At 44.0% G+C, this 131,429-nt stretch overlaps 8 protein-coding genes and 1 pseudogene across 16 annotated transcripts in view; 3 read left to right on the top strand and 6 right to left on the bottom strand.

The window, feature by feature from the left end:
- The first annotated feature begins 20,441 nt into the window (after nucleotides 1-20,441).
- On the top strand, nucleotides 20,442-25,095 carry LOC311105314 (butyrophilin subfamily 1 member A1-like). Of its 2 annotated transcripts, none has more exons than XM_084147424.1 (7): nucleotides 20,442-20,560; nucleotides 22,250-22,330; nucleotides 23,185-23,283; nucleotides 23,411-23,512; nucleotides 23,622-23,894; nucleotides 24,013-24,091; nucleotides 24,198-25,095. In XM_084147424.1, the coding sequence occupies exons 2-7, from the start codon at nucleotides 22,271-22,273 to the stop codon at nucleotides 24,782-24,784; spliced, it is 1,200 nt and encodes a 399-aa protein (XP_084003550.1). In that variant the 5' UTR covers nucleotides 20,442-20,560; nucleotides 22,250-22,270; the 3' UTR covers nucleotides 24,785-25,095. The 2 variants fall into 2 exon arrangements, with proteins under 2 accessions (XP_084003550.1, XP_084003549.1); XM_084147423.1 differs by having other exon boundaries at nucleotides 20,486-20,560; nucleotides 23,619-23,894.
- Nucleotides 25,094-26,387, bottom strand: LOC311105368 (nucleoplasmin-like). The gene is made up of 6 exons (XM_084147506.1): nucleotides 26,268-26,387; nucleotides 26,029-26,142; nucleotides 25,841-25,926; nucleotides 25,486-25,696; nucleotides 25,272-25,325; nucleotides 25,094-25,162 (listed from the first exon to the last, which is right to left on the bottom strand). The coding sequence occupies exons 2-6, from the start codon at nucleotides 26,078-26,080 to the stop codon at nucleotides 25,143-25,145; spliced, it is 423 nt and encodes a 140-aa protein (XP_084003632.1). The 5' UTR covers nucleotides 26,081-26,142; nucleotides 26,268-26,387; the 3' UTR covers nucleotides 25,094-25,142.
- Nucleotides 26,388-26,599: 212 nt separating this feature from the next.
- On the top strand, nucleotides 26,600-41,265 carry recql5 (RecQ helicase-like 5). Its single transcript, XM_084147386.1, has 18 exons — nucleotides 26,600-26,792; nucleotides 27,017-27,138; nucleotides 27,294-27,815; nucleotides 28,284-28,380; nucleotides 28,546-28,820; nucleotides 28,987-29,069; nucleotides 35,565-35,786; nucleotides 36,032-36,137; nucleotides 36,724-36,760; nucleotides 36,869-36,927; nucleotides 38,149-38,222; nucleotides 38,336-38,429; nucleotides 38,558-38,737; nucleotides 38,987-39,654; nucleotides 39,755-39,800; nucleotides 39,920-40,135; nucleotides 40,241-40,313; nucleotides 40,392-41,265. Exons 1-18 carry the CDS (start codon nucleotides 26,699-26,701, stop codon nucleotides 40,574-40,576), a joined length of 3,153 nt encoding a protein of 1,050 aa, XP_084003512.1. The 5' UTR covers nucleotides 26,600-26,698; the 3' UTR covers nucleotides 40,577-41,265.
- A 268-nt stretch (nucleotides 41,266-41,533) lies between these two features.
- On the top strand, nucleotides 41,534-53,727 carry LOC311105306 (cerebellar degeneration-related protein 2-like). The gene is made up of 5 exons (XM_084147411.1): nucleotides 41,534-41,979; nucleotides 47,423-47,535; nucleotides 50,069-50,217; nucleotides 50,578-50,742; nucleotides 50,918-53,727. The coding sequence occupies exons 1-5, from the start codon at nucleotides 41,901-41,903 to the stop codon at nucleotides 51,912-51,914; spliced, it is 1,503 nt and encodes a 500-aa protein (XP_084003537.1). The 5' UTR covers nucleotides 41,534-41,900; the 3' UTR covers nucleotides 51,915-53,727.
- A 1-nt stretch (nucleotide 53,728) lies between these two features.
- On the bottom strand, nucleotides 53,729-67,674 carry LOC311105341 (rho GDP-dissociation inhibitor 1-like). Of its 5 annotated transcripts, none has more exons than XM_084147461.1 (6): nucleotides 67,601-67,674; nucleotides 58,538-58,733; nucleotides 57,150-57,236; nucleotides 56,360-56,436; nucleotides 56,066-56,129; nucleotides 53,729-55,606 (listed from the first exon to the last, which is right to left on the bottom strand). In XM_084147461.1, exons 2-6 carry the CDS (start codon nucleotides 58,725-58,727, stop codon nucleotides 55,407-55,409), a joined length of 618 nt encoding a protein of 205 aa, XP_084003587.1. In that variant the 5' UTR covers nucleotides 58,728-58,733; nucleotides 67,601-67,674; the 3' UTR covers nucleotides 53,729-55,406. The 5 variants fall into 5 exon arrangements, with proteins under 5 accessions (XP_084003587.1, XP_084003591.1, XP_084003588.1 ...); XM_084147465.1 differs by having other exon boundaries at nucleotides 57,150-57,233; nucleotides 67,601-67,667; XM_084147462.1 differs by having other exon boundaries at nucleotides 58,538-58,730; nucleotides 67,601-67,667.
- Nucleotides 67,675-72,371: 4,697 nt separating this feature from the next.
- LOC311105326 (THO complex subunit 4-like) lies at nucleotides 72,372-75,649 on the bottom strand. Of its 2 annotated transcripts, none has more exons than XM_084147442.1 (6): nucleotides 75,231-75,649; nucleotides 73,603-73,749; nucleotides 73,350-73,497; nucleotides 73,084-73,150; nucleotides 72,822-72,993; nucleotides 72,372-72,680 (listed from the first exon to the last, which is right to left on the bottom strand). In XM_084147442.1, exons 1-6 carry the CDS (start codon nucleotides 75,474-75,476, stop codon nucleotides 72,666-72,668), a joined length of 795 nt encoding a protein of 264 aa, XP_084003568.1. In that variant the 5' UTR covers nucleotides 75,477-75,649; the 3' UTR covers nucleotides 72,372-72,665. The 2 variants fall into 2 exon arrangements, with proteins under 2 accessions (XP_084003568.1, XP_084003569.1); XM_084147443.1 differs by having other exon boundaries at nucleotides 74,208-75,592.
- A 3,479-nt stretch (nucleotides 75,650-79,128) lies between these two features.
- LOC311146464 (mapk-regulated corepressor-interacting protein 1) lies at nucleotides 79,129-82,095 on the bottom strand. 2 transcript variants are annotated; one of them, XM_084182970.1, is made up of 5 exons: nucleotides 81,713-82,095; nucleotides 80,934-81,033; nucleotides 80,609-80,727; nucleotides 80,303-80,407; nucleotides 79,129-80,196 (listed from the first exon to the last, which is right to left on the bottom strand). In XM_084182970.1, the coding sequence occupies exons 2-5, from the start codon at nucleotides 80,936-80,938 to the stop codon at nucleotides 80,132-80,134; spliced, it is 294 nt and encodes a 97-aa protein (XP_084039096.1). In that variant the 5' UTR covers nucleotides 80,939-81,033; nucleotides 81,713-82,095; the 3' UTR covers nucleotides 79,129-80,131. The 2 variants fall into 2 exon arrangements, with proteins under 2 accessions (XP_084039096.1, XP_084039097.1); XM_084182971.1 differs by lacking the exon at nucleotides 80,934-81,033 and having other exon boundaries at nucleotides 81,713-81,777.
- Nucleotides 82,096-92,318: 10,223 nt separating this feature from the next.
- LOC311139343 (protein phosphatase 1 regulatory subunit 27-like) lies at nucleotides 92,319-121,736 on the bottom strand (the record flags this gene model as incomplete). Its single annotated transcript, XM_084174216.1, has 5 exons — nucleotides 92,319-92,439; nucleotides 92,720-92,870; nucleotides 93,263-93,433; nucleotides 121,384-121,459; nucleotides 121,605-121,736. 5 exons carry the CDS (start codon nucleotides 121,734-121,736, stop codon nucleotides 92,319-92,321), a joined length of 651 nt encoding a protein of 216 aa, XP_084030342.1.
- Nucleotides 121,737-124,629: 2,893 nt separating this feature from the next.
- LOC311142920 (platelet endothelial cell adhesion molecule-like) overlaps nucleotides 124,630-131,429 on the bottom strand; it is a 7,923-nt pseudogene continuing 1,123 nt past the window's right edge. The window contains exons 3-12 of the transcript XR_014615225.1: nucleotides 131,031-131,324; nucleotides 130,585-130,866; nucleotides 129,476-130,369; nucleotides 127,045-127,326; nucleotides 126,772-126,910; nucleotides 126,526-126,596; nucleotides 126,151-126,204; nucleotides 125,961-126,050; nucleotides 125,748-125,804; nucleotides 124,630-124,855 (exon numbers count right to left, since the gene is read on the bottom strand). The product of XR_014615225.1 is annotated as a platelet endothelial cell adhesion molecule-like (transcript). The remainder of the gene's footprint in view (nucleotides 124,856-125,747; nucleotides 125,805-125,960; nucleotides 126,051-126,150; nucleotides 126,205-126,525; nucleotides 126,597-126,771; nucleotides 126,911-127,044; nucleotides 127,327-129,475; nucleotides 130,370-130,584; nucleotides 130,867-131,030; nucleotides 131,325-131,429) is intronic.

The raw sequence follows: 131,429 nt of genomic DNA, 5'->3' as shown, positions 1-131,429 counted from the left end.
AGTTTTATAGAAAATTTGACATTTACATGATGAACAGAACAAATACAATTAAAGCATATCATCATTAGTAATAACATTGTATTGAATGTATTTAGATTTTAATACAAAATACTATTTACGTGTTCCTAATTACATATAAGGATGAAAAGTGCCGCCCTTTCTATAGCCTACAACGTTTTGTCAATCCTCTTTATATGGTTTATTATATTATGAACCATCATGATCATTATGGATCCTTTTTATCATGATAATCAGATTCTATAATTTTGTTATAGCTTGTAGCAGCTCAGTGTCATATATTTAGCTACAGTGCGTTCAGAAAGTATTCAGACCCCTTGACTTTTTCCACATTTTGTTACAGCCTTGTTCTAAAATTGATTAAATAAAACATTTTCCTCAGCAAACTACACACAACACCCCATAATGACAAAGCGAAAACAGGTTTTTAGACATTTTTGGAAATGTATAAAAAAAAAAAAAAAAATACCCTATTTACATAAGTATTCAGACCCTTTGCTATGAGACTCGAAATTGAGCTCAGGTGCATTCTGTTTCCATTGATCATCCTTGAGATGTTTCTACACCTTGATTGGAGTCCACTTGTGGTAAATTCAATTGATTAGACATGATTTGGAAAGGCACACACCTGTCTATATACAGTGAGGGAAAAAAGTATTTGATCCCCTGCTGATTTTGTACGTTTGCCCACTGACAAAGACATGATCAGTCTATAATTTTAATGGTAGGTTTATTTGAACAGTGAGAGACAGAATAACAACAACAAAAATCCTGAAAAACGCATGTCAAAAATGTTATAAATTGATTTGCATTTTAATGAGGGAAATAAGTATTTGACACCTCTGCAAAACATTACTTAGTACTTGGTGGCAAAACCCTTGTTGGCAATCACAGAGGTCAGACGTTTCTTGTAGTTGGCCACCAGGTTTGCACACATCTCAGGAGGGATTTTGTTCCACTCCTCTTTGCAGATCTTCTCCAAGTCATTAAGGTTTCGAGGCTGACGTTTGGCAACTCGAACCTTCAGCTCCCTCCACAGATTTTCTATGGGATTAAGGTCTGGAGACTGGCTAGGCCACTCCAGGACCTTAATGTGCTTCTTCTTGAGCCACTCCTTTGTTGCCTTGGCCGTGTGTTTTGGGTCATTGTCATGCTGGAATACCCATCCACGACCCATTTTCAATGACCTGGCTGAGGGAAGGAGGTTCTCACCCAAGATTTGACGGTACATGGCCCCGTCCATCGTCCCTTTGATGCGGTGAAGTTGTCCTGTCCCCTTAGCAGAAAAACACCCCCAAAGCATAATGTTTCCACCTCCATGTTTGACGGTGGGGATGGTGTTCTTGGGGTCATAGGCAGCATTCCTCCTCCTCCAAACACGGGAGTTGAGTTGATGCCAAAGAGCTCGATTTTGGTCTCATCTGACCACAACACTTTCACCCAGTTCTCCTCTGAATCATTCAGATGTTCATTGGCAAACTTCAGACGGCCCTGTATATGTGCTTTCTTGAGCAGGAGGACCTTGCGGGCGCTGCAGGATTTCAGTCCTTCACAGCGTAGTGTGTTACCAATTGTTTTCTTGGTGACTATGGTCCCAGCTGCCTTGAGATCATTGACAAGATCCTCCTGTGTAGTTATGTGCTGATTCCTCACCGTTCTCATGATCATTGCAACTCCACAAGGTGAGATCTTGCATGGAGCCCCAGGCCGAGGGAGAGTGACAGTTATTTTGTGTTTCTTCCATTTGCGAATAATCGCACCAACTGTTGTCACCTTCTCACCAAGTTGCTTGGCGATGGTCTTGTAGCCTATTCCAGCCTTGTGTAGGTCTACAATCTTGTCCCTGACATCCTTGGAGAGCTCTTTGGTCTTGGCCATGGTGGAGAGTTTGGAGTCTGATTGATTGATTGCTTCTGTGGACAGTGTCTTTTATACAGGTAACAAGCTGAGATTAGGAGCACTCCCTTTAAGAGTGTGCTCCTAATCTCAGCTCGTTACCTGTGTAAAAGACACCTGGGAGCCAGAAATCTTTCTGAATGAGAGGGGGTCAAATACTTATTTCCCTCATTAAAATGCAAATCAATTTATAACAATTTAGAAATGCGTTTTTCTGGATTATTTTGTTGTTATTCTGTCTCTCACTGTTCAAATAAACCTACCATTCAAATTATAGACTGATCATTTCTTTGTCAGTGGGCAAACGTACAAAATCAGCAGGAGATCAAATACTTTTTTCCCTCACTGTAAGGTCCCACAGTTGACAGGGCATGTCAGAGCAAAAACCAAGCCATGAGCTCCAAGGAATTGTCCATAGAGCTCTGAGACAGGATTGTGTCGAGGCACAGATCTGGGGAAGGGTACCAAAAAAATTCTGCAGCATTGAAGGTCCCCAAGAACACAGTGGCCTCCATCATTCTTAAATGGAAGAAGTTTGGAACCACAAAGACTCTTCCTAGAGCTGGCCGCCCGGCCAAACGGAGCAATCGGGGGAGAAGGTTCTTGGTCAGGGAGGAGACTAAGAACCCGATGGTCACTCTGACAGAGCTCTAGAGTTCCTTTGTGGAGATGGGAGAACCTTCCAGAAGGACAACCATCTCTGCAGCACTCCACCAATCAGGCCTTTATGGTAGAGTGGCCAGACAGAAGCCACTCCTCAGTAAAAGGCACATGACAGCCCGCTTGGAGTTTGACAAAAGGCACCTAAAGACTCTCAGACCATGAGAAACAAGATTATTTGGTCTGATGAAACCAAGATTGAACTCTTTGGCCTGAATGCCAAGCGTCACGTCTGGAGGAAACCTTGCACCATCCCTACGGTGAAGCATGGTGGTGGCATCATTATGCTGTGGGGATGTTTTTCATCGGCAGGGACTCAGAGACTAGTCAGGATCGAGGCAAAGATGAACAGAGCAAAGTACAGAGAGATCCTTGATGAAAACCTGCTCCAGAGTGCTCAGGACCTCAGACTGTGGGCAAAGGTTAACCTTCCAACAGGACAACGACCCTAAGCACACAGCCAAGACAACACAGGAGTGGCTTCGGGACAAGTCTCTGAATGTCTTTGAGTGGCCTAGCCAGAGCCCGGACTTGAACCCGATTGAACATCTCTGGAAAGACCTGAAAATAGCTGTGCAGCAACGCTCCCCATCCAACCTGAGAAAGCTTGAGAGGATCTGCAGAGAAGAATGGGAGAAACTCCCCAAATACAGGTGTGCCAAGCTTGTAGCGTCATACCCAAGAAGAATCGATGCTATAATCGTTGCCAAAGGTGCTTCAACAAAGTACTGAGTAAAGGGTCTGAATACTTATGTAAATGTGATATTTCTGGGGGGGTTTTATTATAAATTTGCAAACATTTCTAAAAACCTGTTTTTGCTTTGTCATTATGGGGTATTGTGTGTAGATTGATTAGGGAAAAAAACAATTTAAATCAATTTTATAATAAGGCTGTAACGTAACAAAATGTGGAAAAAGTCAAGGGGTCTGAATACTTTCCGAAGGCACTGTATACATAGCAGAGATGCAGTTTTGGACTCTACCAACAGGCTGTCCTCTCTCATTGCACACTATCCAATCACAGACATCTCCAAGGTAACCAGTGACTCCAACGCTGGAATGTGATGTCCTCCTGGCTGATTTGGACCCTAATATTGGGATTCCCAACCAAGAGAAAACAATTAGGCTTCTTACTTTTCAAACACGCTGTATTGGCCGGCTTTAAGATATTGTAAAGCGTGGTGTTGTGTGAATGTAGTCAATAAGTTACATTTAATCAAAGAAATAAACTATTTGAATTAGCCTGTGATACAGTCTGGTTGATGGTGGTGATTAAGCCTATCTAGTCTGTCATGAAGAATACAGACTAGTGCATTTCTGAATGATTGATTGAGTAAAGTTGTATTTAGTCTATGATCTGTAAAGAAAATGCAGCAGAAAAACCTTTATTACATTGTCTCAACAGTATAAAAACAAAGCCTTCGGTGTGCTGCTATGAGTTCAGTGTCTACTTAACAACCAGTGTCAGCCAAATTGCCTCCTTGGCGACTGCGCGCGCGTGTCTATCAACATCGTCCAAGGACTGTTTGTTGTCAGGTGCCGGGCGACGTCACGGAATTTGAGAGAGCGACAGCGCGCCCTAGGACTCAAATACTGTGGCATGTTTACCAGCTTGAGTTTCCCTGATCCGACTCTTGTTTGGAGCTCGTCTCTCTTGCATTGGAATAGGACAGGGGATGAGGAAAAGAAGCAGAATCTCTGATCTCGGTCCCTTTTATGAAAACAGTCCCCTTTTAGCCTCTGATTCATGATCCAATTGGGCATAGATAGTCTATTCGCCAGAGATGTCCACCACTGCAACTCCAACCATCCCCTCTCAGTTAACATCGGATCAACTCACGGTCATTGTGGCAGCATGTAAGTAAGCTTTTAATCTCTCAAAATGTCAAATGTTCCATGAAACTGATGGTGGCATTTGAGCATAGATCAAAATCAGATGTACTTTTAGGCATATTTTTGTAAATAACCCATCTGTTATGATAAATATCCGTATTGGCATGTCACTTTTGCCTGTTACAATAATAGCAGTTGTATGTGTTCATTCATTTTTTTTGGACAAAACACAACTATTGTAAAGTTGTAGAAAACTGCCACAGTCTAGCCTATGTGGACCACTGACCTATGCTATAGATCTGGATGGGGAGTCTGTTGCCTTAGCAGGTTGTTGACACCAATGATGGATAATTTTACTTTATCAAATCACTGCTGTGGTGGTGTGATAAGGAATATGTTGAATATACTGTTCGCCAGCTGCTGTCACTGTAGATAGCAGCCTATTTGCCTACCATGTTAGATATGAAGCTTTCTATTTTTAGAACCTATCTGTATTATCTTGAAGCTGCCAGTGTTCCTCTTGGACTTGTTTTGTATCAGAAGATGAATTACATGGTTGACTTCACATTTAGATTTGATAGTAAATTAATTTGAAGTGTGGAAAATCGACTGCGACTAACATTACGATAGCCAATTATCCCTGTCCACAGATTGAAAAACATATTGTGAACAGCGTTCCATTAAATAGTCTACACAGTATGTCCACACAGCTTTTCAACTTAATTACCTGTGACCTGAGCAGGAAAAGCTCTGTCCCCTAGCAACAGCATATTACAGTGTCCTGAACACTATAATAAACTATTAAATTTTTACATTACATTTTAGTCATTTAGCAGACGCTCTTATCCAGAGCGACTTACAGTTAGTGAGTGCATAAATTTTTTTTCATACTGGCCCCCCGCGGGAATCGAAACCACAACCCTGGCGTTGCAAGCGCCATGCTCTACCAACTGAGCTACACGGGACCATTACTTTACATTAATTAGACTGGGTCATTACATAATGTGCCTTTTGTACAAGGGCATGTCCTTTGTCATTGTGATGCATTGTTAACAGCAGGTGATGAGTTTTCCTCTTCTTCTTCTCCTCTCCTTTACTAGTTTCTTGTCTGGTGTTCTTTGTGGTGATCGTGGTGCTGCTGTCCATATACCGGAAAGAACCTCACTGCTGCAAGGATGCCCATGGAGACATGGTAAGGACCTTGAGCTCATTCACTATATTTTGTTGAAATTAATGAGAAAGTGTCACTTGTGAACAAACCATACATTCAAATTCGGCACAATACAGATTAGATGAGGTGATTTAGGCCAAAAGTACCATGCAATTTCAATGTAGCGCCATTAAGAGGTGTCATGTAAAATTTGCATGACTATGGGAACAGGCCCAGAATAAACTTGATATGATCACTGTAAAACCATGGATTTGTATTGATGGAATTAACACTGCTTTGGCTATGAACTCCAGCATCCATAACTATCTCTGAGTGCCAAAGCAACCATGAGGCATAGTGTGTGGTGAGGCAGCATTGATAAATGCTATTGATACCTGCGTCAATCTTGTGATGTGTCAACACCACTACAATGAGAATATTACAAACAGATTGTTTAGCAAAAAGTCTTCTGTATCACTGTTGACCTCCTTTCCTCTCCCTCCCTGAGAATAGAACTTATCAGACAAGAGTAACTTATATGAATGGTACCATGATGGATGTCCAAAGTATGGAGGTTCATACATATCAAAACTATTTAACAACTTCAAACTATAACCAATATTAAAGTCCCTAACTTGGTACAGGAAATAGGGAACAGGAAGTATAAACTCTCCATGGAGGTCAGTTTTCAGTTTCTGCCCATCCTCCATGTTTCCTCTTCCTGCCCTGCGTCCCGCTCTTGCCCCCCCTCGGTCCCTGGGGTAGGGTTAGTGTGTTATCTCTGGAGCACAGGGACACTACTCATACTTTCTCAGACAGACAGGAAACACCAACATCTCCTTTGGTTCTGCTATGTTTGGCTCTGGCCTGAACAGACAGAGAAAAGTTATGCTGTCTCTTGTCAGGAATAGACAGGCTTGTCCTCTTGTACATGTCTGCCATTTTGACCTGCTGTCAGCTAGAGTAACCCACACATGACAGATCAGACAACATTGCTCATCCCTGTCAGTGTGGGGAGTGGAGTCTAGTCTATACAGTAAACAGTGGGTGACAGGGTGTAAATATGGAAAGATCTTGGTGGGTATGGAGATGACCTCTGGGAACTGTGCAGGTGACAAAGTGCTACTGGGTGAAAGAATACACAGATAGCTGGCAGTGGTGTGAGAAAAGTCAACAAGAAGTTTCCTGACAATGAAGTTATTTTAAATAGAAACAGATTTGTTGAAATCAATTTGTTGTTTTTGGTGTCCCTGTTATGTCTCTTACACAAATCCTATCCAGTCACCCATATAGTCATAGTGACTGGTTAACTGAGGCATGTTGCGGAAGAGGGTGGTTTTGTTACAAGATCATTACAAGGACACCAACTTGAAGGCAAGCCAGATTGCGAGGGAGGCTCACATGGAAAAAAGCCTCTATTATTTTTTTCGATGGAACGTTTACTTTCCTCTATCTGTGTTGTAGCCACATACCTTTCCCTGCTTCAGTTTGCACCATGAATAGTGGCCAGACCCTCCTGTGGGTGTTGGGGACAATGGCTCTCCTTCAGGTCGCGGCACTGAAAAAGGCACACTGCCGATGGGATCCTCCCCCCACTTCAGCTCTGATTTTACACGGTTGTGCTTTTTCACGCTGGGTGAATCAGAGGCAGAAACAAAAGGACATCTCCCCTTTTTATCCTGAGGACTTTTTTCACCCCTTGAAAGTGCAAACTAGCGAGGGAAGGTGACCTTTGACATCAATGTTTCTGTGGCGTCTCTCTGTCACATACTGGAGGGGTGGTGGCAAAGGTCAAACTGCATCACTGGGAACGTGAGTGATGTCACCGTTCAGGCGGGCATCAAAAACTGGCCCTGATGTTTTGAAGGTGACCATTTTGTTGATATGAACAAGCCTACTTCCCTATGCGTGATTCGCAGTGGGGCAACTTTCCCATGTAAATTGCTACAACCGTTCTCCTCCTACTCATCACGCATGCTGGATTCAACTCTCAGTCAGGCAAAAAATTACTTTGTTGTAATGCTGTGTAATGCCGCCCAAATTAAGTATGGGGGTCATAATGTGTATTTGAGCACGCTTGTTAAGAGGTACTTGCTGCAGTTACAAGGGAAGAGAGAGATGCTGAAAAGGTCACACTGTGTGGTTTCTTGCCAGGGACCCTGATGACACAGTAGGACACTGCATTGTCCCCAACACAAAGAGACTCATTTAGGCCCAGGGTAATCACCTAGTTTTCCAGCAGGGCTTTTGAAGAATTCCAGCACCTCATACAGTGTGAGCCTGCCTAATCTTGTTTGAAAGGGGTGGGACTGGGAGGAGGCACGGAAATCGGAGGGTGGTCGTCTTATAGGCTAGATCATTTATGGTATTGCTAAAAGTCAGGACCCACAAGAATGAAACAAGGCATGACAATTTGTCAATAAGGCTGAAATTAGTGAAAGCCTTCCTAATTGGGACGTTGGGCTAGCCTCGTAATTACCAGACTGATTACCACTACGCTATCAAAACAGAAAGTAAGCTTTCAAGACTTCCAGATGGTTGTACGAGGCTAACATTGGGCAGATCGTCAACGACATTTAATCTCTATTTGAATTAGATTCTCGTTGAATCTCAAATTTAAATTGAGGGTTGATAGAAGTTGTTCACTCATCTCTGTAGTTAATGTGCTAGTGGGTGGTTCACCATACTATACGCTGACTCACATTGATCACTGTTCCCTCTGTCCTCCTGCAGGACGCCCCTCCTCAGTACTACAGCAGCAGACAGACACTGGTGGGAAACCCCTGTCTGGAACAGACTCAGGAAGTCATGCACGACAACACACAGACACAGGTAAGCAGGCCCAGCACTGGGTGGGTCAATACGTTTTCAGTCGATATGTTGTCAGTCCCAGTGATAGGGTTTCACAACATGGGAGGGGTGGGGGGCATATTATTTACAGTTTTACAATTATGGCTTATAACTTCCAAAGTAGCTGGTATCATAAATGCATTAATGTTTGAATGGTTGTCAATCATCATTAAGTAGCTTATACCTGCACCGGGATTATTAAGTGCACAGATTGATACAAGGCAATGTGCAACGAGCAGACAAGTCAGAACCATGGAGAAAGAATTAGGCATAGGCTACACCTGGTTCTTTAGATAAGTAGACAGCAGTCTTCAACATAAGCAGCAAACACATCCACATCAATTCGATAGGCTATTGCTTTCTGTAGTCTAGCACAAGGAACTGAATCCCATGTGTATACTATGCTATAGTTCAACCTAATAATGTAATATAGAATAGACTACTTTTGCTTTCAGATGCCATTCAAAAACAAGTTACAGGGAAGAACATTATAGTAAACCTACTCACCAAACAGATGTGTAATGTCATGGGGTAAAAGGTCATTCATGCGCAATCATGCAATGGGCAATATAAAATTGTAAATCAATTTTGAAATGTCCAAAGAACAGGCAGAACCTAATCCGAACTAACATCTATATATATTATCGAAAATAAGAAATGATATGGTTTATATCCCTGAATAAATTGAGCGTATGAGACCCTTCTCAAATTGTCACTCTTTTTAAAAAGTAACCATTCCAGTCACAAGATGTGCATCTCACTTCGCACTGGCAACTTTTTGCTTTTCAAAAATATTATTTTCTATTTTATTTTGTTATATATTCCATAATATTCTACCTATAAAATAGGGGTGTCTTGACTGTGATAAGGGCAGGGGAATATAGAAGTGTATTTTCTGTTAAATTAACAAACAAGGGGGTATAGGGACAGACACAGATGTACTTTGCTTTATAAAATAATCAATACCAGCTCAGACCAATTTCAAGATTTAATTAAATCATGTTATATATACATTTGTCATGTTTTATAGTGTTAAATAATATTTTATTTATAAATTTTTTGGTACCATGTTTGTCTTGTAAAACATCTCCAGGAACAGGGGGCCCTGCTTCCGCTGTGTGTGGGTAGGTTTATCGCTCTGACGAGTATAGTCAGAAGTGATGCACTGACAAGGATTCTCCATGACCAAACAGACACCAGCAGTACCTTCCATCAAAGTGTTTGTCACATCTCTCTAACTGTCCCGTTGTGTTCCCCTGTCTGTCTCTGTCTTCTCTCCATCAGTCAGGGCAGCTGTTCCTCATCGGCCTGCCCTCCAGCTACCGCCTGCCCTCCCTGGAGGCGCCCCTCCCCAGGCTGCCCTCCTACGAGAGTGTCAGGAAGAAGGACCGCCAGAGACAGATACACATGATGATCGCTGACCGTTTCGGCCTCAACGGCCCCATGCTGACTGAGGTACGATACCGGGAGGTGGATGGGTAACAGTGAGATAAGTGGCATGTGGCCTCATAAGTATTGACACACTGCCTCAGCTGCCTGGAAAGTGTAGATCATTGAATGTTACCAAAGTTCATCTTTAGTCCATTATTAAAGAGCCTTACATAAATAATCTGCTGTTTACTGCAGAGGCCTCTAAAAGAAGATAATAAATGAGAGGGTTTGTTCATTATGAATGTGCTGTCACAGGGTAACTGGAGCTTGTTCTAAGATTAAACACTATTCAGAGTGCCACAAATAGGAGCCCTATCATCTCATCTTCTGCTGTAGTGATGCACAGACTGCGCATTACCAGGTTTTACCGTGTTGATCTTTCGCCAGGGTTTTGACTTGCGTAACGCTCGAGCAGACAAGGTAATGAGAAAAAGGCACATAAAACATCAATAAAGCTTGTGTCCTCAGTGTAAACAGTGGCAGAGCTTTGTGCTTTTCTCCTTTTCTCCTCTTTTTCTTTAATAAACGTCCCAGTGAATAAGTGACCTCCCACCAGTCCTCCATCCTGTCACCGGTAGCTCAAAGTGGCCCCGTCAAACATTACATTTTTACATTTTACATTTTAGTCATTTAGCAGACGCTCTTATCCAGAGCGACTTACATGAGCAATTAGGGTTAAGTGCCTTGCTTAAGGGCACATCGACAGATTTTTCACCTAGTCGGCTTGGGGATTAGAACCAGCGACCTTTCGGTTACTGGCACAACGCTCTTACCCACTAAGCTACCTGGGGGGTCTGATGGCCTATAATTGCCCTGTATGTGTGGTGGCCAGAGGGGCTGGAGTGAAACTGTGTTGCCCGGTACGTGTGTGGTGTTTTTATAGGGTTGGGAGAGGAGTGCAGGGCTGTCCCTGCCGCCCGCGGGGCCCCCAAGCAATTAAAAGATAAGAGGAGTCAGTCAGGGAGTGAGGAGCTGGCTGATGACGGAGATAGGCTCTGTACTGGAGGAGTGATGCTAAAGGCAGCCCGGGTGCTGCCAACCTAATCTGTCATGTAAATGCTAACATGATGCCATTAGGTTTTGTGTTAGATATCATGTATCAGCCAATACACGCTAGGAAACACCTGCACCTGGGAAATGGAGTCTCTAATCTTAGATGGGATGTCATTTTAGAAGGTCATGGGTTATTTAGTTATATGTGTGGAATATTTAGAGTTTAACATTTTCAGGACAGTTTATAGCCTCTCACTTGTGAGTGTTCACATAAGAGGGTGACTCACTAAGTGTCTCACTTTGTCACAAAGTATAGCTTGATATGATGAGCCGCAACACACTCAAATCAAGCCATCCATTCACCCATCTGACACGTACCCACTTACCCTAGGTTCTAAAGCAGTGTTAACCAGAGCTTTCTCTCTTCTCTTTCTCTCCTACAGCCCCCTCCAACGTATGAGGAGAGCATCCGCCACTCCATTGAAGTGCCCTTGGACATTCTGGGGTCTGGAATAGATACCCCTCACCCCCAAAACATTTACCCTCCACACCGTGGCACAGACCTCACCACTCAGTCAGAGGTAACCACTCAGTGCCCATCCACTCAGGATGCCAACAGTGCCACCCAACCAGTCTGAATCCTCAGACTCGCTACTGACCCCTGCTGGCACACGATAACAAGGACAACTGGAGTATTGACACTTTTTATCCACCTTGATGTGCCAAACTGGTCAGAGGATAACAGGCAGTGGAAATGCACACATTCTCAATAGGTTGAATCAGATCCAGCAGCCAATGGGTTGACTGTACTGTAGGAACATCCTGCAGTGACAGTATGCTGGAAGATAGTGACCAAAGATAGTGAAATTCTCCATTGCGAGTTACTCCATACTGACAAACTTGAATGTCTAAACACCTCTTGTCAGTTGTGATTTTAAACTGGAGCCTAAATAAGATTGGTGAACTGGGAAGACCTGGATTGCCATTCTTCAGTGAAAAGGGAAACAGTCCTGGAGATGACCAATGCCATGACTATGTGTCTGAGGTGGAAGGTTCTAATGCCAAAGGTAACTGTAAGAGGAGACAGGCCAGACGGAAAGACAGTCCATGGCAAATGTGCTGCTGAAAAACAAAGACCATTTTGCTGTGAACAGAAAAAGCACCAAAAAGGGAAGAACAATCTTTAGACTTAAAAAAAATGTTTCTCATATTGTCTACATTTTATCATGGTACCCTCTTTAGATCATTTTATGGATTAAAGTGTTCTGGATTATTTGGTCTTTGGGAACTGTGTTGTAGCAAGTCCTATTCTGAGTAAAACCACTCTCCTCTTTTAGTGCAATGTCTGAGCCAAAAACGTATAAGGGTGAGTTGTAATATGCTCCTGTGTCCTACCCTGCTGAGCTTGGGTTGTACAGCTGAGCCAGGTACAACTTGTGTGTTAGTCTTGGAACCTGTGAAGAGAGTGAGTCAACAACACCAAACCTGTGTTGGCTCTGGTAACAGGTCTTAAATGCAGCCGTTTTTATATCAATATCAAATCATTTATGGGTATCTATGATGTACCTTACTGTAATAGTTTTACTGTAATAGTTTTCCATTAAAATGGTCAAAAAGAAACAAAAATAGCTTTTAAGCAAAACAAATATTTCACAAGCAAGAATTGTGGTCTGAGTGGGGAGGGAAAAGGGAAAACAAGTTGTTATTGTTAGAGGTTTGGAACCTTATTAGTCTATTAACTCATTTACCACCTGGTGATGTCACCAGGCAAGCCAAAACTCCACCCATGCAAAACCTGCTGTTTAGAAGGTCCTATGTAGAATGTATTTTCAACCAGCAACTATCAGGAAATAACACTGATCAAATCTTGTTAGTTTCATCAGCTGAATTTTGACTGCACTGGGCCTTTAAGATACAATTCAGCACTGGGATTCTGGGAATCCTTAACTAAGTAGCTAGCTTTGTTTATTCAAGAGCTCTGTGAACAGTGAATGAGAGTAGTTGTGTTAAAAGCTTTTTTGTTCATGAACTGGTTTTATAAGATGAACTGTGCTGCCTGTTTTTTAACAGTCCCTGCACAAGCTTGAGAAGAAACCAGTATGAATGACAAGAAAAAGTATGTAATATTTCCCTCACATCATGTCTATAACAAAAGTATGAGGATTAAGCAGCCGTTAACAAGTAGAGACAAGTCTATTCAAAAGACAGGGATTGTGAAATACTTGTATGTTTATACAAGTGTAAGAGTAAGAATTGGAGTTGATGATCATTTATAGACCTGTGTCTATAAATTCCTGTCTGTCATGTGAACTAATTGAGATGGTGGTGGCTTCTAGAAAATAAAGACACGTTTTACATAGCTCCTGTGTGCTGCCTCTGTCTGGTCTTAATGTCCACCAGTCTCCTTTTCACCTCATTTAACACCTGATTTACTTAACAAAAGGCACATCTCAATAGGTGGTCCAGGTATGACATGACATTGCACAAGCGTGGGGAGGGGCGGGGGGTGCTTTCCTCTTTTGTTCTCTATTGCTCCTCAATTGTTCCTCAAGCAAGGGTGAGGCTGATGACATCACATCTGACCATCAGACCAAATCCTTGAATGCCCTACTCATTGAAGTTTCGGTTGTGTCTAAAAAACACTATTTTGCTCAAAACGTATTTTTTTAACCCTTTAGTGTGTGTACTTTAGTGTATTTATACTTGGGATATTTGAACAGGAAAAGTTCTAAAATCACTGGAGGACGTCTAACTTTCCCTTTCCGAACCCTCTAACGGCACTTTACATTGGTGGGAGCGGCGTTTTTGTGCATTTTTAATGACTCTGGAACCTAAGTATTATACAGGTGAATTAATTACCTGTTAATTACATTTTACATTTACATTTTAGTCATTTAGCAGACGCTCTTATCCAGAGCGACTTACAGTTTTAGTGAGTGCATACATTTTCATACTGGCAATTACATTTCTATTTTATAATTTCTTAATCATGTAAATTGTTACTTGCAATGAGTTAATTGTTTTTAAAAGTCACAATGACAGTATAAGGAGGACAATGGATGCATTTGTCTCTATATTAATTAACATATTTGTTACCTCTGTGCCTTGTCAAATTCCTTCTCCAGCCATTGTCACTCATAAAAAGGTTGACCTCTGACATCTGGTGGCCAGCTATAGAATTGCAGAGTCTTGAAGATTACAACATTTTCACTGAAAACTGAACCAACCCACCCCATACTTTTGAGACAATACTCTCACAGAAATACATTACTGACCATGACATCATTATGTTTAACTCATTAGATGAAGTGTCCACAAGGGTTCCATTGTCCTGCTGCTGTTGGGTGTCTAATGAGAGAGAGAGAACAAAAGGGGACACTCAGAGGTCATTAAGCTCCTCACAGTTGGGCAGAACATCTGGAAACAGCCTAGGGGCAGAATGAGAAGACACTACAGGATGAACAACTTCCATCACAGTCTTCTGACTGACAGACACAAAGTGCAACTGTTTGGTAATCCCCTTGAGCTCTTGTCGTAAAAGATGAGCCCCATATAGTTAATTAGGTTTTATGGTCGTTTGATGCCTTAAAATACAGACCACAAAAAGAGGTGACATGAGGTGCTCTCTTTATCATTGACATCTCAACAGCTAATTAAGCATTAAGATTTGGTATTTAGGGGATTAGCACAGGCTATACTGAAAGACAGGCTTTGTTAGATTTACAATGACTTTCTGATAACCCTTCAGATTTCAACGAAGGTAAGGAAATAGCAGTGTTTTTTCTTCAATAAACATCCTAAACTTACATTTTAGTAATTTAGCAGATGCTCTTATCCAGAGCGACTTACAGTTAGTGAGTGCATACATTTTCATACTGGCCCCCCGTGTGAAACGAACCCACAACCCTGGCGTTGCAAGCGCCATGCTCTACCAACTGAGCTACAGGGATCTTCATAGCCCTTTACACTCGTACCCGTATATGGGTTGAAAATGACAGGTTTGGGCACTAATAAACGGCTAAATTGGAACGTAGTGGCTGTACAGTAACATGCTATACATGTCTTCAGAGCTCTGGCTCTGCGCTTCACAGTGCTGTATGGGTTTTGACTGACAGCCGTTCTGAACATGAGCACCACGCGTGACAGAAATGGCAACTTTTGCAAATGTTTTGTTGTCTGAGTGAGGGAAATGCTGTAACTTAATATAAATCAATGTATTTTGAAAGGTGAGACTTTGAGGATTATAATAAATACCGCTTTGATGTCATACAAGCAAGCCAAACATCCATGAGTCCAAATGTGCACTTCACATTTCCAAATCATAAAACTCATGTCATATACAGTGTCAACGTTTAGGATCACTATGTTTGATGTACTGTTACAAGATGACATGGCATCATACCCTGGGTTTTCCTGAACAGAATGAGATGATGTGTTTATTGGGAAGAATATTCGCCGCAGCACACACACCTGAATGCACTCATGACTCCTTTCTGTGCGGACCAAAATTATGATCAGTTTCTCTGAATTGCCTTGTGAAAGTCTAACACTGTAAGATTGTATTTTATAACTTAGCTAGTCATGTTGGCAATAGAACAAGCTTTCAAATCATGCCCAACTGACCCAGATTGCGATTTATAATGGACCGTTTTTCGATTGTGTAAACAACAACAGTAATTGTGTGATGGCAGGAATGCAGGGTTGTTTTCCAAACGAAACAACTACAAGTGTGCTTGCTCTAGTTCCTCAACGGCACAGCTAGGAGAGCTAAAAAAAGTATTTTTAGTTGAAGACTGTTCTTTGAGTCATATAAGTGCATTGAAAATGCTTAGGAACATCACACTTTGGAAAGGTGTGTGGCCGCTTGTAGACAACAGTTAGTCCTCTCCTCTCGAACTTACTCACTCAAACCCTTGTAAAATTTTTTGTCTTATGTTGCACCTACCCCATATTCTCCAGGAATAGTCTTATCAAGTCACAGAATGTATCCAGAGTATTTTCAGATTTCGTTATCAACAAATGCTTCGAAAAGTACAGTAAATGTAAAATACACATAAAATCAACAGTGTAATGTTTGGATTCAGTCTTGTGTCAGGTGAACTGTTGTGTCCTCACCTTTCATCTAATAATTTTCCTATAATCTCCAAACGGTTCTCTTTCAATTGCTACCATGGTTATGGATATGTTTTTCATATCGTTTCATATATCATATATACACACACACACACACACACATATACACTATCAGTCAAATGTTTGGACACACCTACTCATTCAAGTGTTTTCTTTATTTTTACTATTTTTTACATTGTAGAATAAAAGACAAAACTATGAAATAACACATATGGAATCATGTAGTAACCAAAAAAGTGTTAAACAAATCAAAATATATTTTATATTTTATATTCTTCAAATAGCCACCCTTTGCCTTGATGACAGCTTTGCACACTCTTGGCATTCTCTCAACCAGCTTCACCTGGAATGCTTTTCCAACAGTCTTGAAGGAGTTCCCACATATGCTGAGCACTTGTTGGCTGCTTTTCCTTCACTCAAATATTTTTTAACACTTTTTTTGGTTACTACATGATTCCATATGTGCTATTTCATAGTTTTGATGTCTTCACTATTATTCTACAATGTAGAAAATAGTAAAAATAAAGAAAAACCCTTGAATGAGTAGGCGTGTCCAAACTTTTGACTGGTACTGTACATATACAGTGCATTCGGAAAGTATTCGGACCGCTTCCCTTTTTCCACATTTTGTTACGTTACAGCCTTATTCTAAAATTGATTAAATTGTTTTTCCCCCCTCATCAATCTACACACAATACCCCATAATGACTAAGCGAAAACAGGTTTTTAGAAAACCCCCAGAAATACCTTATTTACATAAGTATTCAGACCCTTCGCTATGAGACTCGAAATTGAGCTCAGGTGCATCCTGTTTCCATTGATCATCCTTGAGATGTTTCTACAACTTGATTGGAGTCCACCTGTGGTAAAGTCAATTGATTGGACATGATTTGGAAAGGAAAACACCTGTCTACAGAGCCTTCGGAAAGTATTCAGATCCCTTTACTTTTTTGACATTTTGTTACGTTAGAACCTTATTCTAAAATTGATTCAATTGTTTGTTTTTTACACACAATACCTCATAATGACAAAGCAAAAACAGGTTTTCAGACATTTTTGATAATTTATTAAAAATAAAAACTGAAATAAGACATTTACATAAGTATTCAGACTCTTTGCTCAGTACTTTGTTGAAGCACCTTTGGCAACGATTACAGCATCGAGTCTTCTTGGGTATAACGCTACAAGCTTGGCACACCTGTATTTGGGGAGTTTCTCCCATTTTTCTCTGCTGATCCTCTCAAGCTCTGTCAGGTTGGATGGGGAGCGTTGCTGCACAGCTATTTTCAGGTCTCTCCATCTCCAGAGATGTTCGATCAGGTTCATGTCCGGGCTCTGGCTGGGCCACTCAAGGACATTCAGAGACTTGTCCCGAAGCCACTACTGCATTGTCTTGGCTGTGTGCTTAGGGTCGTTGTCCTGTTGGAAGGTGAACCTTCGCCCCAGTCTGAGGTCTGGAGCTCTCTGGAGCAGGTTTTCATCAAGGATCTCTCTGTACTTTTCTCAGTTTATCTTTGCCTCAATCCTGACTAGTCTCCCAGTCACTGCCGCTGGAAAACATCCCCACAGCATGATGATGCCACCACCATGCTTCACCGTAGGGATGGTGCCTGGTTTCCTCCAGACGTGACACTTGGCCTTCAGGCCAAATAGTTCAATCTTGGTTTCATCAGACCAGAGAATCTTGTTTCTCATGGTCTGAGGTCTTTAGGTGCCTTTTGGCCATCTCCAAGCGGGCTGTCATGTTCCTTTACCGAGGAGTGGCTTCTGTCTGGCCACTCTACCATAAAGGCCTGATTGGTGGAGTGCTGCAGAGATGGTTGTCCTTCTGGCAGGTTCTCCCATCTCTGCAGAGGAACTCTAGAGCTCTGTCAGAGTGACCATCGGGTTCTTGGTCACCTCCCTGAACAAGGCCCTTCTCCTCCGATTGCTCAGTTTGGCCGGGCAGCCAGCTCTAGGAAGAGTCTTGGTGTTTCCAAACATCTTCCATTTAAGAATGATGGAGGCCACTGTGTTCTTGGGGACCTTCAATGCTGCAGACATTTTTTGGTACCCTTCCCCAGATCTGTGCCTCGACACAATCCTGTCTCGGAGCTCTACGGACAATTCCTTCGACCTCATGGCTTGGTTTTTGCTCTGACAGGCACTGTCAACTGGTCCACTTACACCTGCACAATCGTGAAGAAGGAGCGACAGCGCCTCTTCCCCCTCAGGAAGTTGAAAAGGTTTGGCATGGGCCCTCAAATCCTCAAAAAGTTATACAGCTGCACCATTGAGAGCATCTTGACTGGCTGCATCACTGCTTGGTATGGCAACATTACCCCCTTGATCGCATGGCGCTACAGAGGGTGTTGCGGACGGCCCAGTACATCACTGGGGCTGAGCTCCCTGTCATGCAGGACCTCTATGTCAGGTGGTGTGATAGGAAGGCCCGGAAAATCGTTAAAGACTCCAGCCACCCAAGCCACGGACTGTTCTCTCTGCTTCCGCACGGCAAGCGATACTGGTGCATCAAGACAACAACAGACTCCTGAACAGCTTCTATCGCCAAGCCATAAGACTGCTAAATAGCTAACAGAATGGCTACACAGACTATCTGAATTTACCCTTGTATTTTTAATATTGCTCTGTCTCTATGCACACTCACAGGACTCTACACACTCACACACACTCCAACACAGACACAACATGCACACACATTTATACTGACTCTACATACACGCACACACACTCACACAGTACAATCATAATTTACGCTGCTACTACTCTCTTTATCAAATATCCTGATGCCTAGTCACCTACCCTATACATATACTGAACAAAAATATAAACGCAACATGAAAAGTGTTGGTCCCATGTTTCATGAGCTTTAATAAAAGTTTATATGCACAAAAAGCTTATTTCTCTCAAATGTTGTGCACAAATTAGTTTACAACCCCGTCAGTGGCACTTCTCCTTCGCCAAGATAATCCATCCACCTGAAAGGTGTGGCATATCAAGAAGCTGATTAAACAGCATGATCATTACACAGGTGCACCTTGTGCTGGGGACAATAAAAGGCCACTCTAAAATGTAAAGTTTTGTCACACAACACAATGCCACAAATCTCTCAAGTTTTGAGGGAGCGGCCAGCCACCCGGACAGCTGATGAAACTGAGGAGTATTTCTGTCTGTAATAAAGCCCTTTTGTTTGGGAAAAACTCATTCTGATTGGCTGGGCCAGTGGGTGGGCCTATGCCCAGTCATGTGAAATCCATAGATTAGGGCCTCAGGTATTTATTTCAATTGACTGATTTCCTTATGTGAACTGTAACTCAGTAAAATAGGCCTCCTGTAGCTCAGTTGGTAGAGCATGGCGCTTGCAACGCCAGGGTTGTGGGTTCGTTTCCCACGGGGGGCCAGTATGAAAAATGTATGCACTCACTAACTGTAAGTCGCTCTGGATAAGAGCGTCTGCTAAATGACTAAAATGTAAAATCACTGAAATTGTTGCATGTTGTGTTTATATTTTTGTTCAGTATATATACACACACACACCTCTATCACTCCAGTATCCCTGCACATTGTAAATATGATATTGGAACTGACCATGTACATAGCTTCTTACTTTCTCATGTTCTTCTTATTTCTATTTATTGTGTGTTTTTGTTCTACCTTATGTTATTTTTAGTGCTACATTGATATTAATTACTGCATTTGGGTTTGGCGCTTGCAAGAAAGGCATTTCACTGTACTTGTGCACGTGACATTAAAACTTGAAACTAATGGATTTGCTCTTTAGCGATGTTGTAATGGAACTTGCTTTTGAAGTAATCTGGAATATACCACAGTTAACTACTCAGCTTCTCATGTCAAGTAGTGAACACTGGATCATACTACAGAGAGGATGCCTTTACAATGTACTGAACAGGGCTTGTTTTCCAAAAAGCATCTTAAGGCTAAATTCATATTTAAAATGTTTCTCAGTCAATACCTTATATATACACACTAGATGACTACCAGGGCTGTTTTGAAGCCTCCGTGCCTCCATCTTGGCACTCCCCCGTGTAAAAACATTTTGGATGGCATATAAATGCACTTATTAACGTCTACATTTGTTTTTGCCACGTTTATTCTATTACAGACACCTTAAATCTATTGGACACCTTAATTCTTCTCTACTAATATAAGTAGGACACGTGATATCACGACAACTTTGAGAAAAAACACTTTATGTCGGAGTTGTCTTATGGCTATGCATATTCATGAAATGAGGCTAGTAGCATAGCATCGGTTGACGTCAACAAACCTCATCGAACATTCAAAAAGAGATTGCAATAAGGATTTTTATCCACCAATCCAAAGAAAGGATAGGCGGGAGCTAGACAGCCCGCTGTTCCGCTTCGTGGACGACTGAGATACCACAACAATCATGGCGGCGCTGTTTGTCTGCCTTCGGATTCAGAAACGGAGAAAGCCGAACCATCTTCGTTCCTACGAAAATCTTGTATGTAAACAAGGTCAGTCATACTGCAGCATACAGTCAACTTGTTCTCCAGTAGCATTACTCCTGTGCATAGAAGACACCAATCGGCTTACATTACAACATTGTGACAGGTATGTCTTACAAGTTTGTACGATTCAACTGCATGATTGTGTCAAATTTTCTATAAAATATAATACAGAATTTCGATTGCATGAAAGTCCACAGACGTCACATAACAGCATGGCATTGTTTAGTGTCGCAAAATAACTTAATAACTATCATGCATAGTGAAACATTTGACATGTTGCAATGTCAACCAAGGATTTATAGGATAGGATCAAGCTCGCTGGGAGTGCCGCAAAGTCACACGACCCTGCTCATTACTTTGTGCGCAGACTGCGTCTAGACTGGTCTGTAACTGGGTCACTGTCACTCAAACAAAAGATGCAATACACATAGGCCTACCCTGAATACCTGAAAAATGTTTCCTGTTTTTGTTTTCATTATTTCATATGCCTACTCAAAGTTTTTTTTGCATTCTATTCCATTTCCTTCCATTGTATTTATTTGTATTCTATTACGAAAGGTTGACATGAGTTTACCATGCATTTGATAACAAATGCCACCTGGTTTTGCTCTCCTCAATGTGTGCTGATGAATATGCATTTCATTTAGCAATATTATTATTTCGCGCCAGTCATTATTATTTGGTCTCTGTTGTGCTTGCCATCCTCTATCTGGTTGTGCTTGGCTGTATCAGGACCTAAAACCCTGTTTGGAAGTCCTCCTGGGTAATCTGCTAACGGCTTCAGTGGCACACTGACTAAGCTCACGTGCCACATTTACCCTGCTGCTGACAGCAGAGTTACTGGCTTAGCCCGCAAGGAGTGTGTGTTATGGAAAAACCCAGGCCAAACACATTACTGCTGGCATATGAGACAGCAGCAGAGAGCATGCAGGGCCAGTCACATTACAGAGGGCCAGGTAACCTCTGCTCTGACTGTTATCACTCATCCTAACCCAGTTAATGATCAGTTGATGCCCCAGGCTCTAGAAGTAGGTAGGACCCCTGCTTCTCTCACAATGATAATATGACTTGAATAACATCCACACAATAACTAGGTCAGCGTATCATTAAAGATTCCAAAGGGGAGGTATCCTTCATGTTATGATGACCACAGAGGTGTTGCTGTTATGATTTGGTCCAGTACGATTAGCCATGTGTTGCCTGTCCTCCGCCCTATGATAAACGATTTAAATAAATCTTCTTAACAGTGGAGCTGCATTATTCCTTTTCCCATAATGCCAGCATCTTTTAACTTGACTGGGGACAGAATATAGGGCAGTGGGGTGGAACGGCTGACATATTTCTAATGAAAGTAGGGCAGGGGTAGTTTTAGATTTCAAACCATTTGAGTGCCCTTAGAGAATTTAGGTGGTCCTGCTACCACGGACTCAGATCAGTGGTGTGGTTTTAGTTCATCAGCACCTGTCAATCTGAAATCCTTACACAGCACAGGAGGCTGCCGAGGGGAGGACGGCTCATAATAATGACTGGAATGGAGTGTATGGAATGGTATCAAACTCCTGGAAAGCATGTGTTTGTTGTGTTCGATACCATTCCATTAATTCCGTTCAAGTGATTACTATGAGCCTGTCCTCCCCAATTAAGGTGCCACCAGCCGCCTGTGTTACACAGGTAGTTTGATGGATGGATCGGCCCACTTGAACATTCTGTCAAGTAGAGGTGACCTGCGATCAGGTGCCCTGTCTGTCAAGGTACATCTCTAATGCTGCTTTATCTGTCTTTTTCTTTGTAGAATCTTAGCACAGTTGTCAAGATGATGCAGTGTTTCCACTTTATTGTCGAGCCGGTCAAGAACATCACAGCCAAGCTTAAGGTAGGTCAAACTCCTGCCATGCATCACAAATACTCCAAACAACAAAAACACAATGTTTTTGTCCAAACTTGTTTTGCTACTGTCAGAGATTTTATCATTTTTTATTTTTTTTATTTAACCTTTATTTAACTAGGCAAGTCAGTTAAGAACACATTTTTATTTACAATGATGGCCTACCCTGGCCAAACCAGGACAAGGCTGGGCCAATTGTGCGCCGCCCAATGGGACTCCCAATCACGGCCAGATTGTGATACAGCCTGGAATCTAACCAGGGTCTGTAGTGAGGCTGTGTTGTGGAGGGGTTGTCATGGTAGCGCCACCAGTTACATGCTTACTCAAGTTATTGTTTCCTTAGTTTAATTTAATGCCCTAATGATTTATATTTAAACCAAATCAAATCAAAGTTTACTTGTGTGTGTGTGTTATGGAAAAACCCAGGGCAAACAGATTACTGCTGGCAGATGAGAAAGCAGCAGACAGCTTGCAGGGCCAGTCTTGCTACAGAGGGCCAAGTAACATGCACAGACTGTTGATTTGATTTAGTTTAATTTGATTGTGTACACAAGTAAATGAGGGTGTTGTTGGGTAGATAATAGATGTAGTCAGGGGGGTTATGGGAGAGAGGAGATCTCTTTCTTTCCTGCTTACAGGAGAAGAGCATGGTGTGCATTTTGATAAGACCAAGTGGCTCCTTCTTTTCTGGGTTGACCTTATTACTTTCTAAAGCACTAGTAAAACCCCCATTTCAGTCCTCTAAATCTGTTTAATTTCCTCTTTTCCTACTATTTCTATTTCATTGAAACTTTCTATGTGTTCTATAGCTAACTCTTTTCACTATTTTTTTCCTCCGTCAGGAATCTCGCAAGAGGGCGAAGAATGAGAAGAGAGAGCCACTGGAAGCGAATCAGCTGTTTATTGTGGAGCTGGCTAGAGATCTCAATCGAGTGTGTCAGGTACACTGAAATATATACACACCTTTTGTAACATCCATTATACAGGGTACAAGTATCCATTGTCAGGTCTAGTTTGGAGGATAAACAAGTCTACTAAACCCCCCACTTGTCTATACCCTCTCTGCAGAGGTCTGAGGTGCTGGAGAACATCTGGAAACTAGAGGAGATCTGGCCCACTCCTCTTTGCAGGGCCTTCATCCTGGAGTGGGCGTCTCTGCTGGAGAGCAAGGTATGGAGGGCAGGAACCAATATAGTGTAACAGCTATTAATATATACTGTATAGCTTGCAGGTGACTTTCTCCAAACGTGCTGAATGAGTCTCCACCTGTTGTCAGCAGAAGAGGCCCATGCAGTCGGATGGCTGGCCAGAGAAGAGAGAGTGGAGGGAGCAGGACCTGTTCAGTGAGCAGGACATGGAGAACGCTAAGAGGACCATCATCAACTGGACCAATGACCTGAGAGCCCAACCTGAGCAAAGTGTGTGGCCTGGGGAGGCTGTGGCTCAGGTTCTGGAGGACCTCCAGGCCGCATGGAGGAGTCGCCACATGCCCAACCTCCTGACAGCCATGGAACTGATCATGTGGGTCTTACTGACACAGGGGCTGGACAAGGTGGGGGCCTCCTTCAATATCAATTGTCCCCCTTTAAAATACATGAATGTATATTCATGTTAACAGCTCTGATATTTACCAATGACGCTTTTCTCCCTCTCCGTCTTTGTGCTTGCAGGAAGCCATCCCCCAACAGTGGCTCATATGGAAGCAGAGGACTCAGAAGATAGGTGCTGCCCGCTACATTCCTCACTCAGGTATGTGATGCCTTGGACAGGTATTGACAGAGCCAGATGTGATGTTCACAGAACGTATCTTTATTTCCCTAATATTTGTAACTAATCTGTTTTATCTATATTCCAGTATGGGACTGGATCTCTAATGCAGCAGTGGAGATTTCCCTTGACCTGGACACGGCCAACCCTGACCTGCTGATCTCCAACGACGAGAAGAAGATGCGCTGTGGCTTCGAGAGGAAGGACGTGCCAAACTATCACCAGCGCTTCGATGGCTGGTGGTGTGCCACAGGGGTGGAGGGCTTCAACTCTGGCCGCCACTACTGGGAGGTGGAGGTGGGGGAGCGGGACTTTCGGCTGGGCGTGGCCAAGGAGTCAGCCCTGAGGAAGGGCTTCAAGTCCCTGAACACAGACACGGGCTACCTGACCCTGCGCCTGGAGAGGGGCACGGAACTCAAGGCCCTGACTGTGCCCTTCACTGCCCTGCCGCCGGGCCTCATCCCCCGCAAGGTGGCCGTCTACCTGGACTATGACCAGGGCCAGCTGTCCTTCTATGACGTAGACAGCCGCTCCCACATCTACACCTACAACGAGAGCTTCAACGAGAAGCTGTTCCCTCTGTTCGGCACTACAGAGATCATTAAGGACCTGGTGATCAAGTCCCCTGGGAGCAAGGCCTACTGCCTATGTCCCTCCCTGTGCCTGTGGGGCTGAACACTCCCTCTTAACACCATCCCTCCACCCTATGGTTACCCTCTCACCACTCCTGTAGAGTAATCAGAACCTTCATTACTGTAAAGAATAAGACCATCATGCTATTGAATAGCTATGTGACCACTGATGCTGCTGCTTCTATGTGATTCTTTCTGCCTCTTCCTTACTCGAGTTATGCTGTGCACTCACATGCTCTGTATTTTCGCACATTTGAAAGAATACTGTAGTATTATTGTCATCTATTGTGAAATATTAATCCTGCAATAACAATGCACTTTCTGTGATGAATAAATATATGAAACTCAAAAGTCTTACTTTTTGTGCTGTGTTTTATTGAAGTCCTTCAACTTTTATCATGTTACTGAAGCCCAACGTGATCTGAAATAAAAACACAATAACTATTTCATACTGAACTGTACAATGTCATAAGGGATCAAAATAGGTAATCCTTTTATGAAGCTTAGAAGTTCTAGATTTGTTTACTTACCAAGTGGGTGTGTTGATGAGAAGACCTCTTCCTCCTCCTCCTCCTCAAAGACCACTATGACAGCACACAAATACCAGGTATCATTTGAATTGAACTTAAAGCCAAATAAAATAACAGAGTCCCAGAATTGACATACAAATAGTTTCTACTGAATGTTTGTTTTCATGACATTCTCTCAACAATAACATAATTTTCTCATATCTCAGTTTCTTACATGTCACATGCTGTCCAGAAATGAAGAGGGGGCCCTGCCCAGAGCGAAGGTTGAAGGTGACAGGTGGCATGAGCTCAAACCCACTGAAACTGACCATAGGTTGGCACATAGGGTGAAGAGAGGCAATGGGCACTGGCTTGGAGTATTCCCCAACTCTGTCCTGTACCTCCACTACATGCATCTCCTTGCTGGCCTCTGCACTCAGACACATCTATACACAAGGGGAGCAGAGATTATGGGTTGGGCTGTCATTGGACTATGTTTATTTTTGTTTCACAGACTAAATCAAAGTGATCTCTGCTAATGGGGTGTGTGGAGAGGGCTGGAGACGGACTAAAGACTTGAACAGACTGACCGTTCGGATAAAGAACTGATGCTCCAACAAATCCTCCTCCTCTATTTCAAACACTGCCTTTCTCTGGGTGTCACTCAGCTCACAGCCTAGTCAGAGGAGAGATGAAACCCTGGGTTTATTATACATTGCCATGCATCTAGGTCACCAATATCAAACCATCTCAAAGTGGCATTAACCTCAGTACATACCCCAGAGCACACAGACAGTGTCAGAAACAGAGGATGAAGTGGAGAGATCCATGGAGATGAAGTGGATTTATCCTCCTTTTAATATTCTGCAATCCTGTGCCTCTTCTCTTCCTGCTTTATTGATAAATAATTCAAGGTTTTTGATTGTGTCAGTGTTTTTGGTTTTGGTGTTGATAAAGTGATCGTTGGAGGCCACCAAAGTCAACCAGAACTCAAATGTAAACGGAGACTCAACTCACCTGTCGAGACAAAAAAATTAAAATCCTTGCATGAAAATCTGTCCTGGCCTGGGTCGTGGCAAGCAAGGTGTTAATCACAGCGTATTCGATTCTCATTGGCCAGGAAAACAAAGGCGTGTACCCATGGACGATGGATCCAGTCAGAGTTGTGTGTGTTAATGTTTTTTGCACAAAACATGAACACATCTGTTTCGGTCATTTGACATTTAATAAAAATTTAAATGTAAAAGAGAACCGTAGATAAAATGTGTTTAAAAGGATTCACTGGTGAAAATATGGCTTCCTTTATGTGCCGAATGGCGTGATGTCATCGATACGCGACGACTAGAGAATGAAGTTTGTTGTCAAGTTGGAAGTCTTTCTGGGGCAACATTTGTTGGATGCCAACCGCTGTTAAACCTCATCGAAGAAGAAGTCTTTCGGGATAAGATATGACTTCCATTAAAAAGGCGTTAAAAACCCATTTTGGGTTCGATAAGTTCCGATCCCAGAAGCAGGAGGACGTTGTTAAAGCAGTTGTTAAAGGTGAGGACCATAATAAAAATGTTGGACTAACAATAACTTACGCAACCTAAGAACGGCTCTATTAATTCTAGCTAGCTAACTAGCTAATTAGCCAATTCTTCAACCAGTTCATTGACTACTAGCTAGCATGATCAGTTATTGTCATTAAAAATATCTGAGTAATGTAGTTGCCCTAATTGGACTGTCGATGGAATGGTGTAAATTACTGCCCCTGTTGTGTGCAGGTGACAGGGATGTTTTTGTGTGCATGCCAACTGGGGCAGGGAAGTCCCTCTGCTACCAGCTTCCTGCAGTGTTGGCGAAGGGCATTACCTTGGTTATATCCCCTCTAATCGCTCTTATCCAGGTCAGTCTCTCTTCTTTAGTATTTTCTTCTGTTGTATAATTTGTCCTGATTACATGATTGATTCTGATATAGGTTGAATTATCCTTAACTTAATAGCTAGCTGTGTATTTAGGTTTCTTCAATGATGATCCCTTTCTCTGTATCCTCCATCACAGGACCAAGTGGAACACCTAAGAGACCTGAACATTCCTGCATGCTCCATCAACTCCAAGCTCCCTGCGGGGGAGCGCCGTCTGATCCTGGCCGATCTGGAGAGTGAGAGCCCCAGGCTGAAGCTGCTTTACATCACCCCAGAGATGGTGGCCTCCCCTGCCTTCCAGCCCTGCCTGACAGGCCTGCTTTCCCGGAGCCTCCTCTCCTACCTGGCTGTGGACGAGGCTCACTGTGTCTCCCAGTGGGGGCATGACTTCAGACCAGACTACCTCAAACTGGGCAATCTGCGTGCCCGTCTTCCTGGGGTACCCTGCGTGGCGCTGACAGCCACGGCACCCCAGAAGGTGCAGGAGGACATAGCAAAGTCCCTGAGGCTGCGATCACCGCTGTCCTTTGCCACGCCCGTGTTTCGCAGTAACCTGCATTATGAGGTGGTGTACAGGGAGCTACTGGAGGACCCCTACAAGCACCTGCATGCCTTCATCAGGGAGGCCCTGACCCTGGGGGAAGGCCCCAAAGGACAGGTTGGTGGACTAGATTCCCCTCTGACTCTCTCTTACATGAAATATCTCTTCCTACTGTACCCTGTATCTAATGGATGGTGTAATCAGTTAGGGCTGGGCGATATGGCCAAAAAATTCTAAGTCTATTTTTATTTATTTTTTAAACTTATGGACAATTCACGACATACAGTACCAGTCAAAAGTTTGGACACCTACTCATTCCAGGATTTTTCTTAATTTTTACTATTTTCTATATTGTAGAATAATAGTGAAGACATCAAAACTATTTTAATAACAAATATGGAATCATCTAGTAACCAAAAAAGTGTTAAACAAATCAAAATATATTTTATATTTGAGATTCTTCAAATAGCCACCCTTTGCCTTGATGACAGCTTTGCACACTCTTGGCAATTAAATATATCACCCAGCCTTATAATCAGTGCATGGTACTTAGCTTGGGATAGTTATCTGTATGTCTTTTTTCAGGGTTGTGGAATCGTGTACTGTCGGACCAGAGAAAGCTGTGAGACGGTGGCTCACCAACTGACTAAGCTGGGAGTCCTGGCCAAGCCTTACCATGCAGGTGAGACATTCCTCAAGGGCTTACAAACATTGTGGGCTAGGATAGTAAATGGCAATGCAAAAGTTTGATAAAGACGAGAATCAAGCAGATTGTTTAATTGGTGGTGAGACGAGACATAACAAAGTGGGCGGCATGACTCTTGACCTTTATCTCCTGCTTGTGTAGGGTTGAAGGCAGGAGATCGCACAGAGGCTCAGACTGATTGGATGCAGGGTAAGGTGCTTGTCATTGTGGCCACCATCAGCTTCGGCATGGGGGTGGACAAAGCTAATGTCAGGTTTGTAGCCCATTGGAACCTGGCCAAGTCACTGGCCAGTTACTACCAGGAATCTGGGCGTGCGGGGCGAGACGGGCTGCCCTCTTCCTGCAGGACATACTACTCCCCCAAGGACAGGGAGCAGTTGAACTTCCTCATCCGCAAGGAGGTGGCGCGCAAACAGGTGACGTCTGGACCACACTGTCAACCTGCCTCACAGGCTGGTTATTAGTATAGCAACATGATAGTGCTGTAAATGCATAGGGATTGCAATTGGTGTGTACAGTGTTCAAATATTTTTATGTTTGTTTATTTAACGTTGAGTGAATGATTGTGTGACTTCTCTGCAGGCAAAGCGTGGTTCCGAGAAAGATCAGGACAAGGCTTCCATCACAGACTTCGAGGCCATGGTGTCATTCTGTGAGCAAGAGGGGTGAGTGTTATATAACACAGGGGTTTCCGAACTTTTTCACTCAGGCCCCCCTTCCAGCATTGGGGAACATCTCGCGCCCCCCCTGCGCTCGCGCGCCATGTCTATTTCTGTGGGCACAAGCACTGTTCATAACACAAACTGTCACACCCCTCTTGTTGGCGGAGAGAAGATTATGCAGGTTTAAACGCTTACAGTATTTCCTGCAAATCTACACATTTTGTCATGGTGTGCGGAGAAACTTTTGCAGTTTTAAAGCAAAATGTCTTGCAATTCTATACGTTTTGCCATGTCTAATGTGTGTTTATGTGATATTTGAGCGACTCAAACATTATAACAAAATCAACAGGCTAAAAAACATTAGCTGACATGGGCTAGTTGATCTGGACATTTCTTACAAGTTATAAATAGCTCTCTAAGGTATGCAATGATTGACATGACAAGAGGAAAACAATTTAGAAGTTGCACCTTGTGCCCCGCGCCTCCCGTGCCAACCACTCGGGGCGCGCCCCACAGTTTGGGAACCACTGATATAACACACCCACAATCATCTGCATTTTTGTTTTATTTCATGCAAGAGAGATACAAAAGCGTATGGCACTATTTTAGGCAGGCTAAGAAAATGCTTTTTTAAGAAGGAAGAGATACCCTTTTTAACCTATGCAACAACTATACGTAAAAGACAACATTACTCTTTTTCTGTTGTGTATAACTGTGAAGCATATTACAAGGCTTCCTCACTGCCTCAGTTCCATGTTTGTACAGCAGAGGGCAGGCATGGTCCTCTGAATCCCCTGAGAAGGAGATGATGGCTTGTTCACGTGCCGCGTTCAACCAGTTAGCAAGTCGGACATTTCTGAGTTTCCTAGTTCCGTCTAGCACATGAACACAGCAATAAAGCAAAGGAAGTCCTTTAGATAAAATACATATGGCAACACTCTCACAAGGGGTTTGGCAAGATGTCTCCATTGTTGTTGATGAAAACTGCAGAGGGCTCTTTCTTATAATCTCTGAGCCAGTGGCAGAAGTTGAGTTGACACCCATACATCCTAGAAGCTGGGCTCCTTTATAAACGGGCTCCACACCCTCCCCACGGGTCCTCCTCATTCCTCCGGGGTTAAGAGGCCCATAGAGTGCCTTTCCAGAATGTCTTTCCTGGTGATACAGTGGTGACAGAGGGTTTTCAGTTCACACCAGTCTGTATGGGTCCTCATTCTTCTGTGGTTTAGAGGGCCGTAGAGTGCCTGTTTTATAATGTCTCTCCTCATTATTGGGGGAAGTGGGGATTGTCTCAGGTCAGCTGACTATGTGGCCCCTTGGTTCTGGTCCTGCGACAGCAGCAGCACGTCAAACAGGTCATCAGCAGCAGGAGCAGGAAGACCACTAGGAAATAACACAGTTATAGTAGCTAGTCTACACATTTTAATTATGTCTAGGCTATGTCCAGACAGGATGATTGATTTCACACTATCTAAAGTCATATTAAAGATGTTGGAGTTTCATCCCTTGCTAGACATGTTCTAACATGTTCATCCTTTGCAAGACATGTTCTGACATGTTCTGAAGCACATGGTTAAGTGTATGGAGTATATCTCCACTGAGAGGTGTAGCTTACCGATAAAGAGGATGAGGACAGCGAAGGCCCCTATCTCCAGAGGGCTGGCGGTGGGGAGACCCTGCAGTTTGGTCCAGAGCTTCTGTAGCAGGGTCAGCATCTCCTCCCTGGCATCCATAATGTCACTCACACTGAGGGTGGGTACAACTCTGTAGTATCTGGGTGCAGGTTGTGTGATGTGACCACTTCGATGAAGGCACAAATAAAGGGATAAAAGTGGATGAAATATGGATTATTGATTATTAATAATGGATTATTATTACAGTATATTGTAATTATTAGAATCTAGGTATTTTTAAAAATGCCTTATTCTTCACCCATAATGGACTGTCAGAGATACTGGATGTCACTGTCTAACTATGTAGATGACCTGACACCAATGGAATGTTGACAAACCATTGTGTGTTCATCCTTGAATGTAAAGGCTAGCTGCTAGTGCATGCATTTCTGATGATTAGGTAGGAAAGAGTGAAATCAACTGATTCCATCTGGAAAGAGTGTTATAATCTGGTAATATGTTGGTGTGTAAAGGATTTGGTTTTTCTGGTCCAGTGGGATTGTGTCTGTTCCAGACTTACTAGAGTAATTATAGCGCTCTCCCAGCAGCATAGCTGTGGACTGACACACAACCGTTATCACAACAGTCCTGAGACCGAGAGGAGGGACCCACTGGCTGACTGTATAAAGGGAGGACTTTTTTCTATGTTATTTCAAGGGCAGACACCGATGTTTGCCTTGTGTGTTAAAACGTTTCTGTCTATTCTTTATGCACATATGAGTAGACCATATGTTGCTATTGCTGTGGGAAAGTATGTTCCCTATAAACTGTAAATAGCAGTTGGGTGTGACAATTGATGCCAAGACAGGATACTGCTCATATTAATTATCTCCTGATCATCATTCCACAGTTCTCCTCTTCACACTCTCTCCATCTCCTTCTCTCTAGCTATGCAGTTACACCACAGTGTTACCTCTCCTCTCCCAACCCAGATCACACTGTAGGCTACTTGATTTACATTACATATCTGTTCTCTTCATCACAACACTAGATTGACTTGGATTAGGATATAATTGAATGTATTGATTCTATTAAAGGGGAAGTCTTTAGAAAAATAGAATAGTGCTTCAATTCATTTGACAGTAAAATGCTTTATTGACTAAAGGTGTGGCATGTAAAACAGATACCAGACTATTGGCTCAGTCTCTTTGTCCTACTGTCTGTGTCCCTTTAAAGAGTTTCTATTCCTGTTGTGTTGCAGGACCTGACTGAGTTGTGGTGGAATGTGTTCTGTCCAATGTATTTTGTATGCATTTCGCTGACAATGGTTTTTAGTTCTGTTTCCCACAGCCACTCTCTGTCTCTCTCTCCCAGGTAGACTCCACCAGCTGTAGTGTTAGATCCCAGTCAGACTGGGCTTTAACCAGTCTCAGGTTTCATGGCTAGGCCGGGTGGTATGGGAGCAGGTCTTCCCACGGTATTAAAGTCTAGCTAAATATTCAGCTGTTAGAAATGTCATTATGATAATGACATACAGGAAGGGAGCTCTTCTTCTAGAGCTGTTCCAACTCTGGTCCCACACTGTGCTCTCATGTAAATAGCCTCCCTATTAATACACAGCTGGAATACACTGATGACAGCTAAATTACACTCTTCACATTCTTTTCGTTAGGCTATAAAGTATGCTAACACACTGTTATTCTGGCCCGTATTTGCATGCATATAAGCTACATGTACACCCTCACAACCAGCATACACTCACCTGAACTGTATGGGTCGTTTTTATATATATGCAACAGAGCGTAAATAAAGGTGCAAAACTGTCCTTTCACTCAATAGAGCATGGCACCTACCTGAGTGAGTGTGGAGAGTGAGTTCCCTGTGTGTGTGTTGCTGGAAGAGTTGGAGCCTGCAGTGAGACAGAGGTGGTGTCCTCGCAGATCAGTTAGTGATGTAACACAAGAACCAACACCTACCTGAGTGAGTGTGGAGAGCGAGTTCCCTGTGTGTGTGTTGCTGGAAGAGTTGGAGCCTGCAGTGAGACAGAGGTGGTGTCCTCGCAGATCAGTTAGTGATGTAACACAAGAACCAACACCTACCTGAGTGAGTGTGGAGAGCGAGTTCCCTGTGTGTGTGTTGCTGGAAGAGTTGGAGCCTGCAGTGAGACAGAGGTGGTGTCCTCGCCTCCTCAACCCAGTGGTCTTTTCAGGATTAGGGTTAGCAGAGATAAGTCCTCAAGTAGCGATTAGCATCGAGGCCAAGAGATGACCAAAACCCCATCAACTGCACTGCTGTCCTCTGTACAGTCTGTTCTGGGTTTCACAAAGGAAACAAATCAGGCTCAAAGTGAGCTTCTCCAGCTGTCATTGGTTTGCTTTCCACTGTCTCTCGCTCCACTCTTACTCTCTTCTTTTCCCCCAGTTAGTAGTAGCTGTTGTCGTCTCTTGGTGCCAGTGGAAAGGGCAGCGGTTGTGCAAGAGCAACACTGTTGATATCTCCACTCACAAAGGACTCCTGCTGTGTTTTAGTGCTGTCTGCCTGTTGTATTAATATAGGCTGGTTCATCATCTCCTCCTCCTGCTGTGGGTCGTTATCTTCTTCCTGCACTCCTCCTCTGGAAAGACTGTCGCTTCATGATCTCTGTCTCTGTCTCGCTCTCTCTGTCTCTCTCTCGCTCTCGCTATCTCTCGCTCTCTCACTGTCTCTCGCTCTCTGTCTCTCGTTGTCTGTCTCTCTCTCTCTTTCTCTCTGTCTCTCTCTCTCTCTCTCTCTCCCCTCCTCCCTTGGTGAGACTGCCTCTTTCCCCCCTATTTGAAAACTGTTGAGACTGGGTTTCCATCCGAGGTAGTCTGGCTTGGTGTGTTATGGAGGTGGCTTGTCTAGTATTCCCCCAAGAGACACTAGCCTGCATGAATGTGTGTATGACTGAGTGTATCACTGTGTGTTTATACATGACATAATATTGTGTATTTACATTTTAGTCATTTAGCAGAAGCTCTTATCCAGAGCGACTTACAGTTAGTGAGTGCATACATTTTCATACTGGCCCCCCGTGGGAATCAAACCCACAACCCTGGCGTTGCAAGCGCCATGCTCTATTGAGTGAAAAGAGCAAGCTGTTATACAAAGAAGCGGAACACCTATACTCTAAAGAGTGAATAGGTATTTTCAGATGTTGAAATCTATTTAAAAGTCCTTTAGAACAGTAACATCCTCACCAACCACCACCCATGGCCAATCTCACTCACTTACAAGTCTCCTAAAAAGTAGATCTTTTTTGTTTGCTAGTCAGACTAGACTCTAGAGAAGCAGTTATTTTATAGAACCTCATCTCTGTTTCACATTATTCACTCAGGAGTCATTCCACACCCACAACCCCTTTTTCTCCTCAGAATAGAAGGGAGTGGTGTATCTGTGTATTCTGGTCAGAAAGTGTCTTTTTTGGACCTGAATGCCAAAACATTCTTGCTCAAAGTTGACCCATTGCTCAAAGTGGACCCATTTTGCATACTCCACCATACCATGAGACATCCATGTCTTCATCACTGGAAAATATAAACAGTTGAGTTCAATATCATTTAAAAGCTTACAAAAAGGGTTGTCAAAATATTTGATAATTTCTTCGGTTGCGACACAGCAAGCTCTTGAATACAGGGTGGGTGTCATTTCAATCATAGAAATAGAATGGACCTATCCCTTGAGACCACTGCAATTTAGCTGGTACACCATTGACATTTACATTTAATTAAACATTTTACTTCCAATTACTACCATAAAGATGGCTGCTGGTCCACCCACCATTGAATGTCAACTTAAATGGCAATGTCTATTCTATTATCTATATTTCTATGATTTCAATAGTTCCTATGGAGGATTGACAGTGTTATTTAAACCAACTGATATTCCTATTCAAGTCAACATTCCCGGATGTGTGGACCTCCAACCATCTCTGTGGTACCATTTGAAAGTTGACATTTTTATTATAGTCACATTTTAGTACATTTATCAACCAAAACATGACACCCACCCTGTATTCAAGAGTATGCTGCGTCTCAACCGATGGCAGGCACAACACAAACGCCTCAGATGATGTAAAATAGGGTCGATGCTACAACATACAGGAAAATGATTTTTTTTTAGTTGACGTGTTTTTAAATAATTTACATTAAAGGTTAAAAAATGACAATTGTCATAAAAAAATGTTTTGGGAAGAAATTATCAAATAGTTTGACAACCCTTTTTTTGTATGTTTTTAAATGATATCAAACTCAACCGTTTATCTTCTCCAATGATTTAAGACATTGATGTCTCATGTTATGGTGGGGTATGCAAAATAGGTCAACTTGAGCACCTCTAGCTCCTACATGTTTTGGCATTCAGGTCCAAAAAGTAACTTTCTGACCACTTTGATCATGGGCAAATATGTATGGAAAGTTTTGTTCAAATCAAAAGGGGTGCGGTCAAAAAGTGAATGAAATCAAATGGAACGACCCCTCTCTGCTCAAGTGTGATTAACATCTAGTGATAGCGAGTTGTGTCAAAGCCTTATTTGGCCACTTGATGGCTAGTTGAGCGTGACCTTGTTTGATCACACATCATGCACACACACACACACACACATTGATCATGGACAGTAATGGGTGATCTGTTACACAATGGTAGCTATTGATCAATGACGATCCTCTTCGTCATTTCCCCATGACACAATCATTATATAATTCCTCATATCAGCAGTATTAACCTTTCTGATATCATACTGTGTCATGTGCACTTTTCTGTATTGTGAGTCTTAATGAGGCATGCACAATATGCAAGGCCTCCTAGTGGTTTGACCTTTAGCATGTCTGTGTTTGTCTCTCTAACCTGTGTCTCTGGGCTCTCTCAGCTGCCGCCATGCCACCATCTCCAAGTTCTTTGGGGACCAGAAGCCAGACTGTGCTGGAGCCTGTGACTACTGTCGTGACCCCAAGGCTGTGCGGGCCCAGCTGGAGAAGGGGGCCACTTTGTGCACCAAGACCGGGGCGGCTCAGAGCAAACAGCCCAGGGGCCCGTTTGGGTTTGACCGCGACCTCTACGCTGGGGGGAGGAAGGGCTACGGCTTTGAGAGGTCAGCAATGCAACGGTCTAGTAGCCTGGAGGCCAGTCTAACTCTGTTGGTTAAAGCAGAAACAGACTGGCATCCAGGCTAACATTTGTTGTAGTTTTTAGTTGCTAACAGGGCAAGATAGGGGTCTTTCCTTCTGATTGGAATTATTTTCACATGTATTGTTGATTTTAAAATGTGTTTTCTAGCTGTCACTCATAGACAGTACAGTAGGAATGCTGAGGTCTGTGGTGATATAATCTCCTCAGGCATGATGAGGAGGGCTGGGAGAGCGGTGGTGATGATGATGATGGCTCCGAGCATAGGAGGAAGGAGTTTGGAAATCTCTTCAAGAAACAAATGAACCTGCGCAAGGTGAAACCTCACATTCATGTACTGTATACGAACCTGTGCAAGGTGAAACCTCACATTCATGTACTGTATACATGCTGTACATGGACAGCCCTGCTGTCATACTGTGATACACAACTACTGACTCCATAAGCTTAGTCTTTCCATTGCTTCAGTAAACAAACCTTCATACACTGTAGCAGCTCCCTCTCTCTCCACATCTGTTTTCCAGCTGTGGCCTGCCAGGCAAGGAGGCTGGGTCTAGGGGCCCCTGTAAGGCACCATGTGGTAAATCTCTCCCATATGTGGAGTCAAATCAGCACGACAGGGCTATTCAAATCTATGCTATTAATCCTGGCAAACAAAAGACGTGTTGAGTTGAGCCATGATTTTGAGACTGTTGGTTTGAGATGCTGCCAGCAACAGCAGGGGCTTGGAACACTGAAACACTGGAACACTGGAACACTAGCAACTAGGTGAGAGAGGCAGAGCTCTAAGGTGGAGTGAGGAATTTGAGGGGCCCTCTGTAGGTTCTCTGCACTAACTGACAATATAAGTGTGAGGGGGTGTCTTATTTCCCTCTGTTCTCTTCTCCCTCTTTCCTCTGTAGGTGTCTGAGGGACACAAAGATTCATTTATCCCCCCAGGTGGGTTCTCTATTGTTGTAATATCAGTGTAGACAAGCAAAGTGACTGACTAATAATACCGTTATGTGACTGAATGGGTTTCGATATTGTGTTCAACTGTATCTACAGATGATGACTGCCCACTCAGAGAGGCCAGCAGCCAGAAGATCCCCAGGCTCACCGTCAAGGTACAGCTCTGCTATGGAAACGTCTCACACACAAACACATTCACGTGCATGCTCATGTACGTGCAAAGCAATATGCACATTCACATGCTTTTGATGATTAATGCACACGTCCTTGTGTATTCAGCGTCTCCACCATCATGAGCTAGTTAGAAACTATTTATTGATCCATAATTAAATTCTGCTTTAAGGCCTTTACCCAACACCTCTTTCATGAACTAGATGCTGGTTTATCCAGGGTCAGACTCTGAATATTTGGTCAAATGCACAGAACACTGAATATCTGGGTTTGCAGATTTGAGGGAACAGAGAGGGGATTGTACTGCCACTGTGTGGTTCATACATTTATTACAAGAATACCCATTTTCAAGGAAAATATTTAGGCCTATTTGTATTTTGTGGTGTATGACTGATTGATTGTATGTCATGATTTTAATTTTTTATTATGTATAGTTGTAGCTCTCTTCACGACAACAGACACAGGTTGGTTCCTTGAAACGGGCGTTTATTGCCTTGCACGTCTTTTTATCCGATGCATCCACGTCACGCCGTGAGAACTATATATTTGAATGAACACAGTAACGTTGATAAATTATACAGTACTGAAACAAAATAATACAAATGGCGCTCGTCGCGACTACAAATGGCACTTGGCGCGAAAATAAACAAAGTTCTACAGGTTGAACAAAATACCTCGTTGGCTGCTTGTCCTGAAAATAGGTTATTGAATCCTTAAAGTCCCTTGAAAGTCCCTTTACTGTCTTTCTTGGCCTCTGCCATCAACAATTATAACTCAGACTAAGATCTGCTCAAGTTAGATTGCACACAGTCAATTAACAAATTCCGTAGCAGGAACACAACAGAGAACGGTAGTTCCGGGATGGAACATAAAAACACAAACAATGCCTAACGTTAATTTGACCTGTTACATCACATTTAAATTCTTACCTATACATCAATAAATCATTTATTTATTTACTACATCAAATAAACCATGAATTATGTATTAATCATGCATCGTGAACACAGCATCTATGTAACACCACTTACGATAGTGTTGATTTTATTTATTTACCAGTTCTCCCTTGTATAGACATGTTTTAAAACTCAGTGGCACATTCCCTTTGAATAGAGGTTCAAATCAAATTAATACATTTTCACTTGCCTTTTAACAATATTTTTGACAAGAGTGTGTGCCAAATGTGTGCATCAATTGTATTCCAGGCCCGGGAGCACTGTGTGGCCCTGCTACAGGAGGCTCTGAACAACCACCAGGTGGCAGCAGCAGACACACACAGGTACCAGTCACTACTAATGCACATGCACCTAAAATGCCAAGTCACTGATGCCACTGGGATAACTGATACTTGGATTTTTATTTATTTCTTTCCCTTTTTCCTCCCTCACCCAGCTCTGACACACTCTCCTTGGCGGTGGATATTGAACATGAGGTCTTCAAGATCACCAAGTCTTCTAACCTGTACAAAGCAGCTGTCCTGAAGAGGGTGAGTAGCTCCTGACTACTGTCTGGTTTATTGTACAACTCTAAAGTCAGTTTAGGTATTGAGCCCTATGGAAGCTATTCTTTTTAAGCTATTCTTTCACTCATCTAACTCATCACCCGTTCCTAAAGGTATCAGAGATGAAGAAGGGAGTGGCTGCCTCTGCAGGAAGAGGAGGAGGAGAAGGGACCAGCTGCTCTGGGGAATCCACAGAGATAAAGACTGAATCCAAAGACGAAGCAGCCTCCTCCTCTTCCTCCTCCTTGACTGAGGAGCAGCAGGGCTTCACGCCCGCCTCACAGATCTACTCAGTAAGGCCCAACACCACAGCACACAGAGGACTCTGCCTTTACTTTGCTTTAGAAAATACTGTAGCACTCCTTTATAAGCAGCAGTAATGACTACATATTTATCTACTTGCTAATGCATTGAGACTGTCTCAGAATCATATCTCAGCCCATTAGTAACAGGATGCAGTCAGTGTTATTGTGAGTCAGCCTCATACTAGGTTCTATTAGTAACTAAGCATCCTTCCTTCGGTGTCTCCTTCTCTCCACCAGCTAAAGCGGAAGAGAATAGGAGCAGGTCTGAGGGGCTCCTCCAACCCCTTCCAAACTGCCAGTGAGCTGCTGAGGGCTTCTAACTGTGAGGGCTCCACTACAGGGCCAGGTCCAGCGGCCAACAGGGGGACAGGGAGCGGGGGTCCTGAGAGCCTGGCTGGGTCTGGAGAGTCAGCCAGTGAGGAGGAGAGGGGGAAGAGGAAGGAGACAAAGACTGGAGATACAGCACCAACCATCAGCTCCTCCATCAGAGCTAAAGCCAGTGCAGTCTCTGTCTCCCTGAACAGTCCCACCAAGACAGGAGGCAAGGCCCTGAGCAAGAAGCAGCAGAAGCTAGTGGAGGCTGCTAAGAACTCCTGCAACATTACCCAGTACTTTGGGAAGAAACAGATTGAAAAGAGTCAAGAGGTGGAGATAGGAACAAATGATGTGTCATCACAGGCCTTTTCAATACCACTCCCCACTAAGGAAATCACACCTGCTACTGTCTCCATGGACACCATCCCTATGGACATTAGTCCCATAGAAGTCATCCCCACGGAAACCATCCCTATGGACACCATCCCCATGGAAACTATCCCTATGGATACCATCCCCACAGAAATCAACAGCTTGGATAATACTGAGGTTAAAGAGGGAGCGAAACTGGACTTGGACTCTATCACAGTGTAAGATGTCCCTCAGAAGTTGTAGATAAAGTCTAGATAGTCTGGGACTGGATTATTCCGTTTTGCCTCTCTCTCTAAACTCCTTCTGTCTTCTTCACAGGCAAAACGCACATGAAAACAAGACTAAATCGTTGCTAAAACAAAGGGTATGGAGACCAATATTATATTGCCACAACAGTATTATTGTGTCAAGTTTTTTAACTGTAATGTAATGATGACATTGTTGTTAACATCTACTACCACATGTTCTCTATGTGTGTGTTAGCTATGTGAAGAGAGGGAGGCCCTCCCCTCAGCCAAGCGCAGCGGCCCCCTACAGGACAGCAGGAAAAAGGTGACCTTTAACCCCAACATCCAGGAGACTGTACTGGAGCCAGGGAGCCCCAGCAAAGCCCCCAAGCCTGTGTCTCTGAAGGAGGTGGCTGACATCGTGGTGCGCTGTCTAGACCCCTTCTATACGCAGGGCAAGTTTACCACCAAGGTGAGGGAGAGAGGGAAGGGACAAGCTGTGATGTAGATATTTGGTTCTTCATTTGTCACTTTTTCAAATCACAGTATTCCAAATGTGAAATCTTCCTTCTTGTAGGAGCTGTTCAAGTCATTTGCCCGCTACTTGTCTCATCTACTAGCAGAGGGGAGGAGTAGGGGAAGAGGTCAAGGTGAGGAAGACCAACATTTTGTGTGTGCTCTCTGGCACAAGCTGCCTTTTCTAATAATGAACTATTTTGTGTCCACAGTGAAAATGCAGGCCAAGACTCTGATAAAGAAGTTCTTCAGCGGTGTGAAGCGCTGTGAGAGTGAAGCAGACTGGAAGCACCTGAAGGGACCACACAGCACTGAGACCTCTGAACACAGATGGATGGGAGGAGGAGGAGGGACTACGAACGGAAAGGTGGAGGAGGATAACAACCTGGGGGTCTGACCCCTTCATCCACTCTCTCTCTCTCCAACTGATTCCCTCCTCCCTCACATCTCTCCCAGGCCAAGACACTCAGTTGTTACAGGGATGAAATGCTGCTATGCTGTGTCAACTCCAGGCTCATGCTGCCTTGGCGTGGAGAGCCACTGTAATGGCGCTATTAAACATGTACTGTATACAGCATGTCTGCTGGTGCTGCTGGGGAACAATTAGTCATCCCTGCTCAAAGCTGATACCAGGCCAAACCCTGCTGCTACCTGGTCTGTCATTCTGCCTGACTGTAGAGGACAGCCAACTGGATGTGTAACAACCACAGACTCTATCTTTGATTGATTTTAGAGCTGTAATTGAACGTATTCTTGGTTGTTAGTTATTAGTTGTTTTCATGAGATTCTCAATGAGAGCTTTTATTTAAGCTGAGGAATACAAAAAAATATTCTTTATTTTTTCTCGTCCTTATGGTTATCTTGTCTAAAAGAGCAGAGCTGGCCATGTCTTCCTGTTCTGGTTGGTGACTGGGTGGGTGCCTTTTCAAACAGTCAGCCATTTCAAACATGATGGAATCCAAAGAGCACTTGATGCACCAATGGGAAAAACACTCAGCCATCACTCAAATATATCCAAAAGCACCCTGCCATCACACACTGTTGCTCGTTGTGAGACCTGTTTACAATAAAATCTATAATACTGAATGTCTAGTGGCTGGTACTAAATGGCTCATGGGCTCTATACAATTAGATTAAGTGGAAGGACTGTTTTATGGAGCAGAATCTTCCCCTGTATAGGGAAGGGGGTTGGGGATCGTTGCAGAATGGATCAGGAGAGATATGGGTGCGAAGCACGAGTGAGTGGGGGCGTGTAACAACAGCTGGAGGCCTACGTAAATCACAACAGGGGGGAAATTATGCGTGGCATTTGCCAGTGTCACACATTTGTTCAGTGAACGTACACGTCTCAATATTGTACAATTATTGGGTACCTCATTCTCAATTTTTATTGTAGGCCGACAGTGCTGTCGTTGCATATAAGGACTTGCTTGCAGTGTCCAGTTTGTGCGTGTATTTGTCGGGCTTGAGATATGAATTTAGTGTCAGGTGCGGTAAAAGAACGCATCTGTCTCATTCGAATGGTTCATTACAGAATGTTGGGGGCAGGTGCGCCCGCGGTTTTCCTCGTGAATGTTAAAGGTTGCTGAAAGGGTTACGGTTTGGGAGGCTGCGCTGTTCGAGATTTGTTGATCATACGACGCATGCTTTCGCTTCCGGGCGAGCAGTCAGAGATTTTACAGAGCGCCGGGTGAACATCCACAACGATAGACCGAGCATCGATGCTTCGTGCAGGCAGGATGGAGGAGTTTGTTACGGAGGAAGATGAGCCATGGTACGACCAACGGGATTTGGAGCAGGGTGAGTAGACTGACACACCATTGTTGTTACATTGTGGCCGTTGTGGTTATATTTGTTGCAGGTTTTGTTTAGCGTATGTATGCGAATCGTTCCGTTACAATGTTACAGTAAAAACAGTCACAGCAAAAAGCAGCTGATGCTGACTACAGACCTCATCACTGTCATTTAATGCAACGACCTGAAGATGTATCAAATTATGCTAATTGCACTTCAAGAAAATAAGACAATATTATTGACATTGTTCATTTGAAGAATTCATGACATGTTCTGTCATTTTGGCTCTATATACAAGCGTGCTTATCTGGAATGGACTACTGTCTTAATTGTAAGTATTATCCTTGATATGATCAAACTGACATTTTGTGATGGAGCTCATGCACTTTCTAAGACAGACCCCAACACCCCAAGTCCCATACATTTGAGTAGAAGGCGTGGGAACTATCGAAATGCTGCTCCATGTTACACACACATTCTCTCTCTCTCTCTCTCTCTCTCTCTCTCTCTCTCTCTCTATCTCTCTCTCTCTCTCTCTCTCTCTCTGACACACACAGGCCTACTTCCATCTCTCTCATTTCTACCTCTCTGTGTATAGGCACTGCTCTAGACGTCCCCTTAATAAATTATGGAGCTTCCTGCCTTTGCCAATTATTCTGATCTTGTCAGTAAAGTGCGTGTTCTCAGAATAACCCTACTGTCCGTCTGATTTCACCATCCATCTCTCTCCTCATATATGATGGATGGTCACGTGCCAACCCTTGGCTCTCAGGGTTCTTTTCCTCAAGTCACCAAAATGCTGAGTCGTGGTTCTGCCTGGCACAGGGATGTGCTGGTGAGGTATTAGGTGATAGCCTGACATCAGGCTGCCGGAGAGTTGGCAGACAAACAGAGAGATGGTAGGATATTCAGGGAGAGAAATGGTTGACATTCTCAGGATTCTGTGGAATTGTGAACAAAGATTATATAGAGTTGCAATCTCAGAGTGAGGAAAATGTCAGTTCTCTTTAAATATATTACTGGCTAGACTGGAGACACAGGACATTTACTAACCACTCATATCTGTACTCTGATGAATCATAGGGATCAACAATGGAGACTCTCCCAATGAAGCTATGTTTCGAGATGCTTGTTGAAAAGGCACATAATACACATTTTTATTTTACATTTTAGTCATTTAGCAGATGCTCTTATCCAGAGCGACTTACAGTTAGTGAGTTCATACATTTTGTTTTTTGTCATACTTTTTTTTTCATGCACACAACCTTTTCTATTCATCCAGGGCTTAGTCTGATAATACATCCCTCCTATAGAGTGACACACCCCTTTTGTATCTGTTCTGCAATTATTTGATTTAGTTAACTCGATTGAACCCCATCGTCTGTCGCTTCCTCCACTAATGGCTAGATAGACATAGATGAGGGCATGTGTAGTCTCTGCGCTCACTCCCTGTGTATTGAACTGGCTGAGCAGAGTCACCCACCTCTGATCTTATCCCCATATTTCTAAACATAGAACGGGAAAGAAGCTATCGTTTTAGCATTTTAAATGTCCCCACAAATTACGATATAGATCAAAGCTGTATTTTCCTAGCAATCATTCATTCTAAAGGGTAAGGTTGGTATATTAGGATAGTAGGTGGTGTGAGTTCCAGATGGTGTGAAGAGGTATGTACAGTGAGGGGAAAAAGTATTTGATCCCCTGCTGATTTTGTACGTTTGCCCACTGACAAAGACATGATCAGTCTATAATTTTAATGGTAGGTTTATTTCAACAGTGAGAGACAGAATAACAACAACAAAATCCAGAAAAACGAATGTCAAAAAATTTATAAATTGATTTGCATTTTAATGAGGGAAATAAGTATTTGACCCCTCTGCAAAACATTACTTAGTACTTGGTGGCAAAACCCTTGTTGGCAATCAGAGGTCAGACGTTTCTTGTAGTTGGCCACCAGGTTTGCACACATCTCAGGAGGGATTTTGTCCCACTCCTCTTTACAGATCTTCTCCCAGTCATTAAGGTTTCGAGGCTGACGTTTGGCACCTCAAACCTTCAGCTCCCTCCACAGATTTTCTATGGGATTAAGGTCTGGAGACTAGCTAGGCCACTCCAGGACCTTAATGTGCTTCTTCTTGAGCCACTCCTTTGTTGCCTTGGCTGTGTGTTTTGGGTCATTGTCATGCTGGAATACCCATCCACGACCCATTTTCAATGCCCTGGCTGAGGGAAGGAGGTTCTCACCCAAGATTTGACGGTACATGGCCCCGTCCATCGTCCCTTTGATGCGGTGAAGTTGTCCTGTCCCCATAGCAGAAAAACACCCCCAAAGCATAATGTTTCCACCTTCATGTTTGATGGTGGGAATGGTGTTCTTGGGGTCATAGGCAGCATTCCTCCTCCTCCAAACACGGCGAGTTGAGTTGATGCCAAAGAGCTCGATTTTGGTCTCATCTGACCACAACACTTTCACCCAGTTCTCCTCTGAATCATTCAGATGTTCATTGGCAAACTTCAGACAGGCATGTATATGTGCTTTCTTGAGCAGGGGGACCTTGTGGGTGCTGCAGGATTTCAGTCCTTCACGGCGTAGTGTGTTACCAATTGTTTTCTTGGTGACTATGGTCCCAGCTGCCTTGAGATCATTGACAAGATCCTCCCGTGTAGTTCTGGGCTGATTCCTCACCGTTCTCATGATCATTGCAACTCCACGAGGTGAGATCTTGCATGGAGCCCCAGGCCGAGGGAGATTGACAGTTCTTTTGTGTTTCTTCCATTTGCGAATAATCGCACCAACTGTTGTCACCTTCTCACCAAGCTGCTTGGCGATGGTCTTGTAGCCCATTCCAGCCTTGTGTAGGTCTACAATCTTGTCCCTGACATCCTTGGAGAGCTCTTTGGTCTTGGCCATGGTGGAGAGTTTGGAATTTGATTGATTGATTGCTTCTGTGGACAGGTGTCTTTTATACAGGTAACAAGCTGAGATTAGGAGCACTCCCTTTTAAGAGTGTGCTCCTAATCTCAGCTCGTTACCTGTATAAAAGACACCTGGGAGCCAGAAATCTTTCTGATTGAGAGGGGGTCTAATACTTATTTCCCTCATTCAAATGCAAATCAATTTAACATTTTTGACATGCGTTTTTCTGGATTTTGTTGTTGTTATTTTGTCTCTCACTGTTCAAATAAACCTACCATTAAAATTATAGACTGATAATTTCTTTGTCTGTGGGCAAACGTACAAAATCAGCTACTTTCAAATACTTTTTTCCCTCACTGTATATGTCCTTCCCTAGCCCAGGCCTTGCCTCGTCCTCCACATCACCTCATTGACCGATGACCCCAGAGAATGAAAGCAGCTTTGCGTCTCATCAGTGTTTCGCTGGTCTGGTCAGGGTTTGGCAACCTGGTGGATTCTGCTGTTCTGCAGCCAGCAGCAGGCTCTATCTCATCTCACAGTGTTATTCAATATGGAGAGTCAGAGCATTAAGCCCAGCTGGATGATCTGATTAGGGGGCCCCAGACACGGTCTCTAAGACTGGGATCAGAGATTTCAGCCTGGGGGTTAGAAAGATTTTGGAGGTGACCCTGCATGTAAAATTGTATTAGTACAGTTTTAGCATGCTGTTCCAACCAAGGGGTCATATTGTATTTGCTATGGTCTACTTCCACTCACTTTCACACACGGAGTGAATATGTGATCATTATGTAAGTGATCTGTATTCAGGGCTGCTCACCTATTGCCCTCAGTGGTCATTATCATCAGCTCAACATGTATAGCCTGTCTGTCCAGATGGTAGGGTATGATGTCATAGTTGTAGCAGCTGGTGCAGTGTGGTTGTGATGTGCTTCACTAGATGCTATATGAGTTATACACATCTGAGGGCATAAGGATGATGCAGAGCCACACGTGCAGAAGGCTGCAGTGCACATGAGCTGTGTGTGTGCCAAGGTTGCCATGGGGAGATGATGTCAGTTTGACAGTGATTCTTATATGATATTCACTTGTACTTAATGAAGTGGGTACATGATTTCTCCTATTTACTGGGATATCTTTTGCCCTCTCTCAGCAAGCTTCTTATTCCTCTTATCCGTTTGCCAGCACTAACAACCGTTGTGCGGCAGCCTTTGATAAAGGCACAACCCTAAGATTACATCATTTTTAGGCCTTAGACAATGTGTACCAGGCACCTGTGTGTTGGTCACGTAGCGTTTGTGTTGTAGATGGTAGGACCCCCCTGTTATCTTCTGTCCATTGTGTTAAAACAGCAAATTACAGCCTGACCTTGGGCTGTAGTGGAGATATGGTAGCCTACAGATGAGCTAATTACATTTTTAGCTATGTGTTGAAGACGGGCCTCTTGTCCTTTGCCCCTCTGTCCTTTTTTATTTGTTAGCTCCTGTTGCCTTACTTGTGTTATCTCTCTGATACCAAACCATGCATTGTGCTGATAAAATGCTGCATTCATGTTCCCTAATGGATGTCAGTTGTTCTGTTTCACACCCCTCTCCTCCTCCCAATATACTGTCATGGACTCTGAGTAGTGGGGCAGGCATGTTGGAGCCAGGAGTCAACAATGCTCCCCTCCTCATCCCTACTCTCAGTCCATGTAGGCCTCGTCACTGCAGCAGCCGATGAATAATGGATCCATCAAGCTGCTCGTGGAAACCAAGTGGCTCGCTGCCCTTAGCCCTCCCAGTGCTTTGTTGTTCAGATGGGATCATGTTTGTTACCTTGTTTGTATGTGTGTTTATTTGTGGAGATGTTTGTCAAAGCAGATTGAGAGCAGAGATGTGCTGGGGTTTATTGTTTAACCTTTTCCCCAGAAACCAATCTTGTTGTGACAATAAAGGATATTTGTGTAGTAACCAATGCAGAGAGACTATTGATTTAGCTAAAACCTTTATGCTTGTATGTACAGACTGTACAGCCGCTCTTCTTTTGGAGTGGGGTAATAAGAACTAACAGGGATATTTCTGTCATTCTGACCATGAGTAATGGTCAATGAGCTCTGAGATTACCTGTATTGGTGTGTTCTGCCCAGAGTAATCCAGACAGAGCCTGTGCTAACTAGGTTTTCTCCCTTAGTCTCCTCCTTTCTCCTGCAGTCAGACTCCATTTTCTTGAGCTCATCTTGGCAGAGGTCACGAAAGCTGGTCTTATTCAGAAAAGATAGAGGATTAAAAAAAAATAAACTCCAGCAGGGGGAATTGAATGAGGGGATTTTCTCTCTACTGCTCGCTCTTATTGATTTTGAAATGAGGAGGCGAAGTCTTAAATTCATCACTTTAAGGAAAGCCAGAAAGCATTGCATGAATGGAGTTAAAACAGTCTATAATGATCCAATGCAATACTTGAACTGAGCTGGGCTAACGCAGCAACAACCAATATTACTGTCTCTCTCCATTCTCCTCTGTCTCTCTCCATTCTCCTCTCTGTCCCCTCTCACAGATCTGCACCTGGCAGCCGAGCTGGGGAAGACCCTTCTGGAGCGCAACAAGGAGCTGGAGGACTCCCTACAACAGATGTACATCAACAATGAGGAACAGGTGCAGGAGATCGAGGTACAGCATGACACCACTTTGGCACCACTTTCACGAACTATGTGTGAGCGTGTGTACATGTCATGATTGATGTTGATGTCATGATTGATCCTGCAAAGTGCCCTGCCGCTGGTTCGAATCCCAGAGCCGACTAGGTGAAAAATCTGTAAGTCGCTCTGGATAAAAGCGCCTGGTAAATTACTAAAATGTAAAAAATATTTAATGTTGAATTGTTGAGAGGCCATATTGGCAAGCATGGCTCCAGACTGGTGTGTTAGCTGGAATGTGTGGGTTTTAAACTGCTGACGATGCACTTGATGATCCTGAAAAGTACCTCTTCTCTCTAGGCTAGCACAATTACATTCTCCTTGATGCGCCATCAAGCCATTTAAACCCTGCAGAGCTCTGATAGGAGAGGAGCAGAGTGCAGCTGCCTGAGAGAGCGCGAGAGGAAGAGAGAGTGTGTGTTTACATAGAGTGTGCGGCTGTGTGGGAGAGGGGAACCCACTGACTCCTCTGAGTGAAATCTGCCACCTCATTAGACAACAAAGACTGCCTTATTAGGCAACAACAAAGCTGCCTGCTGACGGCCACATCAACCAATCACACACTTTAATCTGCTGGAGAAGAAAAATAGTTGATCCACACTTGTTTGTGTAGACAGGAATTAGGAAACTGTGACACTATGATCTTGCTTAACCTTAATGGAATCCTGTCAAATCTATGTGACTGATTTTTTTTTTACAGCAAATCCTGAGTGTGTCTGGCATTGGGTGTCATTGGATGTATCTCAATAGTCTAAAACGGCTTCCTCTCCTCCTCTTGTCTCCTTCATCTGCACTGATGGAACATATACAGTGGGGAGAACAAGTATTTGATACACTGCCGATTTTGCAGGTTTTCCTACTTACAAAGCATGTAGAGGTCTGTAATTTTTATCATAGGTACACTTCAACTGTGAGAGAAAAATCCAGAAAATCACATTGTATGATTTTTAAGTAATTAATTTGCATTTTATTGCATGACATAAGTATTTGATCACCTACCAACCAGTAAGAATTCCGGCTCTCACTGACCTGTTAGTTTTTCTTTAAGAAGCCCTCCTGTTCTCCACTCATTACCTGTATTAACTGCACCTGTTTGAACTCGTTACCTGTATAAAAGACACCTGTCCACACACTCAATCAAACAGACTCCAACCTCTCCACAATGGCCAAGACCAGAGAGCTGTGTAAGGACATCAGGGATAAAATTGTAGACCTGCACAAGGCTGGGATGGGCTACAGGACAATAGGCAAGCAGTTTGGTGAGAAGGCAACAACTGTTGGCGCAATTATTAGAAAATGGAAGAAGTTCAAGATGACGGTCAGTCACCCTCGGTCTGGGGCGCCATGTAAGATCTCACCTCGTGGGGCATCAATGATCATGAGGAAGGTGAGGGATCAGCCCAGAACTACACGGCAGGACCTGGTCAATGACCTGAAGAGAGCTGGGACTACAGTCTCAAAGAAAACCATTAGTAACACACTACGCCGTCATGGATTAAAATCCTGCAGCGCATGCAAGGTCCCCTGCTCAAGCCAGTGCATGTCCAGGCCCGTCTGAAGTTTGCCAATGACCATCTGGATGATCCAGAGGAGGAATGGGAGAAGGTCATGTGGTCTGATGAGACAAAAATAGAGCTTTTTGGTCTAAACTCCACTCGCTGTGTTTGGAGGAAGAAGAAGGATGAGTACAACCCCAAGAACACCATCCCAACCATGAAGCATGGAGGTGGAAACATCATTCTTTGGGGATGCTTTTCTGCAAAGGGGACAGGACGACTGCACCGTATTGAGGGGAGGATGGATGGGGCCATGTATTGCGAGATCTTGGCCAACAACCTCCTTCCCTCAGTAAGAGCATTGAAGATGGGTCGTGGCTGGGTCTTCCAGCATGACAACGACCCAAATCACACAGCCAGGGCAACTAAGGAGTGGCTCCGTAAGAAGCATCTCAAGGTCCTGGAGTGGCCTAGCCAGTCTCCAGACCTGAACCCAATAGAAAATCTTTGGAGGGAGCTGAAAGTCCGTATTGCCCAGCGACAGCCCCGAAACCTGAAGGATCTGGAGAAGGTCTGTATGGAGGAGTGGGCCAAAATCCCTGCTGCAGTGTGTGCAAACCTGGTCAAGACCTACAGGGAACGTATGATCTCTGTAATTGCAAACAGGTTTCTGTACCAAATATTAAGTTCTGCTTTTTTGATGTATCAAATACTTATGTCATGCAATAAAATGCAAATTCATAACTTAAAAATCATACAATGTGATTTTCTGGATTTTTGTTTTAGATTCCGTCTCTCACAGTTGAAGTGTACCTATGATAAAAATTACAGACCTCTACATGCTTTGTAAGTAGGAAAACCTGCAAAATCGGCAGTGTATCAAATACTTGTTCTCCCCACTGTAGATGTCCAGTTATTTTACATCCGTTTTAGACTATTTCAATAAAGTCTCGGTATATGTGTCTCCCTGTAAGGTCCATGTCTTCATTCACATGTATATTCCCCCTGCAGTACCTGTCCAAGCAGCTGGAGATGCTGAGGGAGATGAACGAGCAGCATGCAAAGGTCTACGAGCAGCTAGACGTGACAGCCAGAGAGCTGGAGATCACCAATGAGAAACTGGTTATAGAGAGCAAGGCCTCGCAGCAGAAGATAGACAGGTGAGGGGGAATACTCTCCTGAGTTGTCCTAGCTGCTATGATCCACAATATGAGCATTCACTCTATGTAAGACTGTGTACCATGACCCGTTTCTTCATGGTGTTTATACCAAGGATTTCTAAGAAATGCTAAGAAATATTTGGGTTAAGAGTTAACAAGCTTAGTTCTTGAATGGTTCTTACTGTTCATAGTAAATAAATGCCTCACCGTTGTTTTCGTAACACAGGCTCAGTATAGTCACAGTACAGTATTGTACATTATGTCGTGATGTAAATAAGATTTAGTCCACTTTTTTATTTTATTTTTTACATTTTTGTTATGTGAAGGTTTCATTTTATATGTGTGTGTGTGTGCTTACAGGTTGACGGGTACCATGGAGACACTGCAGGCTCAGGTGGATACCATGACAGCTCGTGTGGAGGAGTTACGTACGCTAGAGGAGCTGAAGGTTCACAGAGAGAAGAGGGAGCGACGCAAGACTGTCCACTCCTTCCCCTGCCTCAAAGAACTCTGCACTGCACCAAGGTACAGTAAGGAGCAATGCTCTATGAAGTTTCTATCAAAAGTCCAAAGTACTGTATGGGGAAAATATGCTTAGTACATTTGTCAAATGACCTGAATGTATGGTGTTCAGATTACATAAGACTACAATCCCCCTGCTGTAACCTCGCGCTCCTCTGTGTGATGTAACGCTCTACAGGTATGAGGATGGCTTCCTGGTGGCCAACCCCGGCAGTGTGGACCTGGTGTCTGAGCGTGAGCGCCGGCCCCTGGACGAGGAAAACGAGCGTCTAAAGGGCGTGATCTCCTCCCTGAGGTCCGCCATGGTGGCAGAGCGTGGCCGGAGGGAGGGGGCAGAGAGGGAGTGCACAGCCGTGCTGCAGGAGTTTGAGCTCCTGGAACAGCGCCTCCTGGGGGCTGAGGGCTGCCAGCTGCGGGTGCAGGAGCTGGAGGCGGAGCTACAGGAGATGCAGCAGCTGAGGAGGTCCCGGGTGTGTCTGTTGGATGAGGGTCTGGAGCAGACCCTGCTCAACAACGCCCCCGAGACCGACACACCTGAGGAGGGACCGGGGCAAGCGGAGGGAGGTGAGGGGACTGGGGAGTCTGGGGGGACAGGAGGAGGGGGGCAGCAGGGAGGCCCTGTGAGGAAGAGCTGCAGTGACACGGCGCTCAACACCATCTCGGCCGACGATGCCTCGGGCAGGCGACAGGGCAGCTACGCGATCCAAGCCAACGGCGCGCGCAAGCGGGGCATGTCCATCCTGAGGGAGGTGGACGAGCAGTACCACGCCCTGCTGGAGAAATACGAGGAGCTGCTGGGGAAGTGCCGGCGCCACGAGGAGAGCATGTGCCACACGGGGGTGCAGACGTCACGCCCAGTCTCCAGAGACCCCTCCATGAAGGACTACAGCATGGCCACCCCCGGCCCCTCCTCAGCCATGGCGGCTGCTGCTGCACCCCCCACCCCGCCCCAGACCCCCTCCACCCCAGAGGCCCTGGAGGGCATCAGCCGGCAGGTAGACCAGGTGGACAAGCGGCTGGGCCAGAACACCCCAGAGTACAAGGCCCTGTTCAAAGAGATCTTCTCCCGCCTGCAGAAGACCAAGAGTGAAGTGAACTCCACCAAGGGAGTCCCCAAGGGTAGAAAGTCCCCAAGGGTAGGAAGTCCTAAGGGAAGAAAGTCCAAAGACAAATGAGCTGCTTTCGTGATACTACTGAACATGACCTCTCCTGATACTACTGAACATGACCTCTCCTGGTACTACTGAACATGACCTCTCCTGGTACTACTGAACATGACCTCTCCTGATACTACTGAACTTGACCTCTCCTGGTACTACTGAACGGGACCTCTCCTGGTACTACTGAACGTGACCTCTCCTGGTACTACTGAACGTGACCTCTCCTGGTACTACTGAACGTGACCTCTCCTGATACTACTGAACGTGACCTCTCCTGGTAATACTGAACATGACCTCTGCTGGTAATACTGAACATGACTTCTCCTGGTACTACTGAACATGCAACAATGGGTACAAAAGCCACAGATTTGTTTCTCTTTGTTTGACCATGTTGCTTGTTCAAAGTGGTCACTTGATGTCTTAATGACAGGTTACCTGTACTGCACAGGGGAAATTATACAATTTACTGTAGATGCTCTGTGATCCCCTCTGCTGTTTTCTTCATCTTTCTGGATACTGCCACATTTCACCCATCCCAATGTGAATGAATGAATTGTAAATCTCTGACAACATTCATCATCTGGGTAGATGAAATGCCTTGTTTCTTGATCTAACTTCACGTCATTTATGACAACCTAGTCGTGCACTAAAATCTGTTTGACCCGTCTTTGGTCAAGACAATCCAGTACAATGTTTAAATGACTGACCGTGTATACTGAGACTGCACTAATTATACTTAAAATTTATAAATAACTGCTATTTTAATGGTTTTGCCAATGATGACTGACGAATAACGTGCAGAGCTATTCATAAAATGTGTTTTCAAAAACAATGTATAGTTAAATATTCCTGATATTCACAATGAATAACACTTTTGCCTTAACATCTTAGGCTTGATGCATTTACATTTTAGTCATTTAGCAGACGCTCTTATCCAGAGCGACTTACAGTTAGTGAGTGCATACATTATTTTTTGTATTTTTCAAACCCACAACCCTGGCGTTGCAAACACCATGCTCTACCAACTGAGCTACATCCCTGCCGGCCATTCCCTCCCCTACCCTGGACGACGCTAGGCCAATTGTGCGCCGCCCCATGGGTCTCCCGGTCGCGGCCGGCTACGACAGAGCCTGGATTCGAACCATGCATGCATCAATCCAACATAAATTGGCTTTGAAATCAGGTGAAACTAGTAGACTTTAATTGAGAGAGCCTATGGTACTCAAGGAAGTAGTAACTTGTTCTAAAATAAATACTGTATGTTAACTGTAAAACTATATCAGTGTATTGGTGAATTTACCTCTGTAAAAGGATTCTCAAGATGGCTATGAAAATGTTGCCAAAATGGAGTTAGTTCTCTAGCTGGGACAACCTGAGGACCTCCTGATGATGCACTGCATAGGAATTGAACTCTCAACCACACATGACTAAGCTACTGTAACTATGTATTTATTTTCTCTGGAAGCACTGACTCAGACAATGGGTACATCTCCATGGCTCCTTGTTTTCTGGACTGCTTATTTCAAGTACACATCTTACATAAGGGGCTCTAGCTGCCATGTCTTATCAGTGCTTTGGTTTTTCATTTTAATATTTTCCTCATTCTCTTGTGTACAAACTTCATGTGATATGGTCTTCTATGCATTGGTAGACGACCATCAATGTTCTCAACATTGTTCTGTTCAATGAGAAAGCTTGCGTGTGTGTGTGTGTGTGTTAGATGGAGCATGTATGATAGATGGGTAAAGATGGTTTACAGAATGTTGTACTTCACAGAAGAACAGTGTAAAAAGTAACATGTCTTCATTGATTAAAAAAGACACCATGACTTCCAGTCTGAAGACTTTAATGTGACACAGGTGAACAGTAATCTCCAGGTGGCATAGGAGTAGTTACAAAGAATCAAAACCATACTGAAAATGATCCAATGAAGCATACTGAACCAGTGAAACCAAACAAAGCCCGAGCCCTACATCACAGGTTATGACGTTGAAAAATGGAGTGTACAAAAATAACAAGGTTATGTAGTAGTAAGAGGTCTTGGCCGTTCTCGTTCTACTTGAAACTCTGGGTCTGTGTACAAGTTAGACCTGACCTAAAACATCAGGTCCAGGAGTCTATACACAGGGTCAAAGTTCAACTATTTGATGTTGAGCACCCATTCTGAATGTCTGAAAGTCAACAGACCTTAGCAGAGAGCAGCTTGTGGTTGTAAAGGCTAGAGGCACAGCCAGTTTTGGTAATCCTGGAGTCGATTCATACTCGAGGTGAGCGGATTAACAACCCTTGTGTGACATTCCCCTCTGCCCACAAGGCCCCATATCTGAGACGCTACAGTAATGGAGTTAGTGACTGAAATAAGGCCTCGAGATCTGCTTAGAGGGCATTTGACGACAACTAAGAAAAAATGTGCTCCTTAACAAAACCAGGTTCTTTATATTAAACACATTCATGTCAGCAAACGGCACTGAAGGTGGTCCACATTGAGACCACCTGACATGGTGAGGCGGGAAGGGAGCAGAGATGGCCGCTGTTCACTTTCATGGTCTACTTCTACTGGCTAATCTAGAAAGAAGGTACAAGCATCTCAATGGTCTGTCTGATCATCTGTTAGCACCTGCACATTTAGCCTAATACTCTTTTACTCAAACCCTGTTGGAGGTTCTCGTAAGAATCTGACAGTTCTTGTTCTAAAGGCAAATGGCTCTTAGTGATCATTTCCTTCATCGTTAGTTCTACAGGAATCCTCTTTAAGGCCACATGGCTGCTGAATGAACTAGGTAGGGAGGTCAAAACCCTGATCAGGGAGAGGCACACTTGCACCTTCAGCAGGGGGTCACAGTGCCTCTGGCAGACTGGCGGTAAGTGCTGTTGATGCCGCCTCTTAACCATTAGGCATTCACACCAGTTCCAGAATAAACAAAATTGTGTGGACTCTGGTACATATAATCTGCTCAAAGGCTTTCCACTGACAGAGGGCAACGTCAACAAAGAGTACAGTATGGGCCTACAACAGCCTTTAACACACAGCAACACCCCCTTTAAAATGCATTACAAGGCAGATCATGGTCGTATAAAACAAGCGGAAGGAAGGGGGGGGGGGTAAAAAGGAATGTAAGACAGAAGACGGGATGAAGGGGGAAGGATTGAGGAATTCACACAGCTGATTACCAATGACATCCATATCAAGAGCATTAACAGATCAATCTATCGGTTTTTTCATTATTTTTTAAAATATTTATATACAAACTAACAAACACAAATTCATGATTGTGCACATGGTTTGCTTTCTCTACATATTCAATACTCAGCTTCACAAGGAGTGCATGTGGGGGGGAATGGCATGACAAAGTGATTGGAATGAAACTACAGCAGGGATTGGGGTGGACGAGAGAGCAATTTGCCTTAATTACTTATCACATAATTATAAATTCAAAATAATGATGGGGGAATAAGACTGAGGGATGAACAGAAGAGGGGATGGGGAAGAATTCAGTTGACGGGGACTCAGTCTTTCCACTCTTTCTTGATGTTGAGGTTCCACTCCCAGGAGAGGTGGTCGTGCTTATCGTCATCAGTGAACTTGGACTTGATGTTGTAGGTGCCGCGGGCCAGCATGCCTTTAGGGGCCTCCTCCAGAGGGGTCAGGAACTCATACTCTGCCGGCCGCGGCCCGTAGCTCCCTACCATGTAGTCTGACTTGTCAACTACACAGAGAGATGAATGAGGGAGAAGATAAATGAGGGAGAAAGGAACGAGAGGGGCTTATATTTATTTTTCAAAGTTGCCTCTGTTGATAAAAACAGGCCACCTTTCTGCATCATCAAATACAAATATTTAGGCCACTCCGGAAATCATTTAATGACCGCGTAGGAATGCCAATGTAAATACCTCATCTACCAACTTCACCTAATTACTGTGTGCACAGGTGAATACAGTCACCTGAGTTGACCAGGCCACTCTAACATCCAATCCCAGATACACCCCTAACCCCTGTCTCCAATGCACTTGTTGTGGATAACTGAGATAATTGGATAAGTATAAGCAACATGGTCATATACCCACATTGTCCTCTAGATGGAAGGTACACTATATTGCTTGACCTTATCCGGGCTTCTCAAATCCTCACAGTAGACAGAGCAAGACAATGAAATGGCAGAACTTACCCTTGACTCCTTTCCTGTAGGTCTGCTGGGCATACTTCAGTCCCGACACAATCTCCTTGTTGACCTGCAGACAGAGACAACAGTCAGTGATGAGGTCACATCCTCTTTCCACATCCACCCCTCGGATAAGACAGCAGCCCTTTCATGATAGGACATGGTGTGTATTCTGCTTACAATTGAATTTCAATGACCAAAATAGCTTGAGAGTGGCCAGGCTGACACTGGTCATGTTAGTTCGATTGGATTAACAGACAGACAACACGTTGGTGAAAAAGGCCAGGCTCATTCATTTACCTTGAAGCTGATCTTTATCCTGTACTCCACGCCTTCCTTCAGGACAAAGGACTGTTTCTTAAAGGATTCCAGGTCTCCTGAGGGGGTTGAGCAGAGGGAAAGAGGCAGCCAGACCACAGAAAGAGAACATCAGAGACCCTCAGGCAGAGTGAATGCAGGAGAGGAGTATATAACCCTGTTCCAATACGTGCAATGTGCAAAGTTCTTCCCTGGAAGTAATCGTGTTAGACTGGATAGGTGAAAGGCGTCAGATCAGTGATTCAGCGTCTTTAAAAATGCAAGGCAAGTATTCCAACAGGGCTGTAGCCTGCTATTAGTGTCCACTAGATGGTGCTTCCCTGTATGTGAGTTCAGCTCTATGGCCTTGGTTTCTTCCCTGTAGTTGGCTCTACAGGCCATATGAGGACAGAAGTGTCTCAAACCAGCAGAAGAAATGCCTCATTAACTCAAATAATGAACCAATCCATTACGAATGGCACATGGAATTTGCCTAATATGTTGACTGGAAAACGTATGTTTGTAAACCATAGCTGGCCAGGTGTTGCGGCTGCTATGCACAATTGCGGCTGCTATGAGGCAATGTCTCTTGTCTCCAATGGTAAGCTTTAGTTCCACCCTCACACATTCATGTGGAAAATATTACATGTGCTCACTACAAAGGCTTCTTTTCACACTAAAACAGAAGTCTTTCAATATGGCCAGCCTTTCCTCAAAAGGTGCACCTCAGTGTATTCAGAAACACACCCTCTAAATACCACTCATACTACAGCCACTCTGCTGCTCTACTCACCCTGTAGGTCAAGGGTCAGGGGCAGTGGCGCCGTCTCACACATCAGGGTCAAGCGTGTCACCTGGACATTGGGAGCGTTGGGGTCTACTGGGACAATGGGAAAAAACAAAGCAAAGTATAAAATAGTTAAATGGTCTACACAAACAAAATGGACTATTATAAGCAGTGCACATTTAATTATTTAGAGTCTAAGATGTTGGGGGAGGGGCTTAAGATCATTTCGTTTTTTGACTTTGAAGTTTAGGACCAAATATGAACAAATGTTGATAAAATAGAAACGCATTGAATAACACATTCATAAATGGCAAAAAGTACAGTCAAAAACGAAATCATAAGAAACAAGGTTTTAAAAGTGTATGTCCTAAGTCTAGGTGATATATATTTTTTAACTACTCTGGAAATATTTTTTTTTTTGGGTAGACACAAAACTACCTTCATACTTCCATTCGTTTATTTTCACCGGTACCGGTTACATTCAGATGAGTCGCGTGACACAAAATGGAGACCGTGTTCGTGAGAAGCTCCCCTTTCCATAGGTTGGTCATAATAGTTTGCAGGTCAAACTGTTCCGACGCTACGGACTTTTACGCGAGAAACCGATTTTCGGGATGTCTCATGGTCTGACAAACACTGCTTTAGCTCTGCCACCTTTCAGATGCAGAAGTGCGACACTGCCGGATGCGGTGGATTGATACGCATCCAAATGCAAAAAAAAAAAAAAAGCTTAAATTGATTTTGATGGGGATTTTTTTGTTATGTAACTTCGATTGATGAACCGGTGCGTCAATCAACTCTAGGGAGTTAAGTCAATAGACTGAAGCAGAGAGCTACAGCAGTTCATGAAGAACAGTTCAACTGTGGATAATGACATTTGCAACGGATGGAAGTAAGTATCAGACATAAACAATGTGAAGATATTTCCACCAGCGATCATCTCAGTCTATGATACTGAAGCTCTAACTAAAGCCCAGGCAGCGTGGCCTCCTTTCCAGTCAGTAGCCTGTATCTACCAGCCTGTATCTAGCTCACAGACTGTTGCAGGTGTCAGCTCCTGACCAGTCTGAGGAGGGCTAACTGTCACTGCTGTACCCACTGAGCACCAAGACTGCCAGCCTATTGCCCTCTTCTTCCCTCTCTTATGGGATTTGCAAACTCATTCAATTAAATCCCTGAAAAGAAAGCCTGCTGAAAGACTTGAAAAGTAGGTAGGAGGGAATTATAAGAAAATAAACAAAGATGGTTGCACTAGATGTGGATCTGTTTGTTTATCAGGTCGAGAGAGAGAGAGAAACAGTCTGCAGGGCTGTTGTGTCCAAATTGCATGAGTATGTCTGCAGCGTGTGTCCGTATGTCTCTACAACGTGTGTAGTTGGAGCAGCAACACCAACCTGCAGCCGCGGCGGCGTTCCCTAGCAGGGCCTCTTTGTACTTGCGCAGACTCTCGTCGTCCTTGTCCAGCTCCTGGATCTCCTGCAGACTCTTCTGGGCGGGGGGCTTGTAGTTAACCCCGCCCTCCGCCTCCTCGTTGGCCGCTGCGATGGCCGCCAGCTGTTCCGGGGTGGGATCCTGCTCTGCCATAGTCTACTGAGAGAGAGAGAGGGAGACACACACAGGTCAGGAGGCCTGGTCCAATACGTTGAAAATACATCAACTAACTGCAAGGCAAAACAATGTAAAAACACTGTTGTTGCGTAGTGAGCACAAAACACTTGAAAAAGCCCTCCAAGGCACTGTCTTACCGAAAAACATAAAAGTATTTATTAAGTTACATCGCAGGAGGACAAGATTAAAAACAGCACACTTGAGCGTACTCTCTGAATACTTTGTCAGGGTGAAATATTGGTCCTCCCTACAGTACCTGGACTTATGGTAAATCACTGGTCTGAAATGACAGAATTGGTAAAAGATGTTTAGTAGAGACCTCACATGCTACTATCCAATGAATCATGTGAGATTGGTTATTATTACAAGGGAGGGAGGTAAGGATGTTTTATTTTCAAACTATTCAAGCAGGGCCAGAGTTTGAAAGATGGTAGCAGCAAAGACGGTTTAGTATGAACCAATAAAAATCCCCGATCACGTAGGCGATGTCATGGCGATGTTGGCTAGCTAAGCTCATGCGCAGAAACACGTCATCAGGTCTAGCGATCGTCTCGCGCCGAACTGCGCATGTGCAGGCCGTCAAATCAAAGTTGTTTTTGGCAAAAATTCAAACGAGTCAGTTTGTCACTTTCACAAGTAATAACATGTTTCTAGGAAATTTTTCATTTCTCTCATTGACTTCTCAAACCCCGGTCTGGTCTGAAGTCTGCTTCGCAGAACATCAGAAGTCTCACGATGTTGGGCCTCTGGGTTTAGAAACTCTGTGGTAACAGTCAACACACCACTTCCCAGATGCTCATTAAGTTCCTTTAATTAAATCTTATTTGCATGCAGTGTGGGGCAGGCACCAAGTTAATAGGGTTTCCTGGTAGATAATGGATTTACATCCTTCTCTCATTGCACATTGATCTCAGCAGCCTTATTGCTGCTGTGAAGCAATACCCAATCACACACACAGAGCCAGGGCATGTGACTGAGCCTGACCAGAGCTTTCTATTGAGATAAAGGTTTCTGGGCCTGACTCACACGTCCTGGCTTGGACTACATTGGACCACGGAGGGCTGGGTGGTCGAAATGCAGATCTTTATCTCAACTCAAACCCTCTCCCTCCTTCCTCTACCACACTGTAGTGAGCTACAGTCAGGCTTCTGTGGATCAAGCAGATAACATGCTAATGTGGGGAGCAGCACTGCATTACCAGTCAACATCAATTAGGGTCTGGGGAGAGTGATGCTACGCAGGAATCAGGACAATGATATTAGGGGATATGTAGATATTCCATAAAAAATCTGCCGTTTCCAGCTACAATAGCCATTTACAACATTAACAATGTCTACACTGTATTTCTGATCAATTTGATGTTATTTTAAATGGACAAAAAAATTGCTTTTCTTTCGAAAACAAGGACTATACTAAGTGACCCCAAACTTTTGAACGGTAGTGTATATGTCTAGCTGGTGTAATACCTCTTCTATACCGAGGTGATTTCATAACACTGCAGCTCTGTGGTTTCTGTCTTCCTTCCTGCAGACTGGCCTCCTTGTTCCTCTTGTGGTATTTTGAGTGATTGGCACAGAGCGCCTCTCTGTATCCCTGTACACACCACAGACAGTCAGCAGTGTAGAGTCCTTAGTGGTAGCAGTTCAGCTTGATGGAGCCAATGCCGTGCTGCATTTTCCACTGATACATTAGTGATTTACTGCAGTACTGTATCTCTAATACTTTAAGGCATACTTTACCACAGACCAATAGTTTTTTCCCCACAGCAATAAATGATAGGCCTATTCCTTCTCTGGGTAAAAATCTTAAACTCTGCACCGACAGGACAGGTCAAGGCTACTTCTAGTGCTTTTATCAGCTTACTGTACTTTGTTAAGTGGAATTTCAACTGAGAGACTGTAAATCCATTGACTCAATGTGTTACTGGGGAACAGACACCAGCTGGCCCAAATTACATGACAACAAAGCAAATCAACTTGGAAAAAGCTAATCAACTTGGCCTGTGCTGTAGCACTGTGTAATTACGCCGTAATACACAAGTGTATTACAATCAATTAACTGAGCAACATTGAGTATCTCTGACGAATTGTAAAACAGAAAATGGCAAGGGTAAGATTACTACTTTGACAAAAGGCGCAGGTAGACCTCCACTGACACAATACAGAACAATGCCAGTATGTTTGTGGATGTCAGTCAGTTCACAGGAAACCACCTAACCAACAATGAGACAGGAAGCCTAGGCTATGCTATATATCACACACTGTCATGCTCATGCAGTAGTAGAGTTTGAAACATACTTGTTCTAGGACCACATGCCAATATATTGAGAGAAACCTTAGGCCCATAACAATAGTAGACAAACATTCCATAACAAAACAGGCCTGTGCTCTAAAAAGCCACGTAGAACACCTCGGGGGAAGAGCAATGTGTGAAAGATGCTGATAAAACGACTTTCCATCACACCAATGTTATTATTGGGCTACACACAAACACACACTGCAAAGAGAAGTTCAACATTGATGTTGCGCCATGAGAAAGGCTCCAGATGTTGAACACAGATGCCGATATTATCTCGGTGACATAACACAACATAAAATCCCAGCTCAACACGCAATCCCAGCAACAGTACATTTTTTTTAAAATCACACCACTGCAAACAAGGCTCCTGCCAGGCTCTCAAACCTCTCACCACACTAACCAGAGTTCCACCCCCTCCTCGCTCTGTAATCCTCTCCCTCCCTCGGTCCCTCTCTGTTTTGCATAGCGCCTGGCATACACAGATGGACCTGCGCCAAGCAGGAACAGGGAGCACATTGCAAAACCTTTCCCAAACAGGGCCTCTCCACATTCCCATTAAAGCAGAAATTCCTGTTCTGTTAGCAGTAGTGTGTTTTGGCAGCTCAGCTTTGCAAATGTGTGTGAAGTTGGAGAAATAGTGAGAGGGACTTGTTGTTAGGAGTGGGAGGATGGGACCAGATTCAGGGATAATGTGCCATCTTTCTCACATCATCTCTATTAATTTGGCAGTCTCTCCTTCTCATGTGCTAGCCTAGATCCAGTCCTGAGCATTGGTGGACTGCCGCTGCATACCGAGCTGTCCCCCAAGGGGAAGGTGTGGAGGAGTGGTGTCGTGATAAATGAGAGGGACATACTTTAGGAGTGCCATATTTCTCTGCTGCTTACGCACACCACAGCACAGTCCCTCATGACTGACCTGGTGCGGGGTCAAGCAGCTACAGCTGGAGGGGATGTGTGCTTCAGAATTAGTGGATCAATAAAGAGAGGGGGTGAGATCAGGAAAGAGTGACAAACAAGAGTGTGAAAAACAACAAGCATACTGTTGGGAGTACTAGGATGGGAGACGGGGGCTAGAGTTAAAAATAGTACAATGCAACAATTATGACAATACACATTTTAGTAGAAACGGATATGAAGCACCACCCGAGCAGTGACCCCACTTCAGTCGCACACGTTTATCATTTTGGCCATTGCTTGGCATGACTGCCTAATGCCCAGAGGCAAACAAGTAGACTATAAACACTGTTCAATAGTTGGCAGCCATCTCATTCTCAACACAGTTTGGCTTGCATAGAGAAAGTGAATGGAGCACATTCAGTTTCTGGCTTGACCTACCACGTCAAGATAATGATTCATATGCAATCTTCACTAAGCACGAAATTGAGGTCCATTGAGCTCAATGAAATAGATTAGGCCTAGTTTCAACAATAACATGAGTCCCAATAAAAAAAATTCCACCAGCTGACACGGCACCAATACTGACTGACTACAGAAATAAATAGGCCTTGTTTTGCTCATCGCTGCTAGTGATGTGTTTTGGTATAACTGAGGTATAAATACGGGTACTGATCGGCTCATGTGTCAACATTGAACCCCTCTCACTGGTTCTTACCATTGGCAGCTGAATACCACTAGCTTTAATTGGAGGATTATCCCCATTTGATCAGGCTCAGGAACACAGTCATCCAAACACTCTGGTTTCTAGAGTAGCTGACACCCAGATTAGGGCTGTTCCTTAGCAACAATTAGAGCAGTAAGATTATTGGGATAGAGATGACTGCTAATAAGGCATTGGGGGATAGTGAAGGGGAAGTGTTTGGGGGTGTCAGTTGTGACGCATCAAGAGGATTCCACTGACAAACCTCATTGGTGTCCTCTAGAGATTCAAGGGTCTTCATTACCAAATTCAACAAGGGCGAGATACGCCTCCTGAGGTGATGAAAATGGCTAAGGACATTGTGGTTGGTGGAGGAGGCTTTCTGTAAGCAGGACACAAACATAAAGCAGTTCAGCACAGGTCAGAGTTAGAGGGGAAACTGACAGGAACTCAAAGACAAAACGTTAAGTTCCTCTTTTCCTTCAAAAGTTATTTTATAGTTTTAACTCTGAAAATGTCTTTGTCAGAAACCTGATCTTAAGCCAAGAAAAAAGGTTAACAAGAAAGGGTTCCTCCATGAAATTGCCAGCTCATAAATCATTCCTCTGTAGTAAAGGTCACATAGCTTTCCACTTTTTCTATTCGTCTAACTAACCCATTCACTGTGTACTCTCATAGGACTTCACCTTTGACATTTCACAGGGAAGAGTACAGGAAAAGGACAGCACAAGACTGACAGCAATTCAAATTGAATTTTAATAGATGACACGATACATTACAAATGCTAAAATAAAATAAATAAACATAGCATTTACTGCAATCTAGTGTCTCAGCCATGTCCCAGTTCTCAGGCGGGGTAAAAAAAGTGACCGCCCAAGTGTGTTCTGCAATAGAGTACAGCTGGCATTGTCCAAAAGCTACAGTTAGCTTTAAAACACAGAGGGGAAGGAGACATGTCAGTCAGGACTAGAGAGGAAGGGATTGAGAAATCACAGATTACGTCATCATTAATTGGGCCTAACACCAACGCCAGGCCTCTGATAAACCTACCTAATCACTGACACAACCACCTCCAGGAACATTGTGCTGTACCAACCTTAGATTTGGCAAGCAGCCTGGATACTCTTTTTATCCTGACTGCTGATATCACACACAGAACATCTATGGCTAGTTTGATCCTCTCTGTTCTGTCTCGCTCTCTCCCATAGGCCTAGCTCTGAGTGTGAACTTTTGCATTTCTCTCTTTCCTCCCCACAGGACGCCCTGTTTCATGTGTCCTTGTGTGTAGCTTTGTGACGCCCTTCTAGACTTCTGTGGCATTTACCAGTGCTTGACTTCCTTGTGCTCTGCAGCACTTTTGTCTGCTATGATTGTATGTTTCCTTCTTGTTCTGCCGAAAACATGACTCACATCCGCTAGTTAGAGAAGAGAGCGGTGTTTAACCACACCGTGTTGGACTGTACTTAAACACACATCGTAATGCAAAATACTTCTAAATGATCCCCTTGACTTCACCTGTAAGCCTTTCTCCACCTGACGATATCCCCATTGCAGTCTTGATTTGTTAGCAGGTATTCAGGTAAGCAACGCTGGCTTGATGTAATGTCAACAGACACACGCTGGGCTGCTGCACAAAGCAGAGGATGAAGCACTAAATACAGAACAGTGCCTTCAGGAAGGAGGATTGCAGCCAGGAACTCCTGGCAGAGCTGATGCAATGCAGTAGGCACTCATTTCCACAGAGTGAGACATTAATAAACAGAGCAGAGAGGAGCCAAAATTGAGGAAGCATCTGATGAAAGAAAAATATATTCTACCTCAAGGGGGAAAACTAGAACATATACGGTCTGAGCATTAAAAATAGCCGGTCTGAGAAATCACTCTGTATAGACGCAGCAGGAAGCCAAGAGTGAGTGGGAGTGCCAAGGTGCCAGCTGAAAGGTCAGGGCTCTCTCCCTGCACGGTGGGGGGGCCTAGCGAGTAGCGACACATGCCCGGATTATGTCTGCCTCCCTTGGCAACAGCAAGGCATCAGCAGCCACTATGGACAGTAATAAGCCTACTGTTGTATGGTGGCTCCATTCAGTTGGGCTTTTTAGTGTGGTGTCATTGACAGAGCAAGGACCTGATGATGGGTGGTAAACTTGATGGTACTAGTCATGTGGTCAGAGGAACATCTCAACAAAAAACAAAAAAGTATGCACGGTGTAACATTTCCCCTCTGGTGGATGACAACAATGACTAAATAAGGACATATCCAGCATGAAGGGAAGCCATTTCCTTTTGAATCAGGTGTATGTGAAGGCTGATATCCCCTGGGGGGCTTCTGGTCTGTTGTTCAGGCTAAGCTACAGTACAATGAGGAGGAACAGCAGAAGAGAAGAGCTAATCTTTAACACTGCTGTATGTGTGGAGATGCTGGCCAGTGTCCTCGTTTCTAGTCCCTTGCGAGTTAGAGCAAAAACAGACGGGACTGACGTGCCACTTAAAGGCAGAAAGAGGACAGATAGCCAACTGGCTCTGAGAGAAAAGGAGTCGCCATCAGGCCTGGTTCTTGTCAGGACAGGCCATAGGAGTGGGAGGAATGTGTGGGAGGCGTCATTAAATGCCTCCATACATCAATTGTGGAGAGTTGTCTTTATGTCCACTGTGTGCTAAATATTGTAGGCCATCAGATGGTGCTGTGCTCAACCCTGAATTTAATCTCCTTTGGTTTACTACAATTTCCCCAGCCAGATCCCCTCTCTTAATGCAGAGTGACAGGGAAGTAGAGGCAAGGAAAGAGAAGCGTAGCGATTAGCCACAGCAATGTAGCCTACCCTTTAATGGTGGTTAGAAATCAGCTGGGAGAGAGATGGAAGCTTGCTCACTTTTAAGATGAAAAATAGCTGTGCATCTTGATCAAAAACCAGGTTAAGATTGGTTCCTGGAATCATGTGGAGTAATGTCCAAGGCATGTGGTTGTCGAATGAGAAGTTAACACTTACATGTCAATCCAAAGGCTGGAATATTCTCTAAAAAGTCCTATTAAATAACATAGCATAGAAAACATGAAACCAATTATTGTTGATTAGGTGTACTGAAAAACATCACATCAGGGATTTCAAATCTCTAGTCCTATTCACAACAACAAAAAAGCCAGTAGAAAAACAGCATTCCCAGATGAGAAAGCAATGGTAGTGGTGAGCTACCATTGATTGGATAGTGGTAAAGGGGACATAGATGCCCACAGTATCCCTATGGATCAATACATCGCCTCTCTCCATTGCCACAAACTGACAGGGCAATACAAAACGCCACATGAACTGAATAACACAGCCTAGTGACGCCCTACGGCTGAAAATAATCCTTCTACCCCCCCACCCCACCCCAAAAAAACCAAATATATATATATATATATAAAACAAATGAAAATTAAAAATATACTCTAAAAATTAAAAAATATAATAAATCATAAGTTATTTTTTATTAGAAAAACAAACAAAAAATGGTAAAGTGGTTGTCCCACTAGCTATCATAAAGTGAATGCACCGATTTGTAAATCGCTCTGGATAAGAGCGTCTGCTAAATGACGTAAATGTAAAATATGAAGACGCAATTTGGCTCCGAGTGTATATCAATTAAGTCAACAGTACTTGCCCCTGGACCTCTGGAAATATTACATATTAATATGTAGAGTTATTGTTTTTATTCCTGTAGCATTGAACATTGTAAGCTTGTTGAGTTAACAATAACAAGGCTAGGGGACCTTTGAGCTGCTTAAACATCCAGCAGATGCTGTAGTGTTCTGATGTAGGTCGATAAGCGCAACAATTGGAGCAGTTTGAGTATGTCGAAATGTGAGTATGTTTGCTTTACCTTACAGATATTGTAAATTATTTTACTTACAGTGAGTCAACTACCTGTAAATAAATAATACTAGGAGGAAAAGGTTACGTTTGGTGAAGACCTAAGACTCGCCCTGGCCTGGGCCTACTCTCAAACAGAAGGAACAAGAAATCTACCGCGCCATTCGTCAGAAACAGGAAGGAAAGGAGGCATCATGTTCGGAAAAAGCCAGCCCTCGCAGTTTTGCAAGCATGTCACCGCCAGTCTATCGGGTTACTGGGCCTAATGATTTTCAGAAAATATGCACACGTTTGTATGCCATATATACACACACACACACACACACACACACACGTCCTAACAGATAGGCTGACTGGGTTTAAAAGTTGAATTATGTCAAGTGTGCCAGTCAGTTGGTGAGTCATCCTGGGTCTGTCAGTCAAATCCGAATTTAGGCCTATTTTAAATACAGATCTGTATCATCACACTCACTTTCAGAGAGGGGTTATAAATAATATTTGTACCAATTTACAGGATTTTCTCATTTCCTTTAGTAAAGTTGAAGAAAAACATGTTTAATTAATGAATAATCGCGGACAATGAACTTGCATTCCAGGAAGTGGCAACTGCTGACAAAATGTGAGCAACTTTCATGACATCAAAAATGTGCCTATGTATACCCATTCATTGGGTCTGATAAAAAAAAGTTACTTGTTTGTTCTTGAATAGGGTTGTTTTACAATTCATTTAATTACTTGCTTAGTCAACAGGATCAATTCACAGATCAACTTAGTGGGTACTCACAAGAATAGCCTAACTCCATGGACAGAGATGACTTATCACTGTATAATTAAATTAATGGAACTGCCAACAACCACAGAGCAAACAAAGTGACAACAGTTCCTGATCTGCGTCACAATTAAGATGAGTGGTCTACCGTAGTCGATTGAAGCTAGCCATCATGTTGCAAGTTGCTAGTTAGTTTGTAACAAATTGCAAAAGTAACCAGAGCTCGCGAATTTGAACTACCACAAATTGACGTACAAAAGAGCTATCAACGTTGAAGCTTAAATTCAATACAGACAAAATGTTTGAAAAGTTGATAAAACATTTGCTCGGACCTTACCGTTATGCTGCTGCTACGCTGGAGTACGCGCCACTAAATGGCGAGGAGGGAGCAGCTCAAGTCCAACGCACAGCACGCTTCCGGGAATATTGACGCACACTACAAAGGTAGTCCGAATGTAGGCTGGCGCTCAGTGACAGAAGCCTGGTGTCATGTGCACTAGGTAGGTAACTGCTCGCTACTATAAACTCGCAAATGTATTTGTAGAATAGAATACACGTATAGTAAGTTAGCGCAATTACCTTAATACATAAAATAATTTGCGCAGCCAATCACGCCCAGACAGGGATGACCTTGCTTAGCTAATCAAGTACACGAAGTAACAGACCAACATGTATTTTAAACACATCAGTTAATTTTTTTATTTATTTTTGTCATTTAGCAGACGCTCTTATCCAGAGCGATTTACAGGAGCAATTAGGGCGAAGTGCCTTGCTCAAGGGCCTAGTCGGCTCAGGGATTAGAACCAGCGACCTTTCGGTTACTGGCACAACGCTCTTAACCACTAAGCTACCTGCCGCCCGTAATGGACAGACTGCAAAATTGACAAAGTAGCTTGAGCAAAGCAATGTTTACACTCAATGGACTATGCGGACATCTAGTGGTTTAGCCTAGGTAATGCGGTCATTCATTTTCATACATCCTTTGGATCTGGGAGACATGCAGCAGCTTGCAAATCAAACAGGACACAGTTGCGACAAAGTTGGTCGAATTCTAGTAAGTTGACAGGTACTTTTACGTCGCCAAATATGGCAAGAAATATTTTGTCCTAGTGCACCGTTGGGTGCTGTGTTCAGTGTACTTCAGCTAAAAAGTGCATGCCAACCTCAGACGTTCAAGTAGTCGCCCTCGTTTATTTGATCAGTGTCTGGCTGTGTTAGACACCAATGTTTGGAACCAGGAAGACATTTGGCACTGCAAAACTCAAGATTTGGCATGGGCCCCCAAAGCCATAAGAATGCTAAATCGCTAACAAGATGGCTACACTGGCTCTTTATTTTTTTGTCTATGCACATTACTTGCTCACACACTCATACCGACCCTACAGCATGATAAGGCTGCGTTGAGACAATTATTTAGCAATGACCCAAGCCCAGCTCAGCTAATCCCTACCATTGTAACGCAAGTTGTCAAAATGCTTCAGAAAATGTACATTACAACAGGGGCGTCGGCAGACACAATATAAGTAACCTAATGTATGTCCCTCTAACTGTCCCGAATGCCTCTGCTGATCCTACAGCTATTGTATGATGTAATCATGTGCCTAAGAACCAGATTTATACTGTTAGCACTGAACCGGTGTGCCCGAGGAGGAAGGCCACTGTGTGCAGCTCAACCTGCACTAACATAAAGAACATGACCACATCTACTGCTGCTAAGCTTCCCAGTAAAGCAATAAAAACAAGTAAGCATCCCAGAAGAAAAGTGCTTGCTCAAAATAGCCCACGTTAATGTTTAATGCATAAGAAACAAGGTTCATGAAATCAATAATTTGCTAGTAACAGATGACATTCATATTCTGACTATCTCTATTCTGAAACTCACTTACATAATACCTTTGATGATAGAGTGGTAGCAATACAAGGTTGTAACATTTACAGAAAATATGGAAATGCCAATGGTGGAGGTGTTGCTGTTTATATTCAGAACCACATTCCTGTGAAGATTAGAGAGAATCTCATGTTAAATACTGTTGAAGTAATATGGCTACAGGTTCATCTGCCTCACCTAAAGCCCATTCTGGTGGGAAGCTGCTATAGACCACCAAGTGATAAGTCAGTATCTGGATAACATGTGTGAAATGCTTGATAATGTATGTGATATCAAAAGAGAGGTATACTTTCTGGGTCATTTAAATATTGACTGGCTTTCATCAGGCTGCCCACTCAAGAGAAAACTTCAAACTGTAACCAGTGCCTGCAACCTGGTTCAGGTTATCAGTCAACCTACCAGGGTAGTTACAAACAGTACAGGAATTTAATCAACAACATGTATTGATCATATAATAATAAATAATAATCATATCTTTCTTTACTAATGCTGCAGAGATTTGTTTGAAAGCAATATCCAAATCCATTGGATGTAGTGATCACAATATAGTAACCATATCTAGGAAAACCAAAGTTCCAAAGGCTGGGCCTAATATTGTGTATAAGAGGTCATACAATAAGTTTTGTAGTGATTCCTATGTTGTTGATGTAAAGAATACATGTTGGTCCGTGGTGTGTAATGAGCAGCAAACAGACACTGCACTTGACACATTTATGAAATTGCTTATTCCAGTTACTAATAAGCATGCACCCATTAAGAGCATTACTGTAAAAACAGTTAAATCCCCTTGGATTGATGAGGAATTGAAAAATGGTATGGTTGGTAGGGATGAGGCAAAAGGAATGGCAAATAATTCTGGCTGTACAACCAATTGGCAAACGTATTGCAAATAGAGAAATCATGTGACTAAACTGAATAAAAAGAAGAAACAACACTATGAAACAAGGATAAATGACAAATGATTATCGTAAAAAGCTTTGGAGCACCTTAAATTACATTTAGGGAAAAAGGCAAACTCAGCTCCATCATTCATTGAATCAGATGGCTCATTCATCACAAAACCAACTGATATTGCCAACTACTTTAATTATTTTTTCATTGGCAAGATTAGCAAATTTAGGCATGACGTGCCATCAACAATTGCTGACACTACACATCCAAGTATATCTGACCAAATTATGAAAGACAAGCATTGTAATTTGGAAGAGGTGAAAAAATGGTCTATAAACTCTGACAAGCCACTGGGGTCTGACAACTTGGATGGAGAATTACTGAGGATAATAGCGGACGATATTGCCACTCCTATTTGCCATATTTTCAATTTAAGCCTACTAAAATGTGTGTGCCCCCAGGCTTGGAGGGAAGCAAAAGTCATTCCGCTACCTAAAAATAGTAAAGCCCCCTTTACTGGCCCAAATAGCTGACCAATTAGCATGTTACCAACCCTTAATAAACTATTGGAAAAAATGGTGTTTGACCAGATACAATGCTATTTTACAGTAAACAAATTGACAAACTTTCAGCATGCTTATAGAGAAGCACATTCAACAAGCACAGCACTTACACAAATGACAGAGATATTTATGATAAAAATATTGTGGGGGCTGTTTTGTTAGACTTCAGTGTGGCTTTTGACATTATCGATCATAGTCTGCTGCTGGAAAAACGTGTGTTATGGCTTTACTCCACCTGCTATATTGTGGATACAGAGTTCCCTGTCTAACAGAACACAGAGGGTGTTCTTTAATGGAAGCCTCTCCAACATAATCCAGGTAGAATCAGGAATTCCCCAGGGCAGCTGTCTAGGCCCATTACTTTTTTCAATCTTTACTAATGACATGCCACTGGCTTTGAGTAAAGCCAGAGTGTATGCATGTGGATGACTCAACACTATACATGTCAGCAAATGAAATGACTGCAACACTTAACAAAGAGTTGCAGTTAGTTTCAGAGTGGGTGGCAAGGAATAAGTTAGTCCTAAATATTTTTAAAACTAAAAGCATTATTTGGGACAAATCATTCACTAAACCTCAACTAAATCTTGTAATAAATAATGTGGAAATTGAGCAAATTGAGGTGACTAAACTGCTTGGAGTAACCCTGGATTGTAAACTGTCATGGTCAAAACATATTGGTACAACAGTAGCTAAGATGGGGAAAAGTATGTCCATAATTAAGCGCTGCTCTACCTTCACAGCACTATCAACAAGGCAGGCCCTAGTTGTCACACCTGGACTACTGTTCAGTCTTGTGGTCAGGCGCCACAAAAAAGGACTCAGGAAAATTGCAATTGGCTCAGAACAGGGCAACACGGCTGGCCCTTGGCTGTACACAGAGAGCTAATATTAATAATATGCATGTTGATCTCTCCTGGCTCAAAGTAGAGGAGAGATGACTTCATCACTACTTGTTTATATGTTGGGTGCACCGAGCGGTCTGTTTGAGCTACTGGCGCACAGCTTGGTCACCCATGCATACCCTCACAAGACATGCCACCAGAGGTCTCTTCACAGTCCCCAAGTCCAGAACAGACTATGGGAGGCGCACAGTACTACATAGAGCCATGACTACATGGAACTCTATTCCACATCAAGTAACTGATGCAAGTAGTAAAATTAGATAACACCTTATGGAACAGCAGGGACTGTGAAGCAACACATACATAGGAGCAGACGCATGCATACATGATAACATACGCACTATACACAGATTTTTGTACTGTAGATGTGGTGGAGTAGGGGCATGAGGGCAGTGTGTTGTGAAATCTGTGAATGTATTGTAATGTTTTAAAAATTGTATGAACCGCCTTAATTTTGCTGGACAAGAGGAAGAGTAGCTGCTGCTTTGGCAGCAGCTTATGGGGATCCATAATAAAGACAAACTTATACGCTGCTGCTACTGTTTATCATATATCCTGATGCCTAATCGCCTTACCCCTATACACATCTACCCCTAGTATCCCATTTCTTGCATATTGTAAATGGTATTGGGACTAACCCTGTAGAAAGCTTACCTTGGTGTTCTTATTTCTATTTCTCATGCCTTTGTTGTACTTTAGTACTACCGACATTGATTAATCTTTCCCAACAATGCAGTAATCAAACATTTTAATTTGTAAACAGGTGTACACTAACAGTGAAACGCTTACTTGCAGGCCCTTCCCAACAAAGTAAGGCATTTCTCTGTACTTGTGCACGTGACAAAAACAAAGCAGGCAGAGTATGGTTAATATGTACTGCAGGGTTTATTACAATGATCTACAGGGAAAGGAATCAGAGCAACAGGGAAAGCCCCACCCACCCCCTTAAACCTACAGTCAAAACCATTTTTCTTCCAAAAAACAAAAACGGGTAAAAAACACATCGCAGCATTTAAAAGGATTGATACACAAATGTAAATCACATCAGAAGACGTCCAAGTGTAAAATGCCCTGCATCTTCAACGCTGTAACAACTGCGACTGTCCTCGTGTTCAGCCTGGAGAGTAATGCAGCCTGGAGGATTCACCTAGGCTCTTAGCTGGTTTCCATCTGGGGTGGGTGGAGGAAACGCATCAGATAAGACGCAGTACCACTCCCGTCATTAATTTCCAACACTATACACATGTTGGCAGACAAAAAAAATGTAAACCCCCCACGACACTTCATAACCCTTTTGAAACTGCGACTCACCCTGGCATTGTAGGCATCTAGCTGGGCATCCAGCTCTTCAGCGGAAAGTGGCTTGGTGCTTCCCCCGCGGCCACCTCGGCCCCTGCCTCCTCCACGACCTGCTCCACGTCCTCTCTGCATCCCTCTGAACACACCACCACGACCCCTGTTCATGCCACCACCTCGGTTCATACTGTTGAACATCTGAACATTAGCGCTTCCCATTCATGATACTTATCATTTGGCTCAAGTTGTTTAGGAACAGTTAAATCTTAACACTTACCCCTGCATGGGTGGTCGTCTTTGTGTGTCGATCTGTGATGTGACAAGTTGAATGTTCATGGGACGCCCTGCAAGAGAAAAAGTATTCAGGTTAGTATCAGCCTTCAGCAACTTGAAGGTTAGATTAATATACAGTGTCAGCATGGTGAAAGAACTCAGCAGCACAAAACAGTTGACGGTTTCAACAAGGTACAAATTACATTCTAATTTACTTTCAGTCTGTGGCTGGTATTTGTGGCAACTGTCAAAGCCACTTGAGAAACCTACCATCAAGTGGTACACCGTTGTACTGTTTCATAGCTTTCAGAGCATCGGCCTTCCTCTCAAAGTGGACGTCTGCCGTGCCTAAGCTCCTGCCCGACCGGTCGTAGTGAACAGCTGCCTTCTTCAGTGTACCAAACTCCGCAAAGAGCTCCTGCAATGAGAGAACATAAACCATGTATTGTGATTGTAATTGATTTCTAAGGCAAATGAGCAATTTCTAAAGAGTCAACCAAGTCAAAAGGAAAATAAGACGTACCTGAATATCTGCGTCTGAAACGCCAAAGTCGAGATTGGAGACAAGAAGCTTCCCTCCGGTTTCCACACCAGCGCCACCCCCAGCACTGGCATTGAAGCCATGATTGCCGTACATGTCGTGTTGCCATTTATCAGGAAGCTGCTTAGGCTGCAACAGATGAAAGAGAATGCACCTGCTGACTTCAGGCTCCCCTGTCTCTGCCAATCACAGAGACTGGTCCACACAGCTGGGTGGGTGCTGGGGAGACCAGGGACTACACAGCCAACAGGGCCTGGTGGTTGGCACACAGCTACCCACCATGGAGATTCCCAGCATTCCCTGCCGTGCCCACCCCATTACTACAAACAAGTAAACCACTGCAGAAACAGGACACATGGCAACATATCAATTCTAGCCACTAGACCAAGCTATCAGGTCATAAAGCATTGCTCAAACTAAAATTGGCCCCATTTGTAACAAATGAAACATTCCCAATAAGAGAATAATGTGAAGAAATGTATGCATTGACTTCTGTTGAGGCTATTTTGTTTAACATTTAACTGCAAACAATTAACAGTACACAACATTTAATCGCTACCATCTGCACTCTGCTCCCACCCCCTTACTGGATAACTAGGCTGACAATGTTGCCCACTGTTCTCTTGCCATCTGCGCCTCCACCAAAGGCTCTCCAGGCAGCCATCCCCAGCGAGAGTAGTATGCTGAAGAAAGTCATCCATCCGTATGGCGCTGTAGTTCTTTGCATCAGTGTCGACTCCAGCAGTGTGGTTATTTGCTTAAATTGTTCTTTAAAAGCCAGGAGTTGGCTTTGATGGGTTAAGTGTCCATTTTCTGAAAGAGACAACTAGCAAAATAGGCCAACTACCTGGCCTGAACATGGATGGCAACCATCTGAGCGTCCATTTTGAAACCACGCCATTTTGATTGGGTTGTTGTGACTAGTAACACATTACTAGAAATGTGAAGATAAAACTATGTAATAAGAGGGCAAAAGTCAACTGCTCCATCCATAAAAGCACACCATTCTTTGTTGATATGGTGCCGCCCAAAGGGGATTGTTTTAACCCGTTAGCCACTCCCAAACAAAGGATTCCACCAGATAAGAGCGCAGGATGAAACTCCCAAAAAGTTGCCTCTGCTACAAAAACCATCCAAATGCAACGATATTCTTCGATGCAGTGCCGTTCGGTGATCCAACAAGGGACTTTCTTGGATGAAAGATAGTGACCAACCATGAAATAAATATTTAATTGATTGAAGACGCTGAATTCAAAATGGCGCCGTCTGGGCCTTGTAGGTTAGCAGCTAATCCAAAGTTAGCAATATAGCTAGTTAGTAACTAGCTAACCTGCTCCAAAAGCTTCTTCTCAAAAAGTGGTGACATACATGGGTTGGGGGTGGAGAAGGACACGTTATGCATTATATTTCCATATCAACCGCAATTTAAAGGGTTTCCCTTCGTTAATTCGAGAGAAACTCGATTAGCTAGCTAAGTGCCTCTCGACTAGCAAGCTAGCCATTGCATTGGGGCAGCTAGCAAGCCTGAAGATTAGAAGACGTCACCCAGGCTTTTTCAGGTTACCAGGCGTTTTCCTTTTTCTCAGCCCATTCCTCTAACTTTCTCATACCCTGCTGTATGGCGTAGGTCTTGCTCTGCCACGGCTCAGGTTCGGTCGGTTCCTCATGGGGCCCGATCCTCCACCTCGGCCTCCAAAGCCTCCACCGGCGGCTCCACGGCCAACACCACCACCTCGGCCCCCGCCAGAGCCTCCCCGGCCACGGCCTCTTCCACCACCACGGCCTCCTGCGCCCCCTCTCTGCTGCCTGTTCTGCTTGATGATGTCGTCTAGAGACATATCCATCTTATCGGCCATTATGAAGTTTCAATTACGCTAAACAGAATTGTTAGCGAACTAAAAGTACACACTAGCCTGACTGAAAAAAAGAAACTTGATTACAACCCAGCGGTACGACTCAACTGCGGGAAAAAATAAACGCTGAAAATGAAGCGCAGGCTGTCTTTATAGCCACGAGCCCCTCATTACGTGAGGACAGATGACGTTGTCAGTTTCGGTTTGTTGTGCGCCGCCCCTTCCACAGTTTTGCTCAGGCTTTCAAATCAAGAAGGGCCAATTTGAAATTGAACCCTTGAGTCATATCACTACAAGTACCTGTGCTGCTATTATCAGTGCAGCAGCGCAGGCAGTCTCGATGGTCTCGAATTTACTGTACTGCTAGTTATACAAAAGTACATAGATCTGACATATTCCCCTAAGACCCTCACGAACTTCTAACAGATGCACAATTGACAGCATCCAATCTGATTGCAGCGCTCTCCAGAGGGTGGTGCGTGAGCCAAACACATCAGGCTGCCCTCCAGGACATCTACAGCACCCAGTGTCATAGAAAGGCCAAGAAAATCATCAAGGACCTCAGCCATCCGAGCCACGGCCTGTTCACCACGCTACAAGAAGGCGGAGACAGTACAGGTGCATCAAAGCTGGGACGAGGAGACTTTAAAACAGCTTCTATCTCCAGGCCATCACTGTTAAATAGTCACCACTACCCGGCCTTCGCCCAGGACCCTGCCCTGAACTTAGTCACTTTTACTAGCCAGCTACCTTAGAGACTACTGCCCTATGTACATAGTCATTGAACACTGGTCACTTTAATAATGTTTACATACTGTTTTACCCACTTCAAATGTATATAATAATAATATAATGCCATTTAGCAGATGCTTTTATCCAAAGCGACTTACAGTCTTGTGTATATACATTTTTATGTATGGGTGGTCCCGGGGATCGAACCCACTACCCTGGCGTTACAAGCGCCATGCTCTACCAATTGAGCTACAGAGGACCACGTATATACTGTATTCTAGTCAAGGCTCATCCTATAACTACTGCTGTACACACCGTTCCTCTTCATATACTGGCCGTACTGTCTATACACACACCATTATATATAAACACACACACACTACCGTTCAAAAGTTTGGGGTCACTTAGAAATGTCCTTGTTTTCCATGAAAACATGCATGAAATGAGTTTGAATAGGAAATATAGCAAAATGAATAGGACATGTAGTCATTGACAAGGTCAGAAATAATGATTTTTAATTGAAATAATAATTGTGTCCTTCAAACTTTGCTTTCGTCAAAGAATCCTCAATTTGCAGCAATAACAGCCTTGCAGATCTTTGGCATTCTAGTTGTCAATTTGTTGAGGTAACCTGAAGAGATTTCACCCCATGCTTCCTGAAGCACCTCCCACAAGTTGGATTGGCTTGATGGGTACTTTTTACGTACCATACGGTCAAGCTGCTCCCACAACAAATCAATAGGGTTGAGATCCGGTGACTGTGCTGGCCACTCCATTATAGACAGAATACCAGCTGACTGCTTTTTCCCAAAATAGTTATTGCATAGTTTGGAGCTGTGCTTTGGGTCATTGTCCTGTTGTAGGAGGAAATTGGCTCCAATCAAGCGCCGTCCACAGGGTATGGCATGGCGTTGCAAAATGGAGTGATAGCCTTCCTTCTTCAAGATCCCTTTTACCCTGTACAAATCTCCCACTTTACCACCACCAAAGCACTCCCAGACCATCACATTGCCTCCACCATATGGCATCAAACACTCCTCCAGCATCTTTTCATTTGGTCTGCTTCTCTCAAACTTTGATTCGTCTGTCCATAACTTTTTTCCAATCTTCCCCTGTCCAGTGTCTGTGTTATTTTGCCCATCTTAATCTTTTATTTTTATTGTCCAGTCTGAGATATGGCTTTTTCTTTGCAACTCTGCCTATGTCAGCATCCCGGAGTCGCCTCTTCACTGATGACGTTGAGACTGGTGTTTTACGGGTACTATTTAATGAAGCTGCCAGTTGAGGACCTGTGAGGTGTCTGTTTCTCAAACTAGACACTCTAATGTATTTGTCCTCTTGCTCAGTTGTGCACCGGGGCCTCCCACTCTTTCTATTCTGGTTAGAGCCAGTTTGCACTGTTCTGTGAAGGGAGGAGTACACAGCGTTGTATGAGATTTTCAGTTTCTTGGCAATTTCTCGCATGGAATAGCCTTCATTTCTCAGAACAATAATAATAATAATATAATAATAATATGCCATTTAGCAGACGCTTTTATCCAAAGCGACTTACAGTCATGTGTGCATACATTTTTACGTATGAATAGACTGACGAGTTTCAGAATAAAGTTATTTGTTTCTGGCCATTTTGAGCCTGTAATCGAACCCACAATTGCTGATACTCAACTAGTCTCAAGTAGGCCAGTTTTATTGCTTCTTTAATCAGCACAACAGTTTTCAGCTGTGCTTTTCAGCTGTGCTAACATATAATTGCAAAAGGGTTTTCTAATGATCAATTAGCCTTTTAAAATGATAAACTTGGATTAGCAAACACAACGTGCCATTGGAACACAGGACTGATGGTTGCTAATAATGGGCCTCTGTACGCCAATGTAGATATTCCATAAAAAAATCAGCCGTTTCCATCTACAATAGCCATTTACAACATTAACAATGTCTACACTGTATTTCTGATCAATTTCATGTTATTTTAATGGACCAAAAAATTGCTTTTCTTTCGAAAACAAGGACATTTCTAAGTGACCCCAAACTTTTAAACGGTAGTGTATATATATATATATATATATTACAGACTCTGACATTACTCGTTCTGATATTTCTTAATTTTTTTGGATTCGTGTGTATTTTTAGGTATACCGCACTGTTGAAACTAGAAATATAAGCATTTAGCTGCCCCTGCGATAACATCTGCAAAATGTGTACGCGCCCAATCAAATTCAATATGATTCCTGAAACAAACATGTAAGTAAATGTGGTGTTAATACCATGGCCTACACCAACTGTATCCACATATATATTTGAGTGCAGATTCACATAGCCCACAATTTCTGTAAAATGTATCATGCCAAGATAATCCATCCACCTGAAAGGTGTGGCATATCAAGAAGCTGATTAAACAGCATGATCATTACACAGGTGCACCTTGTACAAGGGACAATAAAAGGCCACTTTAAAATGTGCAGTTTTGTCAACAAACACCTCATGTTTTGAGGGAGCGTACAATTGGCATGCTGACTGCAGGAATGTCCACCAGAGCTGTTGCCAGATAATGTAATGTTTATTTCTCTACCATAAGCTGCCTCCAACATCGTTTTTGAGAATTTGGCAGTACGTCCAACCGGTCTCACAATCACAGACCACGTGTAACCATGCCAGCCCAGAACCTCAACATCCGGCTTCTTCACCTGCGGGATCGTCTGAGGGGGGGCGTGGGGAGGTTGCTGAGGAGTATTTCTGTCTGTAATAAAGGCCTTTTGTGGGGGAAAAACTCATTCTGATTGGCTGGGCCTGGCTGCCAAGTGGGTGGGCCTACCCATGGCTGCACTCCTGCCCAGTTATGTGAAATCCATAGATTAGGGCCTAATGAATTTATTTAAATTGACTGATTTCCTTATATGAACTGTAACTCAGTAAAATCTTTGAAATTGTTGCATGTTGCGTTTATATTTTTGTTCAGTATACATAGCCTATTACACTGTTTTCAGTAATAATGCACAAACAAAACAACGAGCATGAGACAACGATAACTGACCATCCTACTGTAGGTACTGTGTTTGTACATACATCATTGGGGAGTATTGGGGACACATCCAAAAAGTACATTTAGGTCAGAACATCTATGACCAATGCATTGAGTGACATATTGGAAAAGTATTTTATTCAATATTTTGTTTCAAGGCTGGGAAGTCAATGTGGAGATGTCTACTTGAAGTCCATTTTAGGGGCATGAGTCTATATTTAAAATGTTGGCATTTATACTAAACCATTTTTGGCTTCCAAAACTCGCCCGTACAATCGGATTCCATTCCAATACATCTACAATTCAACTATCTTCCAAAAAAAGAATGTCAGCCCTTCAGCATTATCCTTTGTAGATTGAAAAGAAAACTGAGTTTCTATTTAAGACTGCAGTCCTTTAAAGTGTCCTGTGAAGAATTTGTACACAGTCTGTACTTCGGCATCAGGATGTCAGCATATTTCATTGAAACTCTGCATCAGTCCCATTCACATAAAAAAAGAGGGAAAAATAAAAATTAATGACTGTAAAACCAAGAACCGGAAGAGAGAATCCCTGGAAATCAAATCCCAGCTTTCTTGCATTCCACGTCAACCAGATGAGAGGTAGGGTGAGAAAATATTGAGCCTGGACAGAGAGAGGGACAGAGAGAGAGAGACAGAGGGGGAGGGGGTGGACAGAGAGACCGGGGTGGATAAGGAACTCCAAAAATGTTGTGGTTGTTAGGACATCAGCCCACTGCTGTTGAATGGGCAGGCTGTTGTTAGTCCAGGAGAGCAGAGAGGGGACCGGCATTGTGGGCAGGACTGGCCAAAAGGTTGACTTGCTGGCTGACAGAGGACTGGAGGAGGAGAAAGTTCCCAAGGATAATGGGTGGAGAAAAAAAGCTGTTGGACTGTAAAGAGAAAGACTAGGACTTCTTGGAGTCCTGTGTGTTGCGTTTCTTGAGGTCACTCAGGTCAACTGGTGTGAAAGCTGCAAGAAAGGATACAAATTACATTACTACTCTGTCTTTTTGACAAATCTAGTAAATAGCCTCTGTTTAAATGACAAACATACTCAGATCCATCAAGGCACTTACAATTTAAGTTGGGATTGGGGTTCTTTTCCACATACTCCTGTGGTCCACGGTCTTTGCGTTCACTGCTCTGTGGTGACCGGATGTCTCTGAGCACACACTGCCAGGCTGTAAAGAAGCATACACATGCCAGCTTTCAACCATCTCCTTACATACCACATTCCATTCAAATGGCTCAGTGGTACAGAAGCTCTGTAAGGAGCTTCTTACAGTGGATCATGTTGATGACTAACAGATAAGCCTACTGAAGGGGTGAGAGACGTTAAGGGCTAGTCTTAGCAAGATATCGGCCTTCTGAGGCAGACTCACTGTCGTGGATGAAGCGCACATTCTCCTCATGTGCTGGAGTGAAGAGCTCCCCACTGTTCGTAGGGGACCGAGGGCTGGAAGTCCGCTTGTAGCTGTTCACCATCCTGGGAGCAGATGAGCTATAAAGCAGCAAAGATAAAACAAAATATATATTTTTTTAAACATCAAAACAGCAGGGAATAATGAAAACACAGAATAACAGACAGGCTGGAAAACAGAACATACGTTTTTCTGGCATGCATGCAGTATACCTGGTTCTACAAGATACAGCTTGATATACAGTTAGCACAACACAACCATAGAAGGTAAACAACCCTCTTCCAACCTCATTCTGTGTGCAGTGCGTCTCTTGCTCCTCACTCCTTTCTAATGAATAGTTGGGGGGGTTGAGAGAATATGAACCTTCTTTATCCTATGTTGGATATCTAGTGGTGAAAACAAGGCATGACTCATGATGAATTCTAAATAAAGACACCAATCAAACAATAGAGGAATGTTGACATTTGGGAGCTAGCTAGCTAATACAGACTGCAAAATAGTTACTTAACTAACTATACAGCCAGAAAGCTACATTTGATGCCACATGATTGGCATTAGCTTGCTTATTGATGCTAGTTATGCTTCAATGTTTACATGTTTGTATCTGGCACTTACACAAGCGAGCTAGCTAACGTTAGCTAAGAGAGCTAACAATAGCTAGCAAGCAATTATACTAGCCAACTTATATTGACCAGCGACTCGTAAAATATAAAGCACCTAGCTAGCTAGCTTGCTATTTAACGTTACCCAATATCCTATATTTTAATTTATTGCAATTTTTGTTGGTTAGAAATTAGCTTGCTGTTGAAGTAGTGGCTGACAGATAAAGGATATCTAACTAGCAAGCTAACGTTAGCTTATTAGATACCATAACGTTAGCTATCTAGCGAATGTTAGCTACACGTTATCATCTAATATTATTAGCTAAGCCATCTAGCTATCTGAATATATCCAGACAATAGTACAACTTAAATGTTTCCAACAGCAGTGGCATATGAATTCATAACGCTATAGTTAGTTTACTATAATCCGAAAATTACCCAGATGTAAACTATGTTTACAAACCTGTCTTTAGATCCGGCTTCCTTTCGCTTTCTTTATTCAGCCAACAAGATGTAACTAGCTAGTTAGGCCCCCCGTCGGCTAAAACGGTTGCCAATGCCAACCAATCATTTCTGGGCAAGTAATTTAAAACGGAAGTCAACAAAACTTAATTGGTTTGTTGGTTCAAAATAATGTTGAAATGCCAAAGGAATGCTTCTATGAATGGAATGCCTTCACCTCAACATTTATCCTCTCTGCTCGGGGCTTTTTGGTACTTTAATAAAACAGACCATGGACCTGCTTACGAAGGTAGCAGAAAAAGCATGGCTAAAAATACCCTTACCCGAGTTCATAGGCCCGGAAAAAAAACGCACCCTAGTTATAAAAAAATATTGCCTAGCCCTAGTCAGACCACTACTGTTCCAGCTGGCTTATAGGCGTTATTAAGTAGGTCATGTTAAGTGTAGCACAGTTCATTTTCGATCAATTTTGCGATGCTTCCTCAATTCCCGACTTGGAAGACAACGCATGTCTAATCAATGTCCATGTCTAATTGCAGGGGGTTCGTTTGAATTGAGAAAATGCTCCATTATTACATTAAATACAAAAATATGCTCCATGAAGTAATCCAACAATGTGTGCAACACCATCTTGTCTGTTTAAAATCTTCTCTCATTGATTGAGGAAGTGTGTTGCTTTCTTCATCTTCGTATGGTTTTCCGGCAGACTATACACTTTGTTTCGTATTGCTGCCTTTCACAGTTTGGAAAGTGCATTGCACATTTGTTCAAAATAAAATAAATTGCACCGCCATGTAACCCTATGGGTGTGTTCGTAAATTCAATCTGGAGTGCCAGAGTGCGCTCTGGGCGTTCATAAATTCAGAGAGTTGTCAGATTGTCCGCTCGTAAATTCAGAGCGTTGCGCTCTCGGAGCGTTCAGGCGAGCGCACACTGGACGCTCTGGCGGAGGAGTAGGGTTGATCCGAGCGTTCTGACCTCACAACGGCAGTCAAGCACCCAAGCTAACTGGCTAATTTGCTAGCTACTTCCATCACAAATGAGAGAACACCTCACTCTGACCATTTTACTCGCCCTAGCAGAGCTGGTTAGGCTGTTTTCATGTTATCCAGAGCGTTGGTGACTGTAACTGTGCTACTGGCAACAATTTAATTAGCTTTTTTTGCTGACGTTGACTGACACGGGCCATACTCAATGAGTGTTGAGAATTTGTAAATTCAGCAGTTATTCTGCGCTCTGGCACACTCAGACGAGAGTGCTCTGAAATCGGCACGCTCAGACGAGAGTATTCTGATATCGGAGTAGATAGCCAGAGCGAATTTACGAACGCACTCTATATTACCCCTGTACTGGCATACTACTCAAATCAAATTTTATTTGACACATGCTTCGTAGACTAACAGTGAAATGCTTACTTATGGGTCCTTTTCCAACAATGCAGAGTTAAAGAAAACATGGCTATATAAAGGGAGTAGAAAATAATATGGCTTAATAGAGCCCCACACCATTTCCCTGTTTCACCGCTAGGTTTTATGGGTATTATGACACCTCCACTGTGGGGCTCTATACAGGGAGTTCCAGTACCTAGTAGATGTGTACTGTACATATAGGTAGGGGTAAAGTGACTAGGCAACAGGATAGCTAATAGACAGTAGTAGCAGCGTATGTGGCACAGGAGGCTACTGAGGGGAGGATGGCTCATAATAATGTCAGAAACGGAGTAAATGGAATGGCATCAAACACATGGAAACTATGTGTTTGATGTATTTAATACTATTCCACTAATTCCGCTCCAGCCATTACCACAAGTCCGTCCTCCCCAATTAAGGTGCCACCAACCTCCTGTGGTTTGTGGTAAGTGTGAAAGTGTGTGTGTGGTGTCAGTATCCATGTGTGTGCATGTTGTGTGTGTGTGTGCGTATGTAGTGTCTGTGTGTTGGGGTGTCAGTGTAAGTATGTGTGAGTGTGTGTGTAGAGTCCGGTGTGTGTGCATAGAGTCAGTGCAAGAGAGTTAGTGCAAAAAAGGATCAATGCAGGTAGTCCGGGTAGCCATTTGATTAGCTATTTAGCAGTCGTTTAGAAGTCTTATGGCTTGGGGGTAGAAGCTGTTCATGGTCCTGTTGGTTCCAGACTTGGTGCATTAGTACCGCTTGTCGTGCGATAGCAGAGAGAGCAGTCTGTGGCTTGGGTAGCTGGAGAGTTGGACAATGTTTTACACCGCCTGGTATAGAGGTCCTGGATGACAGGAAGCTCAGCCCCAGTGATGTACTGGGCTGTACACAGTACCCCCTGTAACGCCTTGTGTTCGGATGCCAAGCAGTTGCCATACCAAGCGGTGATGCAGCCAGTCAAGATGATCTCGATGGTGCAGCTGTATAACTTTTTGAGGATCTGAGGGCCCATGCCAAATATTTTCTGCCTCCTGAGGGGGAAGAGGTGTTGTTCTGCCCTCTTCACGACTGTGTTGGTGTATTTGGACCATGATAGATCCTTAGTGTTGTGGACACTGAGAAACTTGAAGCTCGCCCCCCCCCCCCCCTTTCCTGTAGTCCACGATCAGCTCCTTTTTCTTACTGACGTTGAGGGAGAGATTGTTGTCCTGACACTGCCAGGTCTCTGACCTCCTCCCTATAGGCTCCCTATCATCGTCGTCGGTGATCAGGCCTACCACCGTTGTGTCATCTGCAAACTTAATGATGGTGTTGGAGTCATTTCATAATCTGTGGATCTGTTGGGGCAGTATGCGAAATGCAGTGGGTCCAGGGTGTCTGGGATAATGGTGTTGATGTGAGCCATGACCAGCCTTTCAAAGCATTTCATGGCTACAGATGTGAGTGCTACGGGGCGATAGTCATTTAGACAGGTTAGCTTGGCGTTCTTGGACACAGGGACTATGGTGGTCTGCTTGAAACATGTAGGTATTACAGACTGGGTTAGGGAGAGGTTGGAAATGTCAGTGAAGACACTTGCCATCTGGTCAGTGCATGCTCTGAGTACGCATCCTGGTAATCCGTCTGGCCCTGCGGCCTTGTGAATTTTAACCTGTTTAAAGGTCTTACTCACATCGGCTACGGTGAGCGTGATCACACAGTCATCCGGAACTGCTGGTGGTCTCACGCATGGTTCAGTGTTGCTTGCCTCAAAGCGAGCATAGAAGGCATTTAGCTTGTCGGGTAGGCTTGTGTCAATTGGCAGCTCGCAGCTGGGTTTCCCTTTGTAATCTGTGATAGTTTGCTAGCCCTGCCACATCTGCCGAGCGTCAGAGCCGCTGTTGTAGGATTCGATCTTAGTCCTTTATTGACGCTTTGCCTGTTTGATGGTTCATTGGAGGGCGTCCGGGTTAGTGTGCCATTCCTTGAAAGCGGCAGCTCTGGCCTTTAGCTCAGTGCGGATGTTGTCTGTAATCCATGGCTTCTGGTTGGGATATGTACGTACGCAAGCCCTGCCACATCCGACTAGCGTCAGAGCCGGTGTAGTAGGATTCGATCTTAGTCTTTTATTGATGCTTTGCCTGTTTGATGGTTCGTCGGAGGGCATCCGGGTTATGGTCCCACTCCTTGGAAGCGGAAGCTCTAGCCTTTAGCTCAGTTCGATGTTGCCTGTAATCCATGGCCTCTGGTTGGGATATGTACGTACGGTCACTGTGGGGACGACGTCGTCAATGCATTTATTAATGAAGCCAGTGACTGATGTGGTAAACTCCTCAATGCCATGAATCCCGGAACGTATTCCAGTCTGTGCTAGCAAAACAGTCCTGTAGATTAGCATCCACTTCATCGGACCACTTCCGAATTGAGCGTGTCACTGGTAAATCCTGTTTGAGTTTTTGAACAGGTGACGTGCTGGTAGAAATGAGGTAAAACGGATTTCAGTTTTCCTGCATTAAAATCACGGCCAGTAGGAGCGTTGCCTCTGGATGAGCAATTTCTTGTTGGCTTATGGTCCTATATAGCTCATTGAGTGCGGTCTTAGTGCCAGGATCGGTTTGTGGTAGTAAATAGAAATACTCACAGGGATCCTCTCAGGCTCCCTCACCCTTTGCCCACCAACCTCTACTTTCCTCACTGTCTCATATGAAACTTTCTGCTCTGCTCTCACCCTGGAAACTTCAATCGGTCTCCCTCACACAGGACATTTCTGATCCCCAGCAAAATGCCTCCCCCTCCCCCATGCACATTTCTCACATCTCGGAATCTCCCTCCTACATACTGCTCTGCTGCAACATGACCATAAACTTGGCACCTGAAACACTGTAGTGGGTTCCAGTGGCGGCTCCTGAAAAAATTCTCAGGGGGGGCAATTTTTCTGATGATTTAGGTGACCTACACACATTTTAAAAAAGATATGTCCAGCAACAACATGAAGACAGGGGCAGCATATAAGTCAATACCAGAAGCATTTATTGACTGATCTCAAAAGTGTTGGCTTACCAGGGTTGGTGGAGCCCTCAGTTTCATCTTTGCCTCGCAAAGCTAACTCAAACACTCCGCAAAACTTCACACACTGGATTAGCCGGCTGAGGATGTGGCGGTTCTTGCTAATGTCGTAGTAAATATATTTGTTATAGTGAATATGGAATATGATATGTTGAGTAAAATGTTGTGCTAAGATCTATTTAGGTCAGGAGCTGGTTATAAGTTCTGTTCCTATCCAATAACAATGGACAAAAGGGTCCTATCTTGTCAGCCTTGTCAGTTTCAGTTCTCCAGTAAACTTGTGATTATCAACACTAACCTCATCGTTGTGGCGGCGCACAGCTAGCCTGTATCCCTCATCCAGTTGAGTGGGAATGTTCACTCTCCCCAAAGCAGACAATCTCAAACATCTATCCATGTGGGTCTTTGACAGCTCATGTTTCTTAATCTTTCCTGAAAGATGGTGCATGTCCGTTACACACCAGTCGCTGTCCAAGCGGTGCTGTCTGCCGTGCCGCCTTCAGGGTGAAAGAGTAAGCAGGGGGTAGCAGAAGACTGCATTAGCTACATCGCAGCCTGCTAGCCAGGTTTTTCGTTCGTACCAATTTTTGGAAAATCCTCGGGTGTAGGACTTCCCCCCTTTAGTAGAAACCTGTTGAATTATTAAATTTGGTCTGGGAGGTCCTAATTGTTTCGTTGCCAATTTATCTTCATTTGTTCGCCGACAAAAAGGAACTTCTTTCAAAGACACAATCGAGTTGCACTGAAGCCTAGCCATTTTGATAGTAGTAGTGAATTGATTGACGAGGCTACCCGCTCTTTTCTTAGTTACGTTCATGGTTATGTTACGTATGACGAAAGCGCGTAAGTGCAAGCCCTCAGAAACCCATAGAGATTGTATTGAAAGCTCTGATATTTGAAAAAAATAGATTTTACATGGGAGTCTATGACAGACTTCTGGGCGATTTTCAACCTGACTGAAATCGCCCCAAAAGGGGGGGGGGCCATTTGAAGCACGACTTTAGCCTGATTGGACATTTAGTGGCACTGTGGCAGATCAGACGTCTAGATTACAACACTGATAACTACTGTTGCCGTGATATAATTGATTAGAAAAAAAATCCCTTCCTTTTCCCGTTTGGCAGTGCGTCGCCCATATCGCCCTATTGAACACACCGCCCCTGGTGGGTTCAGAACAAAAGCTCTCAACCGGAAAACGTATATACCCTAGCATGACTTTATCCGGCAAACACTCTGGTCTGCGTCACACCAAACGACATGCATCACAGACACCGGGGACCCCCAACTTCAGTTGATCCACCTTAACACTCAACCCCACCCCAGTTATCACTCCTTTCAGTGGCGCTCTTCTCCGGAGAACAAAGCAGGACAACGCTTTCGTCCCGAGACTAGAAATGCGCAACATCCTCTCCCTCTGAGCAGCAGACACACACAAAATCAACACAAGTCCACCTCTGGATACTTTGACCAAACTTCTTCACTCAGCCTGATACCACAAACTGATCGGCCAAAAGGCATGGATCCACTTTCTCCACAAATCGTACTCCCACTAGGCCAGAGTCATCTCAGGCATTTTCCTGATCATTGGGGTGAGGCTTGGAAGCCTTCACCTCACCTGACGACGAAGGTTCTGTCTCCTCACTTTTGTCAGGATCAATTTTTAAGTTCATTATCCGTAACATGCATTTCTCTCCTATACTTGACCCAAAGGAGAAAGTACTCGGCTTGTATTTCACCGTCAGTTCAGGTTTGCACCTCGCGCCCTTCTTTCTGCCTCGCTTCTTCTCGCCACCCGTCCTCTTGCTCACCCGGTCATCTGACATACGTGTGTTACCACGTTCAAAACGTATTCTTATTCGTGTGGTTTTCTGGCATAGTAGACACTGTGTTGTGTATTGCTGCTTTTTCGCAGGTCCGAGTGCAGATTGCACATTTTGGTCACAAACAAAAAAGGGAAAAGGGGAATGGGAAAATCTTAAATTGCACCACCATCTAACCCTGCACCTATACACTATCCCCAAAAACCCACCACCCCATCCAACTGCTTTGGCCCTAAACGATCCCACACCAGACCGTAGGCCCGGGAGGATGGAACCACTCCTCTCAAAATTTCCTGTAGATCTTCTGCACTAAAATCTTTCACACCTAAATACTTCTCTGCTGCTGCAACTACCACATCTATCTTCTGTGATTTTCGCTCCATCAGCGCAGTGCAGTTGATCACCATGGCTATAAATGGAAGAAATCCAACCTTACTAAAACTCATCCTCTCTGGATCCCTCTCTTCAGGCCTACTCACTGGGGGGCTCCCAGTCGAAACTCTGTGTCAAAGCTAAAAAAGACAGACAGTCTACGTCTCACCAAATGGAGGGCATCACAAACTCCAGGAATATATTTTTTCATTTGATCCACCTCTACACTCAACGCTACCCCACTGATCACCCCTTTGAGCAAAGCACGACACAGGTTGAGCCCAGCGTCGCGTGACACAAAATGTCTGCTTCCTCTGGGCAGAGGATATACAGAAAATCGAAACAATTCAATTTCTCGAAACTTTCACAGAGTAACCAATCCCAGTTTGTTACCCAGCTTGACACTATGTATGGGTCGGCCAAAAAGCAGGAATCCACTCTTTCCAAAAATCTCACTCTTTCCGGTCCACTCATCTCCGGTAGGATTCACAGGAAAAATGTTGGAAGTCTCTACCACACTTGTCGCCACACTTCATCCTGGTCTGGATCAACTTCAGAGCGCTCACATTTTACGTCATTTAGCAGACACTCTTATCCAGAGCGACTTACAGTTAAGTGAGTGCATACATTTTCATACTGGCCCCCCGTGGGAATCGAACCCACAACCCTGGCGTTGCAAACGCCATGCTCTACCAACTGCGCTACATCCCTGCCGGCCATTCCCTCCCCTACCCTGAACGACGCTGGCTAATTGTGCGCCGCCCCATGGGTCTCCCGGTCGGCTACGACAGAGTCTGGATTCGAACCAGGATCTCTAGTGGCACAGCTAGCACTGCGATGCAGTGCCTTACACCACTGCGCCAATGCCGACTGACTCCATTTCGAGATCCTCAAGGTTCTCAAGAAAGCATGTAGACTTATAAATACGTTTACTTGGCTTGTATTCAGGAGACAAAGGTATTTACTCAGGTGACGAAAGTGTGTACACAGGAGACGTGTCATTGCACTTTGTTTCCAATCCTACTGCCTCGTTCTCAATTTGAGGAGGAAACCTCCCGCATTCAAAACAACTGGGAACTCGAAAATCTCTGACTTCCGACTTCAGTGCGTTCAAGACAACTGGGAACACTGAAATAACTAGCTCCGACTGGGAAAAATAGTTTTGAACGGTTATCAAACTCGGAATTCCAAGTGGGAACTCAGACATCTTTCTAAAGCTTGGACCTTCTGACCTGAAGATCACTGACGTCATAATTTGACCTTGTTTTCTTTTCCGAGTTCCCAGTTGTCTTGAAAGCACCATGTGTTCACCCCTAAGTGCCGCATGTCATGATGACATTCACCTGTCTCGATCAATGAGAGAATATTTGAAATAGACAAGAGTTAAACATTTATTTAATTTAATAACGGAGCATTTTCTAAATTCAAACGAACCCCCTGCAACTAGACATGGAAGTTTAAAATACGTGTTTTATTCCAAGTCTGGCATTGAGGAAATATCGGCAAGTAAAGGTTGATCAAAAATTCACTGTGCTACGCTTAACATTACCTACCTAATAACGCCTATCAGCCAGCTGGAACAGTAATAATGGTCTGACTAGGCAATATTTTTAATAGCTACATGCACCCATCATCCCCTGGCTGTAGTAGGCTAATGAGCAAAAAGAGCAATGAACTTTACAAGGAGGGATGTACAAATATTGGCAACTGGAAGGTGTTGGTTTCTGTTAATTTTCTCCTTTCAAGGATCTGACAAAACTTATTAAGTAAATGCTAGGACAGAGGCTGGATAGGTTTTCGATCCTCTCTGTGCTCTCTCTTATATTGCTTTCATCCAGGCTTTTGTTTTGTGAAGGGAATGATGTCATAAGATAAACTATTTTGTAAGGTTTGAGGATTTAAATAATTTCCAGTTTTCCACTTACCCCAAATCATATTTCCATAGAATTCTCTCTGGTGAATTTCTTATAATTAGGCCTCTACATTGGGTTCTGTACCTTGGTTTTCAGTCAGTTCCACAATTAGGCCTACCATTCTGTCAAATGTCTTCAAGAGATTTGTGTTCCTCTAAATTCAATTTCTCCCATTGTCATTTCCATTAGTCCCAGAAATCCCAAATACACCCCTTCCCCTCGCCTCTTGGCTTTCCTAGCACGATCATGCGCGCCTCAGCCATATGCACAAGTGGCCCAAAGATGAGGGAGGGAAAATGATGGAGGGTGAAGGGGCTAATTAGACCTTCCGATAGCCACTTCATTAGCTATGCTCCTGGTTTTGGAGCGAAGTGCTATCCCATAACGCACCGCACCGAGTTTGTGCAATTTCACACAACATAATGGAGAGTCTGCCTAATTGTGAGCCACCTGTATTTGTTTGTCTGATTTGAAGCTGGACAAATGTAACATGAAATAGCTCTCAAAATAAATGTTTTCTCATTGGAAGAAACATTTTGTCATTAGAATTGTATGCTTGTTTTATTATATACCTGTGGAATTGCATCATTCAAGTCACGAGTGTTGATGGGTTTATTTGATCCCCTCACCACTCTTGGAAGTCATCCTCGGAATTTCGTCAGTAACACGTGAAAACTGAGGGCCCTACGAATGAGTTAGTTGGTAGGGGCGAGTGCCTGGTTTGGGATACACCGTACGAGTTGAGGGTCATTCAAGTGAAACTTCCAAGTCGAAACTCCACACTTCAGATATTTAAGCCTAAGTATAAACCTCAAGTTCATATGAAATGACTGTTTAAAAAACGTAAAAACGTTATTTGAATGAAATGAGGTGAATTTGCAGCTCGTTACCCTTTTCCTCTAGAAGTAAATGAACAGGTGATGCTTATCATAACCTATAATAGGCTACATAGATTTTTCCATCAAGGGTCAATAAGTGAGATAGACAAGAGTTGAATCCCCACCAATTCATTTCATCAATATTTACAAAAAGCACCTTTATTTATGAAAATATTTTGTACAAAAAAGATAAACAAATAAGACTTTCATTGGTAAAATTCATTAGATTAGCTGAAATGGTCAGAATACCACTTACACGTTCAGCAACACTTTGAACTATTTCAGAAAATAACAACAGCCGAGCATAATAGGAAAAATGCCAATACAGCAGCACAAGTGCCTGTATGGCATAGTAGCTATTTTCCGATGATCTCTGGCCTACCAAATGAAATGTCATTTTTGATGTGAATTGTTGTTGACGCCCTCTCTCTGCTCAGCAGAGAAGATACACACAACTTTTCCTAAGCCATAAACATACAGGTTAAATGCAGAGAACAATGCCAAATACAGTCTGTACTATGTCTGTACTTTTGGAAGCAGTGAGTTGAAAATAGTCTCTGCCCATATGCAGGAACTATCCTCAATGCTGGGTAGTTTTGTGGAAAATTCAAGCAATGGACAGTCAGATTTGTACAAGATTGATCACAGAATTGGGCTGGATGATCTCATTGGGTAATCAGAATGAAGACATACCCTATTGATTCATTACACAGATTAAATAACAACTGTTTACTGTGGTGTGTCACTGTCTTTTTTGGTATGTGGTGCTACATGATCTGGGAAACTAAAAGCTGCTGGTGCTATGAACAGCCTGAGACGCTGTTTGTGACAACTAAAGTGACAACACTGGTTTGCATGTTTTTGTAGAAAAGAACCAAACAAAAAGTAGCCAACTTCTTTCAAGCAAAGAAGGAAAAAGATACAAAAAATAATAACCTTTACAAAGCATAGTCCAACATGAAATACAAAACCTCTCCAAAAAGCATTGTTTGTCACGATTATGCATTTAGCAAAGAATAGCTACAAGTGCTCTGTAGCAGGAAAAGTGGCCTGGTCCCTTGTCCCAGTCTTTCTCCTTCTCTCTGGCTGGGCTTTTCCATTCCAAGAAGCTAGTCTCAGGACCAGAGCACACTGTCCATCTGTCCACATCAAGCTCCTTCAGTTCCTGTCCTGTAGGTGGCCAGTGAGTTACACACAGCCTGCCTCAAACAGATTGACCAGCTCCTTACAGTCTGGGTCAATGAGGTCCGCTGGCTTCTCCCCGTTCTCGTTCTCCGCCGCTGCACTGGCACCAAGAGAGAGCAGGTAGCTAAGGAGGGACAAAATACAGTGTTGTTCAGCACAAGTCACATTCACACAAGGCATCATCTTCATTGTCTATATTCACACTGGCTATGAAATACTGCATGTCTGATTCAATCAGGTCACCGAGGTCAGTATGGTTAGCTAATCACTACCTGCCTTTTGTCAGAAGAGTTATTTCTCAAAGGGGCAGCAATGTTGCATGATAGAAGCCATTAGATCAATTGAATGTTGTGTTTTGTGGTCTCCATACGTTTTATGAGTTTGTATTTCATTTGTACACCAACCTGGCGATTTCGGGGAAGCCGTCACTGCAGGCCATGTGTAGCGGCGTCCAGCCGTCCTCATCTCTCTGGTGGACATCAGCTCCATATCTCACCAGCAGCTTCACGCAATCCAGGTTCCCTGTGAGTACGGCCTCATGGAGCGCTGCCATACCTGCACACAGAGCACCATACATGGGCCCAGTCAGAGGAGGGCTCAGCTGCACTGTACACACCCTTACACTGCTCTTCTGTCATTTCAACCCCTGCTTTTAACTTCTGAACTTTTCTGAACTTTCACTATGCATTTGTCAAACAATTATTTAGAGCTTTTATGCTTTTACTGGTTTAGAATATAAATATATATTTAGAAAATAAATTAGACCCTTTAACTTCTCAGTAGTTTTATATTTGTCAACACAATATCACAATTTACTCCGGAAAATAAGCTGTAGTAGTTTGTGACTGTTTTCATGCAGACAGTTATAGGTGCCATTGCCTGCTGTGGTAACTCTCAACACTCTCAACACTTTTCCTCTGTCTTTATCTATTTGTAGGTTCACTCACCAGATGGGAAGAGGGTTTGCAGACGTACTTTCCTCGCTCTCATAAAGCGTCCAATCTGCTCCATCTCACCATGTCGGACACAGTCCTGGAAGATAATGTCATTGGAGAAGTGTACAGCCCGGACTGGCTTGAGTGGTAGAGGTGCAGGAGTCTGCTGTGCAGGTATGTGTGCTGTGGGACGTGTAGCAGCACTATAGCGTGTTCCTTTGCTGTATGAAGGGGTGTAACTGGAAGTGGTTTTGTGTGTAGGTGTGTAAAGTGATGGGGTGTAGCTTGTGGGGGTGTAGTGAGTTGAGCTGTACTTCGTTGGGGTATATGAAGTGGGAGTGTATTTGGTGGAGGTGTAGTGCGTAGGTGTGTAATTGGTGGGGGTGTAGTGCGTAGGTGTGTAATTGGTGGGGGTGTAGTGCGTAGGTGTGTAATTGGTGGGGGTGTAGTGCGTAGGTGTGTAATTGGTGGGGGTGTAGTGCGTTGGTGTGTATGTCATTGGTGTGTACTGACTATATCGCGTGGTGTACGATGACACTGGTAGCTGGTAGCTGTACTTCATCCCTGCGGTCAACACGGTTCTTCCTCCCCCTATGCGCTCAGCCCAGGAGGAGGGGTGGGAGAAATCCAAGAAAACTTTGCAATCCAGTCAGGGGAAACAAATTCCTTTGTCCTTTTCACGCTTATCGTCCTTGACTTTTCTCACTTCCTTCTGAACCTTGAGTTTCCAACCAGAGTAGCACGGCTACTCTCTCTGCAGAATACCAAAACTTTCCCAAAGTCTCGTCTCACTGGCCAAACATCCTCTTTGTATGTCTATCTTTCCTTCTGGTTCTCCGGATTTCTCCCTGGTGCCTCCTGTCTTATTTCTCCCGTCTTTTGGTATGTCACTACAGTATCCTCTGGCTTTGTACAGGCTGGTGGTCTGATAGAGCAGGTGGGAGAGGGTCCCTATATACACTCTGGAGGGCTATTTTGGGGCCCATGGTCCCTCATATCGAGTGACTTCAGCTTGGAGCGGAGTGGCCTCTGCCAGGCCAGGCTCCTCCCACTATGCGGTCACATGCCCCCTGACACTGCCTCCACCCCTAACCCCATAAAACACAGTGAAACACACAAAGAGGTATTCAACCAAGCACAAACGCATTGGGATCTTTATGAAGCTTGCCCAACATGTCTAATACCACATCAACATCAAAATGTCCATGATCAACATCAGCAGAGGAACAAACTGTTGTTAACAGTTGAGGGAAATTAAACGTTTACAGTGCAGTGCATACGTGTTTTTATTGCCCCTGGGTACAGGTCAGGCAGCCTTTTTTCTGGAATTGCGCAAGCGACAGCACTGACACATGGTCATGGTGATCAACAGTGTGACAGTCACATCAGGAGGGCAAACAGTTGAAAACTTTTATGGAATCAGGCATGAGGGATTCATGCAGTGTACTCAATGTATGACAGCTGTTGTGACATAAATATATCACCATATCAAGTCAGATGTTGTTTGGTTGGCTTATATGCGATTTTCAGAATCAGTTTAACCGTGCAACATTTTGTGTTTGTTACTTCGGAAGGGTTCAAGAACTCTCGCCTCAAAACAACAAAAACCTGAATACTTGAATTATATCAACCGAGGTAATGTACGAGAATTTAGGACACATGTTATTTGACATGAAGAAAATAGCAGACAAACAAGGTCTTCAAAAGTTATTTTCTTTGCCATGAAAGGATAACATACTTTTAATTTAATTTAACTATCTATTCTTATTGTGACAGGTCTTGAAACTTTGGAAGGATCAATATTTTGACTGTAGCCTCTCTGCTATTAGAGCAAACAGAAACCCCATCACATGGTTGACATCTGATCTACACTCACTTGCCTGGACCCATTGGACCAATAGTATCCTGCCATACTGGATGTTCAGGACCCACTGGGCCAATAGTATCCAGCCATTCAGGGAGTTCAGTGCAGGAGCGCAGTCTTGGCCAACTGTTGTGTCATAGGGACATTAATCTATGCTGCTAAATGTAACCCATCTCTCTAGATGGCATTAAAAGGTCAGATGGTTTTGGTTTAAAAAAGAAGGCCCTTTACAGTGATCTGTGTGACCTTCAGAAATATTGGGAAATCTGATTAACTCAAATCCCCTAAAAATAAATATCAGTAAGTGTCCCAAAGCAATGTTTTGAAATGTAGTACAGTTGGTACTATGGTTACTCCGTTTTCATATCATATGATTTTTTGAGTTGGAAGTTGTGCATGTGAACCGTGCCAGCCGGGACATTGTGCCAGTGCCAGCTGTTCTCAGCAGGCAGGCAGGAACTTCTAAGAGTGGCAGAGCTGGTTCAAGCTGGATTTCAAAGGCTTTGGACTTGGTCATTTCACAGGAACTGCTCCGTGGCCAAGGAAAATAGTATGGCTACCATCCCACTGGTTTTCTCTTACCAAGGTCTCGCAGGGTATACTTTTCTGTGCCCTAAGGGGCAACCTTTATGGTTGACTAGAATCCACTACACAGGCTTCATCTTACTACCAGGCCTGGCATGAGAAGCAATACAGCCTACTGTAATTTACATCCTGTTATATGCATCCTACATCTGTCACATTTGGATTGGAACTGTACGGGTTACTTTAGCTATGGTCCTCTGTAGCTCAGCTGGTAGAGCACGGCGCTTGTAACGCCAAGGTAGTGGGTTCGATCCCCGGGACCACCCATACACAAAAATGTATGCACGCACGACTGTAAGTCGCTTTGGATAAAAGCGTCTGCTAAATGGCATATTATTATTATTATTATTAGCTTCGGATTACAACTGACGTCGGCCCTGAACATAAACACATATCTCCACCCAGCACAGCTGGCCATTCTGCACAGAGGAGCTGGTGAAAAAGAGTATTTGAGCTCATGTCTAGACAAATTGAGGTGAGAGTAATTTCTAACCGCAGCTCGGGGGAAGAGACTTTATACACTGACTATCGAGTTCCCCAGTCTCTCATAAGGAAGTGTGGTGAGAGGGTGGTGGAGTTCCATGAACTATGGCGCTACCCCTTCCCAAAGCCCCTACCCACCCAAGACTGAGAAAGGCCTCGGTTGATAGGAGTTATTTGTTTGTTGTCCTCTTGCATCCCCCTTGGATACATGCCAAAAGGAGTGCTCACGTGATCTGTAGGGGTTGAATCACCCTCCATTCAGAGTGCTATACATAGATACAGGCCCTCCTCCCGCATGCCCTATAGGGCATACTGTCAATTACCACCAAGCAGTTCCCTGTTAAAAGAATCCTGGTGTGTGAATCGCCGTAGTGTTTCAAGTTTCAAGTTAGTAATCACTATAATCACTAAAGCAGTAGCGTATGTGGTGAGTTGGTGTGTGCATGGTGATGAGTGTGAGTGTAAGTGTGTGGTGTCAGTAGTGAGTGTGTGGGTGCATGTGTGTGTGTGTGTTTGTGTGTGTGTGTGTGTGTGTGTGTGTGTGTGTGTGTGTGTGTGTGTGTGTGTGTATGCGTGTGTGAGAAGAGTGTCAGTGTAGGCATGTGTGCCTTAGTGGGTAGACACCTATGGATGAGCATAGAGTCAGTGCAGGTAGTCAGTGAGGATAGTCCGTGGGAGAAAGGGAGGGCCGTGGTAGTTGTCTATTCAACAGTCTTATGGCTTGGGGAAAGAAGCTGTCTCTGAGCCTTTTGGTCCAAGACCCGATGCTCCGGTACTGCCTACCGGACGGGAGCAGAGACTAAGCCTTTCTGTATGTAGTTTAAGATCTACACTACCAGTCAAAAGTTTGGACACACCTACTCATTCAAAGGGTTTTCTGTATTTTTACTATTTTTTACATTGTAGAATAATAGTGAAGACATCAAAACTATGAAATAACACATATGGAATCATGTAGTAAATAAAAAAGTGTTAAACAAATCAAAGTATATTTTATATTTGAGAATCTTCAAATAGCCACCCTTTGCCTTGATGACAGCTTTGCACACTCTTGGCATTCTCTCAACCAGCTTCACCTGGAATAATTTTCCAACAGTCTTAAGGAGTTCCCACATATGTTGGTCACTTACTGGCTGCTTTTCCTTCACTCTGCATCCCTAACCATCTCAATTGGGTTGAGGTCGGGGGATTGTGGAGGCCAGGTCATCTGAGCACTCCATCACTCTCCTCTTGGTAAAATAGCCCTTACACAGCCTGGAGGTGTGTTGGGTCATTGTCCTGTTGAAAAACAAATGATAGTCCCACTAAGCCCAAACCAGATGGGATGGCGTATCGCTGTAGAATGCTGTGGTAGCCTTGGTGGTTAAGTGTGCCTTGAATTCTAAATAAATCACAGACAGTGTCACCAGCAAAGCACCCCCACACCATAACACCTCCTCCTCCATGCTTTACGGTGGGAAATACACATGCGGAGATCATCCGTTCACCCACATCACGTCTCAAAAAGACACAGCGGTTGGAACCAAAAATCTCAAATTTGGACTCAAGGCCAAAGGACAAATTTCCACTGGTCTAATGTCCATTGCTCGTGTTTCTTGGCCCAAGCAGGTCTCTTCTTCTTATTGGTGTCCTTTAGTAGTGTTTTCTTTGCAGCAATTCGACCATGAAGGCCTGATTCCTCTGAACAGTTGATGTTGAGATGTGTCTGTTACTTGAACTCTGTGAAGCATTTATTTTGGCTGCAATTTCTGAGGCTGGTAACTCTAATGAACATATCCTTTGCAGTAGAGGTAACTCTGGGTCTTCCATTCCTGTCACGGTCCTCATGAGAGCCAGTTTCATCATAGTGCTTGATGTTTTTTGCGACTGCACTTCAAGAAACTTTCAAAGTTCTTGAAATGTTCCGTATTGACTGACCTTCATGTCTTAAAGTAATGATGGACTGTCGTTTCTCTTTGCTTATTTGAGCTGTGCTTGCCATAATATGGACTTGGTATTTTACCAAATAGGGCTATCTTCTGTATACAACACAACTGATTGGCTCAAATGCATTACGAAGGAAAGAAATTCCACAAATTAACTTTTAACAAGGCACACCTGTTAATTGAAATGCATTCCAGTTGACTACCTCATGAAGCTGGTTGAGAGAATGCCAAGAGTGTGCAAAGCTGTCATCATCATTTGTTTAACACTTTTTTGGTTACTACACGATTCCATATGTGTTATTTAATAGTTTTGATGTCTTCACGATTATTCTACAATGTAGAAAATAGAAAAATAAAGAAAAACCCTTGAATGAGTAGGTGTGTCCAAACTTTTGACTGGTACTGTATGTTAGAATTTACCTGGCAATACAGATTTTCCTTCTATAAATAAGCGGTTGAACCAGTCAGGTATCCGTACCCACTGCAAAGTATTTGGATCCTTATAAAGACAGACTTTCAATAACAGACCAAAGGTTTAGGATACAGCCGAGGACAGACAGTGGCATCGTGATGTTAACAACCTGTCAAATAGGCTTATCATGTGGACTGGACAGCTATGGATTCCAAAACACTTTGTTGTTGACTCTCATCAAGCCGGTGGCTGGACAGTTGGTGACTCACTCTCTAAAGATGTTCAAGGTGAGAAGAAACCATAGAAACCAGAACAATGAAACACCCAACGTCAGCAAAGATTTCACTTGAATTCAGAGAGGACTGTTCATAGAATATGGGCTATTCCTGGATCTACACTTTAGCCCCCTGCTGCACCCCATTGTATGATTGACATACACATACTTTTCAGGATAATCCTCAGATTTTAGCATAGATACACTGAGTATACAAAACATTAGGAACATGCTCTTTCCATGACATAGACTTACCAGGTGAATCCAGGTGAAAGCTATGATCCCTTATTGATGTCACCTGTTAAATCCACTTCAATGAAGGGGAGGAGACAGGTTAAATAAGGATTTTTAAACCTTGAGACAATTGAGGCATGGATTGTGTATTCAAAAGGTGAATGGGCAAGACAAAATATTGAAGTGCCTTTGAACGGGTATGGTAGTAGGTGCCAAGCGCACCGGTTTCAGTGTGTCAAGAACTGCAACGCTGCTGGGTTTTTCATGCTCAACAGTTTCCTGTGTGTCAAGAATGGTCCACCACCCAAAGGACATCCAGCCAACTTGTCACAACTGTGGGAAGCATTGGAGTCAACATGGGCCAGCATCCCTGTGGAATGCTTTCAACACCTTGTAGAGTCCATGCCCTGACGAATTGAGCCTGTTCTGATGGCAAAAGGAGGTGCAACTCAATATTAGGAAGGTGTTCCTAATGTTTTGTACACTCAGTGTATATTCTGAGCTTTGATTTATATCCCAAAATAGATTTTGAGGAGGACTAGGGCATTGGGCTGTCTGTAAAATGCAAACCTTTTGCCAAGTTGGCAGACAGCATCCTTGTACTGATGATAGGGTGCCAGGTACCTCGTGTCTCTTGTGCATGGCGTGATGAGCCTCTTCTCAGAACAGCCTGGCCTGCCCTGCCCCGGTCACAGTGAGCCCCATTGGTGGCAGCGCTATGCTCTCATCAGGGGAGCAGAGACAGGGAGCAGACTGACACACCTGGATTACTGGACAGTAAACACTGTGGGGCTGGATCTCAGGCTGGATCCTCAGGCCCAGTGGGAGATACACGCTCGGCCGGCTGGATCCAGTTACGGCACGCGTGGCTAGGCCAGAATAGGAAACCTACATCTAAATCAGGAGCCAGTAATCCTCAGTCCTCAGGGAGCCACCACCATGCCAGCTGTAATCACCAGTAACAGTGGCAGAAGTGTGAGACTGAATTGACAGCAGACAGCATGAGGTCATTTATAGCAGGGAAGTTTCCATGTTAGGAAACGTGATGAGAAAGCGTATCCATGGCTTCTCGATTTTCCCCCAACAACTGGTCGAGCCACACTTTTAGGGCCCTGAATATATCCCCCTAGATATAATAAAAAATCCCCATCAAAATCAGTCAGTTTACGTTTTTATTTTGCATTTGATGCGTCTCAATCCACCGCATCCGTCGATGTCGCACTTCCGCATCTGCGGTGAAAGGTGGCAGAGCTAGATTGGCCTTTTCACGAAAACAAACGTCCGAACATCCGAACGGATGCTACAAACTACTCTATGGAAATATGAGACTCTCACAAACATGTTGGTGTTCTCCGTTTTGCTCTACGACCCCCACAAGTGTCACGGGACTGGTCTGAAGGTAACCGGTACCGGTTTAAAACAGTAATGCAAGTATGAAGGTAGTTTTGTGCCTACCAAAAAATGGGGTTAAATATGTGTAAAAATATAGATATTTCCTGAGCTTTCTTATATCTCCTAGATATACATGAAGGACAGACACTTCAAAACCTTATTCCTTATGATTTATTTGTTGATTGTCTTTTTTGCCATTTATGAATATGTTATTCAGTGCGTTTCTATGGGTAGTAGTAAGGCCATATTCAGTATTTTATATTTATTTTTTATAACTAAAGGGGTCTTAAAACTCAAAATCAAATACCTAAATGATCCATGGTATGACCATCTTAAAACAATTCCATATGTCATCTTCGATTAAACAGCATGATCATTACACAGGTGCACCTTGTGCTGGGGACAATAAAAGGCCACTCTAAAATGTGCAGTTTTGTCACACAACACAATGCCACAGTTGTTTCAAGTTTTGAGGGAGCGTGCAATTGGTATGTTGACTGCAGGAATGTCCACCAGAGCTGTTGCCAGATCATTGAATGTTAATTTCTCTACCCTAAGCTGACTCCAATGTTGTTTTAGAGAGTTTGGCAGTATGTCCAACCAGTCTCACAACCGCAGACCATGTGTAACCACGCCAGCCCAGGATCTCCACATCCAGCTTCTTCACCTGCGGGATCGTCTGAGACCAGCCACCCAGACAGCTGATGAAACTATGGGTTTACACAACTGAGGAATTTCTGCACAAACTGTCAGAAACCGTCTAAGGGAAGCTCAACTGCGTGCTTGTCGTCCTCATCAGAGTCTTGACCTGACTGCAGTTCGGCGTCGTAGCCGACTTCAGTGTGCAAATGCTCACCTTAGATGGCAACTGGCACGCTGGAGAAGTGTGCTCTTCACGAATGAATCCAGGTTTCAGCTGTACCGGGCAGATGGCAGACAGCGTGTATGGCGTTGTGTGGGCGAGCGGTTTGCTGAGTGCCCCATGGTGGCGGTGGGGTTATGGTATGGGCAGGTATAAGCTATGGACAATGAACACAATTGCATTTTATCAATGGCAATTTGAATGCACAGAGATACCGTGACGAGATCCTGAGGTCCTTTTTTTTTAAGGTGTCTGTGGACCAACAGATGCATATCAGTAATCCCAATCATGTGAAATCCATAGATTAGGGCCTAATTAATTTGTTTCAATTGCCTGATTTCCTTATATGAACTGTAACTCAGTAATATCTTTGAAATTATTGCATGTTGCGTTTTATATTTTTGTTCAGTGTTGATGAAAAGCCGAAATCAGTATGACATGCTGGCATTTAAAGCATACTTAATTTTTCGAAATTTCACATACTCAGACACGACCATCCTCTTTTCTGGTTTGGAGGAAGAGTTTACAGGATAGTAATAATCAGGGCCAAAGGTACCCTGGATATGTGACCCTTTTCACAGCCCCTGGAAGTGGTGACCGACAGTTACACCTACATTTCTGTGTCTTCATTGTAGGCATCCGCTATTTAAAAAAATAGAGGCTAAAAAGTTTGCTGTGCATCACATAATGTGGCACATTTCCATTGACTGCTTATCAGCGCTGCCCTCGAACAGCGTGTCTTCGAACATGCTGTGGCAGGCATCCACAAACTGATGATCTGACAGCTTTCACAGCCACTACTCTGAGCCTTGCTCCTAGCACGGACGGCAGACCACCCCAAACTAAATTTGCTGTGCAAAACGGGAGCATCCAGCGTCCGCCACCTGGCCCGAGATGCATGGCATGGCCATCATGGTTCCCATGCCTCTGGACTCTAGAGATGCTGAGCCCTCAAGTCACAAGGAAATAGTTTCCATGGCAATTGGTCCATCTTTTCTTACCGAGCGAAGACCAAAGTAGTGTTGCCCGGAAAAGTATCGATGATAATTTAATTTGTTTGACTTTCAGTGTAGCCTTTGCTTATTTTAAGTTGACATAAGAAGAGACAGGAATGTTACAACACGTTTAACAGCACGTAGAACAATAAATTTTGTACTTTGGCTTGGATGCACTTCGATTGTGGACATTTTGCCTGAAAACTAATATACAGTTGAAGTTGGAAGTTTACATACACCTTAGCCAAATACATTTAAACTCAGTTTTTCACAATTCCTGACATTTAATCCTAGTAAAAATTCCCTGTCTTAGGTCAGTTAGGATCACCACTTTATTTTAAGAATGTGAAATGTCAGAATAATAGTAGAGAGAATTATTTATTTCAGCTTCTTTTTCTTTCATCACATTCCCAGTGGGACAGAAGTTTACATACACTCAATTAGTATTTGGTAGCATTTCCTTCAAATTGTTTAACTTGGGTCAAACGTTTCGGGTAGCCTTCCACAAGCTTCCCACAATAAGTTGGGTGAATTTTGGCCCATTCCTCCTGACAGAGCTGGTGTAACTGAGTCAGGTTTGTAGGCCTCCTTGCTCGCACACGCTTTTTCAGTTCTGCCTACACATTTTCTATAGGATTGAGGTCAGGGCTTTGTGATGGCCACTCCAATACCTTGACTTTGTTGTTCTTAAGCCATTTTGCCACACCTTTGGAAGTATGCTTGTGGTCATTGTCCATTTGGAAGACCCATTTGCGACCAAGCTTTAACTTCCTGACTGATGTCTTGAGATGTTGCTTCAATATATCCACATCATTTTCCTTCCTCATGATGCCATCTATTTTGTGAAGTGCACCAGTCCCTCCTGCAGCAAAGCACCCCCACAGCATGATTCTGCCACCCCCGTCTTCGGCTTGCAAGCAACCCCCTTTTTCCTCCAAACATAACGATGGTCATTATGGCCAAACAGTTCTATTTTTGTTTCTTTGGACCAGAGGACAGTTCTCCAAAAAAGTACGATCTTTGTCCCCATGTGCAGTAGCAAACTGTAGTCTGGCTTTTTTATGGCGGATGTGGGTTATGTCGATATAGGACTCGTTTTACTGTGGATATAGATACTTTTGTACCGGTTTCCTCCAGCATCTTCACAAGGTCCTTTGCTGTTGTTCTGGGATTGATTTGCACTTTTCGCACCAAAGTATGTTCATCTCTAGGAGACAGAACGCGTCTCCTTCCTGAGCGGTATGACGGCTGCGTGGTCCCATGGTGTTTATACTTACGTACTATTGTTTGTACAGATGAACATGGTACCTTCAGGCATTTGGAAATTGCTCCCAAGGATGAACCAGACCTGTGGAGGTCTACAATTTTCTTTCTGAGGTCTTGGCTGATTTCTTTTGATTTTCCCATGATGTCAAGCAAAGAGGCACTGAGTTTGAAGGTAAGCCTTGAAATACATCCACAGGAACACCTCCAATTGACTCAAATGATGTCAATTAGCCTATCAGAAGCTTCTAATGCCATGACATCATTTCCTGGAATTTTCCAAGCTGTTTAAAGGCACAGTCAACTTAGTGTATGTAAACTTCTGACCCACTGGAATTGTGATACAGTGAATTATAAGTGAAATAATCTGTCTGTAAACAATTGTTGGAAAAATTACTTGTGTCATGCAGAAAGTAGATGTCCTAACCGACTTGCCAAAATGATAGTTTGTTAACAAGAAATGTGTGGAGTGGTTGAAAAACGAGTTTTAATGACTCCAACCTAAGTGTATGTAAACTTCTGACTTCAACTGTAGGTAGGCTAGTCATATGGTGTGCTCAGTCCCAGAGAAACTAAGACACACGTCTTCAAGAACACAAACAGTGTGGAGGGCACCATGGGAATTTCAAGGCTATATTTAGTTGGGGCTCAGTTTTAAATAACACAATTTCTGTGTAAAGCTCAGATCAATTTAAAAGTCAAGGCTCCAAAGATTGATGGAGGGTATTCCTCGAGGTGTTAAAGCTGAAAGAAAGAGAGTTACAATTGTGACTATTTGTGGTCACAATTCAGGGCTGAAATATATCACCTTTACTTTCAAGGAGGTACACTGTTACCTATGCCTATACCATGGTCTGAACAATGGTTTAGAGCAGGCTATTAGCTAGTGGCCTTTGACATGAGCCTATGCTTAATACAGGGATATATACTGTATATCATGCTAATTATGATCACATAGATTAGCGCAGATGTTTAAATACACTAGATAAGCAGCTCCTACCACACAGATGGAACCCCCCTAAAGATAGATGTAATTGAAAGTTGTTCACAAACTCACTCAAATCTCTCATCAAAAGGTGACTCTGTGTAAGGATAAAAATAGATAGCCCATAAATCCCTTGGCTTCTTGAACTGTTTCACACACTGTCCTCAATGTCTCAGGCTGTCTTCAGAACAAATGGTACAGCCAAGGCCAAGAGCTTTATATGTCATCAAAAGGTGGAAAGGAGATTGCATTCCTTACTAATACAATGGTTATACGTAGGTAATAAACATTTAGACAGCCCAACAGGGGCGGTGTGTTCAATAGGGCGATATGGGCGACGCACTGCCAAACGGGAAAAGGAAGGGATTTTATTTCTAATCAATTATATCACGGCAACAGTAGTTATCAGTGTTGTAATCTAGACGTCTGGTCTGATCTGCCACTACATGTCCAATCAAGTCGTGCTTCAAATGGCCCCGCCCGTTTTGGGGCGATTTCAGTCAGGTTGAAAATCGCCCAGAAGTCTCTCATAGCCTCTCATGTAAAATCTATTTTTTTCAAATTTCAGAGCTTTCAATACAATCTCTATGGGTTTCTGAGGGCTTGCACTTACGCGCTTTCGTCATACGTAACGTAACTATGAACGTAATTAAGAAAAGAGCGGGTAGCAGCATCAATCAATTGACGTACTACTATCAAGATGGCTATAGCGTTCAGTGCAACTCGATTGTCTCTTTGAAAGAAGTTCACATCAAAGAGACAACCACAAAGTGCAGGAGCGCTTTTTTGAGTTCCTTCCCATCTCGGAATCAACCTCAGTCTCAATCGCCAGTGTGCTTTTGGAGAGACTGAACGGTCTTTTTGCCGACGACGTGAAAGTCAAACTCATTGCGCAAGCTTACGATGGAGCCAGTGTGATGAGGCGAGAGAAGGCAAAAGGTGCGTGAGCATTTCAAGAAAGGCCATTACGTGCATTGCTATGCGCATCAGCTGAATTTGATCATACAGCAAGCTAAAAAGTAACTAGTAAACTAGTCCTCAGCATGCCTGATTTCAATGAGAAAGTCATTGACCGCTTTTCTGCATTGAAAGAGAGAAGAGAACAGTTTCAGTACAAGTAATGTAGCCTCTCTCTCTCTTTGTCCCTCCCTGTCTGTCTCTTTAACACACACACGCCCAAATCAGTTCACAGTTGATGTTGTTTAAAATAGTTATTTTTCATTTTAAAAAAAGTAAACAATTTTTTTTACAAATCTATACAATTGGCCAGAATATGGTTGTTCATATTTACAAAGCCATACAGATAGCTGTGTTTACCTTTTCTATAAATTATTTTCAAATTCTGTTTTCAGGCAAAATGTCTATCACTGTTCATTTTCACAAATCTATACAAGAGGGCAGAATATGGAAGTCTATAAAAATTTCTTATTACCAATAACTTGCATCAATGTTTTCAGTAGCCTCTATCAAAAGCTCCTGCTTGCTCAGGTGCACATATTTCCAATTCAACCATGAGGCCTTTTTGAAGCAAGTAATGTGTATATCAGTATTGACTTATATGCTGCCCCTGTCTTCATGTTGTTGCTGGACATATCTTTTTTAAAATGTGTGTAGGTCACCTAAATCATCAGAAAAATTGCCCCCCCTGAGAATTTTTTCAGGAGCCGCCACTGCAGCCCAATGTTTGTTAGTGAACACTTTCACTGAGTGTGTAAAGCGTAAAGTTGGCCAAACACTTGACTAGCCATACCGTTCCTTTATTACCATGTAGCAGATATTAGAGAGTGAGAGTGCGTTATTTGTTCTGGGGTAAAGGTATCAAGCCCCTCTCCAAGCTAAGGGATGTAATGGAGCAGAACTTTTGAACCTGGGAACTTACTGACTGTACATATCACCCATTAACACCTTCTCCCCTAATAGTTTCCTATGACCCAAAGCAAACCAAAATTAAAAAGCTTCCCGCTTTACAGAGCCGAAGCTATTCCAGAGGGGGATCACTGGTTTTATGTGTTTACAATGTTTAGAAGAGATTTGAGATGGCGCCAGAGAAGATGGCTGCCGTTTTACAGCCCTCTAACCAATTGTACTATTATGTGTGTTTTTTCGCGTTATTTGTAATTTATTCTGTACATAATGTTTCTGCCATCATCTCTTATAACCAAAAAGAGATTCTGGATATCAGGACAGCGATTACTCACCTCATATTGGACGAAGATTTTTTCTTCAACGAGTCAGACGCGAAGGATATCCTACAGACACCCGACAAGGCCCAAATCCCCGTCATTCGCAGGAGAAAGAGACGGCGATATCGTGGACGTAGGTCGGGGTGCCTTGTAAGGATCCGACGGCGAGCGAGTAAACTGCCTCTTCCATCAATCCTATTAGCCAATGTTCAATCATTTGAAAATAAAGTAGATGACCTACGATTATGGTTATCCTACCAACGGGACATTAAAAACTGTAATATCTTATGTTTCACCAAGTCGTGGCTGAACGACGACATGGACAACATACAGCTGACGGGATATACGCTACATCGGCAGGATAGAACGGCTGACTCCGGTAAGACAAGGGGTGGTGGTCTGTGTATATTTGTAAACAACAGCTGGTGCACAAAATCAAATACTAAGGAAGTCTTGAGGTTTTGCTCGCCTGAGGTAGAGTATCTTATGATAGCTGTAGACCACACTATTTACCAAGAGAGTTTTCATCTATATTTTTCATAGCTGTCTATTTACCACCACAAACCAATGCTGGCATTAAGATTGCACTCAATGAGCTGTATAAGGCCATAAGTAAACAGGAAAACGCTCATCTAGAGGCAGCGCTCCTAGTGGCCGGGGACTTTAATGCAGGGAAACTTAAATCCGTTCTACCTCATTTCTACCAGCATGTTAAATGTGCAACCAGAGGAAAAAAAAACTCTAGACCATCTTTACTCCACACACAAAGACACATACAAAGCTCTCCCTCGCCCTCCATTTGGCAAATCTGACCATAACTCTATCCTCCTGATTCCTACTTATAAGCAAAAACTAAAGCAGGAAGCACCAGCGACTCGGTTAATAAAAAAGTGGTCAGATGACGCAGATGCTAAGCTACAGGACTGTTTTGCTAGCACAGACTGGAACATATTCCGGGATTCTTCAGATAGCATTGAGGAGTACACCACATCAGTAACTGGCTTCATCAATAAGTGCATCGATGACGTCATCCCCACAGTGACCGTACATACATACCCAACCAGAAGCCATGGATTACAGGCAACATCCGCACTGAGCTAAAGGGTAGAGCTGCCGCTTTCAAGGAGCGGGACTTTAACCCGGACGCTTATAAGAAATCCTGCTATGCCCTCCGACGAACCATCAAACAGGCAAAGAGTCAATACAGGACTAAGATTGAATCGTACTAAACCGGCTCTGACGCTCGTCGGATGTGGCAGGGCTTGAAAACTATTACAGACTACAAAGGGAAGCACAGCCACGCGCTGCCCAGTGACACAAGCCTACCAGACGAGCTAAACCACTTCTATGCTCGCTTCGAGGCAAGCAACACTTAAGCACGCATGAGAGCACCAGCTGTTCCGGATGACTACAGTGGGGAAAAAAAGTATTTAGTCAGCCACCAATTGTGCAAGTTCTCCCACTTAAAAAGATGAGAGAGGCCTGTAATTTTCATCATAGGTACACGTCAACTATGACAGACAAATTGAGAAAAAAAATCCAGAAAATCACATTGTACGATTTTTAATGAATTGATTTGCAAATTATGGTGGAAAATAAGTATTTGGTCACCTACAAACAAGCAAGATTTCTGGCTCTCACAGACCTGTAACTTCTTCTTTAAGAGGCTCCTCTGTCCTCCACTCGTTACCTGTATTAATGGCACCTGTTTGAACTTGTTATCAGTATAAAAGACACCTGTCCACAACCTCAAACAGTCACACTCCAAACTCCACTATGGCCAAGACCAAAGAGCTGTCAAAGGACACCAGAAACAAAATTGTAATCCTGAACCAGGCTGGGAAGACTGAATCTGCAATAGGTAAGCAGCTTGGTTTGAAGAAATCAACTGTGGGAGCAATTATTAGGAAATGGAAGACATACAAGACCACTGATAATCTCCCTCGATCTGGGGCTTGACGCAAGATCTCACCCCGTGGGGTCAAAATGATCACAAGAACGGTGAGCAAAAATCCCAGAACCACACGGGGGGACCTAGTGAATGACCTGCAGAGAGCTGGGATCAAAGTAACAAAGCCTACCATCAGTAACACACTACGCCGCCAGGGACTCAAATCCTGCAGTGCAAGACGTGTCCCCCTGCTTGAGCCAGTACATGTCCAGGCCCGTCTGAAGTTTGCTAGAGTGCATTTGGATGATCCAGAAGAGGATTGGGAGAATGTCATATGGTCAGATGAAACCAAAATAGAACTTTTTGGTAAAAACTCAACTCGTCGTGTTTGGAGGACAAAGAATGCTGAGTTGCATCCAAAGAACACCATACCTACTGTGAAGCATGGGGTTGGAAACATCATGCTTTGGATGCTTTGGTGGAAACATCATGTTTTCTGCAAAGGGACCAGGACGACTGATCCGTGGAAAGGAAAGAATGAATGGGGCCATGTATCGTGAGATTGTGAGTGAAAACCTCCTTCCATCAGCAAGGGCATTGAAGATGAAACGTGGCTGGGTCTTTCAGCATGACAATGATCCCAAACACACCGCCTGGGCAACGAAGGAGTGGCTTCGTAAGAAGCATTTCAAGGTCCTGGAGTGGCCTAGCCAGTCTCCAGATCTCAACCCCATAGAAAATCTTTGGAGGGAGTTGAACGTCCGTGTTGCCCAGCGACAGCCCCAAAACATCACTGCTCTAGAGGAGATCTGCATGGAGGAATGGGCCAAAATACCAGCAACAGTGTGTGAAAACCTTGTGAAGACTTTTGACCTGTGTCATTGCCAACAAAGCGTATATAACAAAGTATTGAGAAACTTTTGTTATTGACCAAAGACTTATTTTCCACCATAAATTGCAAATCAATTCATAAAAAATCCTACAATGTGATTTTCTGGAATTTTTTTCCTCATTTTGTCTGTCATAGTTGACGTGTACCTATGATGAAAATTACAGGCCTCTCTCATCTTTTTAAGTAGGAGAACTTGCATAATTGGTGGCTGACTAAATACTTTTTTCCCCCACTGTATGTGATCACGCTCTCCGTAGCCGATGTGAGTAAGACTTTTAAGCAGGTCAACATTCACAAGGCTGCAGGGCCAGACGGATTACCAGGACGTGTACTCCGAGCATGTGCTGACCAACAGGCAAGTGTCTTCACTGACATTTTCAACATGTCCCTGACTGAGTCTGTAATACCAACATGTTTCAAGCAGACCACCATAGTCCCCATGCCCAAGGACACTAAGATAACCTGCCTAAATGATTACCGACCCGTAGCACTGACGTCTGTAGGCATGAAGTGCTTTGAAAGGCTGGTCATGGCTCACATCAACACCATTATCCCAGAAACCCTAGACCCACTCCAATTTGCATACCGCCCCAACAGATCCACAGATGATGCAATCTCTATTGCACTCCACACTGCCCTTTCCCACCTGGACAAGAGGAACACATACGTGAGAATGCTATTCATTGACTACAGCTCAGCGTTCAACACCATAGTGCCCTCAAAGCTCATCACTAAGCTAAGGATCCTGGGACTAAACACCCCCCTCTGCAACTGGATCCTGGACTTCCTGACCCCCAGGTGGTAAGGGTAAGTAACAACACATCTGCCACGCTGATCCTCAACACGGGGGCCCCTCAGGGGTGCGTGTTCAGTCCCCTCCTGTACTCCCTGTTCACGTTTGACTGCATGGCCAGGCACGACTCCAACACCATCATTAAGTTTGCCAACGACAAAACAGTGGTAGGCCTGATCACCGTCAACGATGAGACAGCCTATAGGGAGGAGGTCAGAGACCTGGCCGTGTGGTGCCAGGATAACAACCTCTCCCTCAACGTGACCAAGACAAAGGAGATGATTGTGGACTACAGGAACAAAAAGAGGACTGAGCACGCCCCCATTCTCATCGACGGGGCTGTAGTGGAACAGGTTGAGAGCTTCAAGTTCCTTGGTGTCCACATTACCAACAAACTATCATGGTCCAAACACACCAAGACAGTCGTGAAGAGGGCACGACAAAGCCTATTCCCCCTCAGGAGACTGAAAAGATTTGGCATGGGTCCTCAGATCCTCAAAAAGTTCTACAGCTGCACCATCGAGAGCATCCTGACTGGTTGCATCACCGCCTGGTATGGCAACTGCTCGGCCTCCGACCGCAAGGCACTACAGAGGGTAGTGCGTACGGCCCAGTACATCACTGGGGCCAAGCTTCCTGCCATCCAGGACCTCTATACCAGGCGGTGTCAGAGGAAGGCCCTCAAAATTGTCAAAGACTCCAGCCAACCTAGTCATAGACTGTTCTCTCTGCTACCGCACGGCAAGCGGTACCGGAGTGCCAAGTCTAGGTCCAAAAGGCTTCTCAACAGCTTCTACCCCCAAGCCATAAGACTCCTGAACAGCTCATCATGGCTACCCAGACTATTTGCACTGCACTGGTACCCCCCTGTATATAGCCTCCCTACTGTTATTTTATTTTACTTCTGCTCTTTTTTTCTCAACACTTTTTTGTTATTGTTGTTTTATTTTACTTTTTGTATAAAAAAATGAATGCATTGTTGGTTAAGGCTATAAGTAAGCATTTCACGGTAATGTCTACACCTGTTGTATTCGGCTCATGTGGCAAATAAAATTGGATTTGATTTGATTTGAATAGTGCTTTGTGTGCTCCCGTTGGAGACACAGGCCACAGGGAGGGGCTGTAGCCTCTGACATTGACCAGGTATGAAGAATGCTACCCTGCGAGGGGCCGTAGCAGTAAACAGGGCCAGCAGCTGTCCAGCCCACAGCCAGAGCAGGAGTGTCCGGACTTCACACGGAGGGGAGAGAGCCAGGGTGCAGGCCTGCTTGTCTGGGGATAGGGTTACCCGAGCCGGGCCTGCATCCATGAAAAAGGAGGGTGAGGTGAAAGGCCAGCCATGTGGGCATTCATTTGTTGATGTTTGATTTCACAATGGGGGCATGTGACTGGGTTTTGCCCTGTGAATGGTTGGTGTTCAGCAGCCAATGGAGAGGAGGACGGATAGTGATTAAAACAAGTAACATGCTGTAACTAACCTTTACAAACCTGTACCCCCCCACATCAAAGAACAATGGCATTCTGGACCCTCTTCAGATGGCATCCTCTATAGCAAAGTGTAGACAAGACCATTTACTAGCCATGGTTCCTACCTATGAAATTGCCATTAAGGAGAGGGCACTGACATAAATGCAAAATATAAGATCCCGTGTCATGGTGGACAAACAGTTCCATTATAACTGTGACAACAAATGGGCTCCCGGCTCACTGGCCAAACAGTTTGACATTAATCCCACTGCCAATGCAAAAGGACTCCACAATTTTGTGCTACACCACCTCGAGTGCCCATGACTTACTGAAACTTACCTCAAGACTAATCCCTCCTCAATCTCTGACACAATATCCATGTAGTGTGTGCCCTTGCCAACACCTCGCCCACCATGGAGGCTCAGCCTGCAGGAGCACTCGCCCCTGTGACATCCTCTTATTTTCACACCTTTGGGGCATAACTATTCTTCGTTAGTAGCTGTGGAGGTTGCATGACAGTAATTAATTCAACTGAGGAGCCGGCGGGCAGAACATTGGATGGTTAAAAAAAATGGGAGAAGCAAGCTGCGTGACCTAATTACGTAACACAAATAGAATCTCCAGCTGGAGTTTGACCTATTGCAGGCCAGCAGGTTGGGGCTGCGCTGTCTTCAGTCATGCGCCTGCCAAGAGAGTAAAATATACACACCTATCTATAGCCAAGCTGATAGGCCCTGCAGCCATCCATGCTTACCAAACCTCCTCCTCAGCTCTGCTCTTCAATCATCACTTCTACCGTTTACCAGAGGACAGAGAGACCAACCTATGAAAGGTCATATGAAGTTGATTTGAGAACTTACAGTTCCTACCACCAGTTTAGAATTAGTTCCCATTAGTGATGAGATAATGCATGATATTATGAAGAGACAGATATTATTAGGCTAAATAGTTATTTATTAAATTAGTTATATTCATTACTCTAAATACAATTGCATAATATTGACTACTTTAGATACAAATAATATAAGCATTGATAATTTATTGGTTTTTATTGTTTATACAATGGGTGGTTTAGAATTCCCATTGTTAGAATCTACCCTGCCCATGATTTACAAGACAACATATACATGGCCACTAGAGTCAAGACTAGACAGACAGGCAGAAATCCCTTATAATGAGTCGAGAAACCTGCCTTAAGCTATACGATATTACAGAGGACAAGTTCATTATCTTAAATCCTGGAAAAGATTTGTAATGTTGAGCTTCTTGTTCATGTAATTCATGCTCATGTTGGGTTTTTGTGCTAGCGCCCAATTGACTCCAGTGGGTGTTAATATGATTCTAATTACATGTTATGACATTTTTATCATGCCGGTGGTTGTCTACCCCACTCGGCTTCCCTGGTGGCTATGACCACGTCACAGACATGATAAAATGTTATAACACATGGCCTCGTATTATTGCTTAAGTAATTACCATTTTACTATGTAAATTCCTGGTGAATAACTGTGCTACAAAATAAGTACTACACAAATATGATATATTCAATACCTAAACATGTGAATGATCTAAATCAAAACTGTACCCTCTGCAGTTATACTGAACAAAAATATAAACGCAACATGTAAAGTGTTGGTCCCATGTTTCATAATCTGAAATAAAATAAATGTTCCATATGCACAAAAAGCTTTTCTCTCTAAAATTATGTGTGCAAATTTGTTTACATCTCTGTCAGTGAGCATTTCTCTTTTGCCAAGATAATCCATCCACATGACAGGTGTGGTATATCAAGAAGTGGATTAAACAGCATGAACATTACACAGGTGCACCTTGTGCATGGGGACAATAAAAGGCCATATAACACAATGCCACAGTCTCAAGTTTTGAGGAAGCATGCAATTGGCATGCTGACTGCAGGAATGTCCACCGGAGCTGTTGCCAGAAAATTGAATGTTAATTTCTCTACTACAATAAGCCGCCGCCAACGTTGTTTTAGAGAATTTGCAGTACGTCCAACTGAATAATTTCTGCACAAACTGTCAGAAACCATCTCAGGGAAGCTCATCTGCGTACTCTGTATACCAAGATGGTGTAGCAGTGTGGTCGAGTTTTCTATAGTGTCCTTGTGTAAATAGCCAGTTTTTTTGTTTTTTGTCTATTTTGTATATATTTCTCAATTTTACTTTTCATCCTTTAACTAAATATACTTTCCTGCAACCCACCTCACCCAACGTGGAAAGGATTCTATTATTTCTTTATAACTTTTATCAAGAACCTTAAGCTGAAACTAGTCTAGCTGCAACCGAATGGCTGTGGTAGCCAGCTAGCTAGCTACTTGCTATTAGCCATCGTTAGCATCTTCACCATTGTCCGTGGACTGCACTACCCACCAGCCAGCTCTAGCTCTAACCTGGACAATTTGTCGGCCAGTCTGCACAGCGTGCTATCGACCTAGATCATATCGGATTTTCTGCCGGAATCACTGGACCCTAGCGCCGGATCATCGCAACTAGCTAGCTGCAACCGAATGGCTGTTGTCGTTGGATAATTACCATTGCCCCTTAGCAAGCACCAGTTAGCCTTGAGCTAGCCTCGAGCCAGGCCCATCTCCCGGCTATCTACCTCTCTGTCAACCGGACGGGACCTCCTAGTGTTGACACGGAGCCCCGCTGATCCAACACGACTGGTCTGCCGTCGAAATTGTCTGATGTGGTTTCAACAGGCTTCCCGTTACGACGTCGACCACGAAGATCCATCTGTTAGCCCCGGCCCGCTAGCACACGCAAGCCGTGTCTTTTGCTCGCCAGTGCTGTAGCAGCCCCCAAACTCCTATTGCTGTTCACCAGACCTTATGATAACTCAGCTATACAGCTGATGCCTTCTGGACTGTTCCTTTATACGGTACCGCATCCTGTTTATGTTTAGCCTCAGCCCAAACTTTGTCGCCATTACCAGCTGTTGTCTTAGCTCTCTCGAATAACACCTGTGATTGCTTTATGCCTCTCTCCCATGTCAATATGCCTTGCTTATTGCTGTTTTGGTTATTTCTTATTGTACTATTTCACTGTGGAGCCCCGAGTCCAGCTCAACCTGCCTTAGATGGTTCCTTTGTCCCACCCCCCATACACGCGGAGACCGACTCAATTGGTGCCTCCAGTGATGCTATCTCTGTCATCGTTACCCAACGCTTAGGTTTACCTCCACTGTACTCATATCCTTCCATTTCGTTGTCTGTACATAATGCCCTGAATCTATTCTACAACGCCCGGAAATCTGCCCCTTTTTTTCTCTGTACCCAACGCACTAGAAGACCAGTTCTTAAAGCACTTTAGCCGTATCCTTATTCTACTCCTCCTCTGTTCCTCTGGTGATGTAGAGGTTAACCCAGGCCCTGTAGCCCCCAGTATCACTCCTACGCCCCAGGCGTTATCATTTGTTGACTTCTGTAACCGTAAAAGCCTTGGTTTCTTGCACGTTAACATCAGAAGCCTCCTGCCCAAGTTTGAGTTTTTCACTGCGTTAGCACACTCCGCCAACCCTGATGTTCTAGCAGTGTCTGAATCCTGGCTTAGGAAGGCCACCAAAACTACAACATTTCCGTCTCGATAGAACTGCCAAAGGGGGTGGGGTTGCAATCTACTGTAGAGATAGCCTGTAGAGCTCTATCATACTATCCAGGTCTGTGCCCAAACAGTTTGAGCTTCTACTTCTAAAAATCCACCTTTCCAGAAATAAGTCTCTCACTGTTGCCGCTTGCTACAGACCCCCCTCAGCCCCGAGCTGTGCCCTGGACACCATATGTGAACTGATTGCCCCCCATCTATCCTCAGAGTTCGTACTGCTTGGTAGAGCATGGCGTTTGCAACGCCAGGGTTGTGGGTTCGATTCCCACGGGGGGCCAGTATGAAAAATAAAAAAATAATGTATGCACTCACTAACTGTAAGTCACTCTGGATAAGAGCGTCTGCTAAATGACTAAAGATGTAAAAAAGAGGAGTGGAACAACATTCCACAGGCCATGGGGGAATAGATAGTAGCCACCTGTTTAACATTGCATGAATTATATTATCACATTTTTACATTTACATTTTAGTCATTTAGCAGACGCTCTTAACCAGAGCGACTTACAGGAGCAATTAGGGTTAAGTGCCTTGCTCAAGGGCACATTAACGTCATTTAGCAGACGCTCTTAGCCAGAGCGACTCACAAATTGGTGCGTTCACCCTATAGCCAGTGGGATAACCACTTTACAATTTGGGGGGGGGGGGGGGGGGGGGGTTAGAAGGAATACTTTAGCCTATCCCAGGTATTCCTTAAAGAGGTGAGGTTTCAAATGTCTCCGGGAGGTGGTGAGTGACTCCGCTGTCCTGGCGTCGTGAGGGAGCTTGTTCCACCATTGGGGTGCCAGAGCAGCGAACAGTTTTGACTGGGCTGAGCGGGAGCTGTGCTTCCGCAGAGGAAGGGGAGCCAGCAGGCCAGAGGTGGATGAACGCAATGTCCTCGTTTGGGTGTAGGGACTGATCAGAGCCTGAAGGTACAGGGGTGCCGTTCCCCTCACTGCTCCAAAGGCAAGCACCATGGTCTTGTAGCGGATGCGAGCTTCAATTGGAAGCCAGTGGAGTGTGCGGAGGAGGGGGGTGACGTGAGTGAACTTGGGAAGGTTGAACACCAGACGGGCTGCGGCATTCTGGATGAGTTGTAGGGGTTTAATGGCACAGGCAGGGAGCCCAGCCAACAGCGAGTTGCAGTAGTCCAGACGGGAGATGACAAGTGCCTGGACCAGGACCTGCGCCGCTTCCTGTGTAAGGCAGGGTCGCACTCTCCGAATGTTGTAGAGCATGAACCTGCAGGAGCGGGTCACCGCCTTGATGTTGGCGGAGAACGACAGGGTGTTGTCCAGGGTCACGCCTAGGCTCTTCGCACTCTGGGAGGAGGACACAGCGGAGTTGTCTACCGTGATGGCGAGATCATGGAACGGGCAGTCCTTCCCCGGGAGGAAGAGCAGCTCCGTCTTGCCAGGGTTCAGCTTGAGGTGGTGATCCGTCATCCATACTGATATGTCTGCCAGACATGCAGAGATGCGATTCGCCACCTGGTTATCAGAAGGGGGAAAGGAGAAGATTAGTTGTGTATCGTCAGCGTAGCAATGATAGGAAAGGCCATGTGAGGATATGACAGAGCCAAGTGACTTGGTGTATAGGGAGAAAAGGAGAGGGCCCAAAACCGATCCCTGGGGGACACCAGTGGTGAGAGCACGTGGTGCGGAGACAGCTTCCCGCCACGCCACTTGGTAGGAGCGACCGGTCAGGTAGGACGCAATCCAGGAGTGAGCCGCGCCGGAGATGCCCATTTCGGAGAGGGTGGAGAGGAGGATCTGATGGTTCACAGTATCAAAGGCAGCAGACAGGTCTAGAAGGACAAGAGCAGAGGAGAGAGAGTTAGCTTTAGCAGTGCGGAGAGTCTCTGTGACACAGAGAAGAGCAGTCTCAGTTGAATGACCAGTCCTGAAACCTGATTGGTTTGGATCAAGAAGGTCATTCTGAGAGAGATAGCAAGAGAGTTGGCTAAAGACGGCACGCTCAATAGTTTTGGAAAGAAAAGAAAGAAGGGATACTGGTCTGTAGTTGTTGACATCAGTGGGGTCGAGTGCTGGTTTTTTGAGAAGGGGAGTAACTCTCGCTCTCTTGAAGACGGAAGGGACATGGCCAGCGGTCAAGGATGAGTTGATCAGCGAGGTGAGGTAGGGGAGAAGGTCACCGGAGATGGTCTGGAGAAGGGAGGAGGGGATGGGGTCAAGCGGGCAGGTTGTTGGGCGGCCTGCAGTCACAAGTCGCAGGATCTTATCTGGAGAGAGAGGGGAGAAAGAAGTCAAAGCATAGGGTAGGGCAGTGTGAGCAGGACCAGCAGTGTCATTAGACTTAACAAACAAGGATCGGATGTCGTCAACCTTCTTTTCAAAGTGGTTGACGAAGTCATCCACAGAGAGAGAGGAGGGGGGGGGGGGAGGGAGGATTCAGGAGGGAGGAAAATGTGGCAAAGAGCTTCCTAGGGTTAGAGGCAGATGCTTGGAATTTAGAGTGGTAGAAGGTGGCCTTAGCAGCAGAAACAGATGAAGAAAATGTAGAGAGGAGGGAGTGAAAAGATGCCAGGTCGGCAGGGAATTTAGTTTTCTTCCATTTCCGCTCCGCTGCCCGGAGCTCTGTTCTGTGAGCTCGCAATGAGTCATCAAGCCACGGAGCTGGAGGGGAGGACCGAGCCGGCCGGGAGGATAGGGGACACAGAGAGTCAAAGGATGCAGAAAGGGAGGAGAGGAGGGTTGAGGAGGCAGAATCAGGAGATTGGAGGGAGAAGGATTGAGCAGAGGGAAGAGATGATAGGATGGAAGAGGAGAGAGTAGTGGGAGAGAGAGAGCGAAGGTTGCGGCGGCGCATTACCATCTGTGTAGGGGCAGAGTGAGTAGTGTGGGAGGAGAGTGAGAGAGAAAAGGAAACAAAGTAGTGGTCGGAGACTTGGAGGGGAGTTGCAGTGAGATTAGTAGAGGAGCAGCATCTAGTGAAGATGAGGTCAAGCGTATTGCCTGCCTTGTGAGTAGGGGGGGACGGTGAGAGGGTGAGGTCAAAAGAGGAGAGGAGTGGAAAGAAGGAGGCAGAGAGAAATGAGTCAAATGTGGACATAGGGAGGTTGAAATCCCCCAAAACTGTGAGGGGTGAGCCATCCTCAGGGAAGGAACTTATCAAGGCGTCAAGCTCATTGATGAACTCTCCAAGGGAACCTGGAGGGCGATAGATGACAAGGATATTAAGCTTAAATGGGCTAGTGACTGTGACAGCATGGAATTCAAATGAGGAGATAGACAGATGGGTTAGGGGAAAAATTGAGAATGTCCACTTGGGAGAGATGAGGATTCCTGTACCACCACCCCTCTGACCAGATGCTCTCGGGGTATGCGAGAACACATGGTCAGACGAGGAGAGAGCAGTAGGAGTAGCGGTGTTTTCAGTGGTGATCCATGTTTCCGTCAGCGCCAGGAAGTCGAGGGACTGGAGGTTGGCATAGGCTGGGATGAAGTCAGCTTTGTTGGCAGCAGAACGGCAGTTCCAGAGGCTGCCTGCGACCTGGAACTCCACGTGGGTGGTGCGTGCAGGGACCACCAGATTGGAGAGGCAGCAGCCACGCGGTGTGGTGCGTTTGTGTAGCCTGTGCAGAGAGGAGAGAACAGGGATAGGCAGAGGCATAGTTGACAGGCTGTAGCAAATGGCTACAAAAATGCAGAGGAGATCGGAATGAAATGGGCTAAGCATCTGGGAGTGGAGAGAGCAGGGCCTCCCTCACCAAAACTTCTACCTCGGAAACTAAAATTGTTTCACTGAACCACCCGAAGAAAAAACTCTCCCAACTTCCGCCTTTGGAAATCAGAATTGTTGTGAACCACAGCGGTTCAATGTTTAAAGGAGTAGACTCAACCCACTTTGTTCAGCTAGCCAACTATGACTCCATAGCCAACTAGCAGACTAGCATCCAATAACAATAACACACCGTTTAGCGCCAACACTTGGTCACAACAAACCACCAATATTGTGATAACACACTAAACAGATCATTCGTGTCTGTGTCAAGTTCCTTACATGACGCAGCAATGATTAGACGTTGGCTAGCTAGGACAAGTAAATTGTGGTTAGCTACTTCAGTACAGCCAAATGGTCATGTTGGGTAGCTAGCAATGGCCACTGTGTCGACTCTGTTTGAAGAACGGCTAGCTAGCTAGCTTCGTGCTACAGCTGGCACGGCCGAGGACACTGCCAAGACACAGTAACTACCCACAACAACCCACGAAGCCTAGCTATGACGCCGTAGCCAACCTGCAAGCTAGCATCCATTAACACACAACTTAGCATCAACACCTGGCCACAACAAACTGCCAAGAGTGTGTCAGCACACCAAACAGACAATTCAAGTCCGTGTCGAGTTCCCTTCACAACGCAGCAAAAAAATAAATAAATAATAATAATAATAATTAAACGTTGGAACCAGCTCTCCAGCGTTGCTAATCGTTACCAATAGCTACCCGCTAGCTAGCTAGCTTCGTGCCTCAATTCTAACCCACAATTACCCACGGAAAGCTACAATAACAACAATACTAACCTACAATAAATACAATACCTAACTACAGCTAACTACCTACCTACGATCTAGTACATGGTTAAGCAAAAGTTAAACGTTGGGTAGGACTACATTACCGTTGGAGCCAGCTCTCCAGCGTTGCTAATCGTTACCAATAGCTACCCGCTAGCTAGCTAGCCTCGTGCCTCGATACTAATCCACAATTACCTATGGAAAGCTACTACAACCACAATACTAACCTACAATAAATTCAATACCTAACTACAGCTAGCTACCTACCTACGATCTAATACATGGTTAAGCAAAAGTTAAACGTTGGGTAGGAGTACATTACCGTTGGAACCAGCTCTCCAGCGTTGCTAATCGTTACCAATAGCTACCCGCTAGCTAGCTAGCCTCATGCCTCGATACTAACCCACAAATTACCCACGGAAAGCTACAATAACAACAATACTAACCTACAATAAATACAATACCTAACTACAGCTAACTACCTACCTACGATCTAATACATGGTTAAGCTTTACTCAACACTACATGTAGCTTACCCCTACTTACCTCCAGCCAGAGAAAAACACGTCCTCTCAGTCCTCTTTAATGTGGGTCAACATGATACACTGTTGTGGTATGAGACAATATGTAAATATTAGGATAAAGATGTGTAAATTACAAATGTAGGACTATGGGAGCTGGGCTTGTTTGTGTAAACCTGCTCTATTCTTCATTTATAGTGCTATACAGTATGACATACCTTGTTGCTTGTTTACATGACTCTATTTTAAATTGCTGTCTGAGATTTTAATCAGACGAGCTGATCCATTACTCATGAAAGGGGGGAAATGGACATAAGGTTTACATCCAAAATGTATGCATGGAAACATGAATCCTAGGGAATATTGAGAGCAGGGTAGAAAGTGAAAGAGCAGTTGTACTGAGAAGATTTAGAGAAGAGATGATTGAATCTCCACGTTTCCTGGTGACTTGTGTCTAAGCTGAATGGAGAGCTGTAGGCAAGTCAGGTAACTAGCCATACCATGAGGAAGAAGCAAAAAAGGCGCAAGTTTAAGTTTGCTCCACCTGATCGAGACCACTATGATGGATCCTTTCTGTATCCTCCTCTAGTCTGCAAACTGGGTCAGTGTATCATGTTGACAATCTGCCACGCCCTCAGGTCTTTGATTATAATCATTATTTTTTTAACTTCAAAAATGTATTGTAGAGGCAGTACTTACAGTGCTGCTGTGGGCTATCAAGTAAATTATTACTAGGGGCTTCAGCTGTAACTATGGTGTCTGCTAATAGCAGTATTTTGAGACAGCCGTAAAACACAGTAAACTTGAACACTGTGTACAACTGGAAAGCACAAAGTCATAAGTACCTGGGAACATCTTAGTTTGTGATAGTAGCAAATCTAAGAACAATGAACCTGCTGCCGCGATGACCTCACCACTGAGTCTCAGCAGTGCACGTAAGGCCAAGTGAAAGACATAATATTCACAGTGGTCAACGTACCTATTTTAGCAGCGTAGCCAATGGCGGAGCTGGAATCCTGCTTCAGATACAGGAGGGGCCGGATCAGGTTTCCTTGCTGAGACACGAACACACAGGCAGTAAAAATAAAGGGACACAGCGTCCCACACTTCTAAAAGTGAAAAGTTCCAAATATATATTTATCACTCTCTCCGACTGTATACATTATAACGACATTAAGAAAACCTGTCCTGTCTAGTTACCACGCCATTGGCCTTGTGACCATGGAGGACATACCGTCTAGTCTTCTCCTGTGCAGCTGGGCAGTTGACATGTAACAGGAATTCACAGCGTCTACGACAGCACATGACCTCACATGATGGATGCAGTAACATGGTAAATTCAGCAGCGTGTATTTGACAGAGTAGACAGGCTCTTCAAACATCAGACCAGGCCCTCTGAAGAGGACAGCGCCATCCATGGCCAGGACACCTCAGGGTTTGGAGGGGATGGTGGCCGGGTTGACGCTGCGAGGTACGCAGGAGATGGCCTCAGCAGATTCACCAGACTAGGGGTTATTTCTGTATGTAGTGTCCTTGCGGAGGAAAATAGTATAGGACACAGGGTGTAAACATATATCACTTTGGCTTTATTCTTGTGCAGTTAAAAATTAAAAAGCCAATCTGACCTATAATAAATGCCGTCCAAAAATAGCTTGCACCGGTTAATACCCGCTCATTAATACCCAGCCAGCATATTCTTATTTATTCTACTTCTGCTACAGTCATTTTAATTCCATAGCAGCACATTTTATTTTATTTAACCTTTATTTAACCAGGTAAGCCAGTTGAGAACAAGTTCTCATTTACAACTGCGACCTGGCCAAGATAAAGCAAAGCAGTGCGATAAAAACAACAACACAGAGTTACATATGGGGTAAAACAAAACATAAAGTCAAAAATACAACAGAAAATATATATACAGTGTGTTCAAATGTAGCAAGTTATGGAGGTAAGGCAATAAATAGGCCATAGTGCAAAATAATTACAATTAGTATTAACACTGGAATGATAGATGTGCAAGAGATGATGTGCAAATAGAGATACTGGGGTGCAAATTAGCAAAATAAATAACAATATGGGGATGAGGTAGTTGGGTGGGCTAATTTCAGATGGGCTGTGTACAGGTGCAGTGATCGGTAAGGTGCTCTGACAACTGATGCTTAAAGTTAGTGAGGGAGATAAGAGTCTCCAGCTTCAGAGATTTTTGCAATTTGTTCCAGTCATTGGCAGCAGAGAACTGGAAGGAATGGTGGCCAAAGGAGGTGTTGGCTTTGGGGATGACCAGTGAGATATACCTGCTGGAGCGCATACTACGGGTAGGTGACCTCCAGCTGCCAGTTCTCAAAATATGCTGTTAACCGCTGTCAGGGCAGACCTGTTAAGTAATATGATTAATTCACCCACACCCTAAAAGCTGAAACTGCAGCGTGTGATGTAACGATACAGTAATTACACCCTGCAGAGATCCAGACAGCTGAGACATGGAGCTGGATTGGGTTTTCATTTTGGAAATCATTTTGGAAAACGATTCATTCATAGATTACTCTTTGGACTCCTCCTCTTAAAGGGGCCGTGTTTAACACTTTATCGATAGTTTTGACTTCCCCTTGGGGGATTACCTAAAATAGCAGTACTTATTTTATTTCTTACCATATCATAATACAAAATATATTTGCATGGACATGAAATATTATAGTGTTTTGTTACATTTTGAACTTCCTAGTACGAGAACCAATAGTGAATAGTCTGACTACACTAAAGGTGGTTACATTTTAGCTAGCTAGGATGGCGATTCAAACTCAACATGACCTGAGGTGGGGAAGGAGGAGCCCTAGCTTACACACACTGTCACTAGAGCTCTCTCTCTCTCTCTCTCTCTCTCTCTCTCTCTCTCTCTCTCTCTCTCTCTCTCTCTCTCTCTCTCTCTCTCTCTCTCTCTCGCTCTCTCTCTCGCGCTCTCTCTCTCGCGCTCTCTCTTTCTCTCGCTCTCTCTATCTATCTCTCTCTCTCTTGGGTTCACCCTTACTTCCCCCTCTGTATTGCTCCCTTTCTGTCACACACAGGCGCGTACACACACACAAACACACACACAGCTGAAACATACACACACAAATAACTGAAACATAATCCAAACAAGGGACTGGGCTATCTCTAATGAAGATAAATGCTTCATCCTAAAGGCTGCAATATATACGTGTGACTGAACTGGGAATGTAGTTGAGAGCATTTAAGTCGGTGGCAGGCTGTGGGTGTTTAGCTGTGGTGTCGGGTTCTATAGCTTTTTACACAGTGTTGGTCAGTCTTTCAACGTCCCTTAGAGCTTCCTGTCAAAAGGCAAATCCACATGAGCTGGACTGTCAACAACATGTGCCATGACATTAATGAACCCAATCAACCTATTGTGGGCTATAGGCCTTTGTTGTTCAGATCACCTTGGTGATGTCGCATTAAGCTTTTTGAAGAAACTAATATAATACAGCTAATATAGATATTTTGATTTTGTGATCAAGGATATGTGATGGCACAGACATTACTAATGTAATGTTGTTGTGTTCCCTTGGGGATGATGACTCCACTAGCCTTCTGGACAGAAGAGAAGTTCTGAAATGAGTGCAGTTCTGTGTACACCTTTGTACAAAGACAATATAGTCTACACTTTAAAGTTTGTTTGTCTGTTTTTGTTCTCCTCTCATAGCCAAATACTGAGAAAAGGAATTGACTCCTGTATTACCTCATAACTTATTAAGTCACTACTCGTCTCAGTCAATCAAAGTCATGAAAGGATGGAAACTGAAACTGATATGCCTTGATGATAAAACACAGTGGAAGCCTCTCATATGAAAGATTTCAGCAGTGTGGCGCCAATGTTTCCCTACTGCATCTTAAACAAGGTGCTGCCCTCTTCTGGTCAGGAGAGGCAGAGTGGTTTGCCTGGTCACCCAGCAGGGTGGTGTCACACCCCCTGACTGTTGCTACACCCCACAGGCTTCAAAGGTTCCCTCCTGTCCATGGAGCTCAGCTCACAATGGAGGGAATTGTATTTGTGTGTATTTTTCTCCGGGCCACAACACCCATCCTATGTGCACGTTCTCAGGAGAGATTTTTATCTCATTGAGAAAAAGTACAAGGTCTCCCATTCTGCTGCATTGTTTTATTCTCAATTCACCAAGGCATAATTACAGGCATTTAAAGACTGTACAAATGGTTAAGAAGAAGAGGTGTAAAAATATATAAAATATACAAATGCATTCAATGCAATAACAGCTTCAGTTGTTTTATGGGCTGAATAAGTTAGAGAATAAATATTGATGGTGGTCATTCAAGTTGTCCGTCTTGCTCTGATCCTGGTTCTGGTTCTGGTTCTGGCTCTGGCTCTGGTTCAGGCTCTGGTTCTTGGTCTGGTTCTTCTGACTCATGGTCATTGTGGTTTAGCTGGGCATATTCAACTGAGCCTTGCAGAAATAGACAAAATAAAAATAAAAATACAAGAAGAAACCAGTGTCTGTTTCTACAGTTTCTGTGTATTCTAGCGGTTTCCTCCTTCTGTGTTGTCTTATTTTCACCATAAGGGGTCCCTCTAAGACAAAACAAAGTCATAAGGTCTATGTACTGTATGTAAAACAATATGTGCGTGAGTGTATTTGTTAGCAAATTGCTCTACTTACGCCATCAGCTTGTTCGGACTCTGACTCACCAGCAAAAACAAGAGCAGGAGACAAGCTCAGGAAATGAAGGCATTCAGTGATTAGAGAAGATCTACGTCTTCACCACCACTCCCCAAAACAACACCATTCACCCAGAGCCTCCACCTCTCCTCAAGACTGACCGCCTTGGGCTTATCCAATTACAACCACTAATGTGTGTGTGTTACCAGTCAGTTTCCCTGCCAACAAGCCCATTGTTTGACAATATAGAAGCAGGCCAAAGCCCATGATTGTTTCCTCTTCCCCTGTGCTGCAACATTGTTTGACACACATACCATGTACATTTCCAAGGATTAGGTCAATTACTCAACAATGGACAAAATGGATGGCGGGTGGGGGTTCTTATTTCAGGAGTTAACAATGGAGCAGTCCTCTGACTCCGCTTGACAGATGGACCCTGTGTTTGGGTTGGATTGTAATAACAGGAAGTTCCCTTTGACGAGAGCAGGAAGTGGACAGCTGGCTAAACTGCCGGCTTAACGGCACCCTCTCTCACTAACAATGCAGATGTTTAGAGTTAGGCCTGGCCTGGTTTCCTGAATGGCACATTTCTCAAACCCCAGAGAAGAAGCCCATCTCATTTGCTGTTTCTTAGTGTATAGAGGGCTTTAGTGAACATTGAACAGGATATTAGTCTTACCTTGCATCGAGTTCCGCACTTCGCTGTACACCATGTCTGAGCCTTTCTTCACGGGAGCTAGGAATGCATAAACAAATGCTTCAAAGGGACATAATCTAAAAATACAAGTGGACAGCTCACGATTATTTGACTTTAAGCAATAGATCAATAATAATGTTGACATGTATTTGAAGCCTAGCACCTCCCAGCTAAGAGGATGGGTCAGTCTCTTACCTCTGGTGGGGTCTACCTCCTGGGGATGGACCTCAGTGTATTGTGGCTCAGGTACCTCAGAAGTTCCCTTGCTGGTCTGGTCGTCAGACTCTACAATAGCCACACTTAATGTTAGACATGAATAGTCACAGAGTTAATGCTCCTACTGTTGAAATGTAGGAGTTGACCTCATGAACTCTGGTACACTCACCTGAGCCTGAGACATGATCACTCTAGACGCTCCTTCCCATGACCCCAGGAGTGACTGCAAAACACAGAGACCAGGGGTCAGTCATACAGGACACCGGTCACATCCAATTGTAAGAAACATTAATTGCTTTGCCATATTAGGTATGCATCCCCTCACCTGCTATTTACCCTGAGCCAAGCTAGGAGGAAGGAACACACAGAGAGGAAGAGAGAGGATATCCTGAGAGGATGAAGGATTGGAGCAAGGTTAAGGCTGAGATGGTAGGGGCCTGCAAGACTCTATAGACTTTCTATCGTGGGCCAATGGTTTAGTAGTGTGAAGTCCTGACAGCAGCTATAGGTACTACTGTACAGTAAATCAGTAGACAGTGCTTACCATTGGCAGCCTCATTGACTTCTCCATGGGTTAGTCTCAGAGTCTCGTCTGTTTTAGTGCTTGTTGGCTTCCTGAGAGAGGGGGAACAAGAAAACACAATGAATATTTAAACAGGAAACTCCTATATGACCTTTACCGCTTTAATATTCACATCTTGCCTGACAAAGCATTGTGCATCACCTGTACATTCAATGGTTTGTGAAAAGACTATGGAAGTATGATGCAATCAAAGCCAGGCCCACTCACACTGACAGTTCCACTGTTCTCTTTTTTCTGAATGGAAGAAGGCCTTTCTTAACGATGATGATGATGATGATGATGAGAGACACTGTGAGCAGGATGCAGAACGCTGCGATCAGCCCCTTCTTCCAGCCAGCCAACTTCACTGCAGACAGCAAAGATTCAGAGGTTACCTCAGGTCAAGTTCAACCTCAGTGGATTTAGCTAAAGGACTTCTAGTCACACACAAGTGTGTTTGTGTGATAATACTTTCATGTGTGAGACCCCTTCCCCTCTCACCTCCAACAGTGACCATGGCACTGCTCTTGCTGTCGTTGGATGGGTTGTTGGTGACGCAGTAGTATCTGCCTCCATGCTCTCGACTGACACCTTGAACCGAGTGGGATCCTCGCATGTCATTGGTGGTCTTGGACAGCAGGGGCAGGGCACTCGTTGTGTGATACCATGTGTAGGTGATGGGGGGCGTGCCCCGCTGGACAGTGCAGGTTAGGGTCAGGTCCTCCCCCTCAGCCACGTCCCCCATGTTGGGTTTCACGGTCAGTACTGGCCTGGAGACTGGCTCTGTGGGGAATTAATGTTGTTGAGTCATTACAGTAAATCTGCTCTGTCATCAGTTAGACTGACTGTACCAGCGTCTCCTTTTCATAAACCAGAGCCATATGTACAGTACCAGTCAAAAGTTTGGACACACCTACTCATTCCAGGGTTTTTCTTTATTTTTTCTATTCTCTACATTGTAGAATAATAGTAAAGACATAAAAACTATGAAATAACACATGTGGAATCATGTAGTAACCAGAAAAGTGTTAAACAAATCAAAATATATTTTATATTTGAGAGTTTTTTTATATTAAGTAGACACCTTTAACTTGATGACAGCTTTGCACACTCTTGGCATTCTCTCAACCAGCTTCATGAGGTAGTCACCTGGAATGCATTTCAATTAACAGGTGAGCCATGTTAAAAGTTAATTTGTGGAATTTCTTTCCTTCTTAATGCATTTGAGCCAATCAATTGTGTTGTGACAAGGTAGGGGTGGTATATAGAAGATAGCCCTATTTGGTAAAAGACCAAGTCCATATTATGGCAAGAACAGCTCAAATAAGCAAAGAGAAACGACAGTCCATCATTACTTTAAGACATGAAGGTCAGTCAATCCGGAACATTTCAAGAACTTTGAAAGTTTGTTCAAGTGCAGTCACAAAAACCATCAAGCGCTATGATGAAACTGGCTCTCATGAGGACCGCCACAGGAAAGTAAGACCCAGAGTTACCTCTGCTTCATAAGTTCATTAGGATAAGTTCATTAGCGTTAACTGCACCTGAGATTGCAGCCCAAATAAATGCTTCACAGAGTTCAAGTAACAAACACATCTCAACATCAACTGTTCAGAGGAGACTGTGTGAATCAGGCCTTCATGGTCAATTTGCTGCAAAGAAACCACTACTAAAGGACACCAATAATAAAAAGAGACTTGCTTGGGTCAAGAAACACGAGCAATGGACATTAGACCGGTGGAAATCGATCCTTTGGTCTGATGAGTCCAAATTTGAGATTTTTGGTTCCAACCGCCGTGTTTTTGTGAGACGCAGAGTAGGTGAATGGATGATCTCCACATGTGTGGTTCCCACTGTGAAGCATGGAGGAAGAGGTGTGATGGTGTGGGGGTGCTTTGCTGGTGACACTGTCAGTGATTTATTTGGAATTCAAGGCACACTGCAGCGATACGCCATCCCATCTGGTTTGTGGACAATGACCCAACACACCTCCAGGCTGTGTAAGGGCTATTTGACCAAGAAGGAGAGTGATGGAGTGCTGCATCAGATGACCTGGCCTCCACAATCACCCGACCTCAACCCAATTGAGATGGTTTGGGATGAGTTGGACTGCAGAGTGAAGGAAAAGCAGCCTACAAGTGCTCAGCATATGTGGGAACTCCTTCAAAACTGTTGGAAAAGCATTCCTCATGAAGCTGGTTGAGAGAATGCCAAGAGTGTGCAAAGCTGTCATCAAGGCAAAGGGTGGTGTGATGCGTGTGATGGAAGGAGTCAGGCGCAGGAGTGTAATCACCAAATACAGAGTTTATTCCTTTGTGGACACACAAATGCGCTCAAATAGCGATCAACGAAACAGGCACAGGGGAAACTCTCATCCCTGGCAAATACACTGTAACGGTAGACTCCAATAATACATAGGCACAGGGGAAAATCTACCCTGGCAACAAAATGTACGAGTAGCTCCACCGAGCTACACTACTCTCACAAATAACAATCACCCACAAGGACAAGGGGGCAGAGGGAACACTTATACACAGACTAATGTGGGGATTAGAACCAGATGTGTGTGATTGACAAGACAAGACAAAGGTGATGATGATTGGGGCAGCAGTGGTTAGTAAGCCGGTGAAGACGAACGCCGAAACCTGCCCGAACAAGGAGGGGAGGCAGCCTCGGCCGAAGTCGTGACAGGTGGCTACTTTGAAAAATCTAAAATCTAAAATATATTTTGATTTCTTTTACACTTTTTGGGTTACTACATGATTCCATATGTGTTATTTCATAGTTTTGATGTCTTCACTATTATTCTACAATGTAGAAAATAGTAAAAATTAAGAAAAACCCTACGTGTGTCCAAACTTTTGGCTGGTACTGTACGTGTATGTATATATACATCTGGTTCTGTTATAAACAGGAGGTGTGGCCAACTCGCCTATGATGGTGGCAGTGCGTCGGAGGTGCTCTCCTGAGCTCTCCCTGTGGGGCTGACGGGGGTTGTTCTCTGCCTTGCAGGAGAAGCTGTGGATGTCAGTGCTCCTGTGGATGGAGGTGATGTTGAAGAGGGCCAGATCCTTGGGACTGCGGACCACCCTGAACTCAGCCTGTCTGTGGGGGCTCAGCAGGGTGTAGGTGATGGGCAGACTACCGTTGTCACTCTGACACTGGAGCTGGAAGGGCTTGCCCAGGATCAACCTGCCCCCTACCACGCTCAGAAGAGGGACTGACACAGGCACTGACAGAGGGAGAGGGGGAACAACAAAGAGAACGAAAAAGACAGGATGAGACCAGAGAAGAGAAAAACTGTTCGAAAATAAAGCACATGCAATGTTTGAGAATGTTGAATGAGAGTGGAGTGTTTTTAGAATTACCCCATCCACACAGAGAGACTCACCTTTTGGAAAACAACTCTGTGGGGATCAGACAGAAAAAGCAGAGTGTCAAACTTTAAATTCAAATATACATTGGCATGGCAAAACATTAAATTCAGTTCAGCTCAAAAACGCTCACTATTACATGTCATGTGGCCCAACCTTTTACAACAGACACATGGACATCCAATACTTGCCTTTGACTTTGATGCTTTCATAGGCTTCTTTCTGCACGTTGCCTCTGTCCGCCTTGCACACATACTCCCCAGAGTCCTCTGCCAGCACTCTGAGCTGATGACTGAGACTAATGGAGGCTGTCTTAAGCACCCTCTTGTCCTTGGTCAGGAAGACCGCCACATTGGGTGGGGGGTTCACCACTCGACAGACAAACTCGACAATGTCACCCTCAATCACATCTTTACCAGGAAGAATGTTCATGATGGGTGTGATGAACAGTTCTAATGATACAACAGAAGAACAGGGATACTCTTTAACCCAACATTTATTTTCTTACAGGTGATCAAATATTGAAGCACACAGAAGCATAATGCCCATAGCAAATGAATGAATCAAATTCAAATTCATTAAATCCCAATGCGCTACTAGAAATCTGAACCAGCACATTCCAATGACAAATGCAACAGTTACAGACAGCATCCAACCCCACTCTTACCTTTGACCATGACCTTGACAGTGTTGCTGTTGTTGGACCTCCCAGCGTTGGGCAGCATGGTGATTTCAAAGTAACAGCGCAGGTGTTTGTCCCCAGCATGCTTCAGCTCCAGCCTGGTCTCCACTGAGTTCCCACCGGCCCACACCTGCTTGATCTTCTCCTGGTCCTGGTAGAAGTGGAAGAGCAGGGAGCCAGACTCCTCTGGGGCTGTGCAGGTAGCTGCCAGCTCATCCCCCTCAAACAGGATCTGGGAGGTCACCTGCAGCACAGGCGTCTGTAAGCCTGTGGTCGAACAATCAATGTCAGTCACTATGATTTCACATACCATGCATCACAAAGAGGAACATACTTGATACTGTATGTACCTACATATAATGGATTATGAATGAAGATCTAGAGAGTTTTACCAGAAAGTCAATATAATCATGGATCCATTTCAGCAGTACCTGAGACGGTGAGTCTCTGGGTCCTGCTGCCTTTGCTCTTGTCCTGAACTATGACCCGGCACTCGTAAGCGCCAGAGTTGGCAGCCCTGGCCGGGGTGAGCTGGTGAAGGACCGCAGGTTCGGTGGTGTTTTTGGAGTAGACCAGGACATCGTCTCGCAGGAAGTTGAAGCTGTATGTCAGGGTGTGGGACTGGTCATGGCTGATGCTGACCTCACAGTTCAGGTCCACGAAGGTCCCACTGTCTACCTCGCCACTGGGGTCCAGTTTGAGCGTCACACTGTCTATGGTGAATACTGCACAACCACACGCACAGACACACAAAGACACCATGACAACCAAGGCTAATACAAACTACTATTTGTGGTACAAAATAACCAAGGCTAAATGGAAGTGATTTT

This window comes from Coregonus lavaretus (genome assembly GCF_964263955.1).
Source record: "Coregonus lavaretus genome assembly, chromosome: 2".
Taxonomy (NCBI): Eukaryota; Metazoa; Chordata; class Actinopteri; order Salmoniformes; family Salmonidae; genus Coregonus; species Coregonus lavaretus.
Note: the sequence above shows the minus strand (reverse complement) of the source record. Positions and strands in the feature narration are given on the sequence as shown.

Bases quoted from the DNA above. Each gene is read 5' to 3' on its own strand.
- LOC311105341 (XM_084147461.1), bottom strand. From the start codon at position 58,727: ATGGCAGAGCAGGATCCCACCCCGGAACAGCTGGCGGCCATCGCAGCG. The intron at 56,437-57,149 runs GTGAGTAGAGCA...CAACCCCCTCAG, and splicing joins CCTGACCCTTGACCTACAGG to GAGACCTGGAATCCTTTAAG. The intron at 55,607-56,065 runs GTAAGTTCTGCC...CTCTCTGTGTAG, and splicing joins CTACAGGAAAGGAGTCAAGG to TTGACAAGTCAGACTACATG.
- LOC311105306 (XM_084147411.1), top strand. From the start codon at position 41,901: ATGCTTCGTGCAGGCAGGATGGAGGAGTTTGTTACGGAGGAAGATGAG. The intron at 41,980-47,422 runs GTGAGTAGACTG...CCCCTCTCACAG, and splicing joins CCAACGGGATTTGGAGCAGG to ATCTGCACCTGGCAGCCGAG. The intron at 50,218-50,577 runs GTGAGGGGGAAT...GTGTGCTTACAG, and splicing joins TCGCAGCAGAAGATAGACAG to GTTGACGGGTACCATGGAGA.
- LOC311105326 (XM_084147442.1), bottom strand. From the start codon at position 75,476: ATGGCCGATAAGATGGATATGTCTCTAGACGACATCATCAAGCAGAAC. The intron at 73,498-73,602 runs GTACGTCTTATT...CTCTCATTGCAG, and splicing joins TTTCAGACGCAGATATTCAG to GAGCTCTTTGCGGAGTTTGG. The intron at 73,151-73,349 runs GTAGGTTTCTCA...TTTCTCTTGCAG, and splicing joins CAACGGTGTACCACTTGATG to GGCGTCCCATGAACATTCAA.
- LOC311105314 (XM_084147423.1), top strand. From the start codon at position 22,271: ATGATGCAGTGTTTCCACTTTATTGTCGAGCCGGTCAAGAACATCACA. The intron at 23,895-24,012 runs GTGGGGGCCTCC...TTGTGCTTGCAG, and splicing joins TGACACAGGGGCTGGACAAG to GAAGCCATCCCCCAACAGTG. The intron at 24,092-24,197 runs GTATGTGATGCC...TCTATATTCCAG, and splicing joins CCGCTACATTCCTCACTCAG to TATGGGACTGGATCTCTAAT.
- recql5 (XM_084147386.1), top strand. From the start codon at position 26,699: ATGACTTCCATTAAAAAGGCGTTAAAAACCCATTTTGGGTTCGATAAG. The intron at 27,816-28,283 runs GTTGGTGGACTA...GTCTTTTTTCAG, and splicing joins GGGAAGGCCCCAAAGGACAG to GGTTGTGGAATCGTGTACTG. The intron at 39,801-39,919 runs GTATGGAGACCA...TGTGTGTGTTAG, and splicing joins AATCGTTGCTAAAACAAAGG to CTATGTGAAGAGAGGGAGGC.
- LOC311146464 (XM_084182970.1), bottom strand. The intron at 80,408-80,608 runs GTGAGTCTGCCT...GCTTCTTTACAG, and splicing joins TGTGCGCTTCATCCACGACA to CCTGGCAGTGTGTGCTCAGA. The intron at 80,197-80,302 runs GTAAGTGCCTTG...CCTTTCTTGCAG, and splicing joins CCCCAATCCCAACTTAAATT to CTTTCACACCAGTTGACCTG.
- LOC311105368 (XM_084147506.1), bottom strand. From the start codon at position 26,080: ATGGATCTCTCCACTTCATCCTCTGTTTCTGACACTGTCTGTGTGCTC. The intron at 25,927-26,028 runs GTATGTACTGAG...TCCTCTGACTAG, and splicing joins CACTGTCTGTGTGCTCTGGG to GCTGTGAGCTGAGTGACACC. The intron at 25,326-25,485 runs GTAAGAAACTGA...GTGCTGTCATAG, and splicing joins TTCTGGACAGCATGTGACAT to TGGTCTTTGAGGAGGAGGAG.